The sequence below is a fragment of the Camelus ferus genome, chromosome X, assembly GCF_009834535.1.
Source record: "Camelus ferus isolate YT-003-E chromosome X, BCGSAC_Cfer_1.0, whole genome shotgun sequence".
Lineage (NCBI taxonomy): Eukaryota > Metazoa > Chordata > Mammalia > Artiodactyla > Camelidae > Camelus > Camelus ferus.
In genome coordinates this window covers 93,954,798-94,076,864 of record NC_045732.1, presented here as the reverse complement: position 1 = coordinate 94,076,864, position 122,067 = coordinate 93,954,798, and the positions used below count along the sequence as shown (strand labels likewise).

At 42.6% G+C, this 122,067-nt stretch overlaps 2 protein-coding genes across 5 annotated transcripts; one reads left to right on the top strand and one right to left on the bottom strand.

The window, feature by feature from the left end:
- Positions 1–39,545: 39,545 nt before the first annotated feature.
- Positions 39,546–47,315, bottom strand: LOC116661895. The gene is made up of 3 exons (XM_032474727.1): positions 47,013–47,315; positions 41,347–41,515; positions 39,546–39,796 (listed from the first exon to the last, which is right to left on the bottom strand). The coding sequence occupies exons 1-3, from the start codon at positions 47,229–47,231 to the stop codon at positions 39,546–39,548; spliced, it is 639 nt and encodes a 212-aa protein (XP_032330618.1). The 5' UTR covers positions 47,232–47,315.
- A 323-nt stretch (positions 47,316–47,638) lies between these two features.
- On the top strand, positions 47,639–84,838 carry LONRF3 (LON peptidase N-terminal domain and ring finger 3). 4 transcript variants are annotated; one of them, XM_032475777.1, is made up of 12 exons: positions 47,639–49,026; positions 51,729–51,847; positions 55,000–55,122; positions 58,906–59,061; positions 61,040–61,226; positions 61,989–62,079; positions 70,111–70,225; positions 72,417–72,538; positions 74,677–74,835; positions 75,444–75,606; positions 76,617–76,766; positions 79,878–84,838. In XM_032475777.1, exons 1-12 carry the CDS (start codon positions 48,228–48,230, stop codon positions 80,031–80,033), a joined length of 2,340 nt encoding a protein of 779 aa, XP_032331668.1. In that variant the 5' UTR covers positions 47,639–48,227; the 3' UTR covers positions 80,034–84,838. The 4 variants fall into 4 exon arrangements, with proteins under 4 accessions (XP_032331668.1, XP_032331665.1, XP_032331667.1 ...); XM_032475774.1 differs by lacking the exon at positions 58,906–59,061 and adding an exon at positions 75,278–75,355 and having other exon boundaries at positions 47,642–49,026; XM_032475775.1 differs by lacking the exon at positions 58,906–59,061 and having other exon boundaries at positions 47,652–49,026.
- Positions 84,839–122,067: the final 37,229 nt, after the last annotated feature.

The window sequence follows — 122,067 nt, the reverse complement described above, 5'->3', positions numbered from 1 at the left end:
GACAGTGAGCAGTCAGGGAAAGTGCTTTCCTTTCCCACCAGGCCAGAGACTGCCCTATGCCACCAAAAGATACTGTGCGACCAAAGCGCCATCAAGGGGAAATCCCACCACAGCAAGTAGTCTGGCTTAGAAAGCCTTTGTCCCCATGGTCTTGAGGATCTCCTTTTCCCATAAGAGATACCAGGAGGGCATATAGCACTGGCAAGTGGGGGTGCCGCCAGAATAAGCAAAGCCAGAGATGGTTTGTTGTTTCTACAGACTAGAGACTCACTTCCTCTACCCAGATGCATCAGGCAACCCAGCCTAGTGAGGCACCTTCTGCTCCCCCAGGCAGCACCAGCAGGGACCAGTGGGGGCCCCATCAGTACCGCATTAACCAAGCAGACCAAAATAGCACCACAGAGGCTCTGAAAAGTAAATCATCATTGAAATCACAGCCTGCAAAAATTGGCCAGGACCTATGTGCTAAACCTAAACAGTGACTGCCTGCTGAAATAGAAGATTTAAATGGTCTCCTAACATAGTAGCCAAAATGTCCAGAATACAATAAAAAATCACCCATCATACCAAGAAGCAGAAAATCACAGCCTGAATGAGAAAGGACAGTCAGCTGACATCAGTACCAAGATGAATCAGATGTTAGAATTATCTGACAAGGAGTTTAGTGCAGCATCACAAAAATGCTTCAATAAGCAATTGCAAAGTCTCTTGAAACAAATGAAAAAAAAAAAAGAAAAATCTAAGCAAAGAAATAACAAGTTATAAAAAAGAACCAAACAAATTACAGAACTGAAAAATACAATAACAGAAATTAAAAACTTGCTGGATAGGCTCAATAGGATAGTAAAGATGACAGAGGATAGAATCAGTGAGCTTGAGGATAAACCAATAGAATTTACTCAGTCTAAACAACAGAGAGAAGATAGACTAGGGAAAAAAATAGAGCCTCAGAAACCTGTGGGAAATAACAAAAGATCCAACAGTCATATCAGAATCCCAGGAGGATACCCAAACCAGACAAAGACAGTAGAAAAAAGAGAGAAAACTATAGACAATTATCTCTTATGAACTTAGAAAGATCTTCAACCAAACAGTAGCAAAACAAATCCAAGGATATATGAAAGAATTATACACCCTGACCAAGTGGGATTTATTCAAGGTATGTAAGCCTGGTTCAATATTTTAAAAATCAGTGTAGTCCACCACGTGAACAGACTAAACAAAAATCATATCAACTGGCACAAAAACACACATTTGATAAAATTCATCATTTATCCATGATAAAAACTCTCAGTACACTAGGAATAGAGAGGAAATTCCTTAACTTGATAAAGAACATCTACAAAACCATACAGCTAACATTATACTTAATAGTGAAAACTGAATGCCTTCCCTCTTAAGATTGGGACAAGGCAAGCATGTCTGCTCTTATTTCTTCGATTCAACATTGTACTGGAAGTTCTTGACAGCGTAACAGTAAAAAATACATCATTTATAGTTGCTCCAAAGAAAATGAAGTATCAGGTGTACAGGATCTATATGTTGAAAATGACAAAACCCTGATGAAAGAACTCAAAGAAGACATTAGTAATTTGAGAGACTTACTGTGTTCATGGATTGGAAGACTCAACATATTGAAGATGTCAGTTCTCTCAAATTGATTTATAGGTTAATGAAATCTCTATCAAAACCCCAGCACGGATTCTTATAGAAAGACTTATTATAAAATTATATGGAAAGGCAAAGGACCTAGAGTCCTTTTACCTAAACATCACATCGTATACAGAAAATAACTTGAAATGGATCACAGACTTAAAGTGTAAAACTATAAAACTTGTGGGGAAAAAAAGCCACAGGAAAAAAAATCGTCATAGCTTAGAACTCAGCAAAGAGTTCTTAGGCTTGACACCATAAGCATGGTCCATAAAAGGAAAAACTATTGATTAGATTTCATCAAAATTGCAAAGTTTTGTTCTATGAAAAATCCTATTAAGATGAGCTACAGACCAGAGAAGATACTTGCAAACTGAGTATCTAACAGAGGATTTGTATCTAGAATATATAAAGCACTCTCAAAACTCAAACTCTCAAAAAGAAAATGGGCAAAAGATATGAACAGACATTTCACTAAAGAGGATATACAGATGGCAAATAACACATAAAAAGATGTTCAACACCATTAGTCATTAGGAAAATGCAAATCAAAAAAACACAGTGAGGTATTACTACACATCTATCAGAATAGCTAAAATACGAAATAGTGACACCAAATGCTGACAAGGATCCCAAGAAACTGGATCACTCATACATGTGTTCTTCAACAGATTAGTGATTAAATAAACTGTAGGATATAATGTGCCATGGAATACTACTCAGCAATAAAAAACTTTGTGCAATAACTTGAATGAATCTCCTGGGAATCTTGCTGAGTGAGAAAAGGCCAGGCTTAAAAGGTTACATGGTGTATGATTTATTTTATTTTATTTTATTTTATTTTATTTTATTTTATTTTATTTTTATTGAAGTATAGTTGATTTACAATATTGTGTGTTTCAGGTGTACAGCAAAGTGATTCAGTTATACATATGTATGTATATATCTATATTCTTTTCTTTATTCTTTCCCATTATAGGTTATTACAAGATATTGCATATAGTTCCCTGTGCTGTGCAGTAAATCCTTGTTTACTTTATTTATGGTAGTGTGCAGTTAATCCCATATTCTCAGTTTTTCCTTGCCCCCCTTCCCCTTTGGTAACCATAAGTTTGTTTCCTATGTGCGTGAGTCTTTATGTTTTGTAAATAAGTTCCTTTGTATCATGTTTTAGATTCTACATTAAGTGATGTCATATGATAATTGTCTTTCTCTGTCTGACTGACTTCACTTAGTATGATGATCTCTAGGTCCATCCATGTTGCTGCAAATGGCATTATTTCATTCTTTTTTATGTCTGTGTAATATTCTGTTGTATATATATTGTATGATTATATAAGACTATTGAAATGACAAAACACAGAGATGGAGAATAGGTTAGTGGGTGCCAGGGGCTAGGGAATCTGGTGGATAGAAGGTGAGTGTGGCTGCAGGGGGAGCAGGAAGGATGGTTGTGGTGATAGTACAGTTCTGATTGTGTTGGTGGATACCTCAACCTACATGATAAAATTGTGATAAAATTGCATACAACTCAATATACAGGCACATACAAACAAATGATTACAAGTAAAGCTGGGAAAATCTGGACAAGATCAATGGTTTGTAGCAGTGTCAATACCTTGGTTGTGATATTATACTACAGTTTTGCAATATGTTACCACTTTGGGAAACTGAGTGAAGAGTACGTGCTATCTCACGTTGCTTACAATTGCATGTGACTCTACAATGACCTCAAAAATAAAAAGTTTAATTTAAAAAAAGACAAAAAATTGGGGCTTGAACATTTTGCCAGAAGCTGGACTAAGGAGTCTGGCTAATATGTGGGCATGAAATTAGTTGGCCATCTGACTAGCAGACTGGATAGTTACAAAGACCAGTGACTTCCCCAGCTTGAGTATGCCGCCCCTTCAGGAGCCTCTCATAATCCAGAGAGGCATTGTTTACCTTCTGGAAATTCTTATTAGCCAAGTTTAATTAAAAATCACTTTCATGAAAAAAGCAAGCATTTGCTTCGTATCAGAGGGCAGCACTAGGAAATCAAAATAGGGTATCTCAACCTGTCCCCTCCCCAGCCCTTCTGAAATAGGAATCACTGGCCTGATCATTGTCCATGGAGTCACCACGTGAGGCCTGAATGGACTTGTTAACTTTGCATGGTGAACAGACACCACCCCTAATCCTAGCCAGTCAGCTGGCTCTGACCACAAGAGAACCTATGAGGGGGAACCAGAGACTATGGATGATTGTCCACAAACCCCAGTCCTTTGATTGGCCAAAACCTCCAAACATATGCTCCACCTTCTTCTTAGATTCAACACCTTCTTTAGGAGGCGCTCAGAGGGTTTTCATGATCTCTTCGTAAAAGCCCTTTTCATGCCTGTTCTCCAGACCTGGAGCATCTTGAACTTACTTGATTTTTATAGAGGGGAAACTTGACTTCACAGAGGACTGAAAAAACAATAGGAACAGTACATTTTCTCTTAATATTAGCTTTAAGTTAGTATGTAGAAAAATTGACTTTATTGTTATGCAGTTCTGTGAATTTTAACACAAGTATAGATTCATGTAACGACCTCTACAATGAAGATACAGAATAGTTCCTTCATCCCCCAAAACTCCCTAATTCTGTCCCTTTGTCATTACTTACACCCCACCCCCAAACCCTGGCAACCACTGATGTGTTCTCCATCACTGCAGTTGTGTCTTTTTGAGAAAGTTATATAAATGGACTTGTACAGTAGGTAATATTGAAACCAGCTTCTCTCAGCATAATGCCTTTAAGGTTCATCACATTGTTGCATCTATCAATAATTCATTTAAGCACCTTTTTTACTTAAGAATTATTCCCCAATTCTATTCAGGTTAGTTCTCTAGGCAGGCTTTGTAATAGTATAGCAACAGTATAATCTATGTGCAATGAAACCACCTTTGGTCAAATGACTGACAATTAACATTTCTCTTAGCCAATTCTTAATCTGTTTCTTTTGATGAAAAAAAGTGGAGAAGCAAGAAGTAATTTCTACACAAGCATTGTAGAGTTCTACAGTGAGAAAGCAGCATCTCTGACTGCCTGAACTATTCTGGAATTACCTCTCTCACCACTTGGGAAACCTACCAGGACACCAGTGGCCAGTGGACTTCTAGACATATGCTTCTTGCCCAAGAGCCTCCATGTGGTTCTAGAACCAGTCCCACACAAAGGAATGAGTGCAGTTGCCTAGGAGGTAATGTTTTAAGGAGTTTTCTTAAACTGCTTTCCTGAGTACCCCAAAATCATGTCAGAAATTTCTACCATTTGAATCACTCATTTAGGCTAAGGAATTCCAGAAGACCTCTCCAAGAATGCAAACATGGTCACTTATGAGGGTATCCCATTGTGAAGTTGGGCCCTGAGGAACTGGAGCAAAAAACCTGATTTAAATTGTGGGACAGGTCCAGAGTGGTGCTCAGTGCTAAGGACTGGGAACCCCAGCTTAAATTAGAGGTGGGGTCAGGGAATGACCCTACAAGGCTGAGTGGCAGTAAGAGATACTGGAACCCAGGGAGGTGGGCTGAAAAGTGGGGGTGGGGTGTCAAAAGAGGAATTGGGACATGCTAAGAACAAAAGTTGCCTATTTCATAAATATACCTGGATCGTGCCCTGGTGGGCCCCACTTTTTAGGTGGAGAGCTAGCTGCCTTGTTTGCTTTTGTCTTACCTACTTACTGAGTCAACACTAAGTAACAGCTCTGAAACCCAATTCAATAGAAGAGTGTTTATGAATCCAGTGTGCTTAGCCTGAGCTGAGGAGAAGGGCACCCTCTGACTGTAGGGGAGCTTTCTATTTTATTCAGTTTCCCCTTCTTTTGTGTTTATAGCCTTTTCTCCTTCTCCCCACAGGCAGGCCACTGTGGAAGTCATACTTGTGAAAGGAACTCAGCTGCCAAGTAGTGAAGACTTCAGGTGGAGGATGAATTGAGTCAGTTCCTGTAAGGGAGGGGATTCGGTCTCGGGGGGCTGAACTTCTCTTGGAACTGAGGGCAATAGGACAAGCCTTGCATGTGGCATTTAAAAAGTGAGCTCCCTCCTGCCCGGGGTCAAACAGGACCTCCGTCTTGTTCACCAGTGTTATTTTATAGCCTCCCCTCAACCCCCAGACATGTACAACTAGTGAAGTAATGGTCGGTGTGCCTGCCAGGAACACAGCTAATTTCTGTTAATTAGCCATAGGCCAGAAATTAGTAAATTAGTAGATTGTGCTTGAGTTGAACATTTTCAATCTAATGGTTCATGAAACAGACTGCTGCTTATTTTATTTAGGTATAAGTGACTCTTAGTGCGTCAAAAGGATGTTTAAAACAGCAAAGGAATAATCAAAAGTACAATTTAGCATCTCAGTTCAGAAACAGATTCAAAGTGTATAATGACAGCAGCCCTTGTTGAAATCAGTGCAGTAACAGATTGACAGTGGAAGCACCGGAACAGCACAGTGTCATTCCTGATGGGTTCCAGCCGTGACACCTGGACTCCAAGCAGGTGTCTTGTGGTGTGGCCCAGGAAACGGAAGAACTGAGCATTCTGATAGTCCAGACCTTGGCAAAGTAATAGTCGCAGAGGAAGTGCTTTTTGAGAAAGAGCAGAAGTGAAGTGCACCTAGGAAGCTAGTTCGGTGTTTGAGACCTAAAGGCAAATGGGAAAGAAATGCATCTTTAGAGCCAGTGCAGTCAGAGCCTTTCATGTCAAGGCACGAACATTTTCAACCAGGGCAGCAACCTCCCCTGCATTTTTGTTCACCTGATTTTCCATTTCAGTTCTCATTCTCTTTACCCAGCCCAGCTGTGGGACTGCATGCTAGTTATCTCACGGTGGTGATACCATCTGCTGAAAAGGCTGGCAGCCGAGCCATCCCCATCTTTTTCGCCTCTACCTGCCCTGGTCCAGAAAAGAGAAGGCAGTGTGCTTCCCCCATGCCCTGCTCAGGGGCTGACTCTGCTTCACAGATTGAAGCAGAAACTGAGAACTTGGCCAGTTCTCCAAGCCAGAGCCTTTGCCTGTGGTGTTCAGTACTGAAGTTTGGGGACTCAGCCTATGTCTACACATGGCCTGGGTTGGGTGGGCCAGGTGACATGGTCAATCTAATGAAAGAAGTTGACTAAACTACTGTCATATGCAGTTCCAGGCATGTGTGATTCATGGTCTTGGGTCGGATATAAGTGAACAAGTCAATTTCTTGGCCACTGCTTTTACCTCTATACCTGGGCACAAATGAAAGCCATTTGGTCACCAGAGGGTGAAGGTGTAGATGATGTTGACTGATTCCATCCTCAACCCTGGAAAAAGAGCTGAAAGGATATGGTTTACACATAAATTAGCTGTACCATCTTTCTGTAGAAACAACGGCATGATCTTTCTTCACAATCGTACTTGTATTAAAGTATTTTTAAACTTCAGAATAGGAATGAGGAACCTAGGCTGACACTGGTGAATTGTTCCCAGCTGGCTGGCTATATGGAAGAGAGTGGGCAGGGCACACTGTCCCTAGTCCAGTTTCCCCCAGTGAAGTTCTGAAGTTTGCATAAGAATAGTTGAGGATGATAGTTAAACACCTTTTCTTTTATGTATATTAAAATCTTGATGCTTTTGACAACTGTGAGGGATGTTATGAAGAGAGGAAACTATTTACTGTCTCCTCAAAAGTTAGCAGGGACAGGGAGTGAATCTTGATTTGACCAGAGAAAAAAGGTGGTTGGAATTTTCCACTTTTGAACCGTTGATTTGATCTCAAGGGAACACAGCCTTACAGTTGTACAGCTGGGCACTGACATTAATAGCAAGAAGTCAATCACATTTTTACCCTTTGACTCTGATTTTTTTTGCTTACCATATTTTGTTATGATCCAGGTTCCTTGGATATTTTTCCTGTTATCATGAGCTTGAAAAGAATGTGGTAAGCTTCCACCCATTTGTATTAATGTAGGAGAGCATTAAGACAGCTACAAGACAAGCATAGATAAGCCAGAAGTCAAAGTGTGAAAGTCAGAGTGTTCCAACCAAAGGAGCTGAAGAAACAACGGAGGCCCAGAGAGGGAAGGTGGCAGCTCTCAGATTCCCATTCCTGTCCTCTTTCCAGAATATGGTACATGACTTTACTGCCACATACTCTCCTTTCTAATTATGATTTGTAAAGGTTATTGGTTGGTATTCCTGGGGCATGAAACCAATTAGGTAGGTGTTTAAGAATGGACCCAGAGCCATACAGTGGTAGGGAAAGCTAGACCCAAACTAAAGACTCACGTTGAACGAGCAGATCTGGAGTTGACACTCGCTTGCATTGTTAAGTGTTGGCGTTCTCCTGGGTTCTGCCCTTTGCCCTCTTTTCCTCTGGTAACAGTAGCTCCGTGGTCAGGGTTGGTCAGGCAAATATAAGACTAACTCTGAACTGAAAAGGTACAACTGCAGTTCTTATGATTTCCGGCCTGTCTCAGAGGGTAATGGATCGCTTCTTCAGTTCAACACCAACCTTTTCACCAGTCCATCTCTTAATTTTTTGCACTTCCCTTCTACCCTGCCACACCTGTAACCACAACCAAACCTCTATTTTGTTTTAATAAAAACAAACAAAAATCTTTTCAACCTGTGTTCCCCCTCAGGTATTCCCTTGTCATCCAAGCCTCTTGAAAGAATGGTCCATACCTGATCTAAAGCCTTCGTTTTCATTCACCCCAATGCCAAACTCAGTGGACACCTTTTAGTCTTTATTTTAAGGGATCTTGCTTTGCAGTGTTTAACACTGTTCAACCATTCACCTGCTCAAAACTCTCTCTTCCCTGGCTTTTTTTTCTCCTGATTATCCTACTCCTCTGTTCCTCAAGGATCTTATTTGATGGTAGTTATATTTGGGGTTAACACGTAGTTTAAATCTTCTTTACTGCAATATTTCCCAACCTAGGATCTCTCAGGAAGAAATGGTAAAGCCTCAGGATGCAGCCAAAATGACCAGAGATGGATATTTAACTGAAGGTGGACACCTTCTCTGCAGGAGTCCCCTCTCCCAGGAATGCAATGAGATGGAGAAAGCTGACTGCAGGAAATCAGGCAAGGAGGTCAAGTTGATTCAGAGGCTGATGCTAGTGTTGGCTGTATGTGAGAGGACAAGTGACTAGAAGACATTACCAGGCAGAGGGGAGGGGGTGGGAAATAAAGGCAGCACTCCCAGAGAAGCAAGGAAGAGATCGAGAGCCAGAGAGAGGTGTGGATTAGCAGACAGAGGAGGGAGGAGAGGGGAAGAGTTGTGAGTGGAATAAGAGGGAGAGAGGGGAGTGATGAGAGTGGGCCCAGGAGATGGCACCCAGATAACGTGAATTTCAGTGAGGTGCCGCTGTGCATCCTGCAGGAAATTTCAGTGTGATTCCCCTGTATCCTTGTAATAACCCTCTCTATTTCCTTATTTTAGTTGTTTCTTACAACCTTTACCCTAAGGTAACTATTCTTCTACCAACTCCTCAAACTCATCCTGAATGATTTCATCCACTTTTTTTTTTCCAGTTTAAAGTATTTTTCTTCAGTGTAATACTTGCATATAGTTTAAAAAAAAGAAAGAGTACTAAAGGCTTAGAATGATAAGCAGAAGTCTCTATGCCCACCCCTTTCCTGCTTCCCAGAAGCAATCACTCTTTGAAGTGTTCCCTATGGTATTTACCTCCATCATTTAAAAGAATATGATTATCATGCTATTTCTTTTTTTATTGTGGTAAAATATACATCACACAAAATTGACCATTTTAACCAGTTTTAAGTGTACAGTGGCATTAAGTTCATTCAAATTGTTGTACAATTATCACCACTATCCATCTACAGAATTCTTCCATCATCTCACACTGAAGTTCTATATCCATTAAACAATAACTTCTCATTCCCTTCCTCCCCAGCTTCTGGTAGCCACTATTCTAGTTCTTGTCATTATGAATTTGACTATTCTAGGTGCATCATATAAATGGAATCATATAATATTTGTCCTTTGATGTCTGTCTGATTTCACTTAGCAGATGTCTTCAAGGGTTGTCCGTGTTGTAATATAGCTCAGAATTTTATTCTTTTTTAAGGATGAATAATAGTCTATTATGTATGTATGACACACACACACACACACACACACACACACACACACACACACACACACACACACAAAAACGTATTTTGTTTATCCATTCATTCCCTGATGGACATTTGAGCTCTTTCCATCTTTGGCTTTTATGAACATGCTGCTATGAACACAAGTGTAGAAATGTCTGTTCGAGTCTCTGCTTTCATTTCTTTTGGGTATATACCCAGAAATGGAATTGCTGACTCACATGGTAATTCTGTTTGCTTTTTGAGGAGCTACCATGCTGTTTTCCACATTCTACTATTTCTTGTCAAACACTTTTAAAACATCATCTACTGACTTTGTGTTACGGCAGCTGAGGATTCATCTGCTCTTAAAGTATTCTCTAGCCCTTTTGCGCTGATGACATCCCGTCTGTAGTCCCAGCCTCGACTTACCCCTGAGCTTTAGGCTTCTATTATCCAATTTACCCATGTGGATGTTAAGCTCAATGTATCCAAAGCATAATTAAAATGCTTGCCCCTGCGCCCAACCCAAACTTTCTCTTCCCCTTGTTATTATCGTGCCCCTACCTCAGTGAATGTCACCGTCTCCAACTCACTCAGACAAGAAACCTGGAAATTATCACAAACTGTTCCTGGGATCCAAGGGCTCACCAAGACTTCCTGATTTTACCTCTGAAATATTTCTTGACTCCATTCTTTCTTCTTCTTACTCACTGTCACTGTCCTAGTTCAGATCTTCATCGTCTATTGCTTGAACCTCTTGCAGGAGCCTCCTCCTAACTTGTCTCCCTTCCTGCATGTTTGCCCTCCTTTAATCCTACTGCAAATTGATCTAAGCCAGTTTAGCTTCTCACACTGTCTGGTACTTTTCAGTGAATATCAGTAGCTTCCAATGACTAGAGATAGCTCTGGGTTGTCATCCTTATCCCCACAATCTCCCATACCAGGTGGTATGTTCTATTTAAAATAGGACAGGATTTTGACCCACTTCTGCCAAGCATACATTTATTAGCAGCTAGACATAGTCCTACAAACTGTCTTCATAAAATCCATTAAGCCCCATGCAGGAAAGTTTCACTTGAAGCACATGTCGTCAGATAAGGCGACGAAGTCATCCATTAAGTGTCAGGAGGCAGAACCCAGTGGATTCCTAGACTTAGAATCACCAGTTTTTTAGGCTCCATTCATGCGAGGGCAGACCAAATGTCAGCCCATAAATCTAGAACATCATTTATTTTACCAGTGAGAGTTCATGTCTAATATCCCTTACAGTAATGAGCAAACCCTCTAGCGTAGATTTAGTAGGTTGGTTAAAGCTTCGCAGTCGCTGCATCTGGAGTGTGGACTCCCAGCTAGAGTCTTTTAGATGCAAACTAAGCATTGCTAGAGTATGTTCCTCTTGGAGGGCTTCGGATGTTAACTGTCCCTCGGGTATATGTATATACGTTCATGTGTATATATAGATAGGTGTGTGTGTCTCTCACACTGTGCTGAGTTTTTTAAAATTTCAGACCATATAACAAATCTACACTCCCATGTAGATCTGTCCATATTGTTTCCCTGCATAAAACCCTTCCCTTCCATAGTTCCCTGTTACCTATAAAATAAAGTCCAGACTCCATCAAGTGACATACAGGGCCTTTCCAGATCTGCCCCTTATCTCTTTCTGTTCTGCACTGTACACTCTAGTCTAAAATTAGCAAGCTGCTTCTACTTAAGCCCCACCAATGATGCTCTCCTCACCTGCCTGGCCCGTCTTTCACAGCTTCCTTCACCTTGCTAACTCTTACTCATCCTCTATGACTCAGTTCAGGCACCAGCCCTTTCAAGAAGCCTGCCCTGTAACCAAATTCAGAGTTAAGTTTCTTTCTTTTATTTAACATACAAATAGCACTTATTATGTGCCAAGAACTATTCTAAGCACTTTTAATCCTCATAACAACTCTGTGAGTTAGGTTCTTTTATTATCCCTCTTTCAGGTGAGGAAACTGAGGCACATAGAAGTTTAATTTGTCCAAGTTCACATAATTGGTAAGTAGCCAAGTCAGACTGCAAACCCAGGCTCTCTCTCTGGCTCCAGAGTCTGTGCTCCTAGAAATCCACATGCTATGCTGGGTATTCCCACAGCACTGGAGGCTTACCTCTGTCTTAGCATTTAGCATGAAAATTTGAAACTCTCTCTTCGAGTGCATATCTGCCACTTCTCCATGAGGGTCTTAAAGCTTAATGGTCTCTGAAGGAGTATGGTATAGTGGGTTAGACTGTGAAGTTTGGAATTAGATATACCTCGGGTTAAGTCCCACCTCTACTCTGTACTAGCTATGTAACCTTAGGCAAATTATTTAACCTTTCTGAGCCTCCTTTTCCTGATTTGTAAAGTGGGGATAAGAATACCTCATAGGGTAATGGAAAAAATGAAATGAGATATTATAAGATGTTATATATAAAGCACCTAGTAGAGGGTCTGACATAGTAAAACAAAACAGAGCAACTCTTGGTAATTCTTGACTATTGCAACTAGTTATTACTATCTCTGCATTTCTAGCAGCTAACACAGTACCTGAAAAATAGACATTTGAGAAATATTTGTTGAACTGAACTACTATGGAAATCTTTAGATTGTCATAGATACCTGAATTGTACCTTAGTATGTATAACTTCAGAAATGGTCTCCTGTAGTTAAGCAAGATGTGCCACCTTACTTTGCTTGGGCACCCATAAGAGTTTTACCTCCAAAGGGTAGATAGCCCTGGAGCTCTCCAGGCATATAAGTAATAAGCATATCATTCTGGTCCTTGCAACCATTAGTTTTAATGTAGATGAAGCTCAAATAGGATAGCTCGTCACTTTGAAGTGAGTCTTGTTATCCTAAGTTATCTCATCATCGTTCAGAATGAAAGAGAACTCCATTTCATTTCCTTTTCTTCGAACAAGGGCTTCAGAACTCCCCAGGGCTGTCCATCCTCATGGGATCACTGACCTTTTCAGTTCTGAAATTCCCATGCAAATTTCCTTCCCAACACCCTAGAGTTTTGATCCCTTCTGTTATAAATTTCACTTGTCAAATGAGTGAAAAATATAGTTAACAGACATGCCCAAGTCACCTTTGGATAGCATTCCGACAGAAAATGTCCCAGGTATCAATGAAATACTCATCTTCTTGCACCCAAGAGCAGCAGAAGATGCTACTTGAAAAGCTGAAATAGACATATATATCACATCCAGAGAATAATACAACCCCTTAGGGTACTAAGGGAATGGAAGCTCCTAAGGCAGAATCTTCTGGTTAACTTAGGGCTAAGGAGAAACCTCATTTGGCTTCAGGTGGCCAATCTTTCTACAGTATCTGAACCCACTTTCCTTCATCAAGGAGGACAGTCTAGTGACCACTGATTCTGATTTCCACACAGATCTGGCAAGATCTCTAGGCTTATCGCTTTTCAGAATTTTAGGTGGAGAGACAAAGTGGAAGAAATTGAACTGAATTTGTATTGTTGATGAAAAAATTAATCAATAGCCAATCTGTGAAAGAAATGGAAAATTTTATTTGAGCCAACCTGAGGATTATAATCCAGGAGACAGTCTCTCAGAGAGCTCTGAGAACTGTTCTGCCCATTAGAGGTCAAAGCCCAGTCATTTACATGTTTGAGACAAAGGGTTATATACATCACCTGATGTATTGACGATTTACACAATTCTGATCTGCACGTACAAAGTTGTGGGTCATTGTGACTTCTTACAGGTTTAGGAAGGAATGTTATCCCCTAAGGAGTTACCGAGTAGTGCGTCATTGTGACCCCTTACAAGATTAAGAAGGAATGTTATCTCCTAAGGAGTTATATTGCTGGCACCAAGAGAACATTGCTCTTTATGGTTGAGCAGGTATTTCTCCTGTTGGGGAGGGCTGCTTGATGCCTAATGCAGATACACAATGCACACTAGAGGGGAGGGAGTAAGCCAGAGGGCAGAAAAAACCTTTATGTTTAAACTTTTCTTTACTTGCCTTAAAATATGAATTTTTATTGCATCAGCATTAATCCTGGTCATAGCCTAAAATCTGGCTGTTTGATTAAACCTCTGCTCATTATGTTGTTATTTTTCTCTTTTTCTCCCTAAAATCTGGTGTGTAGAACCCCATCACCTCGTACACACAGAATGTCTAATTAGCTGAGGCTTCTGGATCTTCAGGTGCTAAGGGAATTTAATGTACGGGAATGATGGCTGTAGCGTGGGTTTGATCAGGAGAGGCTGCCTGGAGAAGGCCTCCGGCCAGACCATGAGGGGTTGGTAGACTTTTGATGGTAAGGGCTTCCAGAGTTGAGGAAGAGGGAGGGGCATGAGCCAGAACCACACAGTATGTGTAATAAACTGGAGGTGGTGCTTGTGGTTTTATGCTCAGGGCAAAGCCTGGGATTCCCCTCTCATTTTTCTGTCCAGATGGTCAGAAATAAACCATGGAGGGTCCCCAAACTCAGAAATTGGAAATGTTCCCCTCTGGGAAAGTGCACTGGGCCAGAAGTGAGGAGATATGATTTCTGACCCTGGTTCTACCACTGATTTTTCCCATAATGGTGGGCAGTTTGTGTAAACCTCTCTCAGATCATTTTCTTGCCAGTTAGAGATAGATAAATGATCAAACTACCACACAGAGCTGGTGGGAGGATTCAGTGAAAGCTTGCACATATCCATCAGATATAAGTTACTGAGATACTATTATTAACATGTAGATACCTCAGGAAGAGAAACCACCTTCAGCCTTGTCAGCTTGCGTGTTATTGAATAACAAGTGCCAGCCCCTCAGAGACTCAAGAAATAGATGTCAGGTGCAGAGAAGAGAAAGGATTTTTTTAAAAACAAATGAAGAACCAAAGTTCAGAGAGCTTAAATCACTCCCCAGTTATTGAGCAGGGACTGTGCCAAAGCCAAATGTCAACTGCTTCACTGCTTTGCTCCAAGAGCTTGGAAACCTATTTGGATCTCTTTGGAAGGCACTTTAAGAGTGACTATTGGTGAGAATTGCAAGGATAGTGGAAAGCTACTGACAGCAATATTTTGGAGCTTGGCAGCTGATCTCAGATACAAGTAGTTTATCTCTCTGTGTGCCATAATCCACTGTGATCTCTAGTACATGTGAACTATATGCCACTCCTTTTGAGCCTCACTTGGAAGAGGGAACTAGGAGTTGATAACGCCAAAAAGGGAAGTACTGTCCCTGTAACGTAGTAAGTATTTCTGAAGTGAGGTCTTGGATCTGTACTGTGGCAGGTCAGTGAGCAGAGCAGGAGTTCAGGTTTCTATAAGAAGGCCTGTCAGTGAGCACTGGTGCTGAGAGAGAGACAGAGACATCTTCACTATCTTCCAAAACATCTCTCCCCTCAGGAAGCAGAGTCGTGAAGTCCCTGAAGACCTTCTGGATGCTCCACTGAGACACTAGTACAGCTCTTCCTTCATTCTCTTTAGCTAACACTCAGCATGAATTTCACAAGAGGTTGCTGGTTACCTTTCTTAAAACATGTTTAGCTGGTTTTTTTCATGCTATTTCAAAAATTGAAGGTAGAAATTTTAAACTCTATGACAATCTAAAAAGGAATTTAAGGAAATCTTATGAATCTCTTGTGGAGGTTCCAGGCTTCCTCTTATAATGCAGGAAAGGGTTTAAAGCAATTGTTCTCTTTGGATAACCCAGAAAAATCCTCCATTCCTTGAATCTAGCCCCCATATCTGAGAGAATTCTGATTATAGTTTATATAACATTGGTGCCTAGGGGCCAATTCCCTTAGCAAAATCCCACCTTTTACACCTATAAATCTGTGTGTTAACATATGACTTTAATCAGAGACTGAAGATAACCCCTTGTTAGTAATTTGGCATATGAATCATTTAAAAAACAAAACACTTTTGTTCTGATGAAGAGAGGTGCTAGAATTCATCCTCATCATCTCCCCTGAATGTGTATTTTACATAAAATCACACAGATTTTCTTAACAAGTTTAATAGTGTGCTATTATAATATAATTGCAATATTATACCAGAAGCATTATCAATGCTAAGTACTCTCCAATTTAGAATGCATGAATAAATTCTCTAAAGCTCTTGAGAAGAGTATCCATTTCCCAGCTAAATAATATTTAAGTTCAAAAGATAAAAGAATATTTGTTCTTATATGAAATATGGTTCGTATGTGGGAGTAGAGTTTTGATAAGCATTTGTGAGCTCCCTGCTGGTAGATTTAAAAACCTCCTTGGTGATCTCATGACAACTATGGATACAATGCCCCCTTCCACCTAAGGGCCAAGACATGGTGTCTGCAGAATTATGTACCCATTAAGGTAACATTAGCTCTGTCATTTTCATCATGTGGCACCAAGGTCACCCTGGATCCTGACAGTCAACAGATGGGAAAAGAGAAAGAGTAGAGAAGGCATGTGAGCTTCTTAAGTTGGCCTGAATGTCACCCACACCCCTTCCACCAACATCTCATTGGCGAGGACTTGGCATAAGGCCCCACCTAGATGCAAAGAAAACTGAGAAATGGTAGTTCCTGTCTGCAGAGCCATTTCCCAGCCACAACTTAAGCATGATAGAAGGGCAGGACAGATATTTGGGGGTTAGCTAAGTGACTTTGTCACAGTTGTACTGTGGCAGTTACTAATTTGTCTCAACTCCAAATCCTCCAAACCCTGCTTTGCTTTTTAGTTTAGTTTTTTTCCCCAAAGCCTGCTTTGTGATGCTGGCAATAGGTCACTACAAACCACATTTCTGCTTTGTTGGCTGACTGTGTGTTAGGTTCTGCCAATAAGGAGCAGTAGAGGGAGACAGCAAAGCTGGAGAAGGAAGGGACTTGTTCCTACCTGTTTGCTTACTGTGGGTTTTCGTCTGCTTTTGGTTCTTGTGAGCATCACCCCAGCCTTCACCCTGGAATCAACAGCGCCTTCCTATAGCATCAGCTGAATCTGGTTGCAGTTTTCCGTTATTTGGAAGAATCAGCCTCATCATTCCCGCTCAGAGATGACACCAACGATCTGTGACCCCACTTCAGAAGCCTGAGTCCCAGCACCACAGGGACCTTCCTCTAAGCTCAGAGATCCCAACACCAGTTGACAAGTGCCCCCTTTTCAGAAGTCTGAGGTTTAGCTCCAGGGAACCCCTCTCCCAAGTTTTAGTAGTTACAACCTCTTCTCTTCCCCCGTCCCCAGGCTAGGGGTGATAGCTGCTTCCTGCAATTTTTACCTTTATGATACCATAGATCAGCACTGTCCAATAGAAATAAAATGTGAATCACATGCTAATTTTTAGTTTTCTCATAGCCACATTAAAAAATAAAAAGAAGCAATGAGATTAACTTGAATGGTATACTATGTATAACCCAATCTGACCTGCTTTCGTTTCAGCATATGATCACTATCAGTATTACTAGTGAGACAGTTTTATATGAAGTCTTTGAAATCATGTGTGTTTTACACTTACAGCACATTTCAATCTGGAGGATAAATTTCACCAGAAATATTTGATCTGTACTTAGATTTTGTAAAATTTACCATTGAAAATATAGACACCAACTCAAGTGTTCCAAACATACTTAAAAGTTTTCCAATAACTGAATTGAATACCAGTTTGTAACTTTTTATTTGGAAATAATTGTACATTCACACGAAGTTGCAAAAAAATACTACAGAGAAGTTCCATGTACCTACCACCCAGTTTCCCCCATTAGTGACATCTTCTGTAATTACAGTCATTGTCAAAAACAGAATATTGATTGGCACAATACAATTAATAGCCTCTCGACCTTAATCAGATTTCACCAGTTTTTATATGCGCTTATTTTTGAGTATGCCTTTGTGTTCACATGACATTTTATCACTTGTTTAGATTTATATAACCACTACCATCACAATCAAGAGACAGAACTGTTCTCTACAAAGGAATTTCCTCATGCTGCCTTTTTATTGTTACTTCTCCCCTTTTCACACCTAGCCCCTGGCAATCACTTAAATGTTCTCCATCTCTATAATTTTGTCACTTTGAGAATGTTATGCAAATGCCATCATATAGTATGTAATGTTTTGAAATTGGCTTTTTTCCCCCTTCTCAGTGTAATGCCCTTAAGAGACATCTAAGTTGTTGGATGTCTCAATAGTTGGTTCCTTTTTATTGCTGAGTAATATTCCATAGGATGGATCACCACAATGTGTTTGACCATTCACCCGTTGAAGGACATTCGGTTTGTTTTCAAGTTTCAAACTATATGAATAAAAGCTGTATGAGCATTTGAGTACAGCATTTTTGTGTAAGCATAAGTTTTCATTTCTCTGGGATAAATGCCCAGGAGTATGATTGCTGGGTCATATGATAACTCTGTGTTTAGTTGCCAGAATGATTTCCAGGGTGACTGTACCATGTTTCATTCTGACCACTAATGAATACAAGATCCAGTTCATTGGCATCCTCATCAACATTTGTTGTTATCAGGGCTTTTTAATTTTAGCCATTTGAATAGGTATGTAGTTGCATCTCATTGTGGTTCTTATTTGCATTTGCCTAACTAGTGATTTTATTCATCTTTTCATGCATTTTTTGCCATCTGTATATCATCTTCAGTGAAATGTCTGTTCAAATCTTTTCCCATTTAAAAATTGTGTGGTTGGTTTCTTACAGTTGAGTTTTAAGATTTCTGTATACATTCTGTGTACAAATCCTTTGTTAGAGATGTGATTTGCATATATATTCTCCCGGTCCATAGCTTGTCTTTTTATCTTCTTAACAGGGTCTTTTACAGAGCAAAAGTTTTTCATTTTAAGGAAGTTCAATTTATTGATTTTTTTCTTTTATGTATTGTACTTTTAGTGTCATGTCTAAGAATTCTTTACCTAACCTAGGTCATGAATATTTTCTCCTATGTTTCCTTCTAAAATTTTATAATTTTGCATTTCGATTTGTGATCCAATTTGAGTTCATTTTTATGTAAGGTATGAGGTTTACATCTAGACTTATTATTATTATATACTTATTATATACTTTTGCTTATGGATGCCCAATTTTCCCAGCACCATTTATTTAAAAAAAAAATGTTTCCATGGTCCCATAACTAGCCAGATTCAGTGGTTCACTGGATGGACTCATAAGACTCAACAGCAGGCTTTACTTCCAGCTAAGGTTTATTACAGCAGAGGATACAGACTAAAAATGGTAGGAAAAATATCTGCATTTGAGTAGAGTTCAGAGAGGTCAGGCATAGACTTCCCCAGCTGAAGTCACACAGGATGTGCTTCCTCTCTATCAGAGAACTACAGGTGTGGAATAACTTTGCCCAGGGAAAGTCTCAGGGTCTTTGGCTTTTATGTGTAGGGGAACAGCTCTGTCGTGGCAATCTGGTGACACAGACCAAATAGCCAAAGGCTTTATCTGGTCTTAACAGAACTCATTGTGATCCACTCAGAACATAAGAGGATGGGAGGCACTTTTTATTTTGTGGTCACCCTTTTTGGATTGTAGAACAGGGAGCACCAGTTGCTGATACATCTGGCTACTCTTCCTTTCATTTTCCATGTAAGTAATAATCTGAATCTAAAAAGGGCTCATTGTGTCTTTATGGCTGAATCTGTTAGGCCTTAGCCTTTCCTCACACTCCACTGAATTGCTCTTTCATTTTTACAAAAAATCAGTTGGGTATATTTATGTGAGTCAGTTCTTTTTAACAGTTTTATTGGAGTGTAATTGACATACAATCAACTACATATGTTTAAAGCATACAATTTTATAAATTTTGACATATGTATACACCTATAAAACCATCACCACAGTCAAGATAATGAACATACAGCAAAGTTCTCAAGTGCCCTTGGTAATCCCTCCTTCCCCTCTGTCTCCAGGCAATCACTGATCAGCTTTCTGTCACTTTTCGTTAGCTTGCAATTTTTAGAATTTATATATTTTGAATCATACATCTTTCTTCTGGCTTCCTTTGTTGAGCATAATTATTTTTAGATTCACCCATGTTGTTACATATATCGATAGTTCATTCCCTTTTCTTTTTTTCTGAGTAGTATTTCACTGTATGGGGATATATACAATTAATATTTATCCATACATCTGTTGATGAATGTTTTGGTTTCCAGTTTTTAGCTACTGCAAATAAAGCTTCTATGAACATTTGTTGGGGAGGGTATAGCTCAAGTGGCAGAGTGTATGCTTAGCATGTTTGAGGTCCTGGGTTCAATCCCCAGTACCTCCTCTAAAAATAAATAAATAAACCTAATTACCTACTCCCCACCTCCCCGAAAAAAAAGCTTCTATGAACATTTGTGTACAAGACTTTATGTGGATAATGCTTTCTTTTCTCTTTGGTAAATATCTATGAGAGGAATGGCTGAATCATTTTATAGGTGTATGTTTAACTTTTTAAAAAACTACCAAACTCTTTTCCAAAGTGGTACCATTTATATTACCTCCAGCAGTGTAAGAGAGTTCCAGTTTATTGACATCCTCAGCAACACTTGGTATGGCCATTCTTTTTAATTTTACCCATTCAAATGTGTCGTGTTATTTCATTGTGGTTTTAACTTGCATTTACCTAATGATCAGTGAGGTTGAACCTCTTTTCATGTGCTTACTTGCCATATGTATGTCTTTGGTGAAGTGTCTGTTCAAATCTTTCACCCATTTTATATTGATTGGCTTGTTTATTTTCTTATATTTGAGTTTTTAGAGTACTTTTTATATCTGGATGTAAGTTCTTTATCAGATACATGCTTTGCAGATATTTTCTCCCAGTCTGAATTGTCATTCTCATTGTCTTAACAGTATTTTTCAAAAAACAAAAGTTTTTAATTTTCATGAAGTCTAACTTATCAATTTGTTTTTTTGTTTTTATTTGAATTTTAAAATACTTTAATTTTTTAAAAATTAGTTTTATATTTATATATTTTTAAATTTTTTATTGATTTATAATCATTTTACAATGTTGTGTCAAATTCCAGTGTAGAGCACAATTTTTCACTCATACATGAACATATATATATCATTGAGACATTTTTTTCTCTTGATGGTTTATGCTTTTGATGTCATAGCTAAGAAATCATTGCCTACCTCAAGGTCATGAAGATTTTTCTCTTAAATTTTCTTTGAGAAATTTTGCAGTTTTAGTTTTTATATTTAATACTGTGATCCATTTTGAGTTAATTTTGTGTATGGTGGAAGGTATGAATTAGTTATTTTTGCATGTGAATATCTAATAGCTCCAGGACCATTTATTGAAAAGGTTATTCTTTTTTGCAATGAACTGTCATTACACCCTTGTAAAAATCAGTTGTCTATATTTGTGTGGGTGTATTTCTGGGCTCTTTATTCTGTTCAACTGATATATTTTTCTGTTTTGACATCAATCCCACACTGTTTGATTATAGTTTATAATATGTCTTAAAGTCAGGAAGTGTTAACCTTCCAAATGTGTTCTTTTCTCAAAGTTACTTTGACAATTCTAGGCCATTTGCATTTACATATGAATTTTAGAATCTGCTTGTCATGTTCTACAAAAATTTCTGGTGGGAATTTGAAAAAGATTATATTAAGTCTATAAATCGATTTGGGAAGAATTATCTCAATGATATTGAGCCCTCTGACCCATGAATAAGATATAAATCTCCATTTAGATTTTTCTTTAGTTTCTCCCAGTAATGCATAGTTTTCAGCATATAGATTTTGCACATCTTTTCTTACCCAAATGCTTTGGTCAGAAGCTCTAGTACAATGCTGAATATAAAGAATGAGAATAGACATCTGGATTTGTTACTGATCTTATGGGGAATGCACTCAGTCTTTTACCATTAAGTATGATGTTAGGTATAGGTTCTTCATAAATGCTCTTTATCGGGTTAATGAGGTTTCCTTCTGTTCTTAGTTCACTCAGATTCACTATCAGTAAGTTGAATTTTGTCAAATTATTTTTCTGTGTCTATTGTTAATTTGCTAATGTGATGGATTATATTGATTGCTTTTCTAATGTAAAACAACCTTGCATTCCTGACATAAACCATACTTGCACATGATGTATTAGGCTGTTTATATACTGCTGGATTTGATTTGCTAAATTTTTATTTTGAGTTTTTGCATCAGTCTTCATGAGGGATATTGGTCTGTAGTTTTATTTGTCTCATTTCAGTATCAGGTTAATGCTGTCTTCATGGAATGAGTAAGGAAGTATTCCCTCCTTTCAATTTTCTGGAAGAATTTGGGTACAGTTGATATTATCTCTATCTTAAGTTTTTGGTAGAAATCACCAGTGAAAACATCTGGGCCTGGAGTTTACTTTGTGAGAAGCCTTCTAACTGCAAATTCAATTTCTATAATAGGTTTAGAGGTATTCATTTATATATATATATATAAAATTGAATGAGCTTTGGTAGTTTGTGTCTTTTAAGTAATTAATCCATTTCATTTGAGTCCTCAACTTTGTTGACATAAATTTGTTCATAATATTCTCTTATCATCCTTTTAATATTCATAGTATCTGTAGTAATGTCTTCTCTCTCATTCCTGGCATTGGTAATTTGTGTATTCTCTCTTTCCTGATCCACAGAGCCAGAGTTTTATCAATTTTGCTTTTCTGAAAGAATCAGCTTTTGGGATCATTGAGTTTCCCTATTGATTTTTTTTTTCTATTTCATCTGATTGCTGCTGCTTCTTCCTTTGGGCTTAATTTGATCTGCTTTTCCTAGTTTCTTAAGATAGAAGCTGATGTCATTGATCTGAAATATTTTTATTCCCTTTTTTCCTTTCTTGTTTATTGAAGTACAGTTGACTTACAATATTATATTAGTTTCAGGTGTACAGCATAGTAATTCAATATTTTTATAGATTATACTCCATACAAAGTTATTATATCGTCTTTTCTTATGCATACACCGAGTGCTGAAAATTTTTCCCCACATTGTGCTTTAGGGCCATCTCACATATTTTGATATGTAGTGTTTTCATCTTAATTTAAAGATAAAACTTTCCTTTTGATTTTTTCTTTGACATGTGCTATTTATAAATGTGTTAGTTTCCAAATATTTGGGATTTTATAAATATCTTTCTGTTAATTGGAATCTAATTTAATTCCATTGGTGTCAGAATGCATACTTTTGTATGACTTGAATGTGCTTTTCACTTCATGTATTTTGAAGCTTCATTATTAAGTGCATAAACATTAGGATTGTTATATCCTCTTGATGAATTGACCCGTTTATTATTAACATCCCAGCTAATATTATTTGCTCTGAAATCTACTTGTCTGTTATTAATAAAGCCATCCATCTTTCCTGTATCCGGTGTTAGCATTAGTTAACTAGGTTTTTCAGTTTCCTGTGGCTGCCATAAAAAATTACCAAAAATCTTACTAGTGGCTGAAAACAATAGATACTTATTTTCCCACAGTTCTGGAGGTGAGAAGTCCAAAATCAGTGTATAGACAGGACCACATTCCTTCCAGAGACTCTAGAGGAAAATCTAGTCCTTGCCTCTTCCAGTTTCTGGTGTCCGTTAGTGTTCTTTGGCTGCAGCTACATCTCTTTCTCTGCACTGTCTTCATATTGTCTTCTTCTCTGTGTCTGTGTCTTATCTCCCTCTGTGTCTCTCTTATAAGGATACATGTTGATTGTATTTAAGGCCTTTCTGGATAAGCTCCTTCTCTCAAAATCCTTAAGTTAATCACCCCTTTTACCACATAAGGTAATAATATTCACAGGTTCTGAGAATTAGAACATGGACATACCTTTGGAGCCACCATTCAGCCTACTACATGTGGTATATCATCTTCCATCCTTTATTTTTAACTTATTTGTATATTTATATTTAAGGTGTGTTTACTATAAACAAAATACACTTGGGTCTTAAAGTTTTTATCCACTCAGACAGTCTTCCTTTTAATTGAGGTGTGTGGTAGACAATAATGGGACCTCCAAAGATGTCTACATCCTAATCCTTGGAACCTGTAAATATGTTACCTACAGGGCAAAGGGTACTTCACATTGCACACGTGATAAGTTTAAGGATTTCGATATGGGAAGATTATCCTGGATTATAAGGGTGAGCCCAATGTAATCGCAAAAGTCCATAAGTAGAAGGCAAGAGGGTCAGAATGAAAGAAGGAGATGTAATGACAGAGCAGAGGTTTGAGTGATGTGCTTTGAATGTTGAGGAAGGGGCCATGAACCAAGGAGTGCAGGCAGCCTCTAGAATCTGGAAAAGGCAAGGAAACAGATTCTCCCCTAGAGCCTTTGAAAGGAATGTAACCCTGCTGACACCTTGATTTGAGCTCAATGAGACCCATGTCAGAGTTCTAACCTATAGATCTGTAAGGTAATAAGTTTGTGTTGTTTTAAACCCTAACAAAGTGTTTTGACCATTTATTTTTAGTGTTATTATTGATATAATTAGGTTTTAGTCTTTCATCTTGCTGGATTTTTCTCTGTACCATCTATAGTTTTTTTCTCTTTTTCTGATTTATGTTAGATTAATTGAATATGTTTTCATTTTATTTTATCTCTTTTGTTGGGTTTTTAGCTACTATTCTTTGTTCTGCTATTTCAGTGGTTGTTTTAGGGCTTATAGTGTAGATCTTTAACTTATTACAATCTACCTTCAAGTGATTCTCTATCACCTAACAAATAATATAAAAACCTTATAATGGTACACCTCCATTTCCCCCCTCCTGACCTTCATACTGTGGTTTTCATATATTTTATTTATACATAAGTTATAAAGCCCACAACACATTTTTATTATTTTTGTTTAAAAATAGTCAATTATTTTTTAAAGAGATTTAAGAAATAAGAAAAATCTTATATATTTACTCATGAAGCTTCTATTTCTAATATTCTCTGTTACTTTGTGTAGATCCATATTTACGTTTGGTGTCATTTTCCTTCTGCTTAAAGGATATCCTTCAACATTTATTATAATTCATGTGGTGATGACTTTTTTTAACCTTTTGTATGTCTAAAATGTCTTTATTTCATATTTGTTTAAAATTTTTTAAAATTATAGTAAAATACACATAACATAAAATTTACCATCTAAACCATTTTATGTGTACAGTTCAGTGGAATTCAGTACATTCACATTGTTGTGCAGTCATCACCACCATCCATCTCAGAACTTTTTTCATCTTACAAAACTGAAACTCTGTCCTCATTAAACACCAACTCCCCATTCTTCCCTCCCTGCGGCCTCTGGCAACCAACATTCTACTTTCTATCTTCATAAATTTGATTCCTCTACTACCTCATATAAGTAGAAACATACAGTATTTTAATTTATATGAAATTCTCTCTGATCAAATAGCTCATGTAGTGTCTTTCTCTTGACTATATCCTGGTTAATATATTTATTCAGGCAATTTAATTATCAAGGCATCATGGTGATAGTACTTAGAATCCTAATGACACGGGTTCAGCTGTCACTTACTAGCATACAAATTACTTAATGTCTCTAATCCTCAGAATGTTTCCAGGTAAAAATGGAGAGAGTAATACCTACTTCCCCTAGTTTTTTTGAGGATATATTAGAACACCTGACACATTACAGGTGTTCAATAGATATTACTTCCTTTTATTCATTTTTTAATCATCATCCTCTAAGCATTTAGATCTATCCATCTCAGCAGTAGCCTCCCAAACTATTTCTTCCCCTGTCTCCCTGTCAATTGCTGTGGCCCTTTTTCTTGGGATTCTTTTTCAGCAAATGCTTATCTTAAAAAATAATCAAAGCTCATTGTTAATGAATTATGTTGGCTTTGTGTGTTGCCGAACAGAAAAGGTAACTGATATATTTTGGGTACCATGGCAGGGACAATAAAGGAGATATTAGTGGGGGAGGACAACTTTTGGTTGCCCCAGCCTAGCCCACAGAGTGACCTCTGCATGGAACCAAGCTAAAGGATGTCTAAATTGACTCCCTTGGTGCCATGAAAACCATTATCAGATCTAATATTTAAATATGGTCAACTTCTTTATCTGGGTCTAAATTATCCTCCTTATCAGTTAAATACCACCTACATTACTTATGCCACCTGTGATACTAGAAACTTTTGTGTCCTCAGTCAGGCACAAAGGTTTTTTTTTTTATCAATAGTTCTCAACTAGGGGCAGTGTTGTCTCCCAAAGGGCATCTGATAACATCTGGAGATATTTTTGGTTGTTTCAACTTGGGGGAGGGTGCTGCTGGCATCTAGTGGGTAGAGGCCAGGGATGCTACTAAATATGTCTACAATGCATAGTACAGCCCTCCACAACAAAGAATCACCTGGCCTAAAATGTCAGTAGTGCTGAGACTGAGAAGCTCTAGCCGAACCTGAGTTCAAAGAGAAGTATAAATCCACCATGCTGCCCCAGGATAGAATACCATGCTTTCCAGGGCTCGATACTGTTGATTTTGGGGTTTCACATACTATTGTTCCCTTTTTTGGGTGGAAAATTGAAAGTTGACTATGTCATGTAAATATTCTTACATGTTACTCAAAGCAGCAAAGTTTTTAAAGGTTCCTATTTTGTTTTCTGATAATTTGATAAATCAATGATTTCATAGAAAATATTTTTACATTGGTAGTTTTTAAACTGCATTTTGCAGAATGTGGTGTTTTGTGGGTCTCCTTAGAGAATGGATGAAAGAACTGAGAAGTAGAAGCTTTGGGCCTCACTCTAGTCAGAGCTGCTGTTTTATGTTTTACGTGTGGCTATTCTCTGTGAAATTTGTTTGCAAAATGAATTCAACTCCTTATAAGAAAAAAAAGTTTGAATAACACTTTATACAATAGGTAAATGTATTAGTCAGGGTACTCCAGAGAAACAGAACCAATAGGAGAGATAGACAGATAGGGGTGTGTGTGTGTGTGTGTGTGTGTAATATAATCTAATGAGGAATTGGTTCACATGATTATGGAAGTGAGAAGTCCCAAGATCTGTCATCAGCAAACTGGAGACCCAGGAAAGCCAGTGGTATGATTCCAACCCAAGTCCGAAGGCCTGAGAACCAGGGAGGCCAGTGGTGTAAATCTCAGTCCAAGGGCAGGAGATCAATGTTCCAGCTCAGTCAGGCAGACAAGAAACCAAAGGGGTGAATTCTTCCTTCTGCCTTGTGTTCTATTCAGGCCCTCAGTGGACTGAATGATGCTTACCACGTTGGAGAGGGCAGTCTGCTTCACTGAGACCACCAATTCAAATGGCAATCTCATCTGGAAACACCCTCAAGACGGGCCCAGAAATGATGTTTAATCTGGGCACCCCTTAGCCCAGTCAAGTTGACACATAAAATTAACCATCACAGTAAGTTATTGAAAATTTGAATACAAATTTAACTTTTTATTTTCCAATGTACTTGGAACATATAGGAAAATCTTTTGAAAGAATATTCCTGCATTTGTGAGACCCACAGGTATGTCAAGATTTGGGGAAATGTTCTTCAAATGTTCCCTCATCTTTGGAGTTGATTTTAGAATCCGAGGATTTCCAGGCCATGCTTGAAAACTCTGATTCTGCAGCTTCTTAAAGAAGTATATTTATACGACTGAAAGGGAACTTTCCAGAGAAGATGGATCTCACCTTCTGCCCCCAGGGATGGTAGTGCTGGGGCAGAGGTGTGGCTTGTCTAGAGACAGTTGTGCCATTTCTCTCACTGTTCTATGTCTTAGCAACAAGACGGAAGTTCTGCGCGGCCTCAGAATCCCTTGGAACTGCTTGAAGGCAGGAACTGTATTACTTTCTATTCGGGAGCTCCTTCAGCTTTCTCTCACAGTTCTCTAAACAGCTCATGTCGAAATGAGGAAATAAATGGTACGTGGGCAGATATCTTTTCCTTCCTACCATCTCTTGCCCTTTACTTTTTGAGCTCACTGGGCCCAGCTCCAGACAGATCAAGTTTGTTTTGGTGCCTTGTGCCTACCAGGTGTTCCTTCCTCTTGAGCGCCCAGTGTGTCCCCTACCCAAGATCATTTCACTCTCAAATATGTCTGTTCTTCCCAGGTAGCATCCCATACTCCCTGTGAGCTCCCTCATTGTGTCCTTTATCTTGCTCTCCTTCACAATTCCACAGCGTTACGGGCAGGCCACCTAGCGGATAAGGACTCCAGAGAAGAGAGCCTTCAAACTCTGGCCTCAGCCTGCAGCCAGGGCAGAGGCAGCACTTTCCTCCACCTCTCATTCCCTCTAAGCACTGAGCCCACCCATGTTGGACAGTAATTACCCACCTCCCAAGCCCCCTTTCCCTTCTTTAAGGACAGTTTTGTGTGACCCCAGGGTTGTTTGGTTTATAAGGGCAGGTAAGCCACAGAAGCAGACCCCTTCTTGGATTGCTGAATCTCCCACTGCTCATAGTTGAAAGCTACTGTCCTCCAAGTTGATATATTGAGAAAAGTATAAGCTTCTGCCAGAACAACCATTTCCCTCCCTGTGTGGGTTTTCCTGTCCTGCCTTGGTTCACAGGACATGAAGGAAACAAAGTATTTTGTTTCAGTTAGGGAGACTCAGTATTAAGGATCTTCTCATTCCTTCATTTGTTAAACAAATCATCATCATGTGCCCACGATACACAAACAGATTATGGTAACAGTGACTTCCTTAGTATATTGATTTGTTTTCTGTTTATCCCATCAGCAGAATTCTTCAGGGAAACTTGAAGAATTGTAAATGGCTGAGCACCAAAAGCAAAACAACACTCAAACATATTTAAAATTAGGCAGCTTTCAAATGCCATTGACAAATGTTTCCAGGTTTCATTGAAAAGTAAAAACAACTTGAGTACCAGGTGTGAACATAAAGTGATAGGATTATTATCTTCTAAAAATAAGCCTGAGAGGACGTACCAATCCAAAGACATAACCTCCCAGTGAGTGTAGCCATCTTGAGAGTCTGAGCCCCTTTTCTATTGATGTGGCCACAACTACTTGTCTTTTGGGACTGAAATTAGATGTCACCTCCTCCTTCAGGAAGCCAGCCCTCTCTCTCAAATCTGGATTTGATGCCCTTTCCCTGAGGATCCTGTGCTTACATCTGTCAGAGCATTTGTCACACTGGATTGTCTGTCCCCCTTAACCTGGCTGAGTGCTCCCTGAAGTTAGGGAAGATGTCTTCTTTGACTTTGTATCTGTGGGGCCAAGCAGTTGCTCAGTAAATGTTTGTTAATTAAAAAATATCTCTAAAGCAAATCAAAACTACAATGAGGTATCACCTCATGCTGGTCAGAATGGCTATCATTAAAAAGTCTACAAATCATAAACGCTGGAGAGGATATGGAGAAAAAGGAACCTCCTACACTGTTGGTGGGAATGTTGGTGCAGCCACTATGGAGGACATTATGGAGATTCCTTAAAAAACTAAAAATAAAGTTACCATGTGATCCAGCAATCCCACTCCTAGGCATATATCCAGAGAAAACTCTAATTCAAAAAAATTCACTCACCTCAATGTTCAAAGCAGCACTGTTTACAATAGCCAAGACATAGAAGCAACCTAAATGTCCATTGACAGATGAATGGATAAAGATGTGGTGTGTATACACACACACACACACACACACACACACACTGGAATACTACTCAGCCATAAAAAAGAATGAAATAATGCCATTTGCAGCGACATGGATGGAACTAGAGATTATCATACTAAGTGAAGTAAATCAGAGAAAGACAAATATCATATGGTATCACTTACACGTGGAATCTGAAAAAAATGACACAAATTAGCTTATTTATTAAACAGAAATAGACTCACAGACATAGAAAACAAACTTACAGTTACCCAAGGGGAAAGGGGATAGGGATAAATTTGGAGTTTGGGATTAGCATATGCATACTACTATATATAAAATAGATAACCAACAAGGACCTACTGTATAGCTGTATAGCACAGGGAACTATACTCAATCTTCTAATAACCTATAATGGCAAAGAATCTGAAAAAGAATATATATATGACTGAATCACTTTGCTGTATACCTGAAACTAACACAAACGTTATAAATCAACTGTACTTCAATTAAAAAAAAAAGAAAAATGTCTCTGCGTCATATTTTTGGACCATTGTCAGCAAGAGCAAATGTTTCTTCTTTTAATGGAGAATGTGATTTTTGGCAAACAACTGTTATTCAGAAACATGTCGGGCAAATAAAAGTATTCATCAAGCTGAATAACACTGTCTTTATTTAAAAATGAGCTGTGATCACAATGTATTGACTACTTTTCTTCCATGATTCATAAAATGGCTCTGAAAACAGTTCCAAAGAAGGATTTGCAAAAGGTTTTGAGCAATAGAAGCTTCCCAGGACAGTACCTTTAAAAGACTATGTTCATTTATGTGTTTAAGGTACAATACGTGTTTAGAGAAAAATCAAACAAATATTTGTCTTGAAAATGATTGAACACCTACTCTAGGGAGCAGAGCATGATGTTTAGAGGTTAAGAGCATTACTCTGGAGCTGAACTGTTTGGGTTCAAATCCTGCCTTTGCAACTAAGTAACCTGTAGAGTCTTGTTGGACAAGTTACTCCATCTTTTCTTTCCTTGTTTGTAAAATGGGCATGGTATACCTCCCACACAGGGTCATTGTGAAGATTAGTTGAATTAATCACATAAAGTGCTTAGAATACAGGGCCTGGTGCATAGTAAGTGTTCAATAAAAGTTGTTATTATCATCATTATCTTCATCATCATAACAGTGTTTGAGGCACTGTGTTAGAAAACTCTAAAGATAATACTGAAAAAAAAGGCATATCCCTGCTTTCAGAAAGTTCACAGTCTAATGGGAAACATAGACATGTATAATACAACTGGATGTGTGCTCTTGGAAGTGCCAGCTGTCATGATAGGAGGAAACCTGACGTGGGAAGGGTCTAGTGGCAAGAGCATCTCAGTACAGTTCTGTAAGCACCAAATGCCCTCCACTCCATTCAGAACATTGTGTCCTGAGAATTAAGAGTGTCAGATCGACCAGATGCTTGTTATTCATGGTAGTGATGAGAACAGAAGGACCTGAGAGTAGAGATCACACTTTTTGACTAAAATACTTCCATTTTTTTTTAAACGTAGGCCTGGTATGCAGTGTCAATGCCTGTGAAAGTATTCAGTGAATAGAAACCAGTTTGGACAGAGAATTCACAGACTATCATCAATATGTCTCTCTTTAAAAAAAATTGGTTCCAGTTTCAAAAACTCAGATACAATGTTGCTATGATCCTGAAAGAATTGAATAATCTGGAAGGATTTGCCATTTTAGCAAGATAATTTAGAAGTTTACTATGGATTAAAGTTGCATCAGAATTGAGGAAAAATAAGATTAAATAATGATATAATTTCCACTTGGGGAGCACATTGTTTCATGACTATCATTTCTTTTACTGTGCAGGAGATAGTTTTTTCAATTAAAATATTGGTAGCCTTTTTTAACCCAGAGTTTCCCTCTCTCAGAAATAGTCATGAAGATGACAGTTTATTTTGCAATCAGTTATTTTGCATGATTCACGAAGAAACACTTTAAAAATAACTTTGTAATAAAGACAGAAAACTGTTTCTTCACGAGTGTGATTCATCGTAATTATTTTTGAACATTTGGTAAATCCTGTTTCTGGGAACCTTGAAGAAGTACTTTAAAACCTTTTCAGAGATGGCTTAAAGGCCTTCCTTTATGAATTCTGCAAAAGCTTCACTTTGTGAAGAAAATGGGCTTGAGGTAATAAGCATAGTATGAAACAATGTGGTTATATGTGTTTCTACCCTCTACTCATCTTTTCAGTTTCTCTTCCAAGAAGTTCAAAGAAGTCAAGGGATTATTTGGGGGAATTAAAGTAATTACAAAGAGGAAACAGCATGGGCCTGCAAGCTTTCCAACATGGCATGTTCTGTGCTCCTGGGCCGAAGAGGCAAGCAGGGGTAAGGTATGGATTGAAAGGTTTCTCTTTCACAAGAGCAAAAGTTGAGGTTAGCATGCCAGTTCTTCAGAAGTGACCTGTGATGGAGCCACAGACATGTTTTCTTAAGAAAGGGAGAGAGAATATGGCACTGCTAACTGGAGCCGTGTGCTGTACTTGGCATTCATTCCAGGTTTGCTTAGTTGAACTGAATTCTCTGCTTAAAGTTTGTAATTTCTATTTGGGGAATGGGCAAGATCCCATTCTGAGTTGTACAGAACGAGCACACAGCTGTCATCTTCATTTTCCCCTAAAGGCTATTAACAGTTTGTCCTAAAATGAAAATTTTTGTTCTGCTACATGAATCGTGAATAGAGCAGCCATAAAGTACATCAGTGTTGGGAAGGAAATGTGCATTCTGAGCATGTGTATGATTAATGCCCTTTCTGGACACTAATAATGATGCTTAGAGTTTCCAACCTCACCTGGAACTTCTTAAGAGCTCTGAAAGAGAATTGTTCACCATCTCCAGCTACTACCATCCCTTTCACACTTCTTAACATCAGAAAAAAAAACTCCAAGGTAAACATTGAGGGCAATTTGAATTACGTTGTTCTTTCACAAGCTCTCAGGGCATCCTGACCCCCTACCTTGAGAGCCCCTTGCCTCCCTACCCCTTGGGTCCCTAGACCCAGGCACCGTTGGTCATGATGCTGCCTCAGGGCTGCCCAAGTCCTTTCTTTCTTTCTTTTTTTTACATTTTTAAAAATTGAGTTATAATCAGTTTACAATGTTGTGTCAATTTCCAGTGTAGAGCACAATTTTTCAGTTATACATGAATATATATATATTCATTGTCACATTCTTTTTCGCTGTGAGCTACCACAAGATCTTGTATATATTTCCCTGTGCTATACAGTATAATCTTGTTTATCTATTCTACATATGCCTGTCAGTATCTACAAATTTCGAACTCCCAGTCTGTCCCTTCCCATCCCCCTCCCCCTGGCAACCACAAGTTTGTATTCTATGTCTATGAGTCTATTTCTGTTTTGTATTTATGCTTTGTTTGTTTTTTGTTATTTTTAGATTCCACATATGAGCGATCTCATATGGTATTTTTCTTTCTCTTTCTGGCTTACTTCACTTAGAATGACATTCTCTGGGGACATCCATGTTGCTGCAAATGGCGTTATGTTGTCGGTTTTTATGGCTGAATAGTATTCCATTGTATAAATATACCACCACTTCTTTATCCAGTCATCTGTTGATGGACTTTCAGGCTGTTTCCATGTCTTGGATATTGTAAATAGTGCTGCTATGAACATTGGGGTGCAGGTGTCTTTTTGAAGTAGGGTTCCTTCTGGATATATGCCCAGGAGTGGGATTCCTGGGTCATATGTTAAGTCTATTCCTAGTCTTTTAAGGAATCTCCATACTGTTTTCCACAGTGGCTGCACCAACCTGCATTCCCACCAGCAGTGTAGGAGGGTTCCCCTTTCTCCACAGCCTCTCCAGCATTTGTCATTTGTGGACCTTTGAATGATGGCCGTTCTGACTGGTGTGAGGTGATACCTCATTGTAGTTTTGATTTGCATTTCTCTGATGATTAGTGATACTGAGCATTTTTTCATGTGCCTATTGATCATTTGTATTTCTTCTTTGGAAAATTGCTTGTTTAGGTCTTCTGCCCATTTTTGGATTGGGTATTTTTTTCTCATTAAGTCGTATGAGCCACTTATATATTCTGGAGATCACGCCTTTGTCGGTTTCATCTTTTGCAAAAATGTTCTCCCATTCCATAGGTTGTCGTTTTGTTTTACTTATGGTTTCCTTTGCTGTGCAGAAGCTTCTAAGTTTAATTAGGTCCCATTTGTTTATCTTGCTTTTATTTCTATTGCTTGAGTAGACTGTCCTAGGAGAACATTTTTCAGATGTATGTCAGATAATGGTTTGCCTGTTTTCTTCTAGGAGGTTTATTATATCTTGTCTTATGTTTAAGTCTTTGATCCACTTTGAGTTTACTTTTGTGTATGGTGTAAGGGAATGTTCTAGCTTCATTGATTTACATGCTGCTGTCCAGTTTTCCCAACACCATTTGCTGAAGAGACTATCTTTATTCCATTGTATATTCTTGCCTCCTTTGTCGAAGATGAGTTGACCAAAAGTTTGTGGGTTCATTTCTGGGCTCTCTATTCTGTTTCACTGGTCCATATGTCTGTTTTTGTACCAATACTATGCTGTCTTGATGACTGTAGCTCTATAGTATTGTCTGAAATCTGGGAGAGTTATTCCTCCAGCCTCTTTCTTTTTCTTCGGTAATGCTTTGGCAACTCTAGGTCTTTTGTGGTTCCATATAAATTTTATTATGATTTGTTCTAGTTCTGTGAAATATGTCCTGGGTAATTTGCTAGGGATTGCATTAAATCTGTAGATTGCCTTGGGCAGTATGACCATTTTAACAGTATTGATTCTTCCAATCCAGGAAGGAGCATGGGATATCTTTCCATTTTCTAAAGTCTTCTTTAATTTCCTTCATCAATGGTTTATAGTTTTCCATGTATAAGTCTTTCACCTCCTTGGTTAGATTTATTCCTGGGTATTTTATTACTTTGGGTGCTATTTTAAAAGGGATTGCTTCTTTACTTTCTTTTTCTGTTGATTCATCATTAGTGTAAAGAAATGCAACTGATTTTTGAACGTTAATCTTGTAACCTGCTACCTTGCTGAATTCTTCGATTAGTTCTAGTAGTTTTTGTGTGGACCTCTTAGGGTTTTCTATATATAGTAACATGTCGTCTGCATATAGTGACACTTTTATCTCTTCTTTTCCAGTTTGGATCCCTTTTATTTCTGTCTCTTGCCTGATTGCTGTGGCTAAGACTTCCAAGACTATGTTGAATAGGAGTGGTGATAGTGGGCATCCTTGTCTTGTCCCAGATTTTAGTGGGAAGCTTTTGAGTTTTTCACCATTGAGTACTATGCTGGCTGTAGGTTTGTTGCCCAAGTCCTTTCTGCATTGAAATTCCCCCTCTGCAGGCTGTGCTCCCACTTCCCAATCACTTTCCCTCCTTTATGGTCCCTCAACCTTAAAACATCCAGGAGTAGTGATTTGTTCCCTCAGTGACCTAATTTGATCTTTTGCAGAGCAAGAGCAGAAGTTTCTCTAGGGAGTTCATGAATCCTACTCAATATTATAAAATGTTATGCATTTGAAGTGGGGAGTGTCCACAGATTTCTTCAAATTCTTAAAGAGGTCAGTATCCCCACAAAGATTAAGAAGTATTGTGCTATGGTTGATAGAGCTTCCATTTGAAGATTATTTATATTTTAACCGAGATCGCCTAGAAATAATCCCTTTACCTAAAGAAAGGATTATGCAGTAAAGGAAAAGCCGGCTCCATGATGAGAAATATATTATTTGGGAGACATTTTTTGTGATACCTCACCACATTATATGGGTAACTACTTACTTTTCTTGCTTTGTTTTGTAATGGTAACAGAGGGTGTTATGCCTTCTGTTTCACCCTGTGGTTATGGCCTTAATGAATACTAAGATATAATGCACTTTAAAGTGTTAACACAAATGCCAAAATGAGGTGGGGCAGCATTAAGTCCACCTCAGTTTGGCAAACATTTATTGAGTACCTATTATATGTAAAGCACAGAGCTAGGTGATATAGGATAGAAAGATAAATAAAATCCTATAAGTTATGAACCTTCTAGAACCTGACAATTCCTGTGGGAGGGGGAATAAACAGACACACACACAAACACACGTACATGATATTAATTTAAGACAAATTATGAGATTGCTACTGTATAATATAGGAGAAGAAGCCATTAGTGCTAACCAAAGAGCATCTAGGAAGCCTTAACTAAAAGCAGAAACAAGGCTATCAACCATCAAACCCCTGGGCCCTTCCCCATCTCTCTCCTTTTCTGAACAACTACCCCCTTATCCTTTTTTCCTTAGATTCAGAGATTAGGCCCACTTAACTTTAAAAATTTTCTCTTTTTTCTTTATTAGGAAATATTTCAGACCTTAAAAAAAGGCATATAAAACATTACAATAAATATCCATGTGTTCACCACCCAGCTTAAGAAATAAGCATTGCAGATATAGTTGAAGCCCCTATGTACCCACACCCTAGAGTTCTCTTTTATTAACACCTCCTGCTTGTGACTAGCAGCTTTCAAAGGTGACCCTCAATGAGCCCCATCTTCTCGAATTCACGCCCTCCCCTTGAGTGTGGGCTGGACTAAGTGGATTCTAATGTATAGACTACGACAAAGGTGATGGGATGTCACTTCTGTGATTAGGTTACAAAAGATGGTGACTTCCATCCTGCTGCCACTCTCTCTTGCCCTCTTACTTGCTCTGACGAAGCCTGCTGCCATGTTGTGTGATGCTCTATGGGGAGACCAATGTGACAGAGACTCAAGGAGGCCTGCAGCCAACAGCTTATGACGAACTGAATCCTTTGTCCAACAGCCTGCAAAAAAACGGAATCCTGTCAAGAACCGTGTGAGTGAATGTGGAAGCAGATCCTTCCTAATAGAGCTTTCAGATGAGGCTGCATCCCTGGCCAACACCTTGAATGCAGTCTTATGAGGGGCCCTGAAGCAGAAGACCCAGCTAAGCCATGCCTGGATTTCTGAAAATATATGTTACAGCATCTAAGTTTGGGGGTAATTTGTAACACCACATGATAACTAATACACCTTCCCAGAGGTAACCACTTTCCTCAATGTGCTATTTTTCCCATACATGTCTCTCTCTCTCTCTCTATATATATATATATACATATATAGAGGTACATATATACATACATACATATACTACATTTATGTGTATTATCCCCATATATGGCTCCACACTATAAAATATAGTAACTGTATGACATTACATGTTCTTAAGATCTATATAAATGATATTATAATATTTGTATCCTCTGGAATTAGCTTTTCCCTTATTCATTTTTCTACTGCCACCACTCAGTCTTTGCCTCTCTAGGTCTTTGTGTCCCAGCCACTGTGAATTTTAGTCTCCACCCCAGCCCAATCCTTTCTGTCCTGTTCAGATTACCTGTGGTAGTCCCAAACTGCTGAGTTAAGCCTGGTCCTACCTTAGGTGAAGCCCAGCATCTTCCCATATTGTCTTCTAAACGAAAATCTAGGCCTAAGCTCTTCAACATTATATGGGCCTCTAGGCAAACCCAGATCATCCCTTGGGTTTCCTTTGATAATGGTGCTTTCTAGAGCAGCATGCATCTAAAAATTTAATGTACATAGGAATTGCCTGGGAACCTTGTGAAAATGTGATTGTGCAAGTCAAGGGCGGCTGGAGATTCTGCAAATCTACAGAGCTTTCAGGTGTCATTGATGCTGTTGATATATGGACCACATATTTAGTAAGAAGATTCCAGAGGCTTGATGTCCATCTCTATCTTTACAAAAATCACTTTAACTTGACATTTTAATTTATAATAGATACCAATAAAGGGATTCAAAATAAGCTTACCCAAAAATAGAAAGTGAAGGCTTTCAAAGAAGGTAAGGTGGGCCAAAATAAAATCAAACAACATAAGGAAAGACTGCACTTGGTGTTATTTACCTAAAAAGAAATCTGTTTATACTCTAGCTATTTATCTAAAACAACCTTTTATTTTTAACTTGAACAAACACTGGCAAATATATATGTAGAAGGTAGGATAAAAGTCTTATATCAATGGATACCACTTTTGAGGGATGAACTTTCAATATCGGTGTTGATAAATTCCCCTGGGCTTCTAAAGAACAACAGCAGCAACAAAAAACCATAAAAGACTAAAGAACAGATTCTTTCTTTTTTCTCCATCCTTTTGTATTTCTCCCAACTACAGGATAAGATATGAGAAAATGAACAATTACACAACATTAGCCAGTACCAGTGACTTTCTGAATCTAAGAAAATAGTCTTTTGTATGTATATATCATACCTTAATATGGAGAGAATGGTACATTTTCTTCTCGTACCTTGGAGCATTGTGTATCTGATGGCTTCAACCACATGCTGACCGCACCAGTCTTGTCTCTGCTGTTTGGCACCACAAATGCCAGGCCCACCCCGCCTTTGCTCCTTCATGCCTTCTCTCTTTTCTTTCTTTTTGGAGAGGCCATTCTGGGGTTTAGATAAAGCTTTCTACTTAATAAGACTTTGCACAATTTCTACTTCTGACCAAGTAACAGGGGCTGGATTTACCATCTCACTTGAAACAACTGGAAAAATAAAAACAGGACAAAATATATAAACTCTATCTGACTTGGTTCTCTGAACTATCAGATCAGTGTCCTCAACCCAGAGTCTGCCCCACAACCAGCAAGTATTTCCGGCATGGCATTGTGCATTGCCTTTTGGGAGACATTCCTGGGGGCAGAGAAGCAAGTGCTGCCATCTCTGGCAACAAGGGGCTCACCAGCTATTCAGGAGAGAAGGCTGCACATGAAGCATCTCTGTGACTCAGGTGTGTTTACCTGTAACATAATGAGTGACTCACTCAACTGTGCAGGCAAGAGATTCAGGAGGGGTCACAGTACACAGGCTTTTCTTAGGAAGGGCTTCTGAGAGGAGGGAGAACTTGAGTTTCAAAAGATGACAGCATCCCCTGACTGGGTGGGGCGGTAAAGGCAGGACATTGTCACCACAGGGCATACGTTAAAGTGTACACAAGGCCTCAGAGGGTCCTTGGCTGTGAAAAAGCCTGGGGAGGAAAGGGGATGCTGTCCTGGCCAGAGGGCAGACCTGGGGGATTTGGTGGAAGTCCTGTGGTGAGGAGGATGACTAACAGGGCAGCTCCTTTGCCTACTGCAAAGTCAAATGCTCCGAGGCAGACAGTTGTTTATTGGAAAACAAGTATCTTCCCAGGTCCTGAAAAGCTGGGTTATCCACATGAAATTACAATACAAATGTTCCAGACTCTAGCTATTCAGTCATTCACTGAGCATGTACTGAGCACCTACTATATACTGGGAGTTGTGCTAAGAGCTAGGGGTTCACAGGTGCCTAAGACTCGTGGCTTGTCCTAGTTCATGGTCTAGAGGGGAAGACACTTGACGATGATGACAGATTTCCTTAGGGAAAGGCTCTCTCTTTCCGCTCCCCACTCCCTCTGTCAGTCAGCAGAAGTGGCCACGTCCTTTCCCTTTGTAGACAGCTCATCAGGGTCAGGCTGGGGCAGGGGGAAGGACCCAAGGCCACCACAGCCAGAAGAGGTTTCTGCTTCACATCAGGCATGGCAGGGCACACTCCCTGAAGACCAGCCCAGAGCTCTCCTTTACAGCCTGGCCCCAAACTCACTGCCTCCAGCAAACCTTCTCTTCCGTATCTGCTCCCCAACCCCCACCCCCACAGGCTCTCCTGATTGTGCTGATATGTGTGGACCTTGTCTGACTCTCCTAGAAAAGCACAGGCCCTTTAGGGGGACGGTGCAGACCTTCTTCAAGTTTGTGACACCCATGGTGTCTTTGCACAGGTGGGTGTTTGCTGACAGAATCACAAGGGCTCTGGAATCACTCACTGTCAATGGTGTTTCTCTTCTACCTGCCCAGGGCCCACTGTCCACAAAGGGCCTTCCCATCCCTCTTCCTGTCTCCCTTTAGCTCCTCTGTCAGGCCTCCCGTGAGGTTTCTGCTCCTGTGGATCATGGTGCTGTGATGTCGGGGACAATGAGGGACTTCGCTCCCAGGTGGCCCTGCCACACATCACCCCCTCCACACACACAGGGACTGATTTGTCCTGTTGCTGGCCTCCTGGTCCACCGTGTCACAGCCAGACTGGGCTGTGGGTGCTCACTAGAGAGAAGCACCCACACAGGGGTGCCATCTCCCTCCAGGAACCGAATGCCCTGGGGTGAAGAGCACAGGGTCCTCAAGCCCAGCACCTCCTGCTATTCGTGGAGCCACAGGAGGGGCAGAGGGCCCTCAGGAGTGCCGGAGTCTTTGGACTTGACCTTGCCTCCACATCGCAAGGGGGTCACTGCACAGGCCTGTGACCTGGAGCCCAGCCCCTGGGAGCAGGGTGGAGTGTCAGGGCTCCATCCTTCCTGTTGATCAGGAGCTGCAGCCCTGCCGGGCTCTGGTCCTGGTCCCGGACAAGTTGGTACCGCCAGAGGTCCCTGGTCATTCACAGGCTGCCTAGCTTGTGGGGTTTGAAGCAAGAATAATACTGCTATCTCACCCTCCAGGTGCAGGGCCCTGCCGTTCAGGAGAGATACTGCTCCTTCACTGTCTCCTCCACGCCTCAGGATACTCACAGTAGGTGGTGGGGCTTTTCAGTAAACTGTCCATTCACCTTCTTTGTTCATTTTATCTCTTCCTGCAGCTTATATAACTCAGAGACTTACACTTCCCCTACCCCCACCAAAAAAAGAAAGGGGAAGAGGGAGAGAGTTTTAGGAGTACAAGTGTGACAGAAAACCAAACATACCCAAGCATATTGGTTGACAGTTTAAGTCTGATAACGGTGCTCAGCAACTACAGAGCAGGGACATACTCCCTGGTGAGCAAGCGGTCGACTTTCAGGGAAATCCCTAACATCTATGAGCATCTTATGGGGTCTGAAACCCACTTTGCCAAACAGATTCATGGGAGAGTCGTTATTGACAGCTTGAAGGTATACTTATTTTAAGAGATTCTAAAGTTGTTGAATCCAAGTGAAAAATGCATTCATTTGTTCTCTTCCTCTGCGTTTTCACCTAGGAGTTTATAGACTCATTCTATCCCACAGCTAATTAGTGGTCAAGCCTATGACTTGGGCTCACTCTTTCTGAGCCCTGGACTGTTCATTTGAGCCTCCCTGGGATGGAAGAGTTTGCTTCCAGGCTGCTGTTTAAACCCTAAGTAGAACGAAAGGAAAATAATGTCTTGAAGCTCAAAGGTGCAAAGCCTAAGGATATTGACAACCAATTAAAAACCGAGATCAAGTCCCTCTGAAGTGATTATATGCTGCAAAACAGTCAGTGGGGAAACAAGACTTGAGTCCCTGAAAGGGGATTTACGCAAAAAGATCTAGGAACTCATCTGACAGCATATTCTGGAGGAGTGAACAGGAGATGTCAGGGTGGAAAGACAAGAGAGTCCTGATTGGATTCTTTCCAACTCTGGGACCTTGTACAAATCATTGAACCCTCCTCAGCCTCTGTTGCCCATCTCAAATGAAGGAATGATGCTAATACCTGAGTTATTTCCAGTCAACTGAGGTCATCCATTTTATCCTAAATGTCTCTTGAACCCTCCACTTCTCTCTGTCCTCACTGTTCCTTCTTTAGTTCATCTTTCTACCTGGTCTGCCCCAGGCTGTGTCCTTTTCATTCCATTCTATGCAGTGCAGTCAGAGATCTTTCTAAAAGGCAAAGCTGGTTACATCACAAATCTGCTTACAGGCCTTCAATAGCTTCTTATTACTCTCAGGAGAGAATCCAAAGTCCTTGCTCTGGTCTACAAGGCCCTTCATGGTCTGGCACCCGCCTGCCTCTCCAGGCTTAAGTCACACTTCTCTCTCTTAAGTTCCAGGCTCCAGACATAATAAACTGGTAGCCATTCCCCAGTGAGCCAGCCTCATTGGAGGTGAGAGAGAGTTCCAGCCTTTGCAGTAGGTTTTTCCTCTAGCTAAGACACTCAGCCCCTTCCAGCACCACTTTCTTCCCCCAACCCTGTAGTCTTGCAGAATTCCGTGTCCATACCACCCACCTGGGAAATCCTCCTGCCCCTTGTCCGAATTGCTCCTCCTCTGTGTGCCCCAAGCACCCCATGCTTCTGTCTTCTTAGCACTTATCACTCTGATTGAAGCTGCCTTTTCCCTTGTTGGTTTCTTCCACTCAGTTCTGCAGGACTGTGTCCTCATTGTTTCCAGCAGAGCCTGTTGAATGAATGATATGTGTTCAAATGCTTTGTAAACTGCAAGTTGCTATGCCAGTGTCCATGAGTATTATGTAATATTACTGTGTTCAGGTTGGTTATTTAACATTGTTGTCCTACACTCCCATTTGATAATAATGAATGTCACATTTCAATTACATCATTCTGATTCCTTCTTATGTCCAATACTAAAAAGGGCTACCACTTACTGAATGTTTCACCTGGGCTAGATTCTGTGCTGGGATTTTAGATGTGTGATCTGATTTACTCTTCATTAGAGTGATCTTACAAGCTAGATTCTATTATAAGCATTATCCCCATTTTTCAGATGAAAAAAGTAAGGCAGGCTCAAAGAGATTAAGTAGCATGCCCAATATCAAATAGCTAGATTTTGAATCCACATACTTTAAAGTTCATGATCCAAACCCTGATTAAAACCATCTCTCAGTTCTGCCAAAGCCTTTAGATCAGGATCAACAGAGTGATCAACAGAGTGATTCAGGATCAGCAGAGTGAACAGCAACCCACAGAATGGGCGAAAATATTTGCAAATCAAATATCTGATAGGGGATTAATAACAAGCATATATAAAGAACTCTTAAAACTCAACAAGAAAACAACAAAAAACCTGATTTAAAAATGGGCAAAGGACTTAATAGACGTTTCTCCAAAGAAGATATACAAATGGCCAGTAAGCACATGAAAGATGGTCAGATCACTAATCATTAGGGAAATGCAAATCAAAACCACAATGATATGTCACTTCTCACCAATTAGCATGGCTATCATAAAAAGAAAACAACAGAAAATAACAAGTGTTGGTGAGGATATGGAGAAATTAGAACCCTTATACATTCCTGGTAGGAATGTAAAATCATGCAGCTGCTGTGGTAAACAGTATGGTGGTTCCTCAAAAAAATTAAAAATAGAATTACTATACATCCAGCAATTCTACTTCTGGGTATATATCCAAAAGACGTGAAAGCAGAGTCTGGAAGAGATATTTGTATACTCATGTTTATAGCAGTGTTATTTACAATAGCCAAAATGTGGAAGCAATCCAAGTGTCCACTGATGGATGAATGGATAAGCAAAATATACATCCATATAATGGAATATTATTTGGCCTTTAAAAGGAAGAAAATTCTGACACACACTACAACATGAATGAACACTGAGGTTATAATACTAAGTGAAATAAGCCAGTCATGAAAGGACAAATACCGTATGATTCCACTTATTTGAGATACTGGGGGTTGTCAAATTCAGAGAGAAAGAACAATGATTGCCAGGGCTGGATGGAGTAGAGAATGGGGAGCTGGTGTTTAATGGAGACAGAGTTTCGGTTTTGCAAGATGAAAAAAGTTCTGGAGATGGATGTGGTAATGGTTGCATAATAATGTGAATGTACCTAATACCTCTAAACTGTATACCTAAAATAGCTAAAATGGTAAATTCTACATCATGTATATTTTGCCAGAATTTATAAAAGAGTTTGATTTTAACTATTTCTCAGTCCTGCCGAAGTCTTCAGAACATTTCCTTCTGATGAATGTTTGTTGCCTTCCCTCCAGATAACCTGCTTTTTTTTTCTTTTTCCTCCTAAGACCAGACTGCCCCCAGTTTGCTCGCTCTCCTCCTGGGAAGAAAGTGCCTCTGCTCCACAGGCAGCCGGCACACATTTCACTCCCAACAGTCGGCAGATGGCTGCGGATCCCTTCTGTTCCCAGGAATCACATCGGGACTAACTGCGCTGTGCACTTTCCATCACTGGTCGCTCTCCCAACAGTGACGTTGGGCATCGTTATTAATAGGTGAAGGACAGACAAAGAGAGAGGGGAAGTGGCTTGGGCTGAGTCACACAGCAAAGTTAGAACTCCGAGCTCCCAGCGACTAACCTCGCCTGGGCGCTGTCCCATACACCTGGCAGCGCCAGAGACATGCTCCTTTCTGTACTCTGGGCAACAAACTCTGGCTAGCCAAGCGGGTCTGACTTGTCTTGCAGAGAAATGAAGCAAAATCTTCCTTGGGATGGTATATTGTGATCTTTCCGTTTCTGCTGTTGGGCAGGAAACCAAGCCCCCACTACTTAGTGAATGACCTTGAGCACACCATTGAAAGGCTCTGCACCCTCAGTTTTCCCTTCAGTAAAATGTGGACAAGAATTATTGGTACCCTCCTCCCCCAGAGAAACTGAGGATGAGCTAGGGAGAGGATCAGGGTGCCCTTCTCCAATCTGTTTTGCATTCTCCTTTACACGGGTGAACTTCAAACCTGGCTGAGCATAATAATCACATGGGTGGCCTTTAAAAATACAAATTCCTGGGCCTTGACCAACCTGGCTTACTTGGATTTCTCTTCCTGTCTCCTGGCCACATGGCCCCCAGTGTGAAGGGAACCCCCTTGAGTTGAGCAGCAGGGTGGTCTTTAATTTTTCTATTTAAATCCTCTCCAACCCAACTTAAAGGTACCTTTGCCACGAGATGGGAAGCATTGCAGTCTGTCTCCTTTGAGCTCTCCCTTGGACTCACTGTTCCCCCAATTTTGGCACTTCTCACATACTGCTTGTTATTTTTACTTAACTGTTTCAAATCTTTGCCTCTTGTCTTCTCAGTTAGCTACTGGAAGATTAAAAACTATATCATATCCTTCTCTTATTGCCCCACAAACACCAGCTCCATTAGCACCTAGTACCTGTTCAATAAATACGTGTTGAATTGCAACTCTTCTGATTTGGAAATCTGAAATAATTTCTTATTGTGGGGGGAGACATTCCGTGTCCTTTGGAAGCTTTCTGGCCACATGGAAAGAACTTTAAACAAAGAGGCAAGAGCCCTAGCTTCCAATCTTGGCTGTGTCACAAACTCCCATTGTGACCTGCAGCAAGTCGCTTGCCTTCTCTAGCCCGCAATTCCCTCATTTGTGAAATCAGGGCTGATCTGTGAAGTTTCTTTTAGCTCTGGATTTTGGCTACTCTAGATAGCCAAAGCAGCTTCTTTCATGTCAATGTCTTTAATGCCCACCCTGCCTTACATTTTTCCTATAAGGACTGCATAATTGATGGGTCACCCCCAATTTATAAAATGAAAAACTCAAGTAAAGAACCAGTAAATGCTTTGACCAAGCAGCCATGAATAGCCTGTGAGTGGCTGGGGGCGGGGAAGGTCGCTGATTCCTCACCTTGGCTCCCTGGCTTTGACTGGATTCTTCCACCCCAGAGCTGTTACTAGCCCTTCCCAAGTAAAGGATTGTCAGCACTTAATTATCTGCATGCCCACTCTCTCTGTGAATGACCCAGGGCAAAGGTATGACATATTCCAGCTGGATTTCCTCTTGTCCCTCTGCACAATCCCATCTAGGGCCAGAATGTCCACTGCAATGTTCAGTACGATCTGTTCAAATACTGTCCCTGAGGAGACAAAAGACTTAAAACACTAGTCCTTGCCCTCTAGTCGACCTGGGAGGCCAGGACAAGAATGTGTGTGGAAAAGATGTGCTACCATATGGAAGGGAGGACCTGGGAGCCAAATGCTGCTTTGAGCTATCTCCAGTACCTGGAACAGTACGTAGAAGATGCTTAACAAATATGTTAAAAGAGATGAAAATCGCCACAGTTTTCAAACTTTTTTATTTTAAGGACGAGAAAGCCTTTCTTCAATGAAATCATACCCCAGAGCTCACTACATGAAACAGGTGGATGCAAGGTTGCCCTGGTTGAGAGGAGTTGGAGTTGAGCCCTGTCTGCTGTCTCCTCTGGGCCCCAGAGAGCTTCCTCAGAGCCCAGTTAGAAAACTTGCTGTAGTCATTTGGAAAGGAGGGGCAGATCAACTCTTGCTCTCTTTCCTGGTTAATCTTAGCCAGGAGGGGATACTAGCAAAATAAATGGAGGTTTGAAAAACCCGGTTGGCCCTCGAAAGGGAATATGTGTGTCTGAAAAAGTGTCATCAATTTCTCCTCTCCCCGCCTTCTAGGGAGCTTCAATTATGAAGGGCAGAGGGGAAGAAGTTTTAAGTAGATTTATGAGTTGGTCCACAAATGAATATCAATGTAATGTTTGTTTAAATAAAGAAGGAAAGAAAAGTACTGTGGTCGTATTTTCCAGTATTTAATAGAAACCCATTTGGTGTTATCCTACAGGCATTCCTGATTTGAAAATGCAATGTAGAGGGGAGGGTATAGCTCAAGCAGTAGGGCGCATGCTTAGCATGCATGAGGTCCTGGGTTTAGTCCCCAGTACCTCCTCTAAATAACAAATAAACAAATAAACCTAATTACCTCCCCCCACCAAAAAATTAAAAATTAAAAAAGAAAATACATTTAAGAATTAAGCACAAATATGTGTAAGCACACTTGCCTGTCCTTTATGATTGGATTACCGCAATCCGTTAATTCTTATTTTGTAGTTGGCTTTATTCCTTTGATAACTATGTAAGTTTAAAAAGCTAAAGATCTAATCTGTTCTTAGCAAGTCAGCAGGAACCCCGGCTTCTCCCTAAATGCCTGGCATAGCCCTCTCCTCCACCTCTTGACTGGTCTCCTGACTTCCCTAGCTTCAAAATCTCGCTCAGGGCCTGCCCCTGATGAAGAGGACTGCCACCCAGCCACCCTTGCCCTTCCACTACTACTGCTGACTTCACCCCCTTGTCCAAGCCACCACCTCCCACAGCATCTGGGCTAGTCTTTTATACTTAAGTAACTGAGCTGGGTATCATGACGTCTAGTCTTAGGATAGAAGCCACTCAAGGTTTGAGCTGGAGAGAACCTTGGGCATCAGGACGAAGACCTTGTCAAACAAAGACCTTGTGAGAGGGCTTGCCCAAAGTCTCCCAGTAAGTTGTGACAAAGCCAGAGCTGCAAGCCAAGTCTTCCTATTTGTGCCTTCCTGGCTACGTCCTGAGTTCCTCTATTTCTTTTCTTTGTCTCTTTCCCCTACGTGCCTTTGTCCCTTCTCCCCTCTGACCCTCTCCCCATATCCTGCCTCAGAGGGAGGCTCTAGGGATCGTTGCACAGTACTTGTTCTCTGAGACCTTGGCGCCGACTCAAGGGGGATTAACAACCTAAAGGGACACACACAGCCGAGCGAGCCTGTGGTTCCCAGCTCTGAAACATAATTTGTCATTCTTGACACTGGTTCAGAAGCCAAGACGATGGCTCCCAGAGTTTAAATCACTTGTCAAAGGTCACTCACCTAAGAAATGGCCACAGTAGGAGCCCATTGTAGGTCCCCTGCCCTGGGCACAGCTCCAGGTGCTACCCAGAGCCAACCAACTCTGGAGGCCCACTGAGCCAGAGGCAAGCCCAGACCCCACCTCCCTGCTCAGAGCAGCGCGACCCTGGGGGAAATGTGTTATTCCTTTAGGTCTCTAAGCTTGTCTGCTTATTTGTGCGTGTGGTTCCCTTCCAACGTGTCAGGGTGGGAGGGAGACATAGTGTGGGCGGCTCCCACTGGCCTTCCCACTGGAAATAAGCGAGGCACCCTCGAGGCCCCTAGCCATTACCGCGGCTCGTGCGAAGCCCTCCACTGTGACACACCAGGGTCGGAACTCCACTCTGGACCTGCGAACCTGGAAACAGCTGGGCCGGCGGCTCGAGTGCTCCGGGACCCGCGGACGTTCTCCCGAGCGGTGCTCTGGGTTCCTGTCTTCCGCCCGCCGTTCTCTCACGTCCCGGGAGTACCCACTGACCCCAGCAGGCCTTGTTCTCGCGGCCGCGCCCATTGGTCAGTGGCCCCCAGGGCCGGGTGCGTCTCTGGTGGGGCGCCGGCCGCCGCCCCAGTGCAGGCTCCAGAATTGGAGGAGAAAGAGGTGAGGAAGCCGGGCGCGCGGGGCGCCTCCTCCGGGCCCGAGCCGGCGAGCGCATCTTCTCCGCTCGTCCCTCTCTGCTCAGCGAGCGCCGCCCAACTGCTGAGCCCGGCGGGCCCGCTGCTCTGAGTCGCTCAGGGCACGGGAGACCAAGAGCACTTGGATGACCGCACTTACTACCTTTGGGGGACTCCCCGGGGAAGGTGGTCAGGGACTCGGTGTGTGAGGAGCCGGGACCGGGACCGGGGTTGGGGGCTTCCCTGGGACCCTATCAGCCCGCTTCCCTTCGAAGACAGCCGCCGTCGCCCCGGGAGGGCGAGCCTCTGACGTCCCCAAAGACCTAGCGGACTGCGCGCCTCGAGGTGCCGGCCTCTTGGGGCGGGGAGAGGGAAGGGGTCAGCTAGTGAGCGGCTGGCAGAGGGGACCTGTTAGCAAACTGCTGGCGGGTTTGGAGGTAGGCTGGAATAGGGTTTGGAGACGGAGAAGCCCAGGAGAAGACTCTGTTTTTTTTTTTTTTTCTCTCCCCCTCTTCCAAAAAGGAACCACATTGCGAGGGGCAAATAAGGCAGAGTGTAAACACAAACAACCTCAAAAAGAAGCCAAGAAAAGCGAAGCCAAAAGAAGCAAGCGCAACACTGTTACAAAACTGTCTGGTTTTGTAACAATCGCCCCGCCGCTGGCCAATGAGCGGCGTGGCGGCGCGTCACGTGGTGCCGTTTTATATAACACTTTGCTGAGACAAGACAGTTATTAGGCGGCGCGGGGCGGCCGGCATGGAGCTCGCGGAGGCGCGACTGGGACCGGCGCACGGCATAGCGGCGGCCGTGACAGCCCTGATTCCCTCCAGCCGCTGTTCCCTGCTCCACGTTCCCGGACCCTAGACGCCTCTTCCTCGCGCGTGTCCCTCTCCCTATGGATTCCTTTCAGACTGGACAGATGCTGAGCTTGCCGGCTGAGCTCGGCAGCAATAACTTAGATCTGGCAGAGCCGGATGCATCAGCGGCCCGCGGAAACAAGGGTCCCCACCCGGAGGCGGCTACAGAAGGCCCCGCACCTCTACTGACGCGGCCGCCGGAGCAAGAGCAGCCTCCAAGGGCTTCGACGCCGGAGTGCAAAGTCCTGCTCACGCAGGCCGACGCCCTGGCGTCTGGGGGGCGCCTCCGGGAAGCCCTCGAGGTGTACCGACAGCTCTCGGAGCGGCAGCAGCTGGTGGCCGAGCAGCTGGAGCAGCTGGTGCGCTGCCTGGCCGAGAACGTCCCGCAAGGCGAGGCGCCGGCGCCCACGGACGGGAGCCGCGCGGTTGCGGCGGAAGAGGCAGGGGCGGCGACGGCCGCCGAGACCACCGAGGTGTGGGACGGCTTCAAGTGCCGGAAGTGCCATGGATTTCTCTCAGACCCCGTGTCCTTGTCCTGCGGCCACACCTTTTGTAAACTGTGCCTGGAACGCGGACGGGCAGCCGACCGGCGCTGTGCGCTGTGCGGGGTCAAGCTCTCCGCGTTGATGGTGGCCACCGGACGGGCGCGCGGGGCCCGGCGGGCTGGGCAGCAGGCGCCGCCGCCGCTACGGGTCAACGTGGTGCTCAGCGGCCTCCTCGGCAAGTTGTTCCCGGGCCCCGCACGGGCGTCGCAACTCCGGCACGAGGGCAACCGGCTGTACCGCGAGCGCCAGGTGGAGGCGGCGCTGCTCAAGTACAACGAGGCAGTTAGGCTGGGTGAGCCCACCGTGCCGCCAGGGCTGGGACGGGGGACGAGCCCCGCGGGGAGCTGGGGGGTGGACCCGGGCGGAGGAGGGCGCGCGGACCGGGGGATGGACCGCGACCGGAGTTGGGGAGGGGGGTTCTGGAGTTCCGTCTCCGACTTTTTCTCAGTCTCTACCAATTCACCGCCCTTTCTCTGGATCTGTCTATCTCCCTGCTCTTTGTCTTTCTGTCTCCTGTTACCTTGTGTGTTTCTGCGTTTCTCAGTCCCTGTTTCTGTTTGTGTCACTGTTTCTCTTTTTCTCGCCCCCCGCATCTTTGTCACTGTCTCTTGCTCGGTGTCACCATCTCTGCTTCTCGGGCTCGCCTTCTCCTTCTGCCTCTGCACGCCTGGGCCCCTCTTACAACCTGCTCGCACCTTGCGGGCCAGAAGGGGAACTTCGCACCCTTCCCGCTTTCGCGCCGGGGCCGCTGGGCTCCCGCCAGCCAGGGATGTTCGGTCGGCGCCTGCGTCTGCCGCTCCCACCCGGCCTGGGGTTGCCGGGGCGGCCAGGAGTTGTCCCTTCCGGGGCCACGGCTCCCGGTGGGGTGGGTCCGGCGTGGAATTAGGTCAGGAGAGCACTGGTTGCATAAGGGCCGCGAGCGGCCCGGGCCGGGCGGCCCCTCCTCCGCGCGGGCGGGCGGGATTGTGTAACGGCTGAGGTAACCGAAGTGGGCCACGCTCGCCTCGGAAACCATCCCGCGAGCGTGTGCGGGCGGGGTGGGGGGAGCGCTCGCGCCCCGCTGCCCTGTGACTCATTGTCACCGCTTCCTATCACACGATCCTCGGCTGAAATAGATGGCCCTCCTCCCGCCCGCAGCCTGCGCCCTCGCCTCGAACCCCAGCTCGCCAGTCCAGAGGGCGACCGGCCGAGCGAAGGCTCAGGGATCCCCGGGAACCGTAGGCTGGCTGCGAAGGGGACCCGCCTCTGTCCCGCTTTCCTGGCCTCCTGGGGAGAAATGGTGGGCTTTGCGGCTTCAAGGGCAATGTGGGTAGCCCCAGGCCTCTGGCCGCACTAGGGAGCCTGAGTTCCCTCAGCGACCGACTCCCTCCCCCCGACCCCCCACGTTCGGACCCAGGAAGTGGCCGCCGAGCCTCTGGAATTGCCCAGCTCGGGCCGGCTGCCAGGAGCACGGCGGCGGGCGCAGTGTCTGGCGAAGCGTGCCGGGGAGGAGGTGACGGGGCTGGGCAGACAGGGCTCTGGGATCCGAGGGTGTCCTGAGCCTGACTACGATGGGTGGAGGAGGGGGTGGGCTGGAATCTCTACATATTGAATCTCCACCCGAGCTTGCAACAGGTAATGGGGGTGGGATGGGACGAGGGCTGACTGGGGAAGACTGGCAGCTAAGGGAGAGGGGGACTCCTCCACCCTTCACCCCCTGTGTCCAAGCAAAGCATTCTGTGAGCTGCCACCAGGCGGGCGTGTGCTACAGAAAAGGCACAGAGGAGACTGTAAGCTCTTGACTGATGTCTTAAGGGCAAGTTATGGGCACCCAAGCGAGCCCTCTGCACACTCCTGGGGGAAAAAACCAACAAAGCCTGTTCCTTCGCAGAAGCTGGAGCTCAGTCCCTGGGAAGATCAGGGCACTTCAAAGGAGACAAGCAGAGGCTTAAGCCCAGGTGTCCAAGGGAGGTCCCGTTCCCTTCAGCCATCCCCTGAGGGCCAGGAAAGCCCCTTCCTTCCTTCCTCCTCCTCCCTCTTTGTTGCTGCTGCCACTTTCCCCTGGGGGTTCTTCCTTGCACTGCCAGAGAAGTCAGGGTGAAAATGTCAAGACCACTTCACCCTTCTAAGAGGGGAGGCCTCCCCAACCAAAAGCTGGAAGATGGCCAGTCTCTCTTCCTTATTAATCTAAGTACTATACTCCCCTTTGGAAATAAAGGAACCTGGCTCCCACCCCAGATTCAGTCTGGCCAGTTAGCAACAAATCTGACCAGCTAGCTAGACTTTGAGCAGATGCCTTCCCCTCTCTGGCCTTGATTTTCCTCATGTGAAGAATGGGTTGATTGAGCCACATGATCTCTTAAGACCTGTCCAGCCATGGCATCTAGTGATTCAGTGTTGGTGAGAGCCAACCTCCCTTTAGTCCCAGAAGCCTTGTCCCGGTTCATTCACATTTGGCTATCTCTCTTGAGAGAATGGAGACTTGCAAATGTATTTTCCATTTTCTTCAGAGAAACTTCATATGTTCTGGGTTTTGTAGACAGAGATTTTGCTAATGTCACTGGAAGACTAACTTGGACTTGTCTTCCTGGTGGCCAGGATGGGGGTCACATCTGGCTACTCCCTTCTCCCTCCTCCCTGGGCTGTTTCCTTGTGGGTGATACCTCACTCAGAAGCCAGGCTGCCAGTTGCTAGCCATGTCTATGAAGCAGGGTGCCAGAGTTTGCTCTATGTCAGAGTTGCTAATGCACCGCTGACACCACAAGCCCTCTAAGGAACTGCTTGTGAGAAGGGCAAAAATGACTTCTTTACAGCTGGGGAAGCTCAGACCCAGAGTGGCTGGGGGTGTGGTAGGCAAGGCAACATTAGGGCTGGAGATTGAGCTTACCCCTTTGGATCCCTAGTAGAAGAGTCCTAGATAAGTTGCCATTTTGCTCAAGAGCCATCCTCGTATAGGACTTAGCATGTGTTTGTGCTGGGAGCCATTAATGAGGTTGTTTTTTCTCATTTTGGCAGCTCCAAATGACCACTTGCTTTACAGCAACCGGTCTCAAATTTATTTCACCTTGGAGTCTCATGAGGATGCACTGCATGATGCAGAAATAGCATGTAAGCTCCGCCCCATGGGGTTTAAGGTGAGTGTGGGATGGGAAGGATGGGAAGGAATGGTACTGAGACCGGAAGGGCTGCCTCCCTGTGGGGGTAGGGGCACTAGAGCTCACAAAGAGGAGGAAGGCTCTGCAATGGAGCTGAGGCTCCCTTGACAAAGGGTAACCCAGGGGTCTGCAAGAGAGCTGGATTCTTCCCCAATCTGATCTTTAAGTGATGACCTGCAGAGCAGCCTGGGCTTTGCGACTCTCCAGAACATGGACTAGGGAGCCCAGCTGCCTGAGTATATTCATGTCCCAGCTCTGCTACTTTCACTAGCTGTGTGGCCTTGGGCAAATCCCTCATCAATAAAATGAGGGTATTCAAAGCACCTACTTAACAGGGTTTGTTGTGAGGATTCCATGAGCTAATGCATGTAGATACTTAGAACAATGCTCGGCACATAGCATTACATGTGTTTGCTCTCAGCATCATCATTGTTCTCCTGGGACAGTGGGAAGAGGAGGGTGAGAGAAGTATTGCTGGCTGGTTCTGCCATCTCAAGTTGTTAATGTAGTCAGTCAGACTGCCAGTTTCCCTAAACATGTGAGTCACATGGAGGGGTGGGGAGGAAGACAGGTCAAGCATCTCTCGGATGCCAGTATGCAAAGTGTAACTTTCTGCATCTCTGTCAGGCCACATGTCAATATTTTGTTTAGAAGATTAGATCTGAGCCTGGGCTCTACTACTTGCAAGCTAAGTGACCATGGGGAAGTCGCTTCACTCTCTGAACCCCAGGTGTCCTTGTTTGCAAAACGAAGATCTTGCTTTCTGCCCTGATGGCCTTACAGGGATGCAGTGAAGGGTACAGGTGAGTATGACCAAGAGGCCATTCTGTCACTACAACACTGGGTCTCCATGTAGTGCTTTTTCTGCGCAGCCCCAGGATGCTGTCCTCTGAAACCCAATTCATCCAAGTCCAGGTCCATGATCCCTTCCTTATCTGAATTCCATGGGGCCAAATATGTTCAGAATCTGGAATGTTTCCAGTGTCACAAAGACCATGTATTAGCTCTGGACAGTGTCCCATAGTCGAACACACTAATATTTCTGCAGCATATTACATGCAAATGCACACCAAGTGGATAAAGACTGTAACACACATCATTTTAGGTCAGGTTTTGCCATCTAAGACTTTTGATGTCAAGCTTCTGAAAATATTGGATTATCAGCCTTTTGGGGGATCTGGGAACTTCAGATAAAACACTGTGGCTCTGCATACTGGGCCATTCATGTCAGAATGGATCCTTTATGTTCTTTCTTGAGGGGGTTTTCATGAGTGATGATGAATTAGTATATTCTCTTTCCCAAGGAACACATTTACAGTTTATTAAAACTCACCAATGTCTTAACGCAAAGGAGCTTCAGTGGGAGCATTTCAGGCCTTGTAAGCAGTGCAGGCCAGGGAGCTGCCTGGGGGTAAGAGGACTTCTCTTGCAACACTTTCTGCTCCCACCATAAACTTAGGGCCTAAGGGTGAGGGCCTCGATGGTGCAGTGGGAAATGGGCCTAATTAAGCAGTGGACCCTTTGGATGAAATGGGAAAAGTGATTTCCCCAATGAAGGAAGACTTGATGGAGGTATTAAACAGGAATTTCATTTCCCCAAAGTGCTGGGGTGAGCAGAGAGGCCGTGAGGAGACAACTCTCCTGACTTGCGGGGTGAGAGGAGACTAGAACTGATGCTTCTGACTCAAAGCTGCCTCACACCCTGATTTGCATATTTCTCACCATTTCACTACGTGAAATGCCCCTATGGGAGGAGTTCACCTCGTGTAGCTGTGTTTCAGCCCCTCAGCCAGGGCTCAGTGGTTCTCAAAATCTCCTGCAAGCAGTACAGCGCTCAGTGGGGTGAGCTGGCTGCCCTGAGCAGGTAGAGTATATGGGTTCCTACTTGGTATGACTGGTCAGATCCCAAACGCCTCTCCAGTCTCCCAGCACTTGTCCTCTCTAGCCTGAAATGCCCTGAAATGTCACGCAAGCCTTTCTCGAGAGGGCCCTTGGCAAGCACTGCTTGGAAAGGGCAACAAGCCATCAGCATCCGGTTCCAGAAGGAGGGTGGGGGGCTCAGGGAGAGGCCCCCAAGAGGTTGGGAGCAGGGGCCACTGCTCAAGAAGGCAGATCCCAGCTGGGCCCTGTAGGCAGGCCCGAGCCTGGGGCCTGTAGAGGCATGTTGGAAGGTGAGGCCCAGCATAGAGTGCCCAGCAGCTGCAACCTGGATCATTTCCTTCACTAAGTTAGATACAGGGTCAGCCATGGAGGCAAGGGAATGGGGAGACAGCCTCCAAGACATGCTGCCAAGACCACTTGTCCCAAAGCACAAAGAGAGGACAGCCGTCTTCCCACATGTTTTCTTCTTTCTCCCTCTTCCCCAGGATGCTTCTCTGCTGCCCGGTAGAGTTTCTCTCCCAGGGCAGTTGGGCCTGGACCCTGAGGAGCCCTAAAACTTATTTATACTTTCTCAAGGTATGGTGAGGGAGCAGAATAAGCTGAGCCCACAGGAATCAAAGCATTTGCGCAGCCCATGGTTAGCCCCTGAAGGGCGATCTGCTTTGCAGGGATGGGCACAGTTCTAGTTCCAGCTTTGCCACCAGCTACCTTTGAGGTCTAGGAGAGGTCATGTGCCTTGGCTCACTTGGGCCTCTGCTGACAAACGGGCGGTGAGTGTGGGCAGTCACTCAGCCAGTAACATGGACCAGGTCTCCGCTTGACAGACTAGTTAACAGGAAGGCACAGTTGGGCAGGTCCTGGAAGCTGGTTAGCATGTGCTCATGTGGGGGTTCTTATGGCTTTTGGTGTTCCACCCAGTTACAGCAGTGGGGCAGGGGGTGAGGGGAGGTAGCATGGCACAGTGGTTGAGAATTTGGGCTTTGGTATCAGCCAGTCCCAGGCTCAAACCCTGATTCCACAATTTACCAGCTGGGTTACTTTGGGCAAGTCACTTCTCTGGCTTTCAGTTTTATCTTCTTTAAAATGGGCTTCAGAACAGTTGCCTATACAATATGGCTGTACCTAAGATAGTCCTTTTAAACCCCTTCACAAGACAGTGAACGCCCACGAAGCATTCAGCTGGTGTTATGAATAACAGCAGTGTCAAGAGGCCGAGAAGAGCGGGGCTGAACGCTTATGTTTTCTTCCAGGCACACTTCAGAAAAGCCCAAGCCTTAGCCACCCTGGGCAAGGTGGAGGAAGCACTAAGGGAGTTTCTCTATTGTGTGTCCCTCGATGGAAAGAACAAAAGAGCAAGGTCTGAATCCCAAAGGGTGAGTTGAGATGACGTCAGGTCCAGCTGCCCCATGGGCTCCCACCTCTCTGTCTTCTCCAGGGTGGGGAGGGAGGGAACTGTCCTCCCTGGCCTTTGGGGTCCTGAGTGTGTGGCGCCCTGGGTTGAGGGGACAGGAGTGAGAATGCAAGTACCAGTTGATGGCCCAGAAGCACCATCCTTTTGGTGGGTACAATCGGATTAAGCAGTTCCTGCATTTTCATAGAAGCCTGTGAGGAATGTTTTTGCTTTTTCGACTCAGGGTCTGGGTTGTCACTGAGAAAACAAACAAACCAAAATAAAACCAAATAAGTTAACATGGGGATGAAGGCTCCCGAGGAGATTCTGGCTGTTGTCAAGAGGTCCAGGTTGTGAGGCTGCCTACAGTTGTAGAACTCTTCTTTGGCTAAGTCACAACTTCAGCAGCCACAAAGGGCAGCCGGCTCCTCAGAAAGGATGTTGGTACCCATCTGCCCTGCCATATGCAGAACTCCAACCTTCAGCTCTTTTGCTAGAAGCAAGGCACGTCCACTGTCTCACAATGTAAGTCAGGGACCGCTATGATATAACCCAAACCGTCACTCCAACTCTTGAGTCCCGGGAGAATGTGGTTGTTATTTTTTAAAACTGCATGAAATACTGAGAGCATTAGTGAGGGCTCGGGCTCGGGCACCCTCATTTCGTGGGCCGTGCTGCTGCCTGTTCTGCAATGTGCTCTCATGCTGTCTGGCTGCTTGGCCTGGAAGCTGCATGCTGACAGTCAGCGGTGGCCTCTGCTCTCCCTGTGCCCCGCCCTCTACCCACCACCGCACCCCGAGTACCTCTGTCCCAGTGTGGTTTGGCAGAGCATTGGATAAAGAAAGGAAGCAAGAGACAGGACTGGTTTATGAAGGCTCCAGAAAGGCATCTTTAGCAAAATGAATGAACTAGGGGAGGCCGAGCTCTGGAGGTTCTGCCTCTCACAGAAGGTTTCTTTTCCAGGAAGTCGTTTTAGCCTAGTTAGGAGCACTGGTGGCAGAGAACTGCTCCAAGCTGTGGACTCTTTCCCAGATCTTAACTGCAGTCCATAGTGTGAATAATAATAATAATAACAACAACAACAACAACAACAACAATAATGGCAGGTAACATTTATCAGGCATTTCTCATGCAGCAGGCACTGTGCTATGGACTTTATAGGGAAGATATAATTTAACCCCCACAACATCCCTAGGAGGGTAGGTACTAAGATTTATCTCCATGTCACAGATGAGACAGATGAGAAAGCCAAGGCTGGGTGATTTTCCTGGGGTCGCACAGCTAGTGATAGGTGGAAGAGCGATCAGACCTGACTCCACCTACCTCCAGAGTCTGCCTTGTTGGCTGCCACACCATCCTACTCTCCCAGGATGCCGTGCCAGGAGTCTCAGCACTCACTGCTGGGGCTGGGGGGATGGTAACACTGGGGTCATCCAGATCAGAGATGGATGGACAAAGGCAGTTAGAAGAACCTTGACTTTTGGGGACAGTGGGTCGGCCCCTCTTTCCGGCCTGCTTGTATAGACCAGCTAGTGTCATTTCCACAGCTGCCTTAAGGGGATGGGGCAAAAGCATTGTGCTAAGCTCTGGAGACCCAGAGAGGCATAAGTCTCAGTCCTCAAGGACCTTACAATCTTGCATTTGTTACATAATGTGATATAAATACCCGACAGACCAAGCCAGCATTTGCCTGTGACGAGCGTTCCGGAGTTCTGAAGCTAGGGCGAGAATTTAGAAACCAGTTTCCACTGAGCGTGGCGGGGGCATGGCAGTTACTTAAGCACACTGTGGACCCTCCGCTGTGCTTATTACTGGATTCTTCCAGTTCCAGGGCTACAGATATGACAGAGATGGTCCAAGTTCACTTGGCATTAATTAGCTGCCTTAGCCACTCACAGGCCAAGATTTCACTAAAAGCATTTGTTTTTATCTCAGATTCTTTTTTGCCTTCTTGACCCATTTGGGCCATGCTAAGGGTGACGTTGAAGTGGAATTGACTTTCATAAACATGGAATGATCATTCTCGCTGATAGTTGACCCTCAACTTTTGTTTTCTAAAGCCACTGAGAAGGCCTCAAATGAAGTCTTCAGTAGTAAAGGAAGCAGCTCAGTGTGGCTGTCATTTCTGCTTTGGTTCCTTCGAGTTTCCCTCTCTATCCCTCCCACCACTCTCTGCCCTTTTAACTGTGTACCTTGGGATGCTGTGTGGCCACCTCTGCTCTTTTTGGGAGAATTCCAGGAAGACCGCTTCAGAGTAGGTTGGTCCTGGTGGGCCACGCAGGAGGGCTTCTGAGTGTCAGCTTTGGCTCCTGTGAGGAGGGGCCTCTGAAAGCGGGCATTTATGGCCCTGGGCACTGGGAGTACCTCCCCACCTCACTTAGGGCTGGAAGGAAACATAGACATCTGTCTGAGGACTTTGGGCCCTGGGATGGATAGTGTCTTAATTCAATTCCATCCAGTGTGATGAGTCTTTATTGGACATCTGTCCTGTGCCCTCCAGAAGCAGACCATCTGGTCAGAGAGAAAGACTTACATCTGCGACACAATCTGAGGCTAGCAATAGACTGTGTAGTGTCAGGCTTTGCATTACAGTGCAGTAGAGAACGCGGAAGGACGGGGAGATCAGGGAGGCTGGGGTAGCAGGGGAAGGCAGCGCTGGAGCTAGGTTTTGAAGGATGAGCAGGATTTGGCTGCATGGAAAGTGCTGGCCTCGGAAGGTACATCATGAAGGAACTGCTGGGGGCCAGCAGGGGAACAAGTCAAACCAGAGTTTGGTCAGAGCTTTGGTCAGATTCTCCTGAGCAACTAAAACTCTTATTGCCCAGAGCAGGGGTGAAGCGCCCTTTAGTGGGTCTCAGCAGTAAACATGTGAATATGTTTCAGAAGCAAGTGCCTTTCTGTGTTACATGTTACATACAATATATGCATATGTATATTGGTAACTGGCGCTCTCTTGAGGGGGGGGACTGAAGCAAGGATGTGGGTGGCTGATGGTGTAGCCTTCATGGGGCCACACGTCTTTGACTCCCAGTCCCTTCTGGGTCTCCTACCTGCCCTATCCCACGACCCCCAGCTTATCCAGTGGCAAAGGAAAGCAGCCAGAGACTGAAACCTGCCTGTCCCCAGTACTGGAAGTTACCTGAGAGTCTCTGGAAAGTGAAGGCCAGAAAGGGGGAGGAGAGGCTGGGGGAAGAGGGAAGAAGGTTGAGTTCTGCTTTTCCTAACACTTCACTGCTGATGCGATTCAAGATCCAGGGATGATGTTCGAGGGAAGAGGGTGCAAAATGGGCAGGCGGAGGAAAGAAGTAGCAAGGAACCCAGAGGACGTTTGTAGACTTCTACCCACAGGGGTGTTACGGACAGGACTCAGGTCCCCGGCGGATGTGTCTCTCCTGCCTTCACCTCTCTGCCTCTTTCCTCCTGGATAGGTTTTGAAATCCCACTGCAGATATTTCTATGGAAGGGTAGCCCCGGAGTGGTGGTTTTTTAAAGCTGGCTAGGGTGACAGAGGCATCTGTGGTGCCTTTTCAAAATGCAGACTGCAGGGCCACATTTCAGACCTTGGGGAGCCAGGCAGGGGAACTGGAACCTGGAGTTTTCATAAGGTCTCCAGGTGATTCCGATGCCCGGTGTGTCAAGGTCTCTGGTCCGAGGCTTCCTCCTTGGGGTCCGGCCCTGCTAGCTGTGCCCCTCACCCCTTCATCCCCCACCTCACCTGAGCACCTGTAGAAACTTAAGTAGTGAAGTCTTCTGTTTTATGTCACAGCTTCTCCTTAGTTTCTTTTCACCATCAGTCCCGGGGGATTCTCAGGAACATTCTCCTGATATCCTGAAGCTGTTGGCACCTCACCCTAGATTAAAGGAACACGTAGAGTCAATGGCTACTGAAGGCATCCGCCATAATCTACCGAACTTGTCACAGGTAAAACTCCACTCACCCAGCTCGCTTGTGAGGCTTCGTTTGGCTGTTTTGTGGGCAAACGTGGGGAGTGAGCCGTACGTCTTCTACTTCGGTTCCTGAGAAAGAAGAAATGGAGTCACTAGTGGCTGTGTTCTTTGCTAGAAAGTTATTTCTTGAAGATAAAACTGGATTTCAGGCAGGGTCCCAGGGTTTGTGATTTACTACCTTCAGTTTTCAGTTCTTGGTCACATTCAGCTGAGAGAGATACTTGACAGAACCGGAAAGGAACTGGCCCACTTCCCTGGAGCCATTCAATCGGGGTGGCTTTATCAGTTCAGGGGCGGAGCCCGGGAAGAGGGCCTGACAGCCCCTCCTTTCCTGCTTTTTTGTTTGTTCAAGCTTTGAGTTCCTTGGGCAAAGGCAACTCCGTGTGACCCCCAAGTGGAGGTAATTTTGTATTCCTGCTCCGAGTCTTACACAGAGGTAGGCTTCCGATACATACCTGCAGCCGGGAAGAGGGAAGCCACTCAGGAAGTATTACGTTCCTAGGAGGAAGACAGGTATTTGTGTCTTTGAGAATGATGGGTTCCAGGTCCTGGCTTTCCCAGCAGAGGGTGGGTGGGTAGAAGCTGGGGCTCAGAAGCCCAGAAGTGAGAACAGAATTGAGCTCTGAAGATCTCGGCACATCGGAGCATCTGCCTCCCCTCCACCTGTGCCCTGTGTTCTTCCCCTGTATGTCAGCCCTGGGGTCTCTGTGGCTTCCTGGATTCTGCAACAGGTGGAAACCTTACATTTCTCTGGCTTCTTTCCCTGTTCTAGAGAATGAATAAAATGCAGGTGTGCTTGACTCAAAAAAGGGGGTGGGGGCAGAACTTAAAGTATCTCCTAGAATCAAAATAGCCCTTGTGCAGTTCAGGACTTGTTTGAGATCATTATTACAGAACTGAGAACACTGACACTGAACTGAAGGGTCTGGGGTGACTTCTAATTGCAGCTCAATATGAAGTGAAGAAAAATAGCACTCCTGGCTTTCCAGTGTGAGCCAGCTGGGGAACAGGGGGTGGGTCTCCACCCGAATTTTGCCTTGCAAAGCAGTGTACTCTGTGTAGACAGGGCCGGGGGCTCATGGAAAGTTGAGGATGCAGGTCAGAGACTTAGAAAACCCGCATCCTTTTTCTCCTCACTTCATTGTTTTCTCCCAACTGTATGCTCCTTGCTTTTCATCTACCTACCAATTTTTGTAGGGGGTGGAGTTGGAGGGGTGAAAACAGCATGTGCATTTTGACCCCATGTGCTAAGGGTGTAGAGTAGAGAGCGTTCTCCAGGTACATCTGCATAAACACCTTGTCATCGGATTCGTTTCTAGTGCTATTTTCTAGATCCTTCTCGCAGGCAAAATTCTTTAAAAGGCTAGAGACATTATTGATGGTTTTGCCAAATGATCATGTCTCTTTTTCAAACTTTTCACCCAAAATCTAGTAAAAGGACAAATTTAGCCCTAGTTCATTTGACCAGTGTAACATACAGCTCTGCAGCGTGAGGGAACTCAGGCCTGTGAACACACCTGTGCCAGAGCCTTCCTGAAAGTTCTTTTGGAGCTGAGTGTGGGGCTTGCGGGTGGCCCACGATGGCAATGAGGGCGAGAGGAGTATTGAGTGGCAGGATCTCCGCTCGCTGCACTGCATGCCTTGGTTTCCCTCAGGTGGTTTCCCTCAACTGGGGCTACACTTCCATTCTTTCCTTCACCACGGCCCCAGGACTCTCTCCCTGACACGCCTTTCTGTCCTTGTCCTGGTCCTCTGCTCCGCCCCAGCTGGGCCTGCCTGTGTCATAGATGCTGTGGACAGAAGTGCGAAGCCTGTCATCTGACTGCCCCCGGTTAGGCTATGTGTCCTCTAGGTGATGAGGACTGCTTTCTCTTTGTCCCCCAAGGGGAGAAATATCAGAGGACAACATTGGTCCCAAGTAGATCCTGATGTTTGGCTCTCTCTTCCTCCAGGAAACGCTGGAGCTCCCACACTGTTCCAGTCAGGAGGCAGCGGCAGCCAGGGGAGGCCAGGGAGGAGCAGAGGAGGGGAGGGGGAACGCTGCCTCCAGCAAGACTGGCAAATGCCAGGAGAAGAAAAGGAAGCACTGTCAGACTGAAGCCCAAGACCCAGAGGTGCCTAAGAAAGCCTCCAAGCCAGGTGCGGACTCTGCCTGGGAGAAGGGCACTTGGAGGTGGAGCTTAGGCTCACCAGGAACTGCGAGTCACCACCCTCCATGTCAGGGCTCTGCACGGCGGAGTGGGGATGTGGTCCCAGCTCCCGCACTCAGCCCAGCCACCTCTGGGCCAGGGAGAATAGTTCCGAGCATCCTGCCAGTGCTCGATACTCATTGTCAGGGAAAGCCAAGGCCTACAAAGCACAGCATCGAGTAACGACACCTCATGCCCTTGATGGTGTCACTTCCTTCAGGCCAACTTCTACCTACCACCCTCCCCATTCCAGGAAGGTAGAACCAGGGCAGTGTGACCAGGCCTCACTCTGCTCATTCCCAGTTGCGTTCCCCAAGGTCGGCATCAGAGAAGCAGCAGCTGCAGCTTGATATCTTTCCAAGAGAGGCTGGCAGCACCAAGATTCAGTATCAGCTTTGAAAGCCTGGCTCAGGCCACCGAGTTGCTGCTGCTAATTCTGTGTGTTGAGTGAGGTGCCTGTTGCATTTGAATGAAGTCCCTGGGCTCCTGGACATTCCCTGACGTGCGTGTCTCTTTCCATGGGGCTGCTAGAAACCTACCAGCACCTGTTTCCAGGTACCTCATCCTCAGTGGCTCAGGTGGCCACTCGATCAACTCTTTGGGAGGTGGTGAGAGTGGCAGACTGAAAACATAATTGGGTTCTTTTGCATCAGAAATACTGTCTGTGAAACCAAAGTTGGTTCACCTCTGACTTCCGCTTTCTAAATCACAGATCCTCCCACTGATCCAGGGGCCAAACCTGCTCTCAGTGTTCCGCTCGCATCTTTTGACGCCTCCGACCTTGAATGCTCCCTCTGTATGAGGTATGTGATGTGTACTGTCACTTACTGCCCGAGGGTTCTTCCTCTCTGGCGTCTGGACCTCTCTGCGTGTGACCTCCTGCTTGGTGGGTTAACACATAAAGGCGTGGTTCTAACAGAATGGAAATCGCAATGTTGACTGTCCCACAGGCTAGCTTGTGTCCCCTGCTTACCGATTGCATTCCCTGCACTCCTGGCTTGGAAATACCTAGAGAGCGGGAAGGAAATGGTCTACTCAGAGATCATAGATTGATGGCCCACAGGCTGGATGTCTTTTGTTTGGCCTTCATGGGATTTGGGGGGTTGCTATTAAATGTGAATGTTTTGAGACCAGATACGCACTTCCCAGTTGGTCACAGCCCCCACCCATGCCCACTGCCTTACACCAGCCTTTCTCTCACATTCGCCTTGATTTCCTGGCCCCTTGTAGATATTTTAGTTTGTGACTCTGGAACTAATCTCAACTGACTACCAGCTCAGGATCTCAAAGCCCAGGGGCTAATGTCACTACCACAGGCCCATTCTTCAGAGGCCAAGGAGAGGGCCTGACTAGTTTTTGTTCTGTGCTGTGAATAGTAGTTAGTAGTGGCCATGAACTACTTAGCCAAGCGTCTCTCCTCCACCCGGTGCCAGATCATCTCTGCTTTCTCAGATCTCCAGAGGAGCAAATTACCCACATGCCCCAACCCCCAACACACACACACAAGGGAAGCTGCTACATTGTGGTCTGTGTCCAAAAAAATTACTTTCATTTGTTTCATTTCACAGCTGTGACTTTGTGGCTAAGAGGAGGCACTCCAAAGCCAGATGGCCTGGGTTTCAACCCAGGCTTGGCCACTGACTGGCTGTTTGAGCTGGAGCAGGTGCCTTTCTCTGCCACTGTTTTCTCATCAGTACAACAGTAGTATCTGCTCTGTGGGGTTGTTATGATTAATTGAGAAAATCCATTTAAGACACTTAGAATAGTGCCCATTAACTTTTTTCCTAGACCAGAGGTTCTTTAACTTTAGGCCCATTGGACCCCTGAAGAGGTTCTATGCATGAATTCTAAAAGATCTATGAATTCCCTGATTGTATGTAAAAGTGTGTTTGTGTGTGTTTGCATGTGCGTGTGCGTGTGCATGTGTGTGTTTTCCAGGACAAGGTGTACAGCTTTCAGTAGATTCTCAAATGTGCCTTTTATTTTCTCCAAAAGAGCATCAAAAGGAGGCTGACATATTTGCGCAAAAGTTGTTAAGATGGTTGAACCCAGAGAAGAGATGTCAAGAAAAATCTTTCAGTTCAACGCAGAGAGGGATCCAGCCAACGGAGGCGCCTTGGGTGTTTTCTTGCCCTTTACAGGCCCAGACGCCTTCCACAGCATTCCCTTGAGTTTGTACTTGGAATGACTTTTCCTGTCCTTTGAATAAAAATGAGTAAGGTAGCGGGTACCCGAACATGTACTTTTTCTTTCTCTTAAAAAAAATTAGCGTTGTCAGATTTGCTCATAAGCTCAGACAGACCTAGTAAATGAATGCAGCAGCCCTGGAAGAGAGCGTTGCACACACTGTCGGAGTTTCAGCTGGAGAGGGCGAGGGTGGGGTGGGTTGTATAACCAGCTCCCTTTTGCCACCTCACTCTCCTGCTCACAGCAAAGTAGCAGGTGGGTCATGTCAGAGCCAAGGTGTGAGAGAGAGAAACTGCTTCCGAGCAGAGTAGTGAGCCCCAACAGGTAACGCCTCTGTGGCTATGGCCCATGACATGAGCCCTGGCCTTTCAGATGTCAGACTTTGAGAGACTTGATTCGGCTCACTCAGAAAGCCCAGGTCTTTGGTGTACTTGCCCTCCTCAGCCCTCCTCCTGGCGAAATCAAACACACAGGCTCATCCTGCTTGTGCATTCCCTGAGGACTAAGAATCCCGAGGCTGAAGTTCATTTGTTCCCTTTCCTCTGCTTTCTCCCTTCCATCTTGTTTGTCCCTGATCTCAACAGGGGGCTTCAGAGAAGGGCTATAAGTTTGGTCCAAGAAATAAACACCAAGAGGATAAGACCCCCTTCTAGTTTGCTCACTCTGAGTTTAAAAGCCATTATTTCCCTTGTCCTGTCCTCTTTTCTAAATGATACTTCAAAGCAAAAACCCATCTTTGCCCAAGTGGCTGTTGTTGGGGCTGGTAATTCCAGGGGAACTCTAGCTGCTTTATGGTAGAAGGAACCTGCCAAGTCTAGAGAGCATTTTTGATTTCAAGGCTCTTAAAACCATAGCCCTAGTTCAGAAGCAGGTAGTCAGTCCCCCTCCCGACAGGGTTTGTCTCCAAGTCATAAATCAGATGTTGACAGAGGCCATTTCAAACACATGCTTTAGCTTGAATTATTGCAGTCTTGAAAAACTTCCTGTTTCCGCCTCTCTTCAGTGTTTTTCTTGTTGTTGTTGTTGTTGTTGTTGTTGTTGTTGTTGTTGTTGTTAGGGTGATTATTAGGTTCTATTATGACCCTCATGTGTTTTGTGGGGAGAGGATTTAAGAGCAGAGATATTTTCAAACAATCTGCCAGGTCATGAAACTAGACATTTGTACCTCCTGTGCACGTTTCTAGGATGGAATACAGTCCCACAGTGCCGCATTGCTAGAAGACAAGTTAGAGCGTGAATTTATTCTGATTCTAGAGAGAAAGTCAGCAGCAGCCTCTAAATTCCCCAGGGAAAAGGGTGGAGCGAGTGAATGGGACAGTATTTGGAGGGTGCGCTGAGGCACTTTGCCGTCTCCGGATCTCCCTTGCTGGGTCAGGAGAGCTCTGCTGAGGGAAGGTACTCTGATTTCAGCACCTCAGAACTCTGCTCCTCAGTCTTTAGTGACTGCACATCCTCCCTTGAGATTTACCCGAGCCAGTCCCTGAGCCCTGGGGGCCACCTCGGGGGCTGCTGTGTGGCAGCACCTTTGGGGTGACAAGGATATTTTGAGATGTAGAACAGGAATGTTTGATATTTGAACCAGTGGCCTAATGGCCCACTGACCTCTTTGCCAATTGAAACAAAAAGCTTTGTATTTAACCTAGTTTTAGCTGCCCCAGTAGCTGGGTATTAAGGAGTCAGTACCTCCCCCCTCTCTCTCTCCCTCTCTCACTCTTTCACTCTTTCTCTCTCTCTTCAACCCCCTACCCCGCCTCCTCCCTCCTCCTCATTCTCTCTTTGCTTTCATTTGATAGCAGCAAAAGAGCACAATACAAGGATGTAACTGGTGGGAAAAGATAGCTATTTCCCGACAAGCCAAACATTTTATCCGGGCGGACATCTAACTGAAAGCATTTATTATTACTATTGTTTACTCCATCACTGTGACAATGTAAAATGCTTTCTTGTGAGAAAATCTGGGCCTACTCTGATTTATAAATGCCTCCGTGAAGTGTTTTCCAAAATCATTGCCTAAAGTGGTAAATAAAAGAGGAATTTGAGGATATATCTATTTCTAGCTCTGTATATATAGAGAGAGAGCCTCTGTGTCTCTCTGTCTCTGTCTCTCTCTCTGGCGGTGGGGAGAGAGAAGCAAGAGAGAGACAGGGAGGGAGAAGAGGGTGTGCATGTGTGAGTGTGAGTATTTGCATCTACAAGTAGATGGTGGTGTTTGTTCTAGGTGGAGATGTGCACACCGTCGTGGCTGTGTCATATAGCGGACAACAAAGACAGGCTTGGGAATCACATGTAACTTCACATCCCAAGCCCTGCTACTTGCTAGCTAGCTGTGTGACTTTGGGCAAGTTACTTAACCTGTCTGAGTCTGAATTTCCTCAAGAGTGAAAGAGAGCTAATCATAATTACTGCCTACTATTCTGTAAAGTTAATTTATATCAAAAACAGTATTGCACACATCCAGGATAGCAAAAGAAATATATTCCCTCTGTTCCCACTCACTTTACTTGGTCAGCCTGAGTGTATAAGTGGGCTGAGTATTGAAAGTTGATATATTCTAAGCATCTGAACCTTGAATTATTTCAAAGCAATAATTATGCAGCATCTGTGGTAGCATTCTTGTTTGTGATCACTCAGATCAGGAGCATTTTAATCACAGCTCTTGCTAAGAGTTGCTGTATCCTTTTGTGTCCATTTCATCTGCTCACTAAACGTCAGTATTTATTGCAATGCATTGGCCAGCTATATCACTATTATTTGTATGTGGATTACATCTTAAGTGAACAAAAGGCCCAATTTTTAAATTCTCTGGAAAAGTCGTTTTGCAGATACAGATTCATCACTCGGTCTTCATCGTTAACATCATCGAATAATGTATAAAAAGCATTCAGATTCTCAGGTCTCAAATCACTGAGGGAATGAGACCGTCTGGTTTGGCTGCTTCTAAAGTTAGATCACAGCAGTGGTTCCCCAAATCAGCCTGCAAATCACAGTTTGGACAAACGTCTTATATTGTAAAATACATACAGTGGAAAAGTACATAAAATCATGAATGTATTCTCTTAACAAAATATTGTAAAGAGGATACCCATGCAACCCCTCTCAGCCCAAGAAAGAAAACATTGCCAAGACTCCAGAAGCCACCCATATGCCACTTCCAAACATCTCCCTCCCCCACTGCCCCTGAAACCATCATCTTGACTTTGATCTCTTCTTTTAAAAAAAGTAGTTTTACCACCCATGTACGCATCTCTAAACAGTGCAATTTAGTTTTGCCTATTTAAAAAAAACTTTATATATATTGAATTATCTAGGATGTATTCTTTTGTTCTGGCTTCTTTCCCTCAGGATAAAAATTTATCCATATTACTGCATGTAGGTGAAGTTTGTTCATTTTCATTAGCATGTCCATTGTATGAATCTACCACAATCAGTTGTATTATGGATGGATATTTGGGTTGTTCCTAGTTTAGGGCTATTATGGATAGTGTTACTGTGGACAGTGTTTATGTCTGCTGGTGCATATAACTCTTTGCCCAGTTTCAACTGGGTTCTCTCTCATTTTCTTACCAATGTTGTAGGCACTCTATGTATGTGCTAGATAGAAGTCCTTTGTTAGTCGTGTGTGTTGCAAGTATCTTCTCCCACTCTGTGGCCTGCCTTTTTGCTCTCTTAATGGCATCTTTTGATGCACTAACAAGTTCTTTAGTTTAATGCAGTAAAAATGATCAATCTTTTTGTCTACAGTTAGTAGGTTTTTGTGTGTGTCTTGTTTAAGAAATCTTTTTTTTTAATCTTGAGATAATAAAGACATTATATTTTGTCTTCTAAAAGCTTTACTGTTTGCCTTTCACATTTATTTTCACAGCCCACATGGGATTGGTTTTCATGTATAGTGTGAGCTATGGTCCAACTTCTTTTCCCCCTATGGATAGCCAACTATCCCAAATAGCATTTACTGAGAATGCTACTTACGTATTGAAAATCCCCCCTTTGCTCTGAAGTGCCCCATTTGTCATAAGTCAATAATCTGGGTCTGGGTCTGTTTCTGGGCTTTCTATTCTATTCCACGGGTCTCTTTGTCCTTGTTTTATTCACTACTGCTTTATAACAAGTTCTGACGTCTGGTAGAGCAAGTCATCCCACACTGCTGCTTTTCAAAAGTGTCTCAGCTCTTCTTGGCCCTTTGCCTTGCCTTATACAGTTTAGAAATCAACTTGCCAAGTTCCACAAAAACAAACAAACAAATGAAATAACTCGTTGGGGTTTTTATTGGGACTTAGTTAGATCTTTACTTTCTTTCAGTGAAGTGTTTACAGTTTTTTCTGGTAGAGATCTCATCAACTTTTGTTAGAATTATTCCTGGGCACTTGATTTTTAAAAACAATCGTAAATATCATCTTTTTAAAAATGTATTCTCTTATGCTTGTTGATGGTATATAGAACTTGTGTTTATCTAGCATCCTTGCTAATTCTATCAATTCTTATTAATTCTAATAATCATTGTGTAGATTCTTTTAGATTTTCTAAGTTCATCATCATCCCATTTGTGAATAAAGATAGACTTGGTTTTTTCCTTTTCAATCCTCATACTTTTATTTATTTTTTTCTTGCCTTGGTGCACTGGTTAGGATCTCCATCAGAGTGTTTTTTGAAAATTAATTTTACTTTTTGGGCAATTTAGTAACTAAAATTTATTAATTCTGTTAAACAAATTAGCTATTTTTTAAATAGGTTGATCATACTAAAAAAGTAGAAAATAGTAAATATATGAAAATCTCTCTCCTAGTCCAAACCTTCATTAGCTTGTTAGAAATATCAAACCTCTGCCACTCCCCTTGACCTCCTGAATCCTAAAATTTATCCAGTGAGACTTTACCATGTCTATGTTTTTAAAGCTCCACTGGGGACTTTGATAATTAGGTTTGGAGACCAATACAGAAAATTCACCTTCACAGAGATTAGTAGGATTGTGTAATACAATGATCCTCACCCTGGCTGCACATTAAAACCGTCCCAGGAACTTTAAAAAATCCTGTTGCCTGGCCCCTACCCTGGACCAACTTATCTGAATCTCTGTAGGGGAGTTCCTGCGCCTCTGTAGTTTTTAAAGCTCCCCAGGTGATGAGGGTGCTTGTGTGGGGAGGAGCAGGAAGGAAGGTTTGCCAAGGGGTATGGGGAGACATTTGGGGGTAACAAGTATGTTCACTATCTTGATTGTGCACATGATTTCATAGGTGTGTACCTGTGTCAAAACTTATCAAATTGTACACTTTAAGTATGTGCAGTTTATTGTGTGTCAGTCATACATCAGTAAAGCTCTTTAAAGGAAAAGCAACCCACGTAATTCTCATGCATAGCAATGGTTAAGAATCATTGTTCTAGTAGAAAGGCCACACGACTGGAAGGGGAAGTTGGAAAGACTTTCATCTGCCAACAGTCGGTTGTGTACTCTTAGACCAGTGACTTCATCTCCTCTGGACCTCAGTTTCATTCTGATTGGTGGGTTCAATTTTTTTTCAAGTCCTTCAACTCTGACGTTTTTGATTCTTTTGCTCAGCCTGGCTGGGTGGGCTAGGCGGCTGGTGCACCTCCTGGCCACACGAGGGCGCTGTGCAGCCTGCAGCCTCTTCCTCTCAACTGAACACTCTTGTGAGGTCAAAATAGGCTAGTCAGGCGTCTTTCCCTTCTTTCTGTCCTCTTGGTGAATGCGAGCTCCACTTCTGAAGCATCATCTTCAGCTGCCCCCTTCCAGTGCTCCTGCGGCAGGTGAGCCTTTCTTTAAGCAAAAAAAAAAAAAAAAAAAAAAAAAAAAAAAAAAAAAAAAAAAGAAAAGAAAAAGAAAAAAGAAAAAAAATCCATGAATCTCTGAATGTACAGAACAGCTTTTTAAAGGATCCCCAGATTGCTTTAAAAAAATAGCCAGCTCCTGCAAAGCAATTAAAATAGGATCTAATTAAAGTATATGTATGGATAATATGTATATATGTGTGTGTGTGTGTGTGTCTATCAATCAATAGGAACATTAATAATATTACTCTACTGCCCCTAGGAAAATTCTTCATCCATATAAAAGGCAGTTATATGTTTGTTACAGGTGCAATTTCGAGATCCTTCAGGCTGTAAACATTGCTTAGGTGAAAAATGAAATCAAGGTTAGCAACAATCCTAGTCTTTTCCCATTGTAATGTGATATAAAGTGCTTAAATGTGGGAGTGTGCATGTGTATTTATCTATCTCTGTGTTTGTTTATCTATGTGTTTACACATATTCAGGTGAACAGGTTGGCTAGATATTTTAGAATGGAATCTATTCAGACACTCTGGGCATTCATCTCCATTTTTCTGGGACCTGACAGGGAAAAAATCTGGATCCCCTGGAAGAGACTGACTAGAACTAATGTTACAAAATGATCTAGCTATGTCCTAAATTTTAATAAATGCATTATTTTAAATCCAGCTCAGAAATAAAAAGCAAGTGCTTTTCTGAAGTGCAACAACAGCAGGGATTTTAACAAAAAGGAAAAAGAATCCCCTCCCACCCCCACGCATAGAATTTCCCAAATAATACTATGAAACCTTAACATTGAATAGCTCTGTCTTTTATGTTTCGTCTTATTGTAGTTTTCTTCCATTTTTATTCCTAAATTTCAGATTATTCTATGAGCCAGTCACAACACCTTGTGGACACACCTTTTGCTTAAAATGCCTTGAAAGATGCCTAGATCACAATGCGAAGTGTCCACTGTGCAAAGATGGCCTTTCACAGGTAAAACGTTGTTTTTTTTCTTGATTGGGTTAGCTCATTGGCATTGGGTACGAAGACAGTATCCTATTGGATCCCAAGCCACTGCACTGTGCTAGGGCAAAACACCCCCTCAGACCATCTATTTCTCCTGTCTTAGAGCCACCCCTCCCCCTCCACAAAGCCCTTCAGGGAAATGAGGCAACATCTAGCTTTTTATAGTGAAATTAGTCAGTGGTGAAATTAACTTATGTTGGAAACAAAGGCATCAAAATGGTGATAAACATGGATCCTGGTTCAAAGCCCATCATGGCACCTGATTCACTGTCATCTTGGGTGAATCTTTTGTCTTCTCTGGGCTTGGACTAGATGAGCTCTGACGTCCCCTTATCATCCATGTTTTATTCCGTGGTTTGAAGAGATCACTTCCAGGTCCCTAAAAAAAACCTCACAGACCTTCATTGTGGTCTTTGTCCCACTCCTCAGCTGCAGCTGTACTTATTAGCAGATATTTGGCTACTTGAAAATCTCTGGGGCATCCAGGTCCTCTAAAATGAATCACGCAAACTGCCACCTTTGTTTTTCAAGTGGGCCTGATGTGATTTTCTATAGCACAAGAAGATCCAGGAATCCATCTTGTTTCCCCCTCTCAGGGACTTGTGGGCCACATTTTACAATCAGTATTAGTGTTCCTTGACCCCTGTCACCCCTGAGGAGAGGTTGGAGACACAAGACTATCTCTAGGTGAATGTAGATCCAGAGAAGTCATGTGTTGAATTTTCCCAGCACTGCAACATTTAAACTATGGGAAGGGAGTGAAATAAACATCCAGAATAGCCCTGAGGGTGTGTGTTAGGCTGGTGTGGGTGGTGGCCAGTGTCATATATGGCCTAGGTAAAGAGGTGAGATTTGCTGTCTTGATTGTAGGTAAGAAGCTCATGGTCCTTATACTTAAATAATACGTTTGTGTTGTGGTTAACACTGCAACATTCAGATAAGCAGAAAGAAAGAAAATCTACCATTAAAATTTTAGTATGTGATTTTCCTGGGTTTTTGTTTTGGCATTAGTGGAGAAGTCACCTCCTTCTTGGATAGGCTACTTCCTGAGGCATTTTTTTTCCCCAAAGGCTAGGACTGGGCAAAACAGCCAATTTTCCTGCAGCCAGACAATGGCAGTAGCTGAGAAGGCATCCTGGGGGCAGATGCTGTAGGGTCCTGGCTTAGGGGCTAGAAGATATTCCTACCTATCTCTGTATATCCACATAGGGTCACACTTGCACCATTTTCCAGAGAGATAAATATCTTATTCCGATTGTGTTCACTGCGGAATAAACAGACATAGCCCATGCTGGGAAAGGAAAAAAATGTCTGAAGCCTGCAGTTTTATACTCAGGAGCTCCCCCTGCTGGGCCTGTGTGGGTAGTTTCCATAGCCCGCAGTTCTCTGCAGATGTTTTCACTCCTATTGTCTGGTTCACAGTGTCAAACACCCACTCCTTACAGATCCCTGGATATGCATGGGGTAGGGGTGTTTGGGAGGAGAGTAATAGTGACAGTTGATAATTGGGCCCGAGTTAGAGTCTGAAATCAGGATTTATAACATAATTTCAGTGGTACCTAGATGGTATAATAAAAAAACAAATAGGCAAACAAAATCACCAGTATTTAGCTTTTTTTTTTTTTTAAACTGAAGTTAGAGGAGAAAAAAATACGTAGGCTTGAAATATCCAGAAGCCAAGCACCAGGGCAGGGTGGGAGTAGGGGAGGGCAGGAAAGGATCAATGATTGAAAATTGCTTTTATTTCCCTGGACCTTTTGACCACAGACTTTCAGCATATACCAGATGGAGACCATTTCCGGGAGCTTGTAAACACAATAATCAGAAAAAGGAAAGGAAGGATTTTCCCCCTTTTTTTTGTGACAAGAACATGATCTCAATTTCAATGTTTTAGGAAAACCTTGAGACATTTAAAACTTCAGTGCAGGTCTTTTCAGGTTAAAATATTTTTTTCTAATTGTAAAAATAATTGCATATTTTTTTAAACTAAACTCTTAAGTTCCAGAGAATACATACATCATGATAGTATCAGTTGCCAATGTGTGGGTCCAAATTACTCCAGTGTATGGGACATTTAACTATTCTGCTGATTACATCAGAAGCGCTTTGTGTTTTTGTGATGACTGCCTAATATCTAATTGCCTTGTTCCCCATATAGTGCTTGGCATCAAGAAAGTACAGCAAAAATGTCATAATGGAAGAGCTAATAGCTAAATTCCTTCCAGAAGAACTCAAGGAACGAAGGAGGCTTTATGAAGAGGAAATGGAAGAACTTTCTAAGTATGCATATGCACATTTCTATTTTCAGTTTCACTCATACCAGCTCCTAGAACTGAAAGTGCACATTTCTTCCTAACTCCTCATTTAGTGATACCAGGTTGGTAGTTTGAAACTGGCCATAGTGAAAGTATTTACACCATGGAAATTGGCAAATGCTGTACACCAGGGCTTTCTGCCCCCTCCTCCCAGAAAGCCAGTTGTTCCACATTCACCAGCACAGCACTGAAGAAACCTAAGCTGAACCACTGACCAGGTCACATCTTGGCACTAGTAATGGGTGCCATGGGCAGGAGTAAACTGGAATAACTTAGGGGAACTTACCAAGTACAGTTGATTCTTAAACAACATGGTTTTGAACTGCACGCTTCCACTTCTATGTGGATTTTTTTCTATAGTAAACACTATAGTATCACACGATCTAATCAGCGGTTGGTTGAATCCACGGATGTGGAACCACTGTTACGGAGGAACCATGTATGTGGAGGGGGCTGACTATAAGTTATCCACAGATTTTCAACTGTGCAGAAGGTCAGCGCCCTGACCCCCGTGTGGTCCAAGGGTGAACTGTATCCAGAAGACTGTTTTCAGATACATAAGGAGGTTCCATGAGGTTAAGAACTTTGATGTCACCCAGGCCTGGGCTTCTGACCCAGTTTTGCCACAAAGTGAGTATGCTTCATGACCCTCGGCAAGTCACTTAACCCCTCTGGGCCTCAGTTTCCTCATCTGTAACTTGGGGATAATAACAGTTCTTATCTTGTGGATTTGTTATGAACATGAAGTGACCTAGTGCATAGTAAGAAGTTAATAAAAGTAGTAGTAAGAATGCTGCTTGCTATGATGTTTCCTCCGCCGTCACAGGTACTGTGAGATGCAGAGAGGAGGGGTGGAGATGGAAATAAGGCTCCAAGCTCTCTGCCTGGCCGGAAGAACAGCTCGCTTAGCAGAAAAAGCAGGAGGAAATCACTCATTTTTGCCTCTTATACTGCTGCCCTCCCCCCTTCCCACCCCCAGTGGAATTCTCAGTGTGAAGCTCTCAGTGGCAAAAGCTGTTCTGGTTTTATCCCCACCCTGTAGAAAGCGTTTCTATACTGCCAACACTTTGGGCCTTTTGAATCACATGTTTTTCTGGGGAACTAGAAATGAAATCCTTCTTTTCTTATTGACATGTTAGATCTACTCAGGGCATCTTTATCTTTATTTCTGATTGTTAAGTTCACCTGAGTCCCTCTGAGCCCTCTTCTCTTCTCAGATATCATTTTAATGTCTTATTAACAAACACTGGAATATACTAGGGGGATTTCTCTTTAAGGGAATCCTAAACGTAATCCTTTGGAGATTTGGGCAAATGATCTTCTATCTATTGGTAGGTCTAGGTGTAGATGTCCCTGTATTGGATTTACTAGACAGATAAGAGAAGAGTGATCCAGGGGCAGCCGATCTGGTGTGTGGCTTCCCATCAGGCTGTAGGTCTGAATCTTCATGGGCACATGTTGAGAGGCAGACTCATAGGTCTTGATCCCAGAGCTAATGCACCCGTGTCTCTGGGGGTGCAGTGGCCCGGTCATCTGGGTTGACGGGCCTCCGGTGATTCGGATGCACAGGAACATTTGTCCGTCACTGGGCTGGATAGACTCTTGCCTCTCCACTGCTCTCCCCTCCTCCCAGCTGGGCCTGCCATGCAGATCCTCGAGGGGCTTTGTAAATGTGAGGTGCTCACGGGGACCTTGCAGAGATTTTCCCACCATCCCTCTGGAGAGCTGAGTCCACTTTTACCACCAGTACCCCTCCCCATACTGCCAGCAAGACACCTGGAGACATTGTTTTGAGTGGAGAGCATGAAAGAAAGGAAAGTAGGAGGTCTAACTATCACCGACAACGTAAAGGTACTAGAGAACTTCTTTAGCCAAATTAGAATGTATAGAATGTCATTTTTCATCTTAGCCCTTAGGCTAACCTGGGCACCAGGTAGTGGGACTCAGCCCACAGCATCAGTTGCATTTTAGTATTTTTTATCAGCCATCAACACTTGATGTCTCCTCACCTTCCTATGGGGGAACCACATGGTGACATTTGACCAACTTTTCTGTGTTCTGCTCCAATGCTGTGAGATCCATGTCATTTGCTCTTCCTGACAGCTTAAATAAGAACGTGCCTATTTTTGTGTGTACCATGGCCTATCCCACGGTTCCCTGTCCCCTGCACATCTTTGAACCTTGTTACCGGCTGATGATTCGTAGGTGCATTGAGACAGGCACAAGGCAGTTTGGCATGTGCCTTGGAGATCCTGTCAAAGGGTAAGTGAAGAGCTATGCGAGTAAAGGGACGCTGGGTGGACAGGGGCTTTTGTTTTACTTTGGGGCCCTCCTAGGAACGTCTGTACGGATCAGGGTCCCTCTAGCCCCTAGTTTACCATGTGAGAAGCTGCCTATTTAAAGGAACCTCAGGATCAATCTTTTGTTAAATTGGTGGTATATACTATAAAACTTGTTTTATAAGAGCACGGGCCCTGGAGTCAAACTGTCGGGGTTCATATTCTGGCTCCAGCCTTGGAGCAAGTTTGACTTTGGGCCAGTTACTTAACCTGTGACTCAGTTTCCTTATCTGTAAAATGGGTATGATAATAGTGCCTACCTCTTTGGGTTTGTTGGGAAGACTTGTGAGTTAATAATGCATGTAAAGTACTGAGCACCATACAATAAATGGTAGCAGCTATACATTAAGATTTTTTTCACACAGGCACTGCCTATGGTGTAATTGCAGCTATAGACCCTGGGACAGGCAAGAAGGCAGAAGTCCCTCAAGGCACAACATGAGGTCATTGCAATGTTGGTGGGAGGCGCAGGGGAGGCCAGAGAAGAAACTCATCAAGAATTTACTTTCTTGACTCCATTCCCAATAACAGGTTTGCGGAATATGGCTGCATCCTAGAGATCAGAAATGTTCAGTTCTTTGCCGATGGCCGCTCGGTGGTTGACAGCATAGGCAAGAGGCGCTTCAAGGTCCTCCATCAGGGCCAGCGGGATGGTTACAACACAGCTGACATCGAATACATTGAAGACCAAAAGGTGAGGTCCTAGAATCCCAAAGCCTGGCTAGCCCTGTAGCTTGACAGACCAAGATGATTGCAAAAGGGTCTCTCAGCACTGATGCGGGTCTTGTGATTTCTCACCAAGTGGCTGTAGCGAAGTTGAATGCTGCCTGATTGCTGTTTGATTGTGGAACGGCAGTAAGTGCGCCCAGCACCCGGGCTTTCCCTGCCTAGTTGCTGAGTGATATTCATGCATGAGAGATGCCAAGCCAGACCAACTCCAGGGCCCATTCAGCCTAGGAGTTAGGTCTCTGCCAGGGAGACCAAGATCTGGAGCTGGATCCGTACATGTGTATTTTATTTTTTTATTTATTTATATTTTAAACCTTTTTCTTTTGAGATAATTGTAGGTTCACATGCACATTTATATTTGTGAATGTGCAACCTGGCCAAGAGCCCCTCCCAATAATTCATCATCCCATAAGGTGGAAAGATGACATGTCCAGTTAATCCTTGGTTTCCTGGATTAATGGGTAGAAGAAGAGATAAATCATCCCATATCTGTTCATATTTACATTCACTACATCATACAAGATTAATAAATATTTGATCAATGAATACACGTATTTGACTTGGAAGATAGAGTTACACACTGAGACGTGGACACATTGGTGTTCCTCTTCCCGGTGAGCAATGGGAAAGCAGAAGTTGAAAATGAAGAGGACAGAGGCATGAACTTGCACAGCCTAGTTTGGCATCATGCCTCCACTCAGGCCAGTTTGCATCTGCATCACTGGTTCTCTGTATGTCCTGCTGTTTCAGCTCATTTACCAGCTGAACCTCTCTCCATCCTCCACCCTCAACAGTGTTTACACACAGTCCATCACCTGGCTGAGGAGCCTTTCACATACCACACGGGAGAAAGCCGGAAAGGCGAACCTTCCCATAGTGTGACAGGGTGGATGTTCAAAGAGTCAGGTGTCAAAAGGGGCTGTAGGCGTGTCAGAGAAGGTGTGGAATGCTTCACTTCCACTCTGATACTTTCAGGTTCAAGGAGAGGATTGTGCTGAGCTCATGGGATTACATAACTGTGTCTATGAGCAAGCGTCATCATGGTTTCATTCACTCAAATCATCTCTGAAGAATCGGATACTCAATCATTTTGGCCCAATGCCAGAAAAGGATGCTGATCCCCAGGTATATAAAAATGTCTCTTTGTAATTTTTCACCAGATGAGAGAGCCTAGGGTTTGTGATTAGCTGGGTCTGTGGGTTCCATCCAGCAAATCAAGTGTAGAGAGGAAGATGGACCCAAATCGGTCTTGTTTGGCTGGGCAGTGGACATCATGGGTAAGACCAAAAGGATCCCAAGTCAGAATTGGAGTAACTAAAGGGAAGCAGCAGGAACTTGGATCCAAGACAGGTTTTGAGAGGTAAGTCAGGTGAGAGGATGGGAACACAGGCACCATCAACAGAAGAACCTTTCATGGGAGTCCAGATTCCCACCATGGTGATGTGTTAGGGTGAAAAGATTCACGCCAAGCCAGGCTTAAGAAAAGGAAGGGTACCCAGGGCGCTGAGACCAAAGGCTGCTGCTTCCAGAGGGCTTCATAACTCTCTCCCCCCATCGCTGCAGGAGCCAGGAGCTGGGGCTAGCCACCTTACATGATTCCAACTGCAAGACCAGAGCAACTTTTCACACCCAGGTCCCTCCATGCTTGGTCCTGCAGGCCTAGACCTTTGTCATTGTCCTCATCAGGGGTGAGCAAGTTTTCTTGAGAAAACTGACCCAATCCTTAAATTTACCCTTGGCTGAGTTATACTAGAAGACAGTTCATTAATGCTACTGGATCAGTCTATTTCCTGGGGGCACAGATCCATTTGAGAGATCAAGCTGCAGATCACAAGCTCTCCAGAGATGGAGATGGAGATGGTTAAGTTTCACCAAGCTTTGCTTGCCTGCTGTAAGTCAGGGCATACTCTCTTTCTAGGACAAGGCTAGAAATAAGCCAGTCAGAACTTTTCCCACCATCACCTTTTCCACGTTCTGAGCTGGCTCTCCTACATAATCGCCACCATAACTTCCCTGATTCTTTACTTACACACATTCGTGACTCTGTAGAATGTAGAATAGAATATGTACATTCTGACTTTCCTGCCCAAAGACTGGCCCTACTTACCTTTCTAGCTGCATGATCCTGGTAAGTCCCTTCCCCTTTCTCAGCGTTTTTCCCCATCTCTGAAATGAGGGATGTGGATGAGGAAGTCTCTAAAGTCTCTTCTTCCTCTTGCATTCTGAGGCTGTAAAGCACCAGTCTGTTCCCTAATGGGCTGAAGTGTCTTGTTTTCTCCAGACCACAAAGGTGGCTCCTTTACCCCCCATTCAAAGACATCATGAATGTTGGAGGGAGAAAGGCCAGTTAGTGCCTCCCGATGATTCAGCTCCTGGCTCTGGGCCCCTGTGACTCAGGACTCCAGCGGAGCTCTGTGCAAGCTCACAAGCAAACAGAATGTTCCCCTTCACCTTCTGGAAAGCGTTCTCCCCTAGTCAGGCAGAAGGTAGCAATCAGCAGTGATAACAGCATCTTCCACAAGAGAAAACACAGATGTTACACAGTGATCCGTGAGGGCTCAGTGACACAGAAAGCGGAAATCTTAGGTTTCATTTTGTTTCTTATTATGACTGTTACCATGTTGCTCTGGCAGTAGTGGCAGCAGCAGCAACAACAACAACAAAAAATCCCATCCGGTTTGATCCAGTTAGTGCTGCAGTCCCAGCGGTCCCAGGTCTCATTAACAAGAATGTTCTAAGCTTCTGGAGGAGATTTCTTAGAAACCTCTACATATATTAACATCAGCTTAAACATCTTTGTTAATGATCCTGGGAAATAGAGTTCAGGATCTGTCAATCTAATATTCAGAACTGATTGTAGGAGGGGGAGCATGTCACATACTGCAGCGAGGACAAAAAAACACTTCAAATGAAGCTCGAGGCACAGAGAAGCAGAGGCAGCAAGGGTTGAGGGACATCAGGTGGCCAGTTTGGAGGCAACTAATCCACCTGTGGGTGATTTGACCAGAATGTGGTTCTCTGCAGTCCTAGAGCCAGGCTTAGTAGGAAGTAAGTCACTGATGTCTACAATGTGTGCCTGGGACGCTGCTGATGAGCAGGATGTTGGTGCAGGATTTCTGTGGGATGGGAAATCTCTTTATTAAGAGGAAACCTGGGACAGTCTACATTTCTGTGTGACTGTGTTTTCCAATTGGAATTTTTGCAAAGTGGGATTGCTGTGCTTTGGGGCTGTGAATCATAGGCTTTGGTTTTGGGGGAGGAGCTAGCTGTGGTCCTATAGTGACCTGGCCTATGTGGATTCTGTTGCGTTCAGCTGGAAGCAGGGAAATGAAGGGAGGTAAGAGACACCCAAAGCGTAAGGGGTCATGGGAGCTGAAGGCCCCCATGCTGTATGCATCAGGCCAAAGGGTCCACACGGGATCTAAGAGGTGGAAGAGACTGAGTAGTTGTCCCTCGGTATCTGCGGGGGACTGATTCCAGGAGGCCCCGTGGATACCAAAATCCCTTATCTGAAATGATGTAATGCAACGAATACAGCCAGCCCTCTGCAGCTACAAGTTTTACATCTGCAGATTCAACCAATCAATTTCAATCCACAGGTATGGTTGAATCCATGGATACAGAGGGCCAACTGTAGTAGATAGTTTAGCTCGTAAAATCACACAGGCTAGAAGGTATGGTGTATTTGTTAGGATATCAATTTGTTTGCTTTACCCACTACCAAAAACAACTGTAGTTTAAACAAGACAGAGAGCATAAGTCGTGGAGGGCTAGGGCAGATCTGTCCCAGATCATTCAGAGACCCAGGCTTCTTCATGACAGAGCTCTGCTGTCCGCTGAATGTTGCTCTCATCCTCCTGACTGAAGAAGGCTGATGATCACCACGTCCACGTTCCAGCAAATGGGAAAAGGAAGGAAAGAGGAGGCGAGGGCTCGTGCTTCTTTTCTAGAGCATGACACAGAAGTCACATATCACTTTCTTTTACGCCTCATTAGCCAGGACTTTGTCTTATGGCCTCACCTAGCTGCAAGGGAGTCTGAGAAATGTAGTCTTTTCCTTCCCCCTGGGTGGGCATATGCCAAGCTAAGATAAAGGGACATAGGTAGGTAATCAGCAGTCTCTGCCACACATAGAAGCAGTTCCACCTGGGATGTTTACCTTGCTGCTTTGGAAACCTGCGGACTTGTATTACTTCCACGGGGATAGGATGAGCCCACTGCTTTTCTCTATTGCAGATCAACCCGAATGGTCCAGCCTGGTGCTGGTGGACGTTAGCGGTTCTTCCATTGGAAAGCCGAGCTCAGCTCCCGTTCCTAGCAATGAGGTCCTTAAAGGATCGACTGAACGGTATTCGGCGGGTCCTGGCCTTTATATCCCGAAACCAAAACTAGTGAGTGGATTGCTGCAAAGGAGCTCCCACACTCCCCCACCGCCCTGGGGGAGTCGTCTTGTAAATATATCTAATTGCAATAACATCTGAGAAGGAAGTATCAAACAGAGGCATTATCCTGCTATGAATCACAGAGAGAAATTAAGTAGAAAGAGCGAACGGATGTGACCTGTTTGAAACTTTCTTTCTTAAGATGCTTCTTGACATGCTGCACAACTACATGCACAGCAGAGGTTGTTTAAGAGCCCAGAAGAAAAAAAAATTTTTGATTTTGACATAAAAATTTTCTCAAAGTTTAAAGTGGTTTTGCTTTAATTTTCTGTCTTTCATAGATGAATGACTGTGTGGTTGAAATGTGAAGCCAAGTCACTAATCATGTTGTGCATTTTTTCCCTGACTTGTGGTCTCATTCCAAACAGTTCAGGTTTTACATGGCATTGTGTAAAATAATGTTCATACTTCTTTCTGTTTTAATAATTTATTTTTTGCACTACTGTATCCTTTTTCTCCTCATGTATGTATGTAACTATTAAGTGTGCATTACTGAAAATTATTTATTGATGTGGTTTTCCATGTACCTAGGGGGAAGTAACAATACTAGAAATGTGCAATATTGCTTTAACCGATTTTGCTATATTTGATCCCAGTTCTTGAACCATTTTTGTATCTATCAGGATCATGCTAAGATCATTTATCCTCACAGATTCCCTTTTGCTTTCAGCTTGAATCGAACAATATAAAATACTTAAGGGATTTGTTTTCGCTTATGGAATAAGCCAGGGTAAAGTAAACTAATCCACTTTCTACATGTTATACAGAGCCAGGCTGAAGGAATTATTTTTCTGGAATCAAGAGATGAATTAGAGGAGTGTCTTTTATTACAATCTATTATAGGCATTTATTTCTGCAATCTAATTATAAGTATATCTTAATTTCTGCCCAGTGCAGTTAAGAATGGAATTTTTAGGCAGGAGAATATTTAACCCTTCAGAGGGAATGGTTTTTGGTCTGGCGTGTCACAGTCATGCCCAGCTAGCCTCCACACCCCACCTTTTCCCAGGGTTCTGAGGATCTGGACCTGGCTACCATGTGTGGAAACACTTGATGAAGGACTGTCCATTATGAAAAGTGTAAAGAAGCCAGGAACAAAAGTAGAACCCTTAAAAAAATCCTCAAACTATCTTTTTGGTTTTTGAATCTTTTTAAAGGAAGCAGACAATCCATGATTTTATCTAAAGACTATCTTTCCTCCTAGGTGCAATGGGCCAGAGAGTTCAGTACAGGGGAAGAATAGTGGTCAGGAGGTAAGAGTGAGCCCTTGTCTAGCTGGTTTAGTGCTAGTTTGATGTCATTAGTGCCAGGAGAACCTGAAAAATACCTTGAGTCCAAGAGTGTTATAATGACAGAGTGAAAAGATTAGGGCAGGGAAGAAGTGAATCGTGTTGTTCCTCCCTTCAAGCAAATTATCCCCCCGCCACCATGTGATTCCGGACAGCTGCAGTGTGTGACTCACATGCGGCCCATCCACTCTGTTCCAGCCAGAGGTTAATGCTTCAAGCAATCAGTCTGACTTCTTCCATTACCACCTGTGGCCAGAAACAGAGAAGGGAGAATGAGATGATCCAGGTGACAAAAAAGAGATTCCCGTAAGCAGAAACCAAATGATCTTTTCTGCCCTTTCTTAATGAACACTGTGTTTTCAGAACACTCTGTTACCAGATTTGATGCTTGGAGCCCCACTGGGCTGGTAAAGAGTGAAAGTATAGGCGTGGTTACTGCCACCTGGTGCCCAACCACGTGGTCACAGCACAGTCCTAGTACAACTAGTTGCCTGATATCGAATGTAAATGAAGCAAAGAAAAGGGTCATAAATGTCTCCAGTTGCTAGATATGTTACTTTTGTGATTTCAGTTTCTCCCAGCCCGAGTTTCTCATCTAGGAAATGGTGGTGATAAATACTGCATATAGGGTTATAACATTAAATGAGATAATATATGTATATCACATAACATAGTGCCTAGCACATAGGAGTCATTTAACAAATGCTAGCTATGATTAGACCAGTCATAGCTGCAGAATGTCATTGGGACTATATTTGCATAAAACCCTGCCTTTACACACAATACCCATTTCCAACCTCTTTTAACTTTACTGGGGGAATCCACACCTTTGATTTCCAGACCATAACTTGATGATTTACATGTAGTTCCTTTGGGGGTCAAGTCTGTTTGGGAAAGTGAAAAGACTGGAAAACACATGAGAGTCAGAGATGAGGGAGAATTCTGTGCCAGGAAATGTTTCCTCTTTCAAGAGGGCTAAAAAGTAGCGTTGTTCGGAGGTGTAGAATTTCTGATAACATAGAAGCCTTAAGTTCTAGCTCTGTTACCATGACCAACTCATCACTCCCTGCTCTCTAAAATGTATAAAATTCCACATTACAGAATATTGCATGTTGCTAAGTGAGGACCCAACTCCAGCAAATGTAGAGCTCAGCAGGGCAGAATTGCACTTTCCTCTCAGTTAGCCTGGAGATGCATTGGGGTTATTTTGCAGCCAGCTTTGGTTTCAGTAGTGGTGGGAGGCAAGTTGCCAGGCTAAGCCTTGGCTTTCTTTGGTATGTATTTGAATGGGGTAATCAATTGGACATGACCATTTCACCGCTTGTAAATTGATTTTACTGCAAAGCTAGGGAATGAAGCATATACAGAGAAAAAAACATAAGGTTAAATCTAGACCAGAAGGGCACGACTTCCCCCTTGGTAGTTAGTGCCATTTATTTGGTTAGTTTATTCCTGCCTATTGTGACTGGCCTAGTCTTTTCCTAGTAGATTATTTTGTGTGTGTGTGTGTGTGTATGTGTGTGTGTGTGTATGTGTATATAGATGTATATAGATGTGTATATATATGTGTGTGTGTATATGTACATGTGTGTATATATATTAGGTACCAAGCAGACATTATGCCTTTCTGCTTTGTACTGTACTATTGCTGCTAGCTAATAACCAGCAAAATGTAGAAAATGAAAAATGATAAAACTAATTTTCTGTAGACAACTTGGAGAAAAGAGTGCTTGCCCCTTACTTGAGGGGGGGTGGCAGAGAACTGACTCTGTTGACAATTTGCCTTTTCTGAAGGCCGACTGCTTCTAGTCCTATGCTGCCTCAGCATGCTGGGGCTAGTCGAGTCACTCATTGCCTGTGTGGCACTTCCAGTTCTGCCTGTGGAGCCGGACTGGGCTCAGATCATCCCCTGTGACTGGCCATTGGAGCAATGGAGCTCTAAGGCTGGTTCACAGCACCCAGAGGTCTCTTATTGTCAATAGATCACATACTGTTGATGAACAGGAACCCAATGGGGACTGTGTTCCCCACCACCAACTCCATTTCCAAGATGGGAATGTTATTTGGGGACTTAATTCTTGAGTTCCCAACTTGTTGACTTTGCATCCATTTCTGTTTCCCAAGGCAGAATCATAGCAGAGGTGTGTGATCGAGATGCAAATGGAAGGCAGCCCAAATAAGGGAAAAGGACAGATTTTTCAGCCCATTCTTGGGCTTGAGGAGTGAGACTTTGATTTGATCAAAGATAGTTCTAAGAAGCAGCTGGCAGCATGGGCTGCAATTTGTGGCCCTTCCTGAGTGCAGTGAGAAATAAGGAAAGGAGCCAAGTAAAGTATGTATTTGGTTCCTCTTATAATGATCACTCCCACTGTTCGACTATTTAATAATCTGGATTATGCACATCCAGAGGTGAAATGAAGACATTTTCCCTTACAAATGGGTATTTTCAAATGCGCTAAGTTAACCTTGAGAGAGAAGTGCCTGTAATCTCTGTTCCTGGTGTCATTTTAAAGCTTTTGCTTCATGACTCTGTAGCCATTTAAAACTTTGTCGCAGCAAATGTGATTAACAGAAGTTTACAAAGCAACACTGTAGCTTACGCATCATTTTTAAAGTTGCCTGACATTTATCTATCGTCAAAGCGACAATAATAAACAACAACAAAATCAAAGGAAAGCAAATAGGTCAATGTGGCATCATAGGCTTACCTTAGATAAACTAGTTCCATCATTTTCTGCAGTTCTCAGTAATGCCAGGATTAAAATATCAAGCAAGCCATTTAAACAGTGGCAAATGTGTCTTTGTGTTTGTAATTCCAGTTGTTTCTTATGCAGCCACTTTACTCTTGCACTGTAATGAACTGAAAGGGGAATTAATGCTTTTGTTTTCCTTCCCGTATTGCTATTCAACTACCTCTATATGCTTGATGTCTCTTTAGGGTCTTCTTTCCTCCAAATCTGTGCAAAAGAAGTTTCAGCTCATCTATGTTGTAATAACAATGTGATATAGACAGTCTCTGTGAAAGCTTGTTGTTCATTAAAAAGTGTTTCCTATTGTCTCACTTTGTATCTAGCACAACTGTACCTGTACTTTAGGGCAAGAATTGCTCGAGTTACTTCAGTATCTTTTTGTTGAAGCTGAATAGAAGGGAAAGTGATCAGAACATATATTTTGTTCTTGTTCCTATTGATTGTAATGCGTTTGACTGGAAGATCTTGTAAGAAAATAGACCTGCGCTCAGAAAGCAAGCTCTTATGTATGTGACAGTGAGGCAGGTGTGACCTGATTAAATTAATTGTTTAAAAATGCACCAGAAAAGCTTGTTACTACTAATTATGTGGAAGCTTTTTGCTAATAATCTGCTCCTAGTTTATTTGTCAATCCATCCATATATTGGGTTTGCTTAAAGCAGAGCGTGCTACCTACTGTGTTTTCTCTGGCATGATAAAATGTTCATGAAAGCAAAGTACACGTTTTTATTTCAATTAAATGGTTTCTCAACACTAGGCTAAAGCTAAGGCCCGCAGCATGAACCCTTTGACAGGAAAATTGGTAAAACTGACTGGGACAATGAGCCATATTGACCAAACTGACTCCAGCCCGAGGGCTTTGGCAGCATCTCATCCCCTTTACTGCACAGATTTTGGTCTTGTGCCATCGATGACTTTATACAGGTTCTGTTTTACCACCGAAGAAGAGAAGACACAGGAGTAGAGCAATTTAAAAAAAAAACCCAAAACGACAGAAAACTCCCCTTGGGCCTGACCTTGTTCTTTGTAACAGGATTTTCTGGGGGTAACTGAGAAAAATCAGAACTCCTGCCCAACCAGGCCCCAGAGGGAATGCTTGGCTCTGTTGGCCCTCACCCTTCTGTGCCTAGCCTGCAACTCTCTGGTTCTCATGAGATAGAGCACATGCTGGCCGAAGGTACAATCTTCCCTCCAAGGCAGTTCTTCTGCCCAGAGTGCCTGCCTAATTCTCTCTGGAGAACTAGATTGGATCATCTAAAAAGAAGATCTTGCTTGAGCAAAGAAAGCCTAAACCAACACTTTCTGCTTCCTCTCCTCTGGGCTCCACTCTTTGAGTTCCCCAGGGCAAAAGAGGCCTCCCTAGAAGGAATTCCCAGTCTCAAAACAAGGTAGGAGCAAGAGAAGGGAAGGCCAAATGCCTAGACCCACAGGCTTCTAGATATTTAAACTTTCCCTTCCTCCCTTATGGTTTTTAATTCCATCACTTCCAGGAGGGGCTGAGGTGGGGTGGGAAGGGGCTGGTGTTAGTACTCTCCATACTGGCTTCTTCCAGGTAACACAGGAACTTCCCAGCCAGACTTGTCCATGGTCAGCCTAACGCAGAGGCTTGCCCTGGTCCAGGCAGAAAAGTGCAGGCCCCAAGGAGCCCTGCCTCTAGATCCTGAAGCCCACTTCTCCCAGCCTTTTCAGTTTTCTGTTAACTGATGTCCCCATTTCAACCGGTTCTTACATTGACTGGCCACCCATGTTCACTATCCACCTATACACGTCTTAGCCAAAGTCATTAGAAAGCCCTGGGAAACTCTGTCCTCTGCTTACTGAACTGCTGCCCTCTCGCCCTCCTACAGAACACCACCTGCCTCCCAGTAAGTCAATATCCACAATTTCTGCATACCACAAGTGCAGTGAAATTAAGTCCTGAAATCACTTACTTAACCTAAGTCTAGTTTGGCTATAAAAATCTTGCTTCTCTTGGATTTTAGAGGTGCATGATGGGAATATTCAACACAGCCATGGGAACTGGGGAGATCACTGCTTCTTTGGCCCATCAAGCTGCCCACTGCCACGCCTGGCAGGCACCTGCATTCTCAGGACCATGTACTCTTCCTCTAAGCCCCAGTGAGCACTTTCATAAGAGGACCAGGGCTGCAGGTTGGGGGAGCATGAAGTCGGCAAATGGAGTTAAGCTCTTCAGTTTTAGTGGTCTACAGGGATGAGTTCCAACAGGGAGGGGTGGGAGTAAGAAGGGAGGAAGAGAAGGGTGTGGACTTTCTCATTAGATCCTGACTATAACCTGTGAAGTAGATCTCCAGTCCCATGTTATAGGGGAGTCAACCGCAGCCCTGGGTGCTTACATCACTTGCCTATGGTCATACAGATTAACACCCGGGCAATCTGACTCCAGAGCCCACACCCTTAACCACTATCATGAGCCGCCCATCACACGGTGCCACAGACCCAGGAGAACAACTCAGCTGGTGGATACCTGGTGGGGAAGCTGTAGTGAGGATGACAGTGAAAGAGCGGCAAGAACAGCTCCCATCTACCAAATGTGAACTATGTGCTGGGCACTACCTCTTGGTACCTTGTTTAGTCCTGAGGTGGGTGCTGTTATCACCCATCTCTTACAGAGGAGGACTCTGCGACTCAGAAAAATAAAGCAACTTGTTGAAGCCGCATGGCTCAGAGGCAGGGAGGCTGGGCTTGGAATCCAGGCTGTCTGACCCCACAGTTGTTATTCTCACTCTGCAAGTCAGACTGTCTCTCATGGAGCCCATGGCTCTTCTCACTTCTTAGGCTTTCGGTTTCCTATAATCAGCTGCCCCCCATAGGCATTTATCTCATTTAATAGGAAGACCAGAAACAAGAGATTTCAGGGTTGGTTCATAGGTCCAATAATCCCATCAAGGACCTGGTCTGTTTCCATCTTTCCTGCATGTTTTTAAAGCCTCATTATTAATGAAACCACTTCACAAAGAAAAGAAGGCTGTCAATCTAGTCCTACCTGCTGGGGGCCAGATGCCTAAAGGGGAGGGGTTTTCTGGGCCAGCAGCAATACAGGGCTATAAATTCATGGACGGAGGAATTTTTAATGTAGAAAAAGGTACTTTGAATTCTCTTTGGAACAGGTTGTAACATCTTACTGGTTCCCTCATTAATTATGAGTTAAATAAAATCTTTGACATGTGTTCAAAAAATAAGTGGAAAAGGGAGGAGGGTCTTCTTATGCTCAAAGTTCAGATATGAGGGGGTTCACCAAAGGCCTTTCCACCTATAGGAACTGGCAACAAACTAGAGGCTCAGTAACAGTGGTAATTCTTCGTCCAGGTCTGCCAAGGCAGTAACACCTCCAACTCATTCACTTATTAATGGAACAAATATTTACAAGACACATTAAATGCTAGGCACTGGGCTACAGAGAATAAAACAACACGGTCTGTGCCCTAGGCCTAGGGAAGAAAACCCAGAGCGTTACTTTCCTCAGAGGAAAGGCACCTAATCTTGCTTGGGGCGGTATTCAAGGAAGGCTCCCTTGAGGAGGTGATGAAGCTGAATCCTGAAGGATGAGAAGTTTTCCAGATGAAAGAGTAGAGAGAGGTTGAAGAACATTCCAGGCAAAAGAAACACATGAAAAAAATCTAGTGGTCCATAAAGAGAGCACTGGCCAGCTGAGTGGCATATTGTGAGTAGTTCAGCCCGGCCAAGCCCAGGGCTCAAGGCATGGCAGTTCCTGACAGGGAAGCAGAGCCCAGTTTCTCACACTTTTGTTTTATCCTGATTGAAACCACCAGCTGGTCTTTGGGGAGGTCTGTGCAGCAGGCTTCTGGGAGAAGGGGGAGGGCTAGCATATGAAAGCGCAGCTTGCTGGCCAAGTCAGGGTTTATTGGGCAACCGCCATGGGAGTCCTCTGGGCACAGCCTGACTTCTGGTCCTGAGCCTAGGAGGCCCGTTAGGGTTTGCACGAGAGAAAGCGAAGTGGGGTTTGGGGGGATGGACATGTTTGGAGGAGTGATTTGGGTATTCAGAGGAGGCCAGGGTGGGGCGGAGAAAGGAAGGAGTTGGCAGGGCTGGAGTGAAGGGTTGTGACTGATGAGATCTGGAGTCTTCGGGATGATGGATCCAGATGAATCTCCTCATCTTGATCAACTGCACATAAACCAGGGCCCCAGCCGTGGTGCGCTGCCTCCTCCTGGCTCACAAAAGCCAACTGTTAGGATTTCAGCATTTTACCAGCCAGATGTTAAATACAGCCATTATTTTAATAAGTTATATAAGCTTACAATTAAATAAATTACATTAAAAACAAGGTAACAAATACTCAATGTTTGTCCCTTCTGAATTGTTTTACTATTTTTTACTCTCATCTTTGCTTTTGAAGTTATTTGGTGTTCCTGCATCTGTAGGTGGAAATGGTATATAACAGTATGCCACACACTGAACACCTCTTTCCAAGTCCACGTTCGGTGACAGCAGGTTATTAGCTGAAATCAACCGCAGTGGGAGATGTACATCACACTAGAAATTAGGCTCCTTTCCCAGAGAACTGGCTGCTACATTTTTACCAGCATAGCGCTGGCTCTGGGTCATTTTCCCTTTCTCTGTCTCTAAGCTTCCCCAATGCCAATAGCTGTTTTCAGGAAAAAGCAATTCTGAAAACTAACTCATGTGGACATGTGAAGTGCTAGGAGTCCAGATTTCTGGTTTGGGCTCTTAGATAATTTCTTTGAGCTTTAACAGAGGTCTTCTGGGGATGCTATGATGGTGTGATTGACAGACATTTTCAGACCAACCTTTTCCGTGGCTGTTGAAATGGACATAATAGACAGTAATCCCCTCTGTGCTTTTGTTTAAGGTCATCCCTCCACACCCACCTCCTTCAAACCACAAGCCTGAAACCTTCCCCCCAGCCTAGGATTTCAGCGGAATTAAGCAGCTGAGTCCTCATCATTCATCCCACTACGATAATGACAAAATGGACTGACAGGCCTTCAACCCAGGAGCTCTCAGCTAGAGAGGTTTACTTTTACCCCCAGTACACAAGGGTAAGTAATAATAATAATAATAATAGCAGGAGCAGATAATATATGTTGAGTGCTTACTATGTACCAGGCACTCACAACACTCACAACAGTCCTAGAAAACAAATACCATTACCATTCCTATTTTATAGAAGAGGCGACTGAGGCTCAGAGAGGTTAAGGAACCTGCTCTAAAGCATAGCGCAATCAAGCAGTGAGTGAGATATGAATTCAGGCCGTCTGCTTCCAGAGTGTTTCTTTCTCACCATGGCAGGGAGCTTTCTCCCATCAAAGCTGTCCTCATGCCTCTTCCCCTGGCTTGGCCCTGCTTCGGCCCCTCCTCTCTCTGACCAGCCTATTCTCTCTCCCTGTCCATTGTGGGAATAGCACACCTAGGGGCTTAGATGTATGGCTGAACTTGACCGTTAAGTGAGAAAATCGCAGAAACTGAGAAAGTCCCAGACCATTCCCATTTTACGATCCTTCCAATGTATTAAAACAAAGAAAAATATGAGGAAATGCCAAAGATAAAGTTACAAATTTGTAGTAACACATTCATACATTTAATATAGAGCAGTTTAATGCAATATTATTTTGCTATTCGTAAGATAAGAGGGCAGCTGTTTAATGAGGATAGAATTTGTTTTGCAAGGTGAAAAATTTCAAAGGATCTTTTGCACAACAGTATGAATATAGTTAACACAACTGAACTTTACTTAAACTTGATTAAGATGATATATTCTATGTTATGTGCTTTGACCCCAATTTAAAAAAAATCTTATAGTGAGGATATGGGAAAAAAAAAAGAGGAAATGCCAAAGAGAAAGTTACAGAATTTGTGGTAACACACTGACACGTTTAATTACAGAGCAGTTTAATACAGTATGATTTTACTATTCAGAAGAGAAATTCAGGATTTATATAAAAATTAACTTGAATTGCACTCTATGCAGTGTCGTATGACACCAGCTTTAAGCTGTATGATGAATGCTGTCTTTGTCCAGACCTATCAGTGCAACTCTGTGAATGTATGAAAAATAGCCTCGTTGTGAGATAACTTCAAACACTGAGGTCTGTCATGAATGTAAGGTCTTCATCAAACAGCTTTCTTCGCTGCCCCAGCCGTGTTTGGCCCAGACCTGACATGAGGCTTCTGGTGACAGAGGGCCTCTCACAAGTACCATCAATTTCACGCTCAGTTTCACAGCTCTGACTCACACTGTAGTTTCCAGAGGGACCCCACAAGCTTGAAAGTCCTTCCAGGCCAAGACAACCTTCTCCTGACTTTTTGATCATCTGAGCAGATGGTTTGACCTTATTTCATCAGTCTTTATATTGCTGTATCTCATCGGTTATCACCATTATTGTATCACACACAAACGCAGAACATTATGTACCTGCTCTTTAGAAAAACATACATACATACTATTTTGAATACACTTTGCATATATACAGTTTACAGTTGGAATCAATGAAGCCCATTCATGTGCTCTCTATAGAAGAACTCTCCATACACCGAAGTCCACACTCTGTGATAGGAGGTTCTAAGCCATGATTGCTTGAGGCCACCAAGGTTAATACAAGAGCCCCATAATATTTTAGTGATTTGGTGGTGGTTCAGCATACAGGATAACATGCTAAATTTGAACTTGACCCAAACTCCCAAACTTTCCCCATCTCACAAGTTTGAGGACTGCCTCTCAACCCCTCCTTCTTGCTTGGTCTCCCTGGCATGCTGACCACCTGGCTACAGCCTAGAATTGACCCAGCAAACAAGCAAATGTAAATATACATTGAGTCTCTCTGGGGCCATTCTGTGTATACAGAAGATGTATATAAGTCATTCTGCCTTTGAGAATCTGCTAAGAGCCATGTACACAGGCACATATATTGAGGGCTCTTAGACCCTCTGACATGCTCTATTTGCCCTCTGGCTTCTGACCTGGGCCCTTCTTGGAAATCGTCATTCTCTGACTCTAGGGTCTAGACTAAGCCCAATTGGACATTCACTTTCTGCTTTCCCCCCACTGTTTTTTCCCCTCTGGTAGTGTCTGTCCTTGCCCCACCACACCTGAGCTCTCTCATCTTTGATCCATAGTTATATTTCCCCCCAGCTTCCCTCTTTTTCTCTTTAACCCTTATTTTCTGAGGCTTGCATTTACACTATTTTGGTATTTTGGTCTCAGCCCCCCCCTTTTCCCAACAGCCTCTGAACACTGCCTGCTTGGCACAGCTCATGGTTTCCAGCATCTCCCACAAATGGGCTTTGTCTCCCTCTCCTGAAGTGTTTCGTTATGGCTTCACAATACATATTTGCATTTTGATTATGATTTCCATGGATTTTGGCTTTGCAAAAACAAAAACCTGCAACTCAGGAAGCCATGTTGATGTATTTTTCAAAAGTCCCATTCGTCTATCCTCCACTGGCTTCCACCATTCAAAACCCCTCGTTTGCCAAGAGTGTCCTCACACCTCTCCCCACCTCTCCCATCTCTTAATTGTGGGACTAAAGCCTAGAACATTCTGTTTATTTGGCTAAAGAAAAGAGGTCATCAGATTGAGCCCAGAGATGTATATGTGGGGGCTCAGAAGTGAAACAACCTCATTTCACTCTTTTTAAACAGAATGTTAGCTAGGTTACTTCTACTAACAGCCACCCATTGGGGAAAATTAATGACTATCAATTTACAAAACAGGATTACGGAAATTCACAAAATGAGAGCTAGATAGACAAACTCTTGGGTTGACGCTCTTCATTGACCTAGAAGTACACTGCAAAAAGAAAATAGTGTATTTCTGATAATGAAAACTTGGCCTCTGTACCTAGCTTTTTTAGGTTAACAGTGGTGCATATACACTGTCCCTTCAAGGGCAGCAGGACCACATTCTAGATCACTTTCTTCCGAGCTTATCTGGAGGAACATGCGAATCAAATCTTCCTAGATAACTCCACTCATCTGGTCCCTGGGACAGGAGTTGAGACTTGCATAAGAACCAGCTGCCATTAGATGAGCGAATTTGAAGTTCAGTAGCACGTCTAGAAGAGTATCAGATCAGAAGATTTAAGAACTCCAGATGTTTTAATCTGGGAAAGTGCAGCCACAAAACTTGCTGGGTCCTCAGTAGAGGACTCGGTAGAGAAGAAAAAGTAGCTGGTATTAGATGAGATTAGGGGTGGGGGGAGACAACCTGGTTTGTCCTTAGAAAGGTCGAGGGAATGGAGTAGTGAGCCATCCCACACTAATAGTGCCCAAGGCAGGGTGGCGAAGTCCCCACTGATGAGTACTGGGGAGGTGGGAGGTGGGCAGAGCCTCTCTAGCAGCAACAATGGTTGCATCAAGATGGAGTTTAATGTTGAGACCATTAACGGGCAGGCTGCCTCGTCTAGTGCCCATTGAAGGCAACGTAGTAATGTCCTGAACGGGCTCGCTCTACAGTGTCATGATCATTGTTCTTGCTTACATAGACATGGGCTTGGCTCCCCAGCTCTCCCAAGGACTCTGTGAGCTACCAAGAACCTTTAAATAAATACATTTTCTCCCTACATCAGTTAGCGATTGTTCCTGTAGCTTATAATTCAGACCACCGACTGCTATGATTCAGGTCTGCATCTGTATCCTGAGAGTAACTCAACTGCAAATGTCCCTAGGTATCAGGGACATTCAAAGCTGGATAGGTGATGGCCTTGGGGTTCTCAGTAGTCATGTGGTTTTGGGCAGTGCTCCCCATCAGAGCTGCCGGCAAGAGGAAGCCCTGACTTGAGGTTTTTGTTTTCTTTTCTCCTCCCTACTTTCTTTTGGTCCTCCTTTTTTTTTTTTTTAGTTCTTCCTTTTCATTCCTCATCCTTAGCCAAGGCTTTGTCTAGGACACTAGGCTCTACAAACATTGTTCAGCCCCAAGAGGGGCCTTTGGGAGCAAGGAAGCTGTGAGTCCTGCTGAGTCTGGGATGTCTTGGGAATGAAAGCTGCCTTGGGATGTGTTCCCCCTCCACCCTCTCCCAACCCTTCTTGGACGAAGACTGGTAGATAAGGATAATACGCCTTTATTTTTGTGTAAATATTGATCCTCTATTACTTGGAAACCAAAGGTCAGCCTGAGACAAAGCGGCAGCTCTAGAATATCCATAAAGGAAGGGCATCTATATCTCTATTAAGGACAGCAAACGGTTACTAGTGGGAGGTGGACCAAGAAGGAGGGGCAGTGTGTGTGGCCAAGGGGGGCTGTCTTGAAACGGAATTTACATAGCAAGCACACTACTTCTATTTACATGGTATATGGTAGAGGAGCAGAAATAGCAAAAGTCTCCAAATATGTTCTTTTTTTACCCTCTACCAATATTTAAAAATGTGGGTTATCCTTATCAAAGATGGCTTTTCATATTTTAATTTAGGGGTAACTTTGGGAGACAGATGGTTATAGTGGGGTCTATATAGCTCTCCCAAGCTACTGCTTGGTGCCACCACTCTTGGGCAAGAGGCATCTAGGGCCCCCAATCTTAGATCAGAAGGCTGTTATTCAGCCTCAAGTTCAATTATTGCTCCTAGGGACTTGGGCTGTTCCTCAGCCACCTGCCTGGGGCCTGAGTTCTGGTTGCCTGGGCACAGGCCTCTGCTCATTGGTCTCCCAAGCACAGGATCCAGGGCTCCTGTGGCCTCATTCCTTGGACCTGGAACATAGTCTTTAGCTGATTTCCAATGTGGTCTCAGGCTTGCCAGACTTCTGATACCTCCAACTCTACTTTGGCATATCTTATCAATTCCCTGATCTTCGCTACTCCATTCCAGCCTGTGGAATTCAAGCATGATCATGAAGTCAGCCCTTTGGCAACAACGTGCACAATTAGAGATAATTCCCAGGTTATTTTTTCTCCTTCTGGGTAACTCAAGAGGATTATTTGATTGAAAATGTAAAAATACAAGACAAAACAAAAAACCAGGGGACAGCCTGAATTTGTCTGAGGTAGAAGGCTTTCAAGCATTCACTTAAAATATACCCAATCTCTCATCGGATAGTTGATTTAACTTTGTTTTAACATTTTATTAGGGGAAAAAAAAGGTCAGTGGAGCAAAGGTTTCTATAGCAACCTGGCAGCCACACCTCTTGTAACCTATGAAATCATTAGATTATGAGTGCAACTAGGTCAGAGAAGGGCTTTATGGGAATTGACTGACCAATGGTTATATAACTGGAATAAGGGAAGGTTCCAGCCCACTCATCGAGGAGACAAGTAGGCATTTACAACGCCTGAGGCTGTGTCATATGGCTCTATTGTTAGGAGGGCCTCAACTCAGGGTTGGGAGTATATAGGTTGTGCACATGTCTTTAGGATGGGAGGTGGTGGGGGCAGTGCCCTAAACAGTGGAAGGGCAAAACCTGAGAAAAGAGAAAAGTTAAGGCTTAAGTCTGAAAAGCCTGGTGCTGCTCAGACTAGGTCATCCCTGTTGGTCTGGCTCCCTGGCAAGGGTAGGCAGGCCTTTTTTAGGGGATGGGAGGAGGGACAGATGATTACAAGCCAGCTGTACTTGAGAGTAAAGTGACATGTGGGTGAGAAAATGCAGACCAGGATGGGCATGCTGGCAGGTACCAAAAAACCAAACCAGACCAAACCAAACCCCTATGCCTGGGAACCTGAAGATTTGCCAAGGTTCAAAGGGCTAAACTGCCCCACAGACACATCCTCCGCAGCCCTCCTTCTCCCCTATCTCACAGCCTCTGACAACAATCGGAACTTCCTCTGAATGCTTACAAGTGTCATGTAGAAAACTGATGATTAATACAGAGACTGCTGGAAATGAATACCCACCATTAGTTTCCCTTATCTCGGCAACACCTCTGCAAACCAGAGGTAAATAGATGAATCAACCCACTTTCACTTACTGTGGGGAATGGCGTTATATAACGCAGCTGTTTTATTTTGCACCTGCGGATGAGAACAGGCTTTGACTTAAAGAAATTTGTTTCCAGTCTGGGTCATATGATGAAGGAGAGAGAGAGAGAGAGAGAGAGGCATTCTATTTTCTCAGCATCCTGTGGGAGGAAAGCCTGATCAACAATCAACATGAGCCCCACCATAGGGGCCAGAGTCCCCATTCTCCCCAACCACGGGAATGCTGAGAGACCGGTCTGGGAGGCTGCCCAAGTCCTGGGACCCTGGAACTTGCTTCTTTGTCAACCTCCTTTGGGTCTCACAACCTACCTCTGCCCTCCCATCCCCCAAACATATTCAGGCACCCTATTTGTGCCTTTGATCACATTTGTCTGACAGAAGGCAGGTGTGGGAGACTAAAGAATGTTTAACTTCATGGGAGTGGTGGTGAGGGAGGTTAGTTTGGGATAACCACCAGAGCTACAGCACTCGTGTGTTGGCTCGAATACTAAAGCCCAGGGTCATTTCCAACTTGCTGAGTGACCTTCAGTCTTCTATGAGTCACAGCTGCAGCTGAGTCAGAGGCAGAAGAAGAGAGCCTGTGTTTTCTGCTTATAAACCTTTCTTATTCCCTCCCCCTAGTCTTCCCAGTTACTCGAGGAAGGGGCTCTGTCTTCTATTATTATCACAACCAATGTCGTGATGGCTTTGGAGTCACAGAGGTCTGTCATTTACTGCCTGTAGATGACTTCCTCTGCCTGGGGCTACATTTCACGATCAACAATGTGGGGAGAAAATAGTACCTTGTAGTGTATCACAGGATGACTGTGAAGTCTAAATGCAGATCAATCGTGTAAATATTTCAGAGTTCCTGTCACATACTAAGTACTCAGTGAGTGTGAATCATTATTAAATTATTCCCCCAAATTATTTTGGAATTTTTTAAAGAAATTCCTCTATTACGAGCTTGCTTAGTGAGAACCGTTTCCTCAGAACCTCATCACCCTGGAGGAAGAGGCAATGATCCAATTTGACTTCTGCCTCCTAAAAGTTAAGGACCAGCACTAAGCATGTGTTGACCACATCAAAGGGCACATACACCACCAAGCGACACATGAAACAACACATGGGCTTCTCTCTGGCCTCCTCTGTACACGGTAAGGAGCAGATTATGCATTAACTACCTTCTGCTTGTTGGACTTCTGCTAGGGGAGGACATATCCCAGGGTTCTCCATGTTTATGCTAATGGAATGGTTTGTCCAACCCGCATAGAAAAATGATGGTGCACCTCACTGTCAGTAGAATCTGTTCTTTGGCCACCTGGGTGCCCCCTGGGTTCCTTGCATACTTGACATCCCTTATAGATGTTCCCCTGGGAGATGTCCCTTGGGTGCCCTGACATCATACTCAACCAATGGAACTGACTAACTCTCAAACTGAAGGCTATTTTGCTAGTTTCTTCCTTTGGAAACAGCACATTAATCAAGATGTTTCCTTCCAAACTTCTTTATTTATCTCTTTATTTTTTCCTTCTTTTTTTTTTTTTCCTTCAGAGATGGGGAAGTCTACCAGTGAGATTTTATGAAATGTTGCTAAGTCTTTTCCACAACAGGTTCAGTGAGCCAATTTCAGGGCTGAGTGTGCTTTTAATACCCCCCAAAATCAATAAGGACCAATTTCCCACATAGCCTTTCAATACGGGATTTTTAATCATGAGAAATCGACCAGCTTCCAAGCTCCAGAGACAGGTTTTTTTCAGGAACCAAGTTTCGGGACTGGTTCATACACACAAAGCCAAAGGCAAGATCAGTGCGATGTTATAATTATTCCAGACACAGTTGTCAAAGAATTATTGTGTGGGAGCCTCTGAAGCACCCCCATGTGTTCCAAATGCAAATGGTAGAGGCACATAAATGTCGATGATCAGCGTGGGCTCCGCAGCCTCATTCAGCGTGCAAATGTCACTCTCCAGGGCTGTGCCATCCTCCTCTATGGTCACTGCAACCTCCCCCCACCACAGACTACAACCATGGGCAGAAAAACCCTCAAGTACTGCTGAAGAGCCTGGACAGATTTTCCTCTGATCACCTCATGGGTATTTTTTGTGAGGGGGAAGGAGGTAATTAGATTTATTTATTTAGTTATTTTAACAGAGGTACTGGGGATTGAACCCAGGACCTTGTGCATGCTAAGCACGTACTCTAACCACTGAGCTATATCCTCGCTGCTCATGGATCTATTTTAAACCAGTAATTTACAGATGTCAGTTTTCCTCACTTTGGGGCCAGTAGGAGGCAGGGAGAGTGGACTTTTCTGCAATAGGGAAGTTACGGAATTGTTGTGGAATGATATTTAAAATTGGACAGGCCCTTCGAAACCATCTAGTCCAATGTCTTCATTTTTTATGAGTGAATAAACTAAGGTCCAGAGAGATTTTTGTCACTTATCCAAGGCCATTATGGCTATTTAGTGACAGAATCAGAACTAGAATCCAGGACTCTTGCCATCCAGTTCAGTGCTCTTTCCAGGACAGCATGTACTTTCACTGTAATACCATGTATTTTAACGTAAATAATAACAACAAATACTTTTTGACCACTCCCTATGTGCGAGGAATTCTGCTAAGAATTTAAGTGCATTATCATATTTAATCGGCAAAACAGCGCTAAGAGTTAGGGACTTATATTTTACCCACTTTACAGACAAAGAGATGGAAGCTTAGAGCGTGGTCAAGTAACTTGAGCCAACATTACCCATCATACCATACAACTTTTATTTTTTTCTTTGATAATGGCTGCTCTCTTGGACCTTTTTTTTTAATTGAACTATGGTTGATTTACAATATTGTGTTAATTTCTGGTGTACAGCATAGTGATTCAGTTATACACTTATATATATTCTTATTCATATTTTTTCATTATAAGCTATTACAACCTATTGAATATAGTTCCCTGTGCTATATAGGACCTTGTTGCTTATCTATTTTGTATATAGTAGTTTGTATCTGCTAATCCCAAACTCTTAATTTATCCCTCCCCCCTTTCCACTGGTAACCATAAGTTTGTTTTCTGTATCTGTGAGTTTGTTTCTGTTTTGTAAATAAATTCATCTGTACTCTATTTTAGCTTCCAAATATAAACAATATCATATATTTGTCTTTCTCTGTCTGACTTACTTCACTCAATATGATAATCTCTAGGTCCATCCATGTTGCTGCAAATGGCATTATTTCATTATTTTTATGGCTGAGTAGTATTCCATTATATCTATATACCACAACTTCTTTATCCAGTCATCTTTCAATGGATATTTAGGTTGTTTCCATGTCTTGGCTATTGTAAATGGTGCTGCTATGAACATCGGGGTGCATGTATCTTTTTGAATTAGACTTTTCTCCTGATATATGCCCAGGAGTGGGATTGCTGGATCATATGGTAAGTCTATTTTTAGTTTTTTAAGGAACCTCCATACTATTCTCAATAGTGGCTGCACCAATTTACATTCCCAACAGTGTAGGTGGGTTCCTTTTTCTCCACACCCTCTCCAGCATTTATTTGTAGATTTTTTGATGATAGCCATTTTGACCAACATGAGGTGATACATCACTGTGGTTTTAATCTGCATTTCTCTGATAATTAGCAATGTTGAGTATGTTTTTGTGTGCCTATTGGCCATCTGCATACAACTCTTTCAATATTTAATTTACTAAACTAACCTAATCCAAGGAGAAGAATACTCAGACTCGAGGGGATATTTACATTGACCAGAATCTATAAGGCAGAATGTCAGAATTTATATGTACATTTTTTTTTTCCTGGGAAGATGATTTCCTCCATTAAGGCTTGCAAATCTATTTCTGAGAGGTCTTTCCCTCTTCTGAATGCACTCATTGACATTCACCATTACGTTTAGGAATGGCACTGTCCAAACATCCCACTGTTCCTTGGCAGGAAAGTCAGAGCTAGTGGATGGAGTTGGTAATCTGGAGAGTTAGACTTCAGTCTCAGTTATCCTTTCAGAGGCTCAGTTTCCCCTGGGCTTAATACCCACCTTTCTGACACACAGAGTGACTATAAAGACAATGAAAGGAAATAAGTGAATGTTCTTTGACAAGTTACAAGTTATCATTTGTGATGGTTACTTTTACGTGTCATCTTGACCCGGCCACAGGTCTTTTTGAGACGGAAAGTAGGTTAGTCGTTTCCCAGGGATGGGGTGGAGGTGGGGCATAAAGAAAAATGGGTTTTAATGGCTAATGGCAACGGGTTTCTTTTAAGGTGATGAAAATGTTGTAAAATTAGATTGTGGTGATGGATGGATTCATAATTCTGCGAATATACTCCAAAACATTCAATTGTACGCTTTAGGTGAGTGAGTCGTATGGTGTGTGAATTAAGTATCAATAAATATGTCAAAAAATAAGGAAGCCTTCCATGGCTCTTCCTGCCTGCCTTGTTTCTCACCACTGTTCTACATCTATCCCAGCCTCTGGCCAAACCTCAGTAAACCCCAATCATCATCCATACATTCCTGCCTCTACATTTGTTCAGTCTCATCTAATTCCATCCTATTTCTTTTCTGGAAATCTCATCCATCTTCTGAGACTCATTACTCTTCACTTCTTAATGATCAGATACTCTAACTTGTTTTGTAGTTATTGACCTATGCCCATTATTAGACTAGAATGCTTTGAGATCATAGTTCACGTCTATTTGGCTACATTGCTGCCGCACCTAATGTGGCAACAATTAGGCATTGAAAAGTTTCCCTTAAAACTGAGGAGGAACAGCAGGACTTTTCCTCCAGCTCTTTTTATCTTGACAATGCTACAATTTTCAGTTATTGTAAACTTTTGAACTTTAGTTCTTAGTCTTAGTCAATCCTCTGACCTCAATAGTTTTTACAGCCATCTCTGAATTCCTGCCAAGTTTTTAGTCTTTTGTTAGCCATATGGTCTTGGAATGCTGCGACCTAATCTTCTACAACCATGTGATTAAATATATATGTATATATGTGTGTATGTATGTATGAGAGAGAGAGAGAAAGAAAGAGGGTGAATCTATTGTGTGCCAGATACTGGGAGGATACCAAGATGTAAAAATCATAGAGTTAAATGAGTTCCAGTCCTTGTGGGTGAAGATGAAGGTGAGCGTATATGGACACAGTATACAGTAGACTCAGAATGCACATAGGACGTAGCGATACCCTGCAATGAGAGACTGCTGAATGCCAGCATTGCTCTCCTCAACCCACCTCCCCCCACAAGGTACATGGACCTTTTTAGCTGCCTCAGTGTGCTTTGAGGCCATATTTAATTTATAGATTAGCTTGCTTAATTTCCAAACATAGTGCTTTTCAAATGTCTTCTTCTCATCAAGTATATGGGTTTGGGTTATTTTTCCTCCCTTGATTATGTATTAACTTGCTTGTACGCAGATTGATTTTGTTTATTGACATATTTTAGACTTTCTGTAGTCCCTTTTCTAAAAATTGAATATTAATATATTGAGGCCTCTGATTGCTTAATTTAGAAGACATGCTCTCTAGCCATCGGATCAAGTTATACAACATTTCACCAATAACCTACAGAAATAGAAAACGCCCATTTTATCATCAGTGGCTTTATTTGATCAAGCTTAAGAATGTTTTCACCAACTGAAGGTGAAAGTCTTAGGCCAAAGATGTTCTTAGAAATAAAGGGGACAAAAACACAGATTTTCTAATTCAGGAATTATCCAATATTTACTTCTATTGAAGTCACATCTACTTACATTCCTAAACTTACTATAAATAAACGTTTTTAAAAATCCTAAAATAGTTTGAAGTAACCCTAACTTTGCTTATACTCCTGCAATTCTCTTTTGCTTTACATGGTACCAACAAAAATGTTTGGGAAAGGGGGCCCAAATGGGTAAAAGACATGCCAGGAACATCAGTCAAAAAGCACAGCACAGGGAAACCAACCATAGAAATGCCTAAGAGACTCTGTACTCTGATTAACAGAGGGTTAGAGAGAATCTATCATTTACTATGTTTTGGCCCTTATAAAATCGCCCCTATATTATGTGAATCCACTTTCCTGCCCTGGTCCTATTAATGATGCTCTTCTAAGTGAGGGTGTCACTGGATGTCTTGTTTAAAAATCTCACCTCTACATTTCCTATACCTTTTTCCTCGATTTTTCTTCACATCACTATCATCACCTACTACACTATTTTGTTCACTGTCTGTCCACTCCCGCCAAAATGTCAGATCTACGAGGCAGGGATTTCCCCCACCACCACCATTTTATTCAAAGCTATGTTCCCCTCCAGCATCTAAACCACACTAAAAACAAAACACATACTAAACATGCAATTAATTATTATTTAAATAAACTTTTTATTTTAGAATAGCTATAGAGTTAAGAAAATAGTTGTAAAGAGAATACAGAGACTCCCCGTATACTTTCTCCTATGTTAACATCTTACACTAGTGTCATACATTTGTTACAATTAGATAATCAATGTTGACACGTTATTATTAACTAGGGTCCATAGTTTATTCAAATTTCCTTAGTTTTTTACCTACTGTCCTTTTCCTGTTCTAGGACCCCATCAAGGACACCACATTACATTTAGTTGTCATGTCTCCTTAGACGCCTCTTGGCTGTGACAGTTTCTCACACTTTCCTTGTTTTTGATGACCTTGTACTAGTCAGGTATTTTGTAAACTGTCCCTCACTGGGATATATCTGATGCTTTTAACATGAGGTTATGGGTTTGGGGGGAGGAAGACCACAGAGGTCAAGTGACATTCTAACCACATCAGATCAAAGGTACCTGCTATCAATGTAACTTATTACTGTTGATATTGACCTGGTTGGAGGTAGTGCTTGTCAGCTTTCTCTGCCATAACATTACTCTTCCCGCCCCTCCTTCCTATAACACACTCTTCAGAAGGAGGTCACTGTGTCCCAGCTCACACTTAAAGACTGGGGTGTTACACTCTGCCTCTCTGAGGCCAGAGAATCTATACAAATTATTTGGAATTCTTTAGCACAGATTTGGTTTGTTTATATCAGTATGGACATATGGATATTTATTTTACACTTGGATTATGATCCAGTACTACCATTGTATATATTGTTGCTTAGCTAGTTTCAGCTTTGTTCATGGAAACTCTTTCAGATTGGCTCCTGTGTCTCTTTGATATACTCCCATCATTTGGGGATTTCTTTCTTTCCTTTCTTCTTCCTTCCTTCTTTCTTTTCTTTCTTTCTTTCTTTCTTTCTTTCTTTCTTTCTTCTTTCCTTCTTTCCTTCTTTCCTTCTTCCTTCTTTCCTTCTTTCCTTCTTTCTTTCCTTCTTTCACTTCCTTATTCTCTGTCACTACAAGATGCTCCAGGCTCATCTTATATATTCCCTGCCCTAGTCCTAGAATCAACCATTTCTCCAAGGAGGCCTGGTTCCCTTTACTGGAGAATAGCATTAGAAACCAAAGTCAAGGAACTGGGTGTGCTCATCGTTACTAGGATTTTGTTGCTTCTAGGCCCCTTCAGCAAACAGAGCAAGGAAATATTTGCATACATACTAACCTATGTATACTCACATATCAAGAAATATTTTTGTATCTATCCATCTGTATCTGTATTAAGCTGAACATGAGTTCATACTGACATCACAAATTGGTTACCACTTGGGTCATTCTAGCCTCCTCGCCTTGCTTGTCTGTCGCCTTCCACTACTACCTCCCACTACAGATGGGAACCTGGCTCCCATCCTTTCACTTAATTGCTCAATGTATACATGTACAGCAATTTGAGAATTGTACCTGTGTCCCCATGAGAAATAACTTTGCCAACTAGAGTAGAGTGTTTATGCACACTCTTCTCTTTAATTTTGTATTAGCCAGTCAAAACACCATTTTTCAAAGTTACTTGGGTCAGCATCATTTTCCACACTCCATTCAGGGAAGTTATGTCGTATATTTGAAATATAGCTAGATTCATTAGTCTGCATTTCATCCTGGGATCCTCCAACCTCCTGGTTGATGAAAATAATTTTTTTCCTTCGTTAAGGTTTACTCTCTGTGCTGCAAAGTTCTAAGGGTTTTGACAAATGCATAGCATAGCATCCTGTGTCTACCACCCTACTAGCATACTGGTTAGTTCTATCCCACTGAAAATAATCTCTTGTGCCTCCCCTAGTCAAATTCTCCTCCTCTCCAAACCTCTGGCAGCCATTAATCTGTTTTCCATCTCTCTGGTTTTGCCTTTTCCAGAAAGTAATATGAATGGAATCATACATTTATGTATCTTTTTTGGTCTGACTTCTCTGACTTAGCAAAATCCACCTAAAATCCATCTGTACTGTTGAATGAACTAGTAGTTCGTTTATTTGCATTGTTGAATACCATTGTATGGAAATAGCAGAATGTGTTTATCCATTTACCTTTTGAAGGAAACCTTAGTTACTTCTAGTTTTAGCTTCAATATAATGCTGTATTTGTTACCAGTTTGAACTTAGCCGGCCAAATTCTGGAAAATTAGCACTGAGTGTTTCAGTGCTAATAATCCTAACAACCTTTCTAGTATTTCTCTGGCAATCAGATCTCTATAACACAGTGCTTCAGTTCAAAATGAAAGTTTGGATTTAATGGAGTTGGAATAGATACACGTCTCCAGGTGACACCCTTCCCACCTGTATTGTGTCACCAAGCAGCTCATCAAGAGATAAATATAGGCGGAAAACATGGGAAACAATGTGAAGCAACTGAAAAGTTTGCACATAGCTCACAGTGAAAAAATGTGACAATGAAAATATATATTTTCATGTATAATTTAAAAATTGTGCTCTACACTGGAATTTGACACAACGTTGTAAAATGACTATAACTCAATAAAAAATGTTAAAAAAAAAGAGAAAAAGAAAAGTTTGCACAGCAAGAGACGAGTTCTTTCGAACTGATTTTCTGTTAACAGCTCATTAAGACAATAGGACTGAACATTTTACCAAGGATACTTCACATATTTCAAAAGTTTCTAAAATCATGGCACACAGACCTCTGCATTGCTATAGTGAGTGGGTTGCTTCTCTGCAAGTGGGAGTCTAAATTTAAAGTTTCAGAGATAATTGGTACAGTGCTATGAATTGGAATTTGTTATTGTGGGTCTGTGATTTATTCATAACTAAGGAAATATTCCACTCATTTTTAGAAAAAATGTTGTCAGCATGTTATTAATTGAAAAGATGATGTATCAAAATGTTAAAGAACATGTTTTAAAAGAAAATATGTTTCATAGCTGTAATCAGAGCTAACTTGCTTTAAAATTTTTAACGTAGCACAGTATTTTTAATTACAAAATATGGAAATTCCAATTCATATACAGAAGTGTTCTTTCAGTTTCATAGTTTAATAGCTGCCATTAACTATAGTCCAAATACTTGAGGTTATTATCTTTTTTATTGAGGTATATTTGATTTACAGTATTATGTTAGTTTCAGATGTACAACATAGTGATTCAATATTTTTATAGCTTGTGCTCCATTTAGAGTTATTATAAACTAGTGGCTCTTATTTCCCTGCACTGTACCATATATCCTTGTAGCTTATTTTTTTTATATCTAGTAGCTTGTACCTCTTAATCCCCTACCCCTATCTTGCCCCTCTGCCCTTCCCTCTCCCCACTGGTAACCAGTATTTTGTTCTCTATATCTGTAAGACTGTTTCTGCTTTGTTATGATGAAATAAAATTACTTTTAAGGCAGAACAAGAAAACTTTTAAACATAAAATTCTCTCTCTGTCCATTTGGGCCCCTACACCTTCCCCTTTAGTATGCGTTGTATATCTGCATTACACATTAACCAGATCCTCTTAGAAGACACAGGAAGATCTGATTCCCTCCCACCCCCACTCCCCAAATAAAAGCAATTTTCTCCTGGTGCCATCAAAGTAACTCCTTGGGAGATAACATTCCCTTCTCAATCCTGTAAGGGGTCACGATGACTCAGTACTCACTTTCTTGGGCTATGTACACTGTCAATATGTTAATTTGATGCATAATCCTTTGTCTCAGAAACTTTTTTAACTGCTTTGACCTCAGAGCTTTCTGAAAGTCTATCTCTTGTATTATAATCCTCAGGTTGGCTGGGATAAAATTTCTTTCTTAGATTGACTATTGATTAATTTTTTTATAAACAGTTATATTCATTTTTTTTAGTTTTCAGGTTCCACATGCAAGTGATAACATACAGTATTGTCTTTCTCTGACATTTCATTAAGCATAATGAGGTTGTTATCTTAGAAAAGATTAAAAGCTTAGCTGTTTCTTCTACAAGAAATATTTTAATACATTTAAGAAAAAGACTTGAAAATGTATTATGTAAGCATGTTTCTTCAGTGTATAGTAGGCATATGAAATAAAACTAAAATATTTCTACACAGGAAGATCTTGTCAATAAAGGATTATTTCATACCCACTTTTGATTTTCTGGTCTATCTATTATTTTGATGCTGGTAACACTGATGAAAAGGGAAAACAAAGGGGACAATATTAAAAACTGAAAATCAAACCAGAACATTACTAGTATTATACTGGAAATAAATCACATTAAAATTAATTTAAATTACTTAAAATTAAAATTAAATTTAAAAGCCAAATATAGAAGCTTCATGCACAAAAGATAAATTAACACTTTATTTTACAGTAAATGAAATGAAAATCTATAAAATATGTAAAATATTTTGTCTTTTAGATACAATAAACATTTATTTATATTTACTATGTGATATGCCTTTCTCCATACATTATATTGGGTTTACCTTAATATTTTTATGATTTTAAAGGTAATATTATACTCATTATAGAAAATTAAATTTAGAAATTTATAAAAAAAATTAAAGTCACCCACAGTCCCACTACCAATAAACCACCGTCGTCATTTTTAGCCTTTTTTTTCCTGTACATACATATCTATATCCATTTAGAAAATAAAATGAAAATCATGCTGCATATACAAAGTAATTGAAGCATCCTATACTTACAGGAAAAGCAAAAAGATAATGACAAGAATTAATGTATGTGTCTGCAATTAGGTTTAAAAGTCAATAAATCTTATTAACTGTACAGCCAAATAGGAACTTATTTTCATGGTTGGTGGTTATAATAAGCAGTTCATATATTCTAGAAAAAGTTGTACATATATAATAAAAGTGACAAACACAAACATCCTCCCTTTCTCTCTCATGAGGACTGTAACCCAAGAAACTAAAGATTAAAACATTGATCAAGAATGATGTTACTGTTGATGGACATTTAGGTTGCTCCCATGTCTTGGCTATTGTAAATAGTGCTGCTATGAACATTGGGATGCATGTATCTTTTTGAATTAGAGTTCCCTCTAGATATATGCCCAGGAGTGGGATTACTGAATCATATGGTAAGTCTATTTTTAGTCTTTTGAGGAATCTCCATACTGTTTCCCATAGTGGCCGCACCAAACTTCATTCCCACCAGCAGTGTAGGAGGGTTCCCTTTTCTCCACACCCTCTCCAGCATTTATCATTTGTGGACTTTTTAATGATGCCCATTCTGACCAGTGTGAGGTGATACCTCATTGTAGGTTTGATTTGCATTTCTCTGATAATTAGCGATATTGAGCGTTTTTTTTACGTGTCTATTGGCCATTTGTATGTCTTTATTGGTTAAAAAAATGGTGTTACTAGGAAACAAACAAACGAAAACCAGGTGAATGGATAAAGAAAATGTAGCATATACATGCAGTAGAACTAATTCAGCCTTAAAAACAGAAGGAAATTCTATTGGTCACATGGATGAACTTGGAGGACATTGTGCTAAGTGAAATAAGCTAGTCACAGAAAGACAAATATTGCCTGATTCCTCTTATATGAGGGATCTAAAACTGTCAAGTTCATAGAATCCAAGTGTGGAATGATGGCTGTCAGGGATTGTGGGGAAAGGAACATGGGAGGTAACTAATCAATGGGCATAAAGTTTTGTTAAACAAGATGAATAAATTCTAGAGATCTGCTGCAAAATATTGTGCCTATAGCTAACACTACTGTATTGTGCACTTAAAAATTCGTTAGGAAAGGTAAATCTCATGTTAAGTGTTCTTACCACAGTAAAATAAAAAATTTTAAAAACAAAACAAAAAAAAGAATGTCAACAACCATGCTGAAAAAAAGTTTTCGCTTTGATTTCCCTAAAGATGTGTAACTAGTGGGGGCAGGTATAGCTCAAGTGGTAGAGCACATGCTTAGCATCCACGAGGTCCTGGGTTCAATCCCCAGTACCTCCTCTAAAAAAAAAAAAAAAAAGGAGACAAAATTTAAAAAAATACAGGGCCCAAGATACATCATTAGCATAATTAAGAAAATTATTCTTCAATCAGAAACAAGACATATAAAAAAATCACACTGTACCGAAATCCTGTATTTAATATATTGAAAAAATGAAACCACAGAGACACGTATGGGAACAAAGTATATGAAATGTTCTCTATTAATATAAGCATATGACCTAAGAATATGACACCTATCAGAATGACTAAAATAAAGTACAGTGACAACAAAGAATGCAGGTGAGGATGAATATCCGTCACTTGTGATAAGTGGGGTTTTGCAGATGCCAGTGACACAGGAATTCTCCCTGGCAAACCTTGACATCAGAAGTTGCAGGTCTTTACACATTTTTAAAAAAATTTCTATCTTTATTTCTCTCAGTTTCCATCTTTAACATGTATTTTAAGTAACCTTCTTTTTTGGTGGGGGAGGTAGTTAGATTTATTTATTTTATTTTTTAAGGGAAGACTTTATTTTTTAAGGGATTGAACCCAGGACTTCCTGCATGCTAACTAAGCATGTGCTCTACCACTGAGCTATACCCTTCCTATTTACACACTTGTGATTCTATGGTTTTTCCAAATGTGAGAAAATTTATATATGATGAAATGTGCAGATAGCTGCTGGGCAACATTTCTCAGGAGAGCTGGGATTATAGTAAAAAGTGAACATTTCTAACACTGATTCTGTGACATCCTGGATAGGCTCCAACAGTCTTAAAGGAGCACTGCAGAATTCCCTCAAAATTAATTATTTATCCCAATTCACTTTATACTAAAGATAAATCAAAGCTTGAAATGCTCCCCCCCCCCAAGCCTCTTTGGTCTAAAGTGTATTTTACACCCCCCTCTTCCTCCACAAAGCCTCCCTTGGCCCACAGTGCACTCTTCCTGTGAGAATTCCTCCTGCTTCTATGGGACAAGTTCCGGTGGCATTCCAAGAAACGTTTAATTTAGCACATTGTTTGGTGTCCATGGTCTTACTCTGTTTGTCAATAATTTGCTGCCTCTGCAGTCAGGTTGTACATTCCTGAGAATAAGGTTAGCATCAGATACTTTAGTTACACCACCTTTTCCACCTCCTCAGTGGATTAGCACAGTTTGGAACCAAACAAATGCTCAAAAACAACACTTGAGAAGGAACTGGGGGATGTCATAAACATAAAGTTAATGTTCCTCTAAAGCATTTTTAAAAATAGCTACAAGAGAGTTCCTGCATGAGCATAAGTGAACAACTTATGTTGGGCTCTGTATTTAACCACCCTGAAATTTGGACCTGTTCTCCCTGGGCCCTGAGCCAGAGATTACAGAGAAAAACCAGGCTTAGCTGAAAGTCTTGCTGGGAAGTGTAAAGACTGTGCAGGTGTTGGCGTAGGAACGACAGCAGATAGGAGCTGAGTCATCTCCCTACCCACAGCGTCATCAGGAAAAAAGGAAATCCGAGGCACGCTGATTTGTGGGATTGTGATTTGTTGCTAAAAGAAGTCTTCCTCGGTCTCTGCAGTGCCAACGATTGCTTCTGTCATTTCATTTACCCTACTGTGTTGTATGAGGTGGGGCTGCTTTTGTTTCAGATATTTCTTGGATTGATTCTGGGGATTCTTGAAAGGAAGCTGAGTGGCGGATCTGCAGCCATAGCCCACAATCACTTTAGTGACACTATCAAGGCCCTCTAGCCAGGGTCACCCAGGAACACACATGTGGTCAAGCTGGGCTTGTCCCTTGCTGTGGTGAGAGAGAAACCACACCATGGAGAACCGTGAGGCATCTTAAGAGTAGGATATTAGTGGAAAGGGTATAGCTCAGTAGTAGAGTGCATGCTTACCATGCACGAGGTCTTGCGTTCAATCTCCAGTACATCCATTTAAAAATAAACAAACAAACAAACAAACAAACCTAATTACGTACCCCCTCCCAAAAAAAAATACGGCATTAAAAAAGACTTACAGAATTTGAGCTTTGGTTGGGTGACTTGGGGGGATGTTGTCAAAGGAAGCTGTGGTTCACTCCAGGCTGGGTGCTGTCAGAAAGCAGGTTCGGTGCTGTGAGAAAATAGAGCAGTTCTGTGATCATCTCAATGAATCCTATCTGGGGTAGGGGGACAGATTAGAGTGAGGCTGACCGGTAACTGGTAAAGGAGCAGTGGTCACTCATATTAGCCAGGAAAGAGAGTGATTCTGTCATTTCTGTGATTTGCACAATGTTCATACTTTGCCTGGGTTCAGACATTATAGAATGGTCTTGTTTTTTTCTTGGTCCATCATAGTCACAGAGTTGCCTTTTCTGGTATTGATGTCCTGTGAAATTGTCCATGTTCAACAGAACACCAAGCCCTAGTTTGGTGTTGCTGCTGGTGCCAGGCTAGCACATAGCAACACCAAGGCTAGCCAATAGTACCAGACCAGCTCCCGGATGTTAGGAGATACTTTTCTCTTTCTTCATTTGGCATTTTACCAGAAGGTCATGTGTAAGGGGACTTCCTTAAGTGCATTGCAAATAGGCCTGACCTCTCCCTCGACCCCACAGGCATGCCCGTCTCTAAGCCCACATTCTCTTGCCCCCACTGCCTTGCTCTAGCTCCATCTACTCATCCCCTGGCATATTTCTGGGACCTATCCCAAGTCCTACCTCTTCCATGAAGCCATCTCTGATCACTTCACTCCAAAGGACTTTCTTCCTGCTCTGATCTTGGTGCTTTTACTGTTTACTTTATTGGCACTTTTAGGGCCTAAGACTACATGCAATCTATGTATGTAGTAATAAGAGGTGGTCTCTTAAAAAAAAGATGTTGAGAAAACTGGATATTCACATGCAAAAGAATGAAATTAGACCCCTATCTTACCCCACTGACAAAAATCAACTTGAAATGGATTAAAGACTTAAATGTAAGACTAGAAACTGTAAAACTCCTAGAAGAAAATATAAGGAAAAATCTCCTTCACACTGGTTTTGGCAATGATTTTTTTGGGTATGATACCAAAAGCACAAGCAACAAAAGCAAAAATCAACAAGTGGGACTACTTCAAATTTTTTAGTGCTTCTGTGCTTCTGCACAGCAAAAGAAACAATGAAAAATGAAAAGGCAATCTATATAATGGGAGAAAATATTTGAAAACCATATATTTGATAAGGAGTTAATATCCAAAATATATAAGGAACTCATACAATAGTACTTAATAGAACTCAATAGTAAAAAACAAATAATCCAATTTAAAAATGGAGAAAGGAGCTGAATAGACTTTTTTTTTTCCTAGGGAAGACATCCAAATGGCTAACAGGTACATGAAAAGATGCTCATCATCAATCATCAGAGAAATGAAAATCAAAAGCACAAGGAGATATCACCTCATATCTGTTAGAATGGCTATCATCAAAAAGACAACAAACAACAAGTGTTGGCAAGAATATGGAGAAAAGGGAACCCTTGTGTACTGACTGTGGGAATCTGTGGGCACAGCCACTATGGAAAACAGTATGGAGGTTCCTCAAAAAATTAAAAATAGAACTACCTTATGATCCAGCAATCTTACCTTTGGGTATATATATATCTGAAGAAAGTGAAATCACTATCTTGAAGAGATAGCTGCACCCCTTAGAAGAGATATCTGCACCCCCTTCAAGAGATATCTGCAGTTCCCTGCAGTACTACTTATAATAACCAAGACATGAAAACAACCTAAGTATCCATCAATGGATGAATGGGTAAACAAAATGTAATACACACACACACAAGAATATTACTCAGCCACAAAAAGGATGAAATCCTCCCATTTGTGACAACATGGATGGACTTTGAGGGTATTATGCTAAGTGAAATAAATCAGACAGAGAAAGACAAATGCTATGTGATCTCACTTATATGCAGAATCTAAAAAAGCCAAACTCATAGACACAGAGAGTAGAATGGTGTTTGCCAGGGACTGGGGGTTGGGGAATTGGGGAGATGTTGGTCAAAGGGTCCAAATTTCTAATTATAAAATAAGTAAGTTCTTGGGATCTAATGTACAGCATTAGTTAACAATATTGTTAACTACACTGTATTATATACAGTTAAATATAGTTAACAATACTGTATTATATACTTGAAGGTTGCTAAGAGAGTAAACCTTAAATGTTCTTTTAAAAAATTTCCTGTGTGACATGATAGAGGCATTATCCTTACTGTAGTAATCATTTCACAATATATGTGTGTATCAAATCATCAGGTTGTACATCTTAAATTTACACGATGTTCTATATCAATTGTATCTCAATAAAGCTGGAGAAAAAAGGAAAGTGGAAGGCTGGAGGTGAAAGGATGGTGGCAGAGGTTTGTGGGGGTGGGTGAGGAGAAGTGAGGGAAGGTTTAGGTAGGCGTTTTTTTATTGTGAACCTGGAAGGACAAGGGAAAGAAATCAGGACTAGAACTTCCCTGGTGGCACAGCCTATGCAACCCTCCTGGAATGAGATCTGAGGTCAGAGTTGCCAAAACAAACAAACAAAAAACCAACCAAACAAAAACACAAAAACTTGTAATTTGTCTTCTCTCTGCCTGTAGCAAAGCCCATCTCTGCTCCACAACACGGTCCCACTGTTTTCCCCAGTGGCAGTCTTGAGGTAGTGCACCAAGAGTGTCTGCCAGAGCCATCCAGACTGAATCAGAACACTGACCAGGTAGAGAGAAGTGGCTATGTTGTTGTTGTTGTTGTTATTATTATTATTATTATTATTATTAGTGTTATTATTATTATTATTATTATTATTATTATTATTATCATCATCATCATCATCATCATCATCAAATCCCCAGGGAATTCTGATGTGTTGCTGTACTTGAGGATGGCTGGCCAAACTTGCACTTTCCCTATAACACAGACTTTTTCTGGTGCCAATCAGGATGGTAGGTGGCACCTGGGCATGTTGCTAACCTAGGCCATCTGTTTTTTGCATTGTCTACTCAGGAGTTTCACTCTTTCTCACCAACTGTCATTTCTCGGGAAGTGGGGGTGTGTTGGATTGTGTATTAGGTGCTGAGGATAAAAAGCTGCATAAGACAAGCAAGGTCTCTGTTCTCATGGAGCTTACAGTGAGGAAGACAGATAAGTAAATCTGTCCTTACAGATGGTGATCATTTCTATAAAGAAAATGGACATGGTGTTGAGATAGAAAATAACTGAGATGAGAGAAGACCTCTTTGAGGAGATGACACTGAAGCTGAGACTTGAAGAATAAGAATTCAATTATACCTCTAATAGCCAAAGCAATCTTGAGAAAAAAAAAACAAAGCTCTTTAGCTTCAATCCATACTACAAAGCTATAGTAATCAAAACAGCATGGTACTTGCACAAAACAGACACATAGATCAATAGAACAGAGTAGAGAGCCCAGAAATAAATGTCAATTAATCTATGGCAAAGGACACAGGAATATACAATGGAGAAAAGACAGTCTCTTCAATAAGTGGTGCTGGGAAAACTGGACAGCTACATGTACAAGGATGAAATTACAACATTTTCTCACACCATATACAAAAATAAACTCAAAATGGATTAAAGACCTACTTGCAAGACCTGAAACCATAAAACCCCTAGAAGACAACATAGGGAGAAAACTCTTTGACATAAATCATAGCAATATATTTTTTTGATCTGTCTCCTAAGGCAAGAGAAACAAAAGCAAAAGTAAACAGATAGGACCTAATTAAACTTAAAAGCTTTTGCACAGCAAAGGAAACCATAAACAAAATGAAAAGACAACCTACTGAATGGGAAAAAATAGTTGCAAATGATATAATTGATAAGGGGTAACGTCCAAAATACACAAACAGCTCATACAACTCAATATCAAAAAAGTAAACAACTGATTAAAAATGTGCAGAACTTTTGCAGCAATATGGATGGACCTAGAGAATGTCATACTAAGTGATGTAAGTCAGAGAAAGATAAATATTATATGATATGACATATATGTTGAACCTAAAAAATAATACAATTGAATCTATAGACAAGACAGAAACAGACTCAAAGACATAGAAAACAAACTAAAGGTTTCCAAAGGGGAATGGTGGAGAGGAAGGGAGGGACAATTTAAGACTATGGGGTTAACAGATACAAACTACTATACATAAAATAGATGAGCAACAAGAATTTACTGTATAGCACAAGGAACTGTAATAAGTATGTTGTAATAACCCATAATGAAAAATAATCTGGAAAAATATATCTATAACTGAATCACTTTGCTGTACAACTGAAACTAACACAATATTGTAAATCCACTATACTTCAATTAAACAAAAACAACAACAAAAAATGGGCAGAAGACCTGAATGGACATTTTTCCAAAGAAAGCATACAGATGGCCAACATGCACATGAAAAGATGCTCAACATCACCAATCGTCAGAAAAATGCAAATCAAAACAACAACGAGATATCACTTTACACCTGTCAGAATGGTTATCATTAAAAAGACCACAAATAACAAATGTTGGTGAGAATGTGAAGAATAAGGGAACCATTGTACACTGTTGGTGGGAATGTAAATTGGTGCAGCCACTATGTAAAACAGTATGGAGGTTTCTCAAAAAACTAAAAAGAGAACTACCATATGATCCAGAAATTCTATATATTCTTGGGTGTATATCTGAAGAAAATGAAAACACTAATCTGAAAAGATACATACACCCCAGTATTCATAGCAGCGTTGTTTACAGTGGCCAAGATGTGAAAGCAACCTAAGTGTCCATCAACAGATGAATGGATAAAGAAGATGTGGTATTTATATATATATAATATTACTCAGCCATAAAAAGAATGAAATTCTGCCTTTTGCAAAAACATGTATGGACCTAAAGAGTATTATGCTTAGTGAAATAAGTCAGACAGAGAGACAAATACTCTATGTTATCACTTGCAGGTAGAATCTGAAAATAAAACAAACAAGTGTATATAACAAAATAGTAACAGACTCACAGATATAAGGAACAGACTAGTGGTTACCAGTGGGGAGAGACAAAGGGGGAGAGGCAAGATAGGGGTAGGAGATTAAGAGGTACAAACTACTATGCATAAAATAAATAAGCTACAAGGATGTATTTTACAGCACAGGGAACATAGCCAATATTTTGTAATAACTTTAAATGGTGTATAATCTATAAAAATATTGAATTACTTTGTTGTGCCCCTGAAACTAATACAATATTTTAAATCAAATATACTTCAATTAAAAAAAAGAATTGAGCTCTAGAAAGAGTTGAAGCAGGGCTTCTGAGAGCCCGCAGAGTGCCTTTGTTCTGAAAGGAAAATTAACTCCCCTCTGAACACATATAGCCCTGTTGACTTGTGCTAAGTGCTCACTGGCACTTTGAAGTCAAGAGATAAAGCTCTTTCTCCAGGCAATTACAGTCCCACACCACGGCGTACCGCTGGGACAGCAGACTGTAAGCTAGATTTCAGCTCACCCTACCTCTCAGCCAGATACCTTTGTGTGGAAAACAGTCTGCACAGTCTTAGATGGGAGTAAGGGTTAAGGACCCAGCTTCAGCTTTTCCCCTGGCTGACTTCAAGCAGATGGAATTGCATGTTCAGGGAAGAACTTCACGTGTTCTAGAAACTATGAGACCAGTGGCAGGCGGAGGCCAGATCACACAGGGTTTATAGGGTAGGATAAGGAGTTTGTATCTTATTTAATCCATGAGAAGGCTGTGAAGGTTTTTAGCAGAAGTACTGAAAGAATCTGAGTTACGGTTTAAGACAATCATCTGGTTGCTGTGCAACTGGAGAGGACAGGACCCTGCCAGTATTAGCAGCCCTAATTCCATCTGCAACTTTAATTCCCCTTTGTCATGTAACCTAACGTATTCATAGATTTCCAGGGATTAGGAGACTATTGAATAGTCAAATCAGAGATGATGATGATTTGGATTAGGATGGTAGTGATTGAAGGGGTGAGAAATGGACGGATTTAAGATATTTTGGAGCTAAGTTGTGTAGAGGAGTTAAAGGCTGCCAGGGTTTTGACCAGAGCAGCTGGATGGGTGGAAGTGCTGTTTCCTAGGATGGAGAAGGCAGGAGGAAGAATAAATTGAGAGGAGGAGTAAACAAAAAATTCCATTTTGTTACAATAGCCAAGATATGGAAGTTATCTAAATATCCATCAGTGCATGAATGGATAAAGATGTGGTATATATATTCAATGGAATATTATTCAACCATAAATGGACGAAATCTTGCCATTTGCAACAACATGGTTGGATCTTCAGGGCATTATGCTAAAAGTGAAATAAGTCAGACAGAGAAAGACAAATACCATATGATCTCACTTACATGTGGAATCTAAATTTTTTAAAAAAAGAGGTTTATAGCTACAGAGAACAGATTGGTGATTGCCAGAGGGTTGCCCGCCGGTGGGCAAAATGAGTGAAACAGATCAAAAGGTGCAAACTTCCAGTTATAAAACAAAAAAGTCCTGGGGATGTAATGTACAGCATGGTGACTATAGTTAATAATACTGTATTGCATATTTGAAAGTTGCTAAGATAGTAGATCTTTAAAATTCTCCTCACAAGAAAAAAAATTCTGCAACTATGTATGATGACAAATGTTGAGTAGACTTGTGGTGTTCATTTCACAATATATACAAATCATTATGTTATACACCTGAAACTAATATAGTGTTGTGTTTCAATTACACCTCTATTTTTTAAAATTCCATTTTAGCCATTTCAGTTTAGAGATATATGTAAGATAGTCAAGTGGAGATGTCAAGTAGAGTTTGTTATGATATTATAGCTCAGAAGAGAGGTTTGGATCAGATATATCAAATTGGAAGTTATCATTGTTTGGGTTATTTTTGAGGCCATGAAAAAGGATCACATCACTTAGGGAAAGACAATGCAGAGAGGTAAGTCCAATAACAGGACCTAGAGAAACTCCAGTTTGGGGGAATCAGGTAGACAGTGACCAAAGTGGGGAAAAAAAAAAAAAAACAGGAATCTGTGGTGTCACAGAAGTCCTGAAAGAAACTGTTCCAAGAAGAGCATGGACAGCTGTGACTGAAGGATCAAGAAAGAGGAGAATTAGAAAAGTGGATCCATGGTTGTGATCCCATGGTGGTCTTTGGGGATCGTAATAAGAACAAGAGGACCAAACTGGAAAAATTAGAGTGTGGGATGTTTGAAATTGAGATTTTTGGAAGTGATATTGATTTTCATTAAGAAAGGTCTGGGACCCTTAGCCGCTGGGAGTGAGTGGCTAAGATAGAGTAGATGACAAGCCATTGGAAATGAAGAAGCTAAGAAACAGCTTGGGTGTTGAATGGTGAAGTTGTCAAAAATTTGAGGTGGAGAGGAAGTGTGAACTTGCCAGGCAGTCTTGAGTGTGCTCATGATCACAAATTGGTGGTGAACCTAGTCGGACAATTTTCAGCAGCTTCAAAATGGACAAAGAACCATGTGGTTTAAGTAGGGTTCGGATTTTGCCTAGTGGATATGATAGGCAGTTAAGAGGAGAAAGGAAGTGGAGTGACTTTAACGGGGAGTGTGTATTGATTTCGTATTGCTGCTGTAACAAATTACCACAAATTTAGAGGCTTAAAACAATACAAGTTTATTACTGTTCTGGAGATGAGAAGTCCAAAGTGAATCTTACACGGCTAAAATCAAGGTGTCAGCAGGTCTGCATTCCTTCAGGAGACTCTAGGGGGAGAAACTGTCCTTGCCTTTTCTAGCTTCTAGAGGCTTCCTGCATTCCTTTGCTTATAGCCCCCCTTCCTCCATCTTCAAAGCCAGCAACATTGGGCTGAATCTTTCGCATGTTGCCATCTCTCCAGTTTTCTCTTCTAATTCCCTCATCCACTTTTAGTCACTCTTGTGATTGTACTAGTTTCCTCTGAATAAACCAGGATAATCTCCTTATCCTAAGGTCAGCTGATCAGCAACCCTAATTCCATCTTAACCTTAATTTCCTTTTGCCATATAAACTAATATATTCACAGGGTTTTAGGGATTAGGATGTGAACATCTTTTTGAGGGCCTTTCATTCTTCCTATCACAGAGTGATTATAACAACAGTCAATAGATTCCTACTGTATAGCAAAGAGAACTATATTCAGTATCTTGTAATAGCCTACAATGAAAAAGAATATGGAAAGGAATATATACATACATATGTATAACTGAATCACTATGCTGTGCACCAGAAATTAACACATTGTCAACCAACTATACTTCAATAAAAAATAAATAAGAATTTAAAAAATAAAAAAATAATATGATGAAAAAAGTCAATGGATGGACTCTACACTGGGTAAGGAGGCAAATGGAGAAAACAGTGGGCAGATGAAGAGAAAGAAAGTGGTGGGGTCAATGAACTGGAGAAGTAATCTGATGAGATTGAAGAGCTGTAGCACTAGAGTAGAAATGTTCAAAATGCTGCAGTTTCTGGTGATGAAAAAGCTGATGTAGGATCAAATCAAAGGGGTGAATATCTGAAGTAAGGTTGTACAAAAAAAAAAAAAAACACGGATAAAGAAGTCATGGGGTCTTGATGCTGATGAGCTAGAGGGAGGATTCCACAATGGTTCTCGCTGGCACCCGTGTCCACATGGTGGAGGAAGCTCCTGGGAATGGCTGTCACCAGAGTCTATGTTCTCAGGGTGAGCTGCAGTTGCCTCCTGCTTCTCTGGGAGAGTCTCCAAGATCAGCAGAATTGTAGAATTGCAAAAGAAGAAGGCACTTCAGAGAACAAAAAGGAGCTGATTCTTTTCTGAGTTGTTTTGCAGAAGCCAGACCCTATCCAGACAGAAAGAGGTGGCTCTGAGCACACAGTCTCACTGGAGCCTGAAGATTGATAATATTAACCCAGGTAGCCTCAGCTGGCTCCCTCACCACCCATCAGAGAACTTCACAGGAACTAATCACATTCCTCATGACCCTCTCCCTCACCTTGCCTTTAAAACCCCTTCCCTGAAAGCCATCAGGAAGTTCAGGTCTTTTGAGCATTAGCCACCCCTTGCTCCTTGCTTGGTACTTTGCAATAAATGCTGTACTTTCCTTCACCACACACACAAAAATAAGTCATGGAAGTGAGAGTCTAGGGTGTGGGGTGGGTCATCCAAGTGGATGTTAAAGTCACCAAGAATGATGAATGAGCTTCAGCTTAGGGAGGACAACCAGGCCTGGAGGAAAAGATGTAAACCCCACAAGCTAGGTAGCTGTAAGTGAAAAGGACCTCTGATGGTACCAACTCAGCTAGGACTAGGACCAGGGCCTGGCAGGACTGCAGCTCCCAATCAACAGGAAGGATGGAGCGCTGACACTCCATTCCACTCCCAGGGGCTGGGCTCCAGGTCACAGGCCTGTGCAGAAAGCCCCTTGCGACGTGGTCTAGGAGGCCAGCAACAGGACAAATCACTCCCTGTGTGTGTGGAGGGGGTGTGTGTGGCAGGGCCACCTGGGAGCGAAGTCCCTCATTGTCCCCGACATCACAGCACCATGATCCACAGGAGCAGAAACCTCACGGGAGGCCTGACAGAGGAGCTAAAGGGAGACAGGAAGAGGGATGGGAAGGCCCTTTGTGGACAGTGGGCCCTGGGCAGGTAGAAGAGAAACACCATTGACAGTGAGTGATTCCAGAGCCCTTGTGATTCTGTCAGCAAACACCCACCTGTGCAAAGACACCATGGGTGTCACAAACTTGAAGAAGGTCTGCACTGTCCCCCTAAAGGGCCTGTGCTTTCCTAGGAGAGTCAGACAAGGTCCACACATATCAGCAGAATCAGGAGAGCCTGTGGGGGTGGGGGTTGGGGAGCAGATACGGAAGAGAAGGCTTGCTGGAGACAGTGAGTTTGGGGCCAGGCTGTAAAGAAGAGCTCTGGGCTGGTCTTCAGGGAGTGTGCCCTGCCATTCCCTATGTGAAGCAGAAACCTCTTCTGGCTGTGGTGGCCTTGGGTCCTTCCCCCTGCCCCAGCCTGACCCTGATGAGCGATCTGCAAAGGGAAAGGATGTGGCCATTTCTGCTGACTGACGGTGGGAAAGAGAGCACCTTTCCCTAAAGAAATCTGAAATCCTGGATAGAGCCAACTTCCTGGCCTAGAGAAGATAAGAAGTCATGGGTGGATAGCTGGAGATGGAGGGCAGGCAACCACTGAACACAGAGAGATAGGGAATGGGACCTCCTGGATGGGTTTGTACCCCTGGGCAGGCTCAGGCAGATGACTAAGGCCCTGGAAATTGACCCATGGACTTCTGGGCTACATACTTGCTGTGAAGAGAGCCCCAGTGTCAGAGCTGGGAGGAGACTCTCCCTCAGTTTTGTATAGGTATTCCCTGAAGGCACATCCACTCAGCTTTTTCCTTTCTTCTTTGTTTCCTGGTGCCAATTAGTCCTCCCTCCCAGGGACTTGGACCCAACTCCAACCTCCTAGGGAGATAGCTTGCTGCTGCTGTAAAAGCACCATCTCCTCTGGGGTCCTCTTCACTCCCACCATTTCTTAGCCATAGTTTTTCATTGGCAACAGCTGCTCCATGACAACAGGCTTTCTCCATGGCAAACTCAGTGTCCAGTCCTGCCTCCCTGCACAAAGAAGAGGCTCCAGGTGCACACTTCTTTACCAGAGATTTCATAATTGACAGCAGTCATCATGTTGTATTTCAGCCCGACTGATAAGTGGAGAAGAAAACTGGGTATGATGAGTATAAACAGAATCTTAGCAAATATATCAGAATACCACACTGTGTGCAACTGGGAGGGCCCAGCCCCCAGAGGTCTTAGCCAGCCCCTCTAAGAAGGGCCCAGGAAAGATGGTGGAGGAGACAGCAGGATGGGGACCACGGACAGTTCTGCCATCTTTGAGTTTCATATGTCAAACAAGAACAGATACATATGACAGTTCCAATGGCGCCTGGCATTGATCCATTGAAAGTTACCCAATACATTTGGCAGATGTGTAAATGCATTATTTAATTAATAAAGTTGATCATTTTGGGTAGGAGGTGAAGAGGATGAGAGGGCAATGTGCTAGGCGAGAGGGGAGGAGATTGGTGGCACAAAGAGGAATATGTGCTTATATAAGAGACAGAAGAGCTTCTTAATAATAATTTTAGTAGTAATAGTTAATTATTAGTAGTAATAATTATGGCCTCAATCTGCTTTCTAGCCTCATCTGCCCCACTGCTCATGCTGGAGCCGTTTGTTTCCCTGGAGAGGCACACATACACACACATCTCTTCCACTATGCAGGCTGTTTCCTTTCCATGCAGTGATCCTCTTCCTTCCTCTTTACCTTTTCCCTTCATCCTTCATTGCTAGGTAAACTTCTAGTGATCCTTCAGGATCCAGGTGAAATGCCTCCCCTTGAGCATCTTCCCAGGCACCAAACTACTCCCTTCCTTGCCCTCACCCCAGTTAATCATTCCCTCTCCCATACTCCCATAGCACTTTGTGTTCACCCCTGTTTTAGCACTTGACACTTGTGTCATCTTTGTCCGTATGTTTGTCTTCCCCCCTACACCATGAACTTAGGCAAGCCATGAGTCTTAGGCATCTGTGAGTGAGGCCTCTCTAGCACAACCTCAGGTGTAAACAGGTGGGAACTCAATACACGCCTGGTGAGTGATTGAATGGCTGGGATTTGTAGTGTATGTCCTATAATTTCATGGCTCAACAGATTTATTAATATTGCTAGATTGTTGCTATTTATTTAACAAGTAAATGCTGAATTGTTGTTGTTTTTACATTGTGTTTCTGGGACTCTCTTCATGTCTGAGTTTTATGAAGGGCAGAGTGCATTGGACTGGATTTTTCCTAACAAATCCATAAAACTATTGCCAGGCTTCTTGTTTCTGATCATAAGAGGTAGAGAAGCTTTCTGATGAACGGGAAGTAGTGAATCAGTGTGCTAATTCATGAATAAAATACTTATCATTTCTGGCTAGAATAATTGACAATAAAATATTACAAAGAGAAACTGTAGAAATCACTATATAAAGGCCCACATACCCCCTCATGCCTTTCTACCAGTGGACATTTATTATCAAGTATTTTGACAATGGTTTATCTGAATTCCTTGAATGTCTTTGATTTAGCTTCTCTGTGTTCACTTCATACTGACTGTCACAGAGATTTGACTCTGATGGTGTTAAGCCATGTAGCTGTTTATCGTAAGATTGGAGTGAGGAGTAAGGGACTTGGAGGTAGCTTGGACTCCATATGAAAGATCATCTTTCGTTGTATGGACAGAGGCACTATTTTAGCATCATATCCTATACTGACATTACTGTCCCTTATGTGTGAACTAGCCCCTAGTGGCTCAGCTCTGAAATGGTTAGTCACAGTAACCTTTGTCATTTCATAGCCATAGTTTTTCATTGGCAGCTTCTTAATGAGCTCATCTTTGGGGTACCAAGTGGCAGAGCTATGGGATTTCTTTAAGAGATTTGAGAGACATAGTCAGTCAATTAGCATTTTTATTTACTTTGGCAGAGCTTTGAGTCTCAAGACCTGCCTGAGATTTTCCTGGTAGTACTTGCACTGTCTAACAAACATGTCAAAAATTTCATAATTGTGATCCCAGGAATTTGGCAGTATCAGTATTGAGCAGACTAGGACTGAAAGGTTGGTTGATGACTGCTGAGTTGAAAATGACTGAAGAATTAGTATCTATGAACAGTCTGCATGGAACTAGTCTGAGATGAATATTTTTGGAGTTGAAAAAACACTTAGTATAAACAAGTGGAA

Excerpts from the sequence above, each read along its gene's own strand:
- LOC116661895 (XM_032474727.1), bottom strand. The coding sequence starts at position 47,231 with ATGGGCGCGGCCGCGAGAACAAGGCCTGCTGGGGTCAGTGGGTACTCC. Across the intron at positions 41,516-47,012 it reads AGGGCTTCGCACGAGCCGCG|GCTCTGCTGGAAACAATGAG; the intron begins GTAATGGCTAGG and ends TTCATTCAACAG. Across the intron at positions 39,797-41,346 it reads GGGGCAGGAGGATTTCCCAG|CTAGGCAGCCTGTGAATGAC; the intron begins GTGGGTGGTATG and ends AAACCCCACAAG.
- LONRF3 (XM_032475777.1), top strand. The coding sequence starts at position 48,228 with ATGGATTCCTTTCAGACTGGACAGATGCTGAGCTTGCCGGCTGAGCTC. Across the intron at positions 61,227-61,988 it reads TAAGAAAGCCTCCAAGCCAG|ATCCTCCCACTGATCCAGGG; the intron begins GTGCGGACTCTG and ends TCTAAATCACAG. Across the intron at positions 76,767-79,877 it reads AAAAGGATGCTGATCCCCAG|ATCAACCCGAATGGTCCAGC; the intron begins GTATATAAAAAT and ends TCTCTATTGCAG.